This window comes from Rhinolophus sinicus, linkage group LG16 (assembly GCF_036562045.2).
Source record: "Rhinolophus sinicus isolate RSC01 linkage group LG16, ASM3656204v1, whole genome shotgun sequence".
In the NCBI taxonomy this organism is placed as follows: Eukaryota; Metazoa; Chordata; class Mammalia; order Chiroptera; family Rhinolophidae; genus Rhinolophus; species Rhinolophus sinicus.
In genome coordinates, this window is record NC_133765.1 from 15,198,008 (window position 1) to 15,322,856 (window position 124,849).

At 55.2% G+C, this 124,849-nt stretch overlaps 5 protein-coding genes, 1 long non-coding RNA gene and 1 other non-coding gene across 16 annotated transcripts; 2 read left to right on the forward strand and 5 right to left on the reverse strand.

Moving 5' to 3' along the window:
* Window positions 1–43,213: 43,213 nt before the first annotated feature.
* LOC141569280 (uncharacterized) lies at window positions 43,214–48,508 on the reverse strand. The gene is made up of 4 exons (XR_012492783.1): window positions 48,380–48,508; window positions 45,131–45,457; window positions 43,901–43,972; window positions 43,214–43,401 (listed from the first exon to the last, which is right to left on the reverse strand). It is a non-coding gene; the product is annotated as an uncharacterized LOC141569280 (long non-coding RNA).
* A 687-nt stretch (window positions 48,509–49,195) lies between these two features.
* CCDC188 (coiled-coil domain containing 188) lies at window positions 49,196–53,683 on the forward strand. Its single transcript, XM_074321891.1, has 8 exons — window positions 49,196–51,408; window positions 51,562–51,666; window positions 51,772–51,828; window positions 51,918–51,977; window positions 52,108–52,172; window positions 52,362–52,419; window positions 52,657–52,706; window positions 52,796–53,683. The coding sequence occupies exons 1-8, from the start codon at window positions 50,560–50,562 to the stop codon at window positions 52,980–52,982; spliced, it is 1,431 nt and encodes a 476-aa protein (XP_074177992.1). The 5' UTR covers window positions 49,196–50,559; the 3' UTR covers window positions 52,983–53,683.
* On the reverse strand, window positions 53,678–69,214 carry ZDHHC8 (zDHHC palmitoyltransferase 8). Of its 3 annotated transcripts, none has more exons than XM_019755920.2 (11): window positions 68,970–69,212; window positions 61,953–62,074; window positions 61,617–61,774; window positions 61,350–61,522; window positions 61,053–61,155; window positions 60,585–60,676; window positions 60,274–60,415; window positions 59,943–60,063; window positions 59,762–59,871; window positions 57,492–58,492; window positions 53,678–54,628 (listed from the first exon to the last, which is right to left on the reverse strand). In XM_019755920.2, exons 1-11 carry the CDS (start codon window positions 69,071–69,073, stop codon window positions 54,403–54,405), a joined length of 2,352 nt encoding a protein of 783 aa, XP_019611479.2. In that variant the 5' UTR covers window positions 69,074–69,212; the 3' UTR covers window positions 53,678–54,402. The 3 variants fall into 3 exon arrangements, with proteins under 3 accessions (XP_019611479.2, XP_074177983.1, XP_019611480.2); XM_019755921.2 differs by lacking the exon at window positions 53,678–54,628 and adding an exon at window positions 55,212–56,389 and having other exon boundaries at window positions 68,970–69,208; XM_074321882.1 differs by lacking the exon at window positions 61,053–61,155 and having other exon boundaries at window positions 61,277–61,522; window positions 68,970–69,214.
* A 3,412-nt stretch (window positions 69,215–72,626) lies between these two features.
* Window positions 72,627–80,125, reverse strand: RANBP1 (RAN binding protein 1). 2 transcript variants are annotated; one of them, XM_019755910.2, is made up of 6 exons: window positions 79,964–80,125; window positions 78,462–78,598; window positions 76,496–76,653; window positions 74,480–74,608; window positions 73,594–73,659; window positions 72,627–73,040 (listed from the first exon to the last, which is right to left on the reverse strand). In XM_019755910.2, exons 1-6 carry the CDS (start codon window positions 79,976–79,978, stop codon window positions 72,919–72,921), a joined length of 627 nt encoding a protein of 208 aa, XP_019611469.1. In that variant the 5' UTR covers window positions 79,979–80,125; the 3' UTR covers window positions 72,627–72,918. The 2 variants fall into 2 exon arrangements, with proteins under 2 accessions (XP_019611469.1, XP_019611468.1); XM_019755909.2 differs by having other exon boundaries at window positions 72,627–73,043; window positions 79,964–80,124.
* Window positions 73,434–73,560, reverse strand: LOC141569310 (small nucleolar RNA SNORA77). The gene has a single exon (XR_012492810.1). It is a non-coding gene; the product is annotated as a small nucleolar RNA SNORA77 (small nucleolar RNA).
* A 158-nt stretch (window positions 80,126–80,283) lies between the features above and the next one.
* On the forward strand, window positions 80,284–85,296 carry TRMT2A (tRNA methyltransferase 2 homolog A). 5 transcript variants are annotated; one of them, XM_019755904.2, is made up of 12 exons: window positions 80,284–80,795; window positions 80,956–81,512; window positions 81,772–81,880; window positions 82,151–82,332; window positions 82,509–82,623; window positions 82,721–82,836; window positions 82,915–83,026; window positions 83,604–83,726; window positions 83,952–84,027; window positions 84,312–84,428; window positions 84,591–84,687; window positions 84,796–85,296. In XM_019755904.2, exons 1-12 carry the CDS (start codon window positions 80,757–80,759, stop codon window positions 84,950–84,952), a joined length of 1,800 nt encoding a protein of 599 aa, XP_019611463.2. In that variant the 5' UTR covers window positions 80,284–80,756; the 3' UTR covers window positions 84,953–85,296. The 5 variants fall into 5 exon arrangements, with proteins under 5 accessions (XP_019611463.2, XP_019611466.2, XP_019611465.2 ...); XM_019755907.2 differs by having other exon boundaries at window positions 84,878–85,296; XM_019755906.2 differs by having other exon boundaries at window positions 80,284–80,715.
* Window positions 85,297–85,922: 626 nt separating this feature from the next.
* Window positions 85,923–120,929, reverse strand: DGCR8 (DGCR8 microprocessor complex subunit). 3 transcript variants are annotated; one of them, XM_074321886.1, is made up of 16 exons: window positions 120,598–120,770; window positions 116,305–116,516; window positions 115,672–115,900; window positions 114,902–115,575; window positions 114,277–114,436; window positions 111,882–112,024; window positions 111,435–111,717; window positions 109,301–109,498; window positions 108,939–109,040; window positions 108,077–108,175; window positions 106,280–106,362; window positions 92,061–92,161; window positions 91,624–91,730; window positions 90,324–90,451; window positions 88,864–88,977; window positions 85,923–87,839 (listed from the first exon to the last, which is right to left on the reverse strand). In XM_074321886.1, exons 4-16 carry the CDS (start codon window positions 115,562–115,564, stop codon window positions 87,756–87,758), a joined length of 2,265 nt encoding a protein of 754 aa, XP_074177987.1. In that variant the 5' UTR covers window positions 115,565–115,575; window positions 115,672–115,900; window positions 116,305–116,516; window positions 120,598–120,770; the 3' UTR covers window positions 85,923–87,755. The 3 variants fall into 3 exon arrangements, with proteins under 3 accessions (XP_074177987.1, XP_074177985.1, XP_074177986.1); XM_074321884.1 differs by having other exon boundaries at window positions 114,902–115,900; XM_074321885.1 differs by lacking the exon at window positions 116,305–116,516 and having other exon boundaries at window positions 114,902–115,900; window positions 120,598–120,929.
* Between the last annotated feature and the right edge of the window lie 3,920 nt (window positions 120,930–124,849).

The following is a 124,849-nucleotide window of genomic DNA, read 5'->3' on the forward strand; positions in this document are numbered from 1 at the left end:
AGTGACACAAGCCCTGGCACCAGTCATGGGTGATGCCTGTGCTTCTAGAAGGCAGATGCCCTCAGACGGGGGCAAAGCGATGTGATGTGGCCCGTGCAGCCTCAGGAAGCAGGGAAGGAGTTCCTCACAGCTGTGTTGGGAGGGAGGCAGGGAGGACGAGCTCCAGCTTACATCCCGAGTTGCCTCCCAGGCCTGGCTTGTGCTAGCTGCAGGACACAGCAGTGAATGGGCCAGATGGGGTGTTCTCAGGGGCAGACAGACAGGGAGCAAGAAGCAGAAAATGCTCCGTGTCAGGGAGGTCCCCTCCAGAAGGGAGGGCTTCGCTTTCTCGTACCCTGAAAATTTCTCCAAACAAAAATTGTAATGAAAAGCCACGAGAACCAGAAACCACGTGCAAACTGGCTAGCTGGCAGCCCAGAGGGACCAGGCCGGGGACGGGGGCGGCCTGTCCTTTGGGGGCTCTGCCCACTCCCACCCAAGCAGGTCACTGGACCTCAGGGCTTCTAGAAACAGGCCTGGATAGCTCAGTGGGGCGGGCAGTGAGGGTGAGCTCTGGGGTTCCCCCACCGACAGAGGAGAGTGTGTGTGTGGGGGGGGTGCTAGGCCTTCAGCACCTGCTAGGCACCCCCACCCCCCTGCCCTGAGCTTTCCCAGCAGGAGCTGTGTTGTCCATGCCTTTCATTCTCTGTATTCTGCTGCTTTGATGTCTTGGGTCCTTGCTGACCATGGAGAGACTGCCCTAGAGGAGAGACTGTTCCTAGAGATAGCAAACAACTCACCCACTGAATGCACTTTTCAAAAACAAACCAGCCAATCCCAAGCCCACCCTAACCACCTCTTTTATGGGGCTCACACTTGGGGCCACTCTCTACCTGCCCTAATCACCCAGGGCCAGGTATCAGACAACCAGAGAAGCCCCTATACCCCAGCACCCTGACATTACTTAAACTAGCCAATCCTGAACCTGCTTCCCCCGCCTCTCCTGTTCCTTCCCTGGGAAACCACAATAAAGGCTCCTGCTCACAGTTCCCCCTCCCCTTTGGCCTCCTGACAAACCCAAGTGCTTCCCCATATGCCACCCACCCCTGGCATGTCCTGCCCCCTCCTCTTGGGAACTGTGAGTAACTAACTATCTTCTCAATGACAATTGTCTCCTGGTCTGTTGGCTTTGCCAGACCTAAATAATAATAAAACCTACATTGAAAACCAGCAGCCCAGGATAACTTCATGGGGCAGAGGAAGCGCGTTCCGAGACACCACCACCAGGCACAGGGGTAGGCAGGGGCACAGGGAACACATCCCTTTGGGTCAGCTCCTCCCTCACCCAGTGGGGGCCTGGGTACAGAGGTCAGAGGGCTGTGCTCCCCCTCGGGCTGCCGGGACCTCCCAGAATGGCACAGATACCAGTGGTCTGGGGGTGCTGGGAGGGTGCCCAGAGCTCTGCTGTGTGGAGTGTGTCTGTGCAAGAGGGTGGGAGGCCATGGTAGGACCCTGGCTGTGATTATAGCCTCACCCTGGGCAGGATGGCTGACCACACTGGGAGGACCCAGCAGCCCCACTGGGTTCGGTCCTTCCTCTCAGTGCCCTGGCACGTCTGTATGACATGGATGGTGTCTCTGAGGCCAAGGACATGGAGGGCTGAGAAGAGTGATTACTAACAAAAATACACAGGCTGGATTTCCCTGGGGGCCTTTCCATCCTGGGCTCGACAGGAGGGAGACTCTGTTTCAGTGACGGTGACAGGCAGGATGGAGCAGCCACGGCACAGCGCACAGATATTACTAGAAAGTCATGTCACCAGGGAAATTGAGGGGCCAACTAGAGGTGCAGGGATGTACAGCCCGGGGGGTGCTCTGGGAGTGCCAGGAGGCGCTGAGGGCGGGGGTATGGGATGGGTGTAGAGCAGTGTGGGGCAGGGCCAGGGGTGGTGGTGAAGGTCGCATGTGTCTTCATGCGGGGGGCAGGAGCAGATATGGATGTCTGTCCCCCACCCCATCCCCATTCCAGGCTGGTGAGTGGGAGCTTGTGTTTGACAGCAGGGGACCCTGCCCTCAGCTGAGGGTCCTAAAAGCCCAGTGGGCTATGACCAAGGACGTGAGGGGCCCTCAGAGCCCAGGGTCAGGGACAGGGTGGGTGGAGGCCAGGGCTGGGACGGCCAGGCGAGCCAGTGTGAGCCACAGGTTTGGGGTGTGAGTGGACAGGCCAGACCAGGGGATAACCAAGTTAGGATGCTGCTTCCTGTGGATGACACCCCATCTGCTCCCTGGGAACTTCTCAGGGCCATGGTCTCGGTGGTCAGTCTCCATGTGGGGTCTCAGGGACAGTGGAAGGGGCTCCTGCACCACAGCCAGCACAGTGCAGGGAGGCTGGACAGGAGTGGGGGGCCTGGGCTCCTCAGATTGTTGGTAGCCTTCCAGGGTCTAAAGCGTGTCCATGGGCCCGGTGGGCACAGGCGAGACCCCATTGACTGGGTGGCTGGGTGGACAACAGAGGTGGCCTGGAGTCATGGAGCAGGGCCTGAGGGGCTGCCCTTTAGTCTGCAACCCAGGGCTCACTATGCTCAGCAGCACTTAGGGGCCGCAACCCTTGGCACTACTGGGCACTGACTCACTCCAGAAAAGCTACAAACACTGGCCCTCATCCACATACTTGATCCTTGGCCAGCACGTGCCCATGGTGCAAGGGGATAGTCCATAGCACGGGACATGACACCACACAGGCCTCCTCTGCACGTCCTACACTCTGAGTTGTGGGCACCCAGCTGTGCCCGGTGGAAGGACTTGTCTAACATCCCCAGGGCCTGAGATTAGATTGGAATCCCTGGCTCAGATCCCAAATCCTGGCCGCATGGGCTCACTGTTTCTGCAGAGCCCCCCTGTGGTTCAGGGAAAGCCCAAGCCCCAGCCCACCACCAGGCCTGACTTCCCCAGGTGCCAGCTGGCCAATGTTTCCCCTCTGGCCTTCCTGCCACCAACCTAGCTCTGGGCTCGGGTGTGTGTGTGTGTGTGCGTGCGCATACATGTGTGTGCTTGTGAGCATTTGCGTGTATGTGTATATACATGTGTGTGCATGTATATGAGCACGTGTGTATACATGTCTGAACCATGGTGGCTGCCCCGAGAGACAGCCCCTAGGGCTGTGTCCTCATGTCATTGTCATATGTTTGTATCATCATGGGAACAGATTCCTAAATGGGCAGAAGCCAAGGCACATGTGCCCAGCGGGGCTATAAGGGCATGGAGGCCAGGCAGAACCCTCCTCATTCAGTACCCTCAGGTCCAATCTCGGGATGTCAGGAATAAACAGAGGTGGCTGGGCTTTGGGAAGCAGTTGTGTTATGGATTCTGTCTTGGGGAAGGACAGACACTTCCTGAGTCTGAGGAAGGGCACTCCCGGGATAGGGCCGCCACCTGGAAAGAGTAGTGCCCACCAGTGAAAGAGGTCTCGGACCCCCAGATTAGCCGCTAGCCTGCCAGGGACAGCAACACAAGGATAGGCAGATGCTAGAAGCCTAGAAAGGGTAGAGGGACGCAGTCTCCTCCCCCACATGGAGTTTATGCCCAGTTTAATGAGGGGAAAATGAGACTCTGGAGTTGGAGGCCTTGATCAAGAAGCCAGGAGTTATTGTGGGACCTTAGTGGGGACCAGAGCTCTAACAGCCCCCAATGAAAGCCAGAAACCCTAGTGAGGTTCATGACCCACGGCAGGCTCCCTTCCCCATGAGGACGAGGGTGGCTGTAGGTGGGTTTAATGACAGAAAATCCAGAAATTGCACACATATGACCCCAGTGGGGTACCAGAGCTGGGCTCAGGAAGAGCCAACACCAGGAGGAAACTGAGGCTGGGAGGGCAACGTGGCCGCAGGTAGCAAGGCTACTCAGTAAATGAGAAAAGATTTGTACCTACCTACTACCCCAGACTCAGTCCCGCAGCCTTCATAGACTCTTAGGGACCCAGGGCCAGCACTGTCCTCTCAGGCCCCAGTCCCATGTACATGGACACCTCTGCACCTGCCTCACCGTGTGTGAGAGCTCCCAGGTGCTACACAGGTAATTGTGGTTCTGGCTGACTGATTACCTCTTGACAGGAGGACCCTTGGGGCCAAACAAAACCAAGCAGTCCTGAGTTCCCATCATGCCCTGCAGAGAGACAGGAGCCTCAGGGCCAGTCTGGCCACTCCTCGTCATGACCTACAGCCTGTGCTAACCCCAGGCCCTCCATGCCTCAGTTTACCCTCTCTTCTTTGGCGCCTGCGGATGAATTCTGGTGGTCAGCCATGAGGCAGGGTGGAGGCACAGCCCAGCATCCTGTCCTGCCTCCTGGGGGCCAGGATCCACTGCAGGCCTTGCCGTTGGCTCCCATCCTATTCCGTACAGGACTGCAGAGACAGCCATGCCCCCCAGGGCTGCAGGGTCAACAGTGCCCCCAACCATCAATGTGATGAGCCAAATAGCATCCTCTTCTTTCTAGGTGCACAACTTGGATGATGGTAAAGCTGAATCCTCCTCCTGTTTCCTAAGAATTCTCATCATCATTTTGTTTTTAAATTGCCAAGCATGCTGTTGCCCCCTTTCTGCCCTTTTTCTTTCTAAGCCTCAGAAGCAGAGTGGAGTTCACAATGGCTTGTGAGACCTCTGGACAGTAAGCTCATGGAGTTGTTATGCCCTAGGCAGCAAATATTTCTTTCTGAGAAAATCTTCCTAACGATCCTTGCAGGGCTCCGAGGGGTAGTGCATCCTGGGAGACCAATCCCAAGCCAGATTGGGAATGACGGAGGACATGGTGTTTGTCCCATCCCTAAAAACGAAGACAGAGTCTGCATGTGACATTTGGCAATGGTATAGAGTCAGGTAATGGCGATAGCAGCAGAGCTGCCACGAGTTGCCTTGGTCACTGGGACAGGCTGCTAGAGTAGGGATCCGACCCAGGGCCACATGACTGACAGGAGCAATGCCAGGACCCCAACCCACCTGGGCTAATGCCCACTTGGCCTGGAGCTGTCAGACCCCTCACCTGATGAAAGTGCTACAGGCAAAGCCCCGGCCCCAGGACCTCCACTGGGTCTGGGCGTGGTGCTGCCAGCAGATGTGGACACCAGGCAAGTCCCAGGGGCCGTGCCTTCCCCAGACACCCTTCCTGTGGCTCCAGCCCACCAGTGCCATTCCCATCTCTCTGTGCCACCCCAGGCTAGAGCTGACTCCCTGAGTGACAGCAATTAGGGCCGTGGCTGGCAGAGCAGCCGCTCCCCACAAAGCACCTGACGTGGCAGCAGCTCCCCGGGGGCTGCCGCACTCTGGCTGTGGCTGAGGCGTTTGGAATCTGCTGCTTTCTGCAGTAAAAATGGAAACATCCCCTACGTGAGACACAAGCTGGCAAGGAGAACGCCACTGTGAAATCTCTCACCCTGAGGCAGGCGGGCAGCAGCCGGGGGCCACCAGGAAAGAAGAGCTGCGCGAGGGAGGGGGGGAAGCTAAGAACGTGGGGGTGCAGGAGCGAGGTGCACATACCCCCAGCCAGACAACCCTGCTGGGAACACAGGCCAGGCCCTCCCCGCCTCAAGTGGCTGTTTTTCAAAAATGCCAACTGAGCCAGTGCATCCGGCTGTCAGCACCCGCGGGGGCCTCTAGGATAGCGGTGAGGGAGGTGGGTATAGTGCAGGGGGGACGTTCAAATCAGAGAGAGGGGCTTCCTGGGCTCCAGAGGCACGGGGCCGGCCAGGTATCTATAGTTCTGCTGCCAGGTGGAGTGTGGAGTCAGTGATGGTGTATCTGTGTGGCATGGAGGGTCCCCTAGAGGCACCAGGCAGTCTTGTCAGCGTCTTCAGAACCAAACATGCAAGCCAAGCACGCAGGACCTTGGTCTGTGTACCCCAGACACTGTCAGGCTGGCGCAGGGCCCTAGGATGTTCCTACTTTGCAGCACAGCCCCTAAGGTCTAAGCAACTCACTTTTCTTGGGCAGGACACTGCTTCCCAGCCCCACCATTCCCCCAGCACTGCTCAGCCACAGGCTCAGCACCTCAGTCTCAAATCTTCTTCGTGCTAACTAAAGCAGCGCCTGCAAACACCCACCACCACCAGGAGCCCATGTTGTGTGTGTGAAACGCCCTCGCCCAGCTGGTGTTCTCACTCCCAGATTCACAGAGAACATGGTGTGGTGCCCATTTGCTCTGCTGACGGTGGACATTGGCCAGCGAAGGCCAGGATCCACAGAGGCAGGCCCTGGGCTGTGTCCCCCTGGTGGTCTGGTATGGAGCGGAGCCTCTGTTTGCCTGCTGGGAGCAGGGGAATATGGCAGCCACCTCTTTGGAGTGTGGTCTGAGTGCCCCATGGCAAGCCCACTCAGTTGACAATTTTCCTGCAAGTTGCTGGTTATCATGAGGCCAAGAAGAGGTTCAGGGCCCATTCCCGGCTCCCAGGATTGCCTGCCATGGTTCAGACACCCAGAGTTCAGAAGCCAGAGCCACTGAGGAAGCACACCTTGGGTGTGAACATGTGGCTGGCCTGGTGGGGTCTTAGCTCACATCTGGCTGGTGTGATGTGCCCATAGTCTCCTGCCTGTCCTGGGTCCTGGCCCTAGTGGGCAGTGGGCTGCTTGGCCCTACTGCCCGACCCTCTCAGCTCCTGGAGACCAACCTGATAGCCCGGCCTTCAGCGTGCCCTTTGTTCTTCCAACTCAGTGCTTTTACTGCTGCTCCATGGGGCCACTAGAAGCCACAGTCCGATCGGGTCACCCCTGCTGACAGCTGGGAGGGGCTGCTAGAGACCACCAGGTAACTAGTACACCGGAGCCCTTTCTCACCCTGGGCTAAGGTCTGCAGCCTGGTTGTTTAATCAGGGGGGGCGGGAAGGATTTTGCTGTTTCTCTGCACCCCTATGCCAACCATGCTGGGCAGGTTGCCAAATGCAGGGGGAAACTGAGGCTCAGGCACACACCAGATAAACACCAGCATCCTTGGCAGGACCCTCAGAGAGGCGGGCAACACAGAACTTCCTGGAGAGGATGGGTCTGGGCCCAGAAATCCTAACCATTGCCCTGGCTGGCTTTGTCACTGCCACTAGGGTTTTATTTGTGCCCTTTTTTGGAAGGAGGGGTGGTATGTGTTGGGGATGTCCAGTGATAAATTTAACCCCAGAGTCCCCAAGGCTTAGTGTGCTGACACTGCTCAGCATCCCCTAAACCGAGGAACACTGGAGTGCTTCTCTCCCAGGCCCTAAGAGAGGTAGCCCCACCCAGGCCCCCAGGGACTCATCTGGGCCTCCTTGGTCCCTCATAGCCTCCCAGGGTCAGGCTGGCCTGGGCCTGTAGCACCAAGACCAGGCCCAGCACTGGGTCACCTGCCCTTCCTCAGCCAGTGCCTGCCAACACCACCTGTCCTTGCTGCCAGGACCACAGCAGACAGCACATTCTGGCCACTCACGGTCCCAGCCCGGGGAATCATGTGGCCCAAAGCCACCTGCAGTGCCCACAGGGTCCCCAGCCTCACTCCCAGGCTCCAACAGCTGGAACAAAGGGGTGTCCATTTGTCTAATTCAATCCACACCTGGCCCCACAGCAGGAGAGGGGTGGGTAGGGCAAGGCGGAAGTGCAGGGCAGAGGCCGCAGGAGAACTGCAGCAAGCAGACGTGGGCGTGTTGGGGTCCCACGCACATCCAATCTGCACTATCACAGATGCTGCCATGAGTCTCGCGGCGACTCATCCCCATCCGTTTGGCACACGGCTTGTCTAATGTATGAATGAATGAGTGAATGAGAGATAAGTCATGGCTCATTAATGCCACTGAGACCCTTGGGGCAGGACTAGCCTGGTGTCACACAACCAGTGGGGGAGAGTGTCAGTCAACCCTTGGTCCTCAAGGGCTGGAAGAGAAGAGACTCCATACAAGGTTCCTCCCAGAGGCTGGGCTGGAGATTGATCTCGCCTCAGTCCCCAGGGCCACTCCTGCCTGGGAGTTTATCACCTGATTGAGAGCAGCATTTAAGTGCCCAGGGAGAAAAATCAATTCTGCTGGTTTCACTTTAATCTATCAGTTCCATTTCTTCTGATAAATGTCCTAGTGCCCAGGGTCACCATGGCAGAGATTAGCTGCCAGGCCAGGACGGCTGAGGTGCTGGGGGCTGTCCTAGGTCTTCAGCCCCTCCCACACATGTATGGTCCAAGCTTGCAGCAAGACCACCCTAAAGCCCAGGCCCTGCCTGTCGGGGTTCGCTTGCTCTCTCGAAGGTGTGAGTGACTATCTTCGGCCTCAGCTGAGAAGGAAGGAGGTATCACACAGGTGGGCCTGGAGAATAAGAGCCTGAGAAAGGAGTGAAGGCACCTTGCTCTGCTCTGGGTGTTTCAGGGGCACCACTCAGGGAGGCTTCCAGAGTGCGGGCCAGGGTACTGAGGTGGGACATGGCCGTCTGTCCTGAATCTGACCAGGAACAGGGTTCCAGGGCTCCTGTGTACCCAATTTGGCCTGCACCCTGGCCTGGGGGTGCCCTGAACCCCAACAGGTGTGAGGGGCTTACACACGACCCAGCAGAGACACTGTGCTCCCATCCCCCCTTGACCCCCTCCGTTCCACCTTTGGCCTTGAAGCCACAAAGAGGGTCCAAGGGTCTCAGATAAAGCCTCTGAGGGGCAGAGTAGAGGGGCTGGATACAGGAGAGGGAAGTCCCAGAGAAGAGAGGAGCTGCACCAGGAAGGGGCAGGAGGAGCTTGGATCAGATGCTGAGCCCCTGCTGTGTGCCTTGAGCATCCGGGCCAGTCCTGCTGCAGGGGAAGGGACTCTCATAAGGAGTGGCTTTGTCCCAGCCCCCATCCAGCCACCAGGCCCTGCAGAAGTGCCCCACCCAGGACTGGACTCTGGGTACACTGGGCTCACCCAATTCCCTCCAGGGTCCAGGTGGAGCCCCTGGCACCTCCTCAGCATGGCCCACCAGGTATGGTAGGGCCTCAGCTGGCCTAAGCCCACACCCTGTCCCCCCATGCACACCCTCCATGGCTGTCAGTGGTCCATCTGGGTGCAGAGGTCAGACCCCAGCTCTGGCCCCACCTGCTGGGAGCCCTGCTGATCCCCAGCTCCCTCACCATGACCCGGTGACATTGTAGGGCCGGATTAAGCGGGTTGTAGCTGCTGAGCATGTCAGAGGAATGAACAGCGCCGGAGGGCGAGTGGATTAGATGGTGGTCAATATTTGTGAAATTGAATTGAATCCGTCAACTGGGAGTTGCGCGTGTTCTGGTTAGTTTTGCAGTTTCTGCTTCAAGCAGGCAAATCCCAGCATGAGGGCCCCTGGAAGACCCCAGTTGTACCTGATTTAGGGGTGCCCCATGTCCTCCAGGCTCAGCAGGCTGGGCTGAGTGGGCAGGGGGCTGAGGCCAGGGCTGCTAGGGACAAGAAGATCCCAGGAGTGCTGGCATGGGGTGTGTGTGTGCGGGGCTGGGTCTCAGGCTGAGAGGTGTGTGCCCTGGCCCCCGGTGATGCTGAGGTCTTGCATGCAGGCCCTACCCACACTCCTGGGTCCCTGCTGTTTCCTCAGGATATGGGGTGTGTTGGACTCATCTCCCAGTGGTCAGGCTGCAGGGCCACATGGTGCACCCTGCCAGCTATTGTCCAGGACAATATCGTGGGGACGAGGGGGCAGTGGCACAGGGTATGGCTGGGCTCTGGTCAGGGTAGGCCCCAGCCGGGCTGAGGCCTGCTGTGCCTCTATGAGACCCTCATAGCTGCTCTACTCCATGGCCAGACCAGGCTTACAGTGCCATGGAGAGGGGACTTGTGATGACCCTGGCCCAGGGCTCGCCCTTGCTGCCCCAGTCCTGGATCCTCTGAGGGTCGTCCTCTGGCTGATGCCCACCCCCAATCCCCAAAACCCAAATTGGATTAGCTGTGTTTAGTAAGCGACAAAGCTGCTTATATTTGAGCAAGGGCTCACCAAAAATTATTCTGGGCTGAGAGGGTGCCTGGCTGCGTGAAGGGAGATTTGATGGAGAAAAAAACTGCACTAAACAAGTGTTAATTGAAAACAAACTCAAGGGGATGATCCACCTCAGCTCAGCCTTCCACGCTCAAGGTTGTGCTCGAGGACCATGGGGTGCAGACATACGTCAGCCAATTAAGTTCACGAACTCATCCTAGAAAAAGTGCTCCATACCTCATTGCTGAATATCACTACGGTGACCTGTGAAGTGCTCCCTGTGGGAAGCTATGCACTGACGCCAGCGCCTAGTCCACCCTTCAAAGCAATTTTGGAACTATTTCTGGAATGTTTCTGGAATGTGGAACTGTTTCTGGAATGGCCATCAGAACTGTCGTCATATTACCCTTGATGTCCTGAATGTCATCAAAATGTCTTCCTTTTAATATTTCCTTTGTCTTCGGATAAAGAAAGAAGTCACTGGGGGCCAGATCAGGTGAGTAGGGAGGGTGTTCCAATGCAGTTATTTGTTTGCTGGCTAAAAACTCCCCCACAGACAGTGTCGTGTGAGCTGGTGCATTGTCGTGATGCAAGAGCCATGAATTGTTGGCAAAAAGTTCAGGTCGCCTAACTTTCATGCAGCCTTTTCAGCACTTCCAAATAGTCAACTTGGTTAACTGTTTGTCCAGTTGGTACAAATTCATAATGAATAATCCCTCTGATAGCAAAAAAAGTTAGCAACATCGTTGGAACAAGTTCGCAAACTTAGTTGTCAGTCTCGTACTGGTAGTCAAGTGCCTGGGACTGCCCACAGGAGAAGAGTGTGGTGGCCAACATGTGGCAGCTCAGGTCACTTCATGTGCCTCCCTTGATTCCGTTACTTGCCTGTGACCCTCTCAGAGGACTCAGGACTCTGTGAGCAGAAGGCATGATAATGTAAGTATTTTATTCCCACGTCCAATCCAGCAACAGGGAAAGCTTCAGAGAAGCCGAGGTCCCAGGACCCTGAATATAGGCCTGGGCCTGGAGGGTGGGTCATGGAGCCACATGGTTATTCCGGTAACAGTTCCCTGGGGAGGCCTCTTTACCCACCCTCCGTGGCCCCCTGCCCTGGGTGTGTACCACAGGAAATAATCCACCTGTGTGACTCTCTCAATTCCTGCTGGCCAGGAGGAAGGATGGCAAACTTTTATTCAATAAAATGCAAATAAAATCACTCCATTGTAATGAGTCTAGCCAGTTTTGGGAGAACAGAGTGAGCAAAAACAAGAGGATGGCAGGTTTGTGAGTACCTCTCTTCCTGGAGGGAGGCCACCTCAAGCGTGTTGTCACTGCCAGCCCCTTTCACCAATAAAGAAACTGACGCAGGGAGGAAGCACACCGGGCCTCACAGGGGTCTGGGCTCCCATCCCACGGCCTTTGGCCTTGTTGGGTGTCTCTCCTGCCCCAGGTGCTGGCAGCCAAGCTCAGCCTCTTGGTCCCCCCAGGTTGGCTCCTCGGAGATGGTCCACGCTGTCCCTGGCCTGCCTGTGCTCTTGGGCAGGGGAGGGGCCCTCGGGCTGTTTGGAGAGGGTTGGGGCAGGAAGAGACAGAGGAGAGTAGAAGAGGGGAGGACAGATGTGTCCAGCAGGACTGGGGGCTGCTCTTCAGAGAGAGGCCAAAGCAGCAGGAAAGGGGGTGCTGAGGGGTGCACTGCCCACCCTCATATCCTTCTGCCCTCCACTCATCTCCCACGGCTCCCATGGCTGACAGCAGAGCCCAGAGACCTGACAAGGACCACATCAAGCCACGGGAGTGGAGGGTGGTGGTGGACAGAGCACCAGTGGGGAGTGGGGATGGGCCAGCCCTAGGATCTTCTGCGCTCTGCTCTGGGGACACACAGGTGTCTGTGACCCCTGGGACCCCGAGTTAGGGTCTTCTTGTCCTCCAGCTGGTTTCCCAGCTCTCTACGGTCATTACGGCCCCAGCCCCGGCTGCTTCAGCTGATCCCCGAGCAAGCGAGCAAGCAAGGACCATTAATTATTTAGCTTCTGCTCTCAGCCTTCTCTCTGTTAGTACCTCGTAAAGTCAGGCGGATAAATCTCTCAGCTTGCTTCTGCCGACTGACAGGTAGCAGGCGGGTGCCGGGCAATGGCAGCCCCAGCCCCGGCCCCGCAGCCCTGAGCCAGCATGGAGTACCCCAGGCAGTCTGCTCAGTTCCTCTGCTATTAAAGCCATAATTCAGTGGAGACAAAGCCGGCTCTATGCATCTTGGTTCCATGAGGAGAGGTCTGCCGGTTCTAACTGCGCGGTTGCAGCGAGGGTGACATTCCAGGCCGCGTACAAGCCAACTTCCTCAGAGGATCGTCAGGTTTCAGGAGCTGTATTTAAAGCTGTGCACAGTGGAAAGTTCCTGGGAATCTCCCTGGATCAGAGCTGGACAGCGGAGGAGCATGGGCACAGGACCTGCAGAAGTAAGTGAGGGGTGGGGACGCCTGGGCACACAGAAGCCCTCTGCACGGCCTCGGCCACACCCATGTGACCATGGAGGTGACTCTTATAACCTCTGGTGGAAGTGGCATCAGCCTTGCCTTTCAAGAGCGGAGCTGTCTGCCACTCCACTGAGGTGAGCTCCGGAGCCTGGGAGCAACCTGGAGAGGACCTGCCCCTGCCCAGGACGCCGTGGGGCACCTCCAGCAAGGCCCTTCTCCCAATAAAGAAAAGGACGGACAATGATGTCATGGAGGGTCCAGGTCAGCCCCCCGCACCCCCACTGCATAGCCTCGAAAGAGATTGTTGACCAAGTGAGTGACGCTACAATCCCCCACCTCCGCAGGCTTTGAGGTGGCCCCTGCAGGAAGAGGAGTGTGGGCAGAGGGGAGCAGTCACAAGGCAGCAAGACAAGGTGGGCAGGGGAAGGGCAGCGTGGGGGTGAGAGGAAGACCCACTCTCAGAGCCCTGCCCTTGACAAAACCATGCCAACTCTACAGACCTTTTGTCCAGGGGTCCACTCTTAAACTCCCTGAGCACATGGCAAAACAAGGGCTCTGAGAATCCTGGGGCTTCCCGGCCAGTGGACCAAAATGCATGCGGAGCAGAAACGCCTGGCCTGGCCCAGCAGTGGGGACTTGGGCAGCTGGATGGAAGCCCTGCAAGGAGGTGCTGCCTGATGCCAGCTCCAGCCCCCATCTACATTCCCCTACCCACTCCCCACTTCCACCAGCTTCCACAGGACAGAAGCAGAGATCCAGATGACAGAGGTCGGAGGGGCCTCAGTTCCTGCAATTAGCAGTAATGAGTTGACAGGCTGCCCAGTGCAGGCCACAGGTCAAGTGCTAATCCAGGCTGATAAGGAACTTGACAAGGCACAGCCCCTCCTCTCTGACCATTAATCCTCCGGATGTGGCACACGCCCCTCCCAGAAGCTGATGGAGCCAAATTTCAGCAATAACAGACGAAGCTGCTGCATGGGGAGAGGCTGGGCCAGCAAGGGACATACAGAGCCAGAGTGGGGCTTCAGGGACCCCCACGGCACCCAGCCCCAGGTGGCTGCCCTGCACTGCTCACTAACTCGTTCTCAGGGCACTGTTCCGGACTTGGCCGTCTTGCACCCCTGTGGGTTGGGTTCACAGACAGGCTATTCCAGTCCTGGTCACAGTCAATCAGACTCTACCCACTACCTTGAGCCTCCACCTCCCAACGCTGTCTCCTGGACTTGGGCCATCCACAGTTGCAACCCTCTTCCTTCACCCACCTGTGTCCCAGGCAGCCTCTGGGCCCATGTCCAGTTTTGGGTAACGACCACCTGGAACCTGTTTCTACCATAGCTTCAGTAGTCCTCCCCCCCCACCACCAGTAGTCCTGTCCCCTCTCTCCCTCTGGGCCTCGACCTCTGTTCACGTAGCCAGCACTGGCATTCGAGCCAGTGTCCAACCACATCCAGGACGCCTGGGGCTTTACAGGCTGATTCTGAGTCTCTTTTTACTCTGTGACCAGCTGAGCTTGCCTCTCACCTCACACGAAATCATCAGGTTTTGTGGCCAAGAGCAGGGTTAGACCATCACGGTTAGGCACCATCTTGTCCGAGCCATACGCAGGGGCTCAGGCCTAGTCCCCACCTGTGCCCCTTGTGCCATGCCCGGTGCGGAGTCCTCAGGAAGACTCCCTTGTGGGTCCCAGGATGGGAGCTAACTCAGGGGGCCTTTCCCCCACTCTGTTCTCTCTGGGCATTGCTTTCTCTTGTGTTATCGCCTTCAGAGGGGGCATAGCAGGCCACGCTCATCAGCTGAGCACGCTGGTTCCAGCTAGTCTCGCAGGCTCCCCCACCCCTGGACACCCCCGTGGGCCTCTCTCATCGGCCAGGGACAGGAACACGGCCTCCCTCCTTCCGTGCCTCCACACACCCCCACTTCCACCCCCCTAAACCCTCATGGCTCAACAAGGTCGGCCGCGACAGGAAACGCAGACACTGGATGCTGAGCTGCCTCGAGAGGAGGTACATGTGGGAGGAGGACTCTGGTGCTGATAAGGTCCTACAGTTCTGCTGCTCGAAGGGGACGATGAGCTGATGACAGGCTCATTTCAGGAGAGCGTCCTGGGCCCTGGAGGAGAGAGCGCCTGCCTGGCTTCTCAGAGCACAAACACGTGTTCTGTTCACTTAATTATATTGACCCCCTCACTGACTCAATTGTCCTCTGAGGGTGAGGCATCGAGCCTCAGTGCACATGGAGGCCTAAAGCCGAGAAACCCACACGGACACTTTGAGGTGATGCTTCTAGGTGAAACCTTAGGACACAGACCTGCCCGCCGGGATCCCACCTTGCCCACCCCAGCACTACCCCAAGGGAGCCCGGCCAGCCCATGGGGTCCAGAGGGGCTGCAGCACATGGGTCAGAGGCCAGGGATTCAGAGCGTAGGACAAAGAGGCCCCAAGAAGTCCTTGGTGGGAGGAAATATTTCTGGAACATTCCAGGGTGCCTCCTTCCTATGCATCAGGCTCTGCACTGGGCAGGTCACACGTGTTACCCCAATGACTGATCATCTCATTTTACAGGAGCAGTAATGAAGACTTGGTCGGCATCTCACATGAGCGGCAGAGTCGGGGTTCTAACCCGGATACTCAGAGCTGGAGCCCACCCAGTCGTGTCTCCAGTGGGTGCAGCCAAAGGTGGGGCCTTGTCCTGAGAAGCCCTGGGGTCTTCATGAAAGCGGGCAGAGGTGAGTGTGATGCCAGCATCCCAGTGTCCCCCCCTCCTTCTTCTGCCTCCCCTGCTCCAGTGTTCTGAACGCCTGACACAGGGACAAAATGGGCCTCTACAGAACACCGTCCAACCCCCGCAATCTGGATGAGTCCTACCCATCCCATGTCGGCCATCCCTCCAAGAGTTTTCTGGCATCTCTACCTCACTCTGCCACCCTCTCCTGCAGCCCCATCTCCAACTTCTCCGCGATCCGCCCTGACTCCACACCTGCTTTCTGTGCTTTGCACATCTGTGCTGTCAGGTCTGTCTCCTCAGTAGCTACAACCTGAAGGCTATTGAGAAAAGTTCATGTGGGAAGGGAGGAAGCGAGGGAGGGAGGGATCCCACGGGATACTCTTGATCAGAGCATGGGGCCCACAAATGTGGGCTGGAAGATAAGGTGGTGCTGACAGGAAAGAACTGAAGCCACTGAAAAGAACTAGACATAAACAGAGGCAAATATTGACCAAATTCCCCATGGGAAAGGACTTTCTAAGAACAAAGGCAAAGATGAGTACAGTTTGATTGTGTGAAAGCTCAACTCTCAGGTGGCTCAGAAGAAACCATACAGTGAAAAGGCAAGAAATGAGTCGGGTGGATTTTTGACACTAACATGACAAAAAATTAATCCCATGAACATAGCACGAGCCTATCCAAAGCCAAAACACCAAGGACGTGAATTAACTGCTGACAAGGCAACACCATGATGTGATGAGAAATGAAAATTGGGGCATCTGCTTTCCCCAGACATGAGCCCCATTGAATGCCTCAGCCCTCTAGCCAGATATCAAGGAAGTCTCTTGTCCACTGAGGGTGGGGTCAGTGGGCCTCATTTTCAGAGTCCTGAGTCATGAGATGCTGAGCCTTTCCTGTGATCTGTGCTGTTGGCATCTGATTCAGGCAGGCAGACCCAGCTATGTGGGCTCAGGTGTGGCCACAGCATTACTTTTGGCTGCAGAAAAGGTGGAAACAGCTACAATATCCAACCATTCAAAGTGAAAATGCAGAACAGCCAAGTCACATATGAACTTGGAAGACTATGTGCACAGAGCAAGAATGGAGAGAAATAAACCATTGTTAGTCATGGAACTCTCCGTTATTTAGAATAGATATATAATATATACAGATATAAGGAAGGGATTCCTAGAGAATAAAGTCTAGGGCCAAAGGACCTGGGTGCCCTGGGAAGGCCAAAGTAACAATGTCAGCATCTTCTGTGTGGTGATGTAGTCATTGAGGCCTTCTCAGGCTCAGGTCATCTCTGAGGAGAGGAAGGACAGCCCTGTCCCTGAATGAGGGGGAGCTCTGGGGGGAAGGATGAATGGACAGGTAGGCAGGTGGATGGAGAGTAAATGAATGGGTAAAGAGACAGACAAGTAGATGGTCCAATAGGTGGGTAGATGAGTGGCTGGATGGACAGATGGGTAAATGAATGGAGAGATGAATGAATAAGTGGATGGACAGGTGTGTGGATGGATAAGTGGATGGGTGGATGACAGATGGATGAGTGGATGGGTAGATGAACAGATGGGTGTGTGGAGAGTTGGCTGAGTGGGTGAATCAGTGGGTGGATGAATGAAAGGAAGGAAGGAAGGATAGATGGCTGGATGGATGGCTGCATGGATGGATGGATGGATGGATGGATGGATGGATGGATGGATGGATGGATAAACAGGAGTGTGGAGGGTTGAGTGGGTGGATGAATAGGTGGGTAGACAGGTGAACAAATGGAGGGATGTGGGGATGGATGGATGGGTGGATAGATGGATGGATGGATGGATAGATGGATGAATGGATGGATGGATGGATGGATAGATAGGCTGGTAAATGATTAGGTGAATAGATGGATGGATGGAGGGTTAGGTGCATGTTTCTGGTACGTAAGCTGCAGCCACTGACCTCTCCCTTAGTCTGTCCCTTTGCCCCTCCCTGCCAGGAGCTCTGCTGGGCCCACCTTCCCAGAAAGCACATGCTCCCTTTGCTGCAGCTTCTGCCTCAGCACCCCCAGACCAGCCCCTTGCCCTGGAGCTGTGAGCCAACCCTCTGCCAAGAGCCCTAGGTCCCAGGTGACTGCCCCTCCTCTCTGCTCACCCTCTGGGCTGTTCAATATGCAGAAGGACAGGCCCGGCATGGCCACCATAAATCTTGCCCCTGTCCTGCAGCCAATCAATCACCAATCAGCCCCAAAGCCCCTGAATGTCTCAGTGGCTCAGCTTGCGCGGCCACCCAGCTCAACCATGGGAGCCACAGCCACAGCTGGCTCTGGATGCCATTGGCTACATATATTGAACTTAAAGCATCGGATTACATGTTTGTTCAATAGCAATAAACTTCCAAAGTTTTATGGGGTCATAAAACCGCTGCCTCTGCTCCCACTTAGGCTGTGCATAATGTACACAGGCCGGTTTGCCCGCTAATGGGGCTGCACGAGTAATTTGGAGCTATTAGCTAGAAACGTCACATCTGCATTTCCCAAATTCTCATAAATAAGCAGCCCCGCTGGAACACACCAGACCTATCCTTGAAGTTCGAGGAGAAGGAAGAGAAACAGAAGGGGCTGGAGACAGGAGAAATGGTTGAAGATGGGAGAGACCAACAGGGATAGGTTGGGTGGAAGGAGGGAAGGAATGTCCAAGAGATAGACAGGGAAGGGCAGGCACCCACCACCCAGATGTGCATCCCTGGAGCACATCCTGCCCAGCCTCCCCAACGAGACTCAGAGGACATCCTCTAAGAGTCCCCAGTCCCAGCCTTGGCCTCTAAGGAGGACAGTTCCAGTAGGTGGGAGCTCACGGGAAGGACTGGGAAAGGGGGTGTTATATGGGTGGACAGAGAAGGGAGGATGAGAGCTCCAGGCAGAGAGAGCAGCATCTGCAAATGTGCCGAGGGACAGTGGAGTCCAGGAGGACCCCATGGAAAAGTCAGGGATTCAGATTCGATTCTGGGAGAAAGTGATCAGGGAGATGGAGGAGACAGAGCAGGTGGCAGTGACCGAGCTGGGCGAAAACAGCCAGAGTGACCTTGAGCAGGCAGAGACTGCCTCCTGGAATGTTCATTTTGGAAAGGTACCACCTCTGTGTCCCGGGAGCCAGGGTGAGGAGCTGCTGGGGGCAGAAATGGGAGAGACAGCTTAGGAGGTGGTGAGCGTCCTATCTCGGGGCCATGCCACCAGGGGAAGGAGAACAGGGGCTACAGGGAGGGCCCCAAGGGAAGCGTTTTGTCAGAGTCCTTTGCTCTGACCTGGACCCATAGCCACCAGGCACAGACCTGCTCAGGTACTCACGAGACATCCACACGGGAATGAGGTAGGGTAGGTAGCATCATTTGAGCTGGGAGATTGGCGCTCAGCAGGCCCAGGCAGGCATGGGGAGGGAGAGCTGGATGCTACCTGTCAATACCCCTCAGCTGTGGCCAGGTGAGGACAAGTGGCTAGTGTCTGCTTGACCCTCAGGTTGACCCAGCCGTTGGTGCTGTCCCCCAGCTATGTGGCCAGTACTTTTTCAGCCAGGATTTTAGCAATGCTGGAGTTGACACGTGGATGACTTTGCCCTGGTCCTTGTAACTGCTATCGACCCAGGTCCTCGGAAACACATCGATTTACCCGAATCAATATTTATTGCAGCTTCAAAGGATGGGGTTGGGGAACTGCAGGTTGATGAATGGAGGAAAAGCAACCTGAGAGTGAAGCCCTGCCCCACCTCAGGTCTCACCGACCTCAGTGAATGCCCTGCCCCCACCCAGGGACAACCTGTCTTCGGTGCAGACACAGGATCTGGTGGTGACTCTGACGTCCCACATCCCAACTATCTTGTTCCCTGGGGGCTGTTGGCTTGTTTTGGTGAGCTTCCCAGGAACCAGGCAATCCACGGTTAATTTTCCCCAGTGGAAGCCCCTCACTCCCAGAATTCACTTTCTGTGAAAGCCCTAGTGGGGTTGGGAGGCAGTGTGAGCAGGGTAGGCAGGCTTTCTGCAGCATCCCCAGATGCCAGCACAGCGGGCACCTTCCCATCCACACAGGGTACCTGCGCAGGCACTTATCTCGGCTATGGGCCAGCAGTTGTCACACTGGGCAAGTAAATAAAGCATCCACTCTGCAGAGTTCCCCATACCGCAGCAGAGGGCTGCGCTTGACCCGTGAGGCTCCTTCATGGGTTACCCTGGTCCCTGGAGAGCTCTGAGCCTGGCCAGTGTGGAGGGAAGCTTCCCTAGGCCATGAGGAGCTGGTGCCTGTTTCACAACCGGCTGGGGACAAGCCAAGGGGCTCTGATTTGGAGCATTTGCCAATTTCCAGGGTGTAAACGGTCCCCTCACTGATCTTGGAATTGGGGAGAGACTTCCAACTCACCACTGCTGCGAGGGAAACTATTCTAACGCTGCTGCCGCCTCTGGGAATGCCCCAACCCAAGGCTCAGCAAAAGGACAGAAGGAGACCCCACAATGGCCCAGAGAGACAGGACAGGTAGCTCTGGGCCATCAAGGTGATGGAAGGGCAGGCAGCGTCTGGTCCTAACAGTAAGAGAAAGAAATTTGTTTCAGGAGATTCCAGGTCCTGCCCCATAGACGGAATCAAACAAGTGCTAGTTAAGAAGTGCAGGAGGGCTGGTCACAAAACACTTGCTCTCAGAGAAGAACCCTTTAGGCCTAGAATCAGTGGTCAGTCACAAGGAGAGAGGTCCTGAGTGGGGAGAGGGGCAGCTGGAGGAGGCAGCAAGTGCGCAGAGCATAAGTGGTGGGCACTCCCAGCCCAAGAAGACCTTCACCCAGGCCCTGCCCGGGAGGCTGCTGCGCACCATAGCCGAGGCATGGGACAGATAGATCTCTTCCCAGCAAAGGTGACACCAGGCTTCTCAGCAGCAGCACTGGCCACAGGCCACCCCACGCAAGCCCTCCCCTGGGGAGGGTCTGCATTCACGCCCACCACGCCCCATCGCCTCCTGCTCTTTATCCCAGGGTCAAGGAGGGCCCAGGCACATGCCCCACATTTCACCATTTGGAGGAGCTGCCCCTGGCAAAGCCAGCTTCCCGGGACATGCCTGCCAGTGCAAACCCGAAGGTGGCCCTAGAGGTTGCGTGGCCTGTGCAGGTGCCGTTGCCTCACAGCCTCCGTTTCCTCTTCTGCAAAATGCTCAGAGAGGGTCAGGGTGGGAGGGGGTGCACACCTGCAAGGCAGTCACAGGGTGAGGGGGCAGAGGAGCCCGAGCAGGCTGGGGCAAGGACATAAAGGACAGCCTGGCCACAGAGGAATGGTCCTGGTACAAACACAAACCCATTCAAGGCCAGACATGGGCTCGGAGGGCTATCTGACTGGCGCAGTCTCCAGGGCAAACGAGGGGCAGAGCAGCATGGAGGCCTGTGTCTGGAACCATCTCTGGGAGGCCTCCTGGAGGAGGAGGAGCAGCCTCTGAGAACTGCTAATACTTCTCCATAGGTGTGGCCACTCCCTGCATTTCCCTGATCCCAGATCGATCTTTAACGTAGAATGAAAGTCAGGGAAGAGGCCAGAGCCTGGTAGACCAACTGCTCTGTAGCTGGGTTCAATCTCAACCAAGGCACGAGGCCGTGCCCTTCACATGCCACCTCCTTCCATGTCAGTGCCAAACCCCTCCTCCTGTGCTGTCCTTGGGGACAGATCTCTTGCTCCACTGCCTGCAGGCCCACCATCACTCACACACTATTGCTAGTGCCCCAAACATTTCAGCTTTCCAGATTAATACAACTGCGTTTAGGGAATTCTTCCCAAAAGCCACGAATCCTGACACCACGTTGGCAGGGGCTGGGGGCACAGCCGGGATGGCCTGAGAGGTGGGACCCCACTCCAGAGCACACTGGGAGGCCCCGGGAGCCAAGGGTCCACCATGGGCAGAGGACAGGTAGAAGATGGTTCTCTCTGGAAGTGGGAGGGAGGTACACCAAGGGATTGCAGGACCTGAGCAATCCCTTCTGTGTGAGAGTCTGTACCCCCCTTCTCTCTGCCTACTTGGGGTGTCCAGCCCCTTGAGAGTGTCCATGCTGGATCCTGCCCATGGGGGTTCACCAGGCAGAGAACGTGACCTCCAGCCACAGACAGTCTGCATGGTGGGGCCCCAGCCAGTCCTCCCACTTCGCTCACCGAGTCTCCCGCTTTACTCCATGCATCAGGAAAGGTGTCAGAAGAATAGGGCAACAGCCACAAAGTCCCAACACAGAAGGCTGAGGGAGGTACCCAGGCCCCTGGGATGTCAGCAGTCAGACATCCACACACCTTCTCTGGGCACAGCTGCGTCAGCCCTTGTTAAGGGACAAAGAGGTCAGGGCCTATTCTTCACCCAGCCATGCAGCTCTGGGAAAGGGGTGACACTCTGGGCCTCACTTTACCCTCTGTGAAGAGGGTGTGTGGGGGAGGCAGCCCAAGACCACTGCCCCTTGTCATCACCTGTGTGCTATTGTGTGGAAGAGCCCGGCTGAGGTGGGTTCCAGGAGCAGCCCCCCCTGCTGGCTCTCCCCGAGACCCTCCATTCCCTGCTACCTTTCTGATGAATAAAGCTTAACAGGCAAATAAAAAGCACAGCTGGACACAGGTGCAAGGGCATAAGTGGACATGAGACCAGGGGACCCTCGGAGCCCAAGGCTGGACAAGCATGGCTGTGGCCACCTCTGCATTCTAGCAGCCAACAGCAACCTCGGCCTTAGGACAGCAGCCAAGGGGGTACAGCTGGTCTGGGCAACAACAGGGGGGATCCCCTTTCCCTACTCCTCTTCCCTCCCACATCCCCTCCCGCCTGGCCCCCAGCCCCCACACCTGCCTCACTGAGGCCCAAACTCGGCTCCATCCTGCATCTGCCCACCTGTTCAACTATTGTTTACTAGAGGGTTTTCTGCAAATGGATTGTTTTTTTTACTTAAGTGATTATATTTTGAAAGGAAATTTTATAGCACACTGGAAATGGAAAACAAGCATTGAAGACGGCAAATAGAAGGTATCCGCACAAACAAGGAAAACAAAACATGTTATGAAATCCCACGAGGCCCATGACCTGCAGAAGCTGGAGCCCTTCCCCGGCAGCTCCAGCTCCCTGCAGAGCTGAGAGGGGCACTCGTCCCGGTCACGCCTCGATTATGATCCCGGTCACATCTCAGAGGATGTGGCTCTCTCGCCTACAGGGAAAGCGCCTCCACCCAAGAGTCAGGAAGCTCTTCCTTTATTCAATGCAACATTAATGGGGCATCTCCTGTGAGTGCTGTCTAGTGGGGACACGAAAGGACAGAATCTCCGCCCCAGTTCAGAGGCGACATCTGGGGACAGAGACTCCCACTTCTTAGTGTTTGCCCCAGGCCCTCGGTTCCTGGGCAGCCCCAGCCTCACGCTAATCCCCTGCACAAGGCCCTGGGTAGAGCAGGAAGACATCCCCATGTAGGCTCCCTGCCTGTCTGTTAGCCTGCCCTACAACTGAGATGCTCAAGGCACTGAGAAGTCCTGCAGGGTTTTCCCGGGGACACTTCCTCCCCTGGCTCCGCCCTGGATCTGGAGGAGTCTTTGGGGAGGACAGGCAGATGGGCCTCCCTCCCCAACAAATCACACTAGTCCTTGTGGATGAGTACACTAACAAATCCAGCTTCACTCCAATGGTAAAATGATTCCCACCCTGGTGATATCTTCTGTTCTTTCTGTTGTATCCAGTAAAGCCACAGGACATACAGGGCTGCCCATGGCTCCACTGACACAGGCCAGGAGCTACAGCATCACTCAGCTTAGCTACCCAGGGCCTGAAAGAGAGAGGTAGTCCCACCCCGGGTCAGCCCTCAGCTGCGTGCTCCCTGCAGGCCGTAGCGTCACCTTGGCTGACCCTCTATCTGGACATCTGGTGTTGAGCCATAAAGGGAAATAGAGAAAGTGTTTAGAGAAGGCTTCTTAGACAAAACACAGACTCTGGTTCCCTCCTTGCTGGGCCCTGCAATCTCCTGGGCCTGGCAGGGGTTGCTGAGGGAAGCAAACCTCCCCCAGGGACTCATGGCTGTCCTGAGCCATGGAGGGCGTGTTGAAAGGTTTCTAAGAAGCTGTTGCCTCCCAGTTCTGGGGCCCAACCTGCCCAGCAGGGTCATAGGATAAAGCTGCCTGTGTGGTGAGGCCTGATCCATGCCTCAGAGGCTGTAGAGCCCACATCCATCTCCTTCTGGAAGGAAAGGTATTTGCAATGGGGCTTTCAGGACAGGGGAGCTGACAGCAGGCAGAGGTGTGGGGGAAGGAAACCCTGCGTAGAGGGAAGGGTGGAAGCAGACATGGTGACTAAAGCATAAGCAGTATTGGAAACTGAGGCAATCCAGTGGCCAGAGGGCAATCTGGGGGATGTCGGGAGCTGGGGGAAAGCTGGGAGTGGCCCTGGAACCTGCCAGGCTGAAGAGACAGTCAGAGTCACCTAGGGTAAGGGAGAGTTGGCCACTCTGACCACCACGGCCAGGGTACCCCCAGTACACCTCTGTCCCCAGCCCTGTCCTGTGAGGCAGCTTCCATCCCTGTGTAACAGGGAGGAAGCCGGCCCAGAGGGGGCTGCTCCTCGAGAACCCCTACTCAGAGATGGCTGGGTGGAAGTCCTATGAAGCTGCGAGGAGTCGCTTCCTAGGTGGCCGGTTCCATCCTTGGGAGGGTTCGATCTGAGGCGACAGCCAAGCTGAGACTGTGGAAAGTACCCTGCCTAGGAGGCCAGGAAGGTAGGGCAGTCCCTGTGCCTAAGGTCCAGGACTCAGGGGTAAATCCTAGGGTCGCGGGGAGCCTCCAGGGGCATCAAGGCCAACCCTCCCCACTCCAGCCCTGAGCACATGGGAGCCTGAGAATATTGGCTAATTGGCCGTTGCCACTGCGTGCTGCTCAAACACGTCAACGTGGCGACACAACCGGCAACCTGTCAGCATGCCTTACGTGGTTTCTGAGGTGCTCCTGAGACTTGGACCTAGAATGCAATGGAGTTGCCAGTCTGTGAGCCACCTGAGCCTCTGGGGTGTCCCCAAGCACTCCATAGGGACTCCTACCCCCTCAGGGTCAGCCCCAGGCCTCAGGGTTCCCTGAAGGGCCTTTCAGCTTGTTAGACCCCTGGGACTGCCACCCACCCAGCCTTGGGACATCAGGGGACATGAAACCAGACACAGCTGTGAGTCCCAAGGGCCACGCTAGGGAGTCCCCACAGCTGAGGGAGGATGCCAGGCTCACTGCCAGCACCTCCTCCCTGAGCCCTCACCCACCCCAAAAGCCTCCTGCCACCATGATGCCAGTTCCATCCCATAATGCCAGCGCTGGACAGAAGGCTGCATCCATGTACGGGGTGGGTGTGGTGGCCATGGGGGCTTGTGGGGACCTGTCACAGGGAGGAGGACAAGCCCCAGTCCTGTGGGGCTTAGTCGCTGGCTCTGACATTTGCAGCTGTAATCTCCCCTAACAGCCCCCCGGTGGTGAGGGGTCAGGACGAGGACATGAGTGTTTCAGCAGGCAGTTTACTAACCCCTCAAACTAGACTAAACGAGCTCCGTGACAAGAGCTTATGGACAGGCATCGGAGACAACCTGGCTGGTGACTAAAACAGGAGGGCCAATCTCAGCCTCATCAGCCCTAAAACGCCCCTCCTGCCAACCCAGGGTGGCCAGATGGTCTTGCTGGGCATGGCATGGCAGAGGGCCCTTCTTCACCACCCTAGAAGGCCTCTTGTTACCCCAGGGACCCCATACATGCCAGGGACTCCAAGCCCCCTTTCCCTGGCCACACTCACAGGCTGGGCCCTAGGGACTGTTCTCACGTGCTCGCTCAGGGAAAGCTCATAGGCCCTTGCCAGCATGGCACTGCCAGCCCCCAACAGACAAGGACATGAAGCCCAGAAAGTGGAAGAGCCAGAATTTGAACCCAGGACACAACCCCGACACACCTCAGGCCTGTGAAGGTATCTGCCACAGGGTGTCTGCCTGGTCGGATGCTCGGATGAAAGCCTGGAAGGCTCCAGCGGTGCTGGGTCTGTGGTGGGCCTGGCATGGTGGGAAGGAAAGCAGCAAATCTTTTGCTTCCCAGTGGCGTTATGGGCAATGCTGTGGGGTGGCCAGGTCCAGTATAGCCCTGGGGTCCTCTGCTGGGAGCTGACCCTAAGGAGAAAACAGAAATGCAGACATGTCACGATGCTTCCTCTGCAGGCTCATTTATGGCACGAAGTTGTAGACAACCCAAATATACGACCAGAGAAAGACAGCTCCACGAATGATGGAACACAGGCAGCCACTAATCCGGTTTCTGGAGAATCTCTGAAGGTGGCTGCGTGAGGTCTTGTTCACAGAAAAGCAGGACCCAAACTCGAGTGCAGCTGGGGCACGAGGGGTTTGTGGGGCTGGCCCCGTAGAGGTGGAAGAGCAGTCCTCGCCAGGAGGGCCAGGTAGTAGGATGAACGTCCTAGTTTCTGTACAATTTTCAGAATTATTATGTTCTGATTTCCGTGGAAGTGTGCTTCCTTTTGTAATAACGAAAAGTTGAGGCCGTACAGGTCAGGGCTCAACCCCACTGTGGCCCCAACTGTAGAGCCCAAGCATCCCCAGGCCTCCGGCCACCACCAGACCCGGCCCCTCTGTGTTTGCCGGAAGCCTTGCCCCATGCCAGCTTAGGGAAGCTGGTCCCGCAGGGTGGGGGCACATGTCCTGCCAAGAGCCATCTGTTCCCACTGTGCACCAGGCTCCCCAGGCAGGCTCCCCTGCCAGGGACTTCAAAACAGCCACCTGTCTCTGCCTCACCAACCCTGAGCCCTCTTGGGGCCAGGGGCTTCCCAGAGCCCTGCACAGAGCGGTCCAGCCCCAACTGTGGACCCTGGACCATACTCAGTGCAGCTCTGAACCAGTTACTGCCCTGGGGAGCCCTCGAGGCTGACTTGGGCAATGCCTGGACCAGCCTGGTAGGTGGGTGATATGGGTAGACATTGCCCAAGTCCTGTACTCATCCTATGCAAACTCAAGGATGTAGAAACAGCACAGTGAGCTACCTGCCAGGAGGTGTGCGTGACCCCTTAGTGGACCAGGCTCAGGGGCATGTGCCCAGGGTTGTATGGGGGTAGAGCTGAGCTCATTTCGTAGTGGCCAGACCTGAGGGAGTGGAAAGTGCAAGGCTGTCAGACATCGCTGGGCCAGCCTGACCACCACACACAAAATAGACATACTCAGCCTGTGGAGCAGGTGGGTAGACTGAGGTGCAGATGGGGCGAGCGTGCACAGGAAGGCTGCTGAGATGGTCCTGGGCCCAGGTCAGCATGGGCACCATGTCCATATGTGTGGACAATCCCACATGGCCCGAAGGCCGAGAAGAAGCAACTCTAGCTCTAGGGTGGACGTGAGTCCAGGGAAGAGGGGCGTTGTCACCTGGGCTAGCGACAACACAAAGCGGTACCCAGAGAAATGAGAGATGGGGACACAGAACAGAGAGAAAGAGACAGAGATAGGGAGAGGTGTGGCGCCAGGGAGGCCCAAAGGAGATCAGCTGACAGGACCTGGGGAGGGAGCTGCACCCAGGGCCACACAGCCCCATTACACAGAGGAGGAGCCTGAGGTCTCAGGCCGGGGCCTGGCCTCTCCTGGCCCCTCCCACCCCTGGCCCCTCCCACCCCTGGCCCCTCCCACCCCTCTGCATGGCAGCCCGCAATCGAGCACACACCTCTTCAGGGAGCACAGACAGTATGAGAACAGTTGGATTAGGTCCTGCTCCTCGTCCTTAGACTGTGGGGACAAAATGAAACCTATTTCAGAGCTACCACCAAAGGAAGGGCCTCTCCTCAATAAGGGCCAAGGTCTGGGGGCAGGCAGCTGGTGCCCTCACTGGCTTCAGGACCAGGGACGCTGCCAGGAAGGACTCTGATGGGGGTGGCCAGGGCACAGGGAGGTCATGGCCACGGAAGAGACCACGGAGGCCAGCAGTGTGAGCAGGAGGGGACAGCCAGGCTGGGCTGCAAAGGATGGAGAGAATGGGCCAAGTCCCAAGCCACAGGTCTCTCCTGGTGCCCCAAACCCATGTCCCTGTCTGTCCCGCCTGGCTCTCTCCTCCTGGGTCCCTCAGTTGTCCTGTCACTGTCACCCGGCACCCTCCATCCCATAGCCCCCCACCCTGGGAGTTTGTCTCCCCTCCCTCTGGCCCCGTCTCCCAACACAGACTCTTCCACCAGCCTCCTGACCCCTACCCCACTCATGACTCCCAGGTGCCCACAACTGCCTTGTCACAGCCCATTGTGTGCCCATCATGGGGTTTGGTCCAATCCCATCTAGCCAATAACTGAAGTGCCTTCATCGGGCCGCCAGGCCTTCCACCACCCTTCCAGCCTGACATAATTCACTCTTGGGGAGCATAGTGGCTGCTGTCAGCTAAGGCCCCAGGGAAATCAACCGATGCCAATAAACCTCCCTCAGACACCCCACAGTCCCAAGTGCACCATCACTCTCCCTCTTTGACCAGTCCACCAGGGCTGCAAAGCCAGCCTGGACAGGTGCTCGTCAATGAGCATCCCCACGGGGGGCTGGTCTCCTCTGCCTCTCCCCAAGGGGAGCAGGACTCCCAAGGAGCCCTTCCCTGCTTGGCAGTGTTGGCCTGGTTCCATCGCTGGGGCCAAAGCCTGTTTCCAGCCCCATGCAGTGGTGGGGGTGTGGCGGAGTGAGGGCAGTGCCTGTGCCCCACCAGCCTGACATTTCCAAACAGGCTGGATGCATTTCCTCAGCCAGCAGAGCAAGAGCTGTCAGAGGCTCCCCAGGCTCCGAATGCCAGTGTGGTTGCCCAAGCGTGGCAGGGAGAGACCAAGCAGCCCCACTGGGCATGGGCATCAGGCAGGCTAAGTCAGGCATGGTCAGCAGGGGGTGTTGTGGGGGCCCTGGGGCTGACCTCCCCAGCACCACCCACCCTGGGGAGGGTAAGCTCCCATCCATGTGACGGGGCCAGCTGGCCTCCTGGCTGAGAGCTAGAGGGCGCCACCTTGCTGGGGGCAGGGGAGGGGGCCATAAACCTTCCTGGTCCTGGCCCTCCCCACCCCTGTACATGAAACCCAGAGCAGCCCACGTGGCTCGAGAATCAAAGCCACAACCACCAAAGGAGACTTCAGCAGCTGGTTTGGGAGAGGTTTTCCCAATGCCAATGCCAAGCCCCAGCCTATAAAGTCAGCCAGCGGGTCACCCTGCTGGCCCCTCACCCTCAGTTTGGAAGGAGCCATGAGGGAGGGTCTGTACCCCTTATCCCTGAGGTTAACACACCCAGAAGGTCTGGGCCACCAGCGCAGGCATCCAGCATAGAAAACCAAATTAACACCCTGGCACTGCCCAGGAGGTGCAATGGATGTGAGATGACACTGGGCCTCTGATTCTGCCTTGTTGCTCTCAGAGCCAGTGAAGGCTGCCATGGGGTCACCTGGGCCAGTGGCACAACTCATTAGAACATAAGACAGTACTCAACTGTGATAACAGGGCTGAGGAAAAAAATGGGCCTTTTTCTTTCCGGAATGAAGGATTTCAATACAAAATGTTGGAGATTCTGTTGCTAAACCGAATCTGCCAGTGACGACACTGAAGCTTGCTCCAGGTCCCCAGGAGAACCAGACCCCCAGACCCCTGGGAGGACCTGACCCTGTGACCCCTGGAAGGGTCCAACTCCAGGAGGTCACCCAGTGACACCGGGCCAAGTGACTTCCAGGCTATGTGACTGAACCCCCACACACCCACCCCTATCAGTCACCCTTTGCAGTCCAGGAAGACAAAAGCCCAAATCAACAGGTTCTCTCGAGTGACCCAATGCAGACATGTTGCCAGTTCTGGTGTGTCCTAGACCCAGGAGGAAATCCAGAGCAATGGGTCACCAGGCTGCAGTGGCTGCTGAGGGTGAGCCCAGGGCACTGCCAAGGAGACTGGGCCAGGTGGGCAGGTCAAGGGTCTCTCCGCAGTGGAGTCCCAAAGCCCTGACAAAACTGAGAGCCTGGGGATGGCACTTGGTCCATGAGGGAGGCACAGGCCCTGGTGGACCCCAGCAGGAGGCCAGGGCAAGGGGGCTAGGGAGCCCGCTACCGCCTCAGGGCCCCGAAGGCAGGGCACTGCACACTGACTGCACAGTAGCTGGGTCAGGGGAAAAGGCTCATACGGGCCAAGTTCAGGCCCACAGAGTGGGTATCGGCAGGGGCAGCCTCCAGTTTTTCTGCTTCGTGATGGATGGTTCAAGGGATGTGGGCTCCTTGCAGGTGCAGGAAGAGAACGTCAGGATGCAGAGGAGCCAGGTGGGTCTTGCATATGAAGAGGGGGTGTCTGCACTGACAGGTGGCAGGCCTGAGTGTGAGATGCTCCTGTCAAGGGATATAGCCAGGTCTCAGGGACCACTGGGGCAGCCAGCAGCAGTGCTGGGCTCATGGGGGAGAGCCCACCACAGCTTGCTGTGGACAGCTCTTGACCAGGTGGCAAATGGCCCAGGATGGACATTGGGAGGGGCGGGGATGGCTCCACAAGGAAGCTGAAGGGAAAACTGCTGTGGCAAGGGGCCAGCCACTCACCGGAAGAGAAGGTGGTTCCTTCGGGTCAGTTGTCCCACCCTCCCCCATGACCCCTGAGGGAATGGAGCAGAGGGGGCTCTCCTGGGGGAAGGGCTAAGGGGCCTTGACCTCCCACATTAGACTCCAAATCACACCAGTGACCAGTGTCATAATGGGACAGGGTTTGCTCTGCAGGCCGAGGTTCCCCAGACCTTCAGGCCCTCCCAAGCTATCCCACCATCCTGCTCATGCCACCTCACCCCCACCTCACCTCCCCCCACCTTACCCCACCCCTCTCACTCCCCACCTCTCCCCCTACGTATCACCCTCCCATTTCGCCTACACCTCACATGCCCCCCACACTTCCAAACTCCTAGGACACTGCCCACCTTACCTCCCCAAGAAGAGCCCTTCAGGGCCTGGCCAGTGGCATCTATGCAGGCCACCCTTCACAGGGGCACTTCAGTCTTCCTTCTCTACACTCCAGAGCCAATGCTCAGACGTCACAGGAGGGAAACTGAGGCACAGAATATCTGCCCAAAGCCATTGCTGATCAGTAGAGGAGGTCACGGCTCACCATCCCAGCTCGGATCAGGGTGGACTGTCCCCTCAGGCTGGAGCCCCAGACCAAGGGATGGTGCCTGGCCAGGCCCTGCACAGGATATGGGGCCTGCACTCTCGCTGAGTCTGCAGCACCCTTACGGACCAGCACCTAGCCTACCCAGGGTCACACCCTCCAGAGTCACAGCGTACGTCTGGGAGGCCTAGACCCCAAGCCAGTGCAGTCCAGGTGCAGACCTTGGGCTCCTCCCCCGCGGGAGGCCACCTCCCCAAGAAGCTGAGGCATGACACAGGCACGGGGATGACTGAAGTGGGACTGCTGCTCTGCCTGCCCTTGCCCTGGAGGGCGGCCCTGCCCCACGAGGGGTCCTGCTGAGACCATGGCCAACCATACCCGCTAATGGGTCTGCCAGCCCGGAGCGTGAGCCGGTTGGTGGCTGATTGATGGGTAATTGTTTTACCTCTGAACAGCCTGAGTCCCATAATTTGGAGGCATAAATCCCAGCCTGTCGGGCTTGGCTGACATGGAATGACACCCAGAATTAAATGGAAGCATAACAATTAACAGCCCATAAAAACGTTCTGAGCAGAGCCCCTCCAACAGGGGAAGCATGTCTCCATTTCCTCCGGGCCAGGTCCCGCGGGCTAGCTGGGCCTCCCTGGGAGGCAGCCGGATCCTAGTTCCTTGGGCCCCATGAGGTGGGTTAGGCTCCCCTCCTGGAAGGCCCAAACCTCCTCTCTTTTCACGGCTGGGCACCCCCAAGCAGGTTCGAGAATCTGCCTGCTCCCTCTCCATTACTGAGTGTGGCAGGTACTACCAGAGCTCCCGTAACCCCACATCTCCCCAGAAAGTGGTACTCCACTGGGCCCCATCTGACCGAGCCCCAGCAGCTCACAGCACCCCACCCCCTGGCATACCTGGGTCATATCCTGCACCCCCCACCCCTGCTCATGGCTTCCCAAACAAGCTCCCACCCCCAGCTTCAGGTCAGGGTTCCTTTTGGGGGACCCACATTAAGATGGCAGCACACTCTCCACGTGTCTGAGGGCTCACTTGTCCCCATGTAGCCCCTGTGCTAACACTTCCTCAGGTCTCCTTGGGCCCATCCCTCGGCCTGAAGGATCTGGGGCTCACCAGGAGGGGGCCTGGCCTCCCCTGTCTTCCGCTTCCTCTGTTGGGACTAAAGGGCACCACCTCAGTCAGGGCACCCTCAGCCCTGGACAAATGGGGATGGAGTGCAAAGCCCTCCCCATAGCTCTCCATGGCGTGTCCAGTGTCGGTGCAGGTGGAAGACGAGGCCCCTGAGGTTAGGGAGGATGCCTCCAACAACCCCTGGGCCTGGAGGCCCAACAGCTATGTCTGTCTTTGGACTCAGCATTCCGCACGCCCTGTGCCTGAGACTGGGGCTGTGGTCTTGATGGAGGACCTTCTTCCAGCATGGCCTGGGGGAGAGAGTGCCCATGTGCCAGCCGGAGCTGGAGACTGTCAGGAGACAAGCTGGGACCCTGCCCCACCCCAGTGTCTGAGGATGAAGCCGGAAGGAATCAGACAGGGCCAGCTCAGCCAGTTCCAATGTGCATGATGGCAGCTTCCAGGAGCCGTGCTGACCTGTGGCCCCACCAGGCCCACCTGATAGATGCCTCCTGCAATCGAGCAGGATCCTACCTGCCACAGGGAGCTGAATGGGGACCCCAACACCTAACCATAAGTTAACATAAAAAACTCAGTTTACTGATTTGATATAGAGCCCACTTTAAGAATCAACTTTATAAAAAAACTGCTTGCCTGGCATTGGGAACAAATGGCTGCTGTAACTTAATTGTCTCTGAGCTGTTTTGTAACTTGATAATTGTGATTCTGTTTTCTTATTAATGTCATTGTTTTAAACCTCCTCCACGTTGTCTGCTGGGCCTCCGGGTGCAGCAGAGGTGGAGCTCCCAAAGGCTTCCTCCAAGAGTCTGGTGGGTAGTTCTGCAGAGACTGGCTTCCCTAAAAGTGCCACCCCAGTGGGGTGCTCACTGAAGGGGACATGGGAGCGGGGTCTCAGGGACAGAAGAAGCTCACCAGGTGCACGAGGGCTGAAGGTGCTCCAGACAAGGGGAACGGCCTGGGCAAATTCACGGAGGCATGAGGGTGGGTGCTGAGGGAGGCTTGGTGAAGGTTGGACGCTGGGGAAGGGGGGGTGCTGCAGGATTAGTGCTGCCAGTTGGCTAGGGCAGCATGAACTTGACCTTGGGTGTGTTACGGCTGAGAGGGCATCCAGCGGCCCTGATGGGGCCCTGCAGCCAGACGGTGCTGAGGGGCATCCTGGAGATAGCCAAACACACCTATTCTGCCAGAACCAGGATCGGGGAAGCCATATGCAATCCTGGGCTCTGGGCCCTGCAGACACCCCAGCCCTTTCCCCTGGCCGTTGGGCAGGGGCCAAACCACATTGGGAATTCAGGGCAGGTCAGCCTGCATGCTGTGTCAGAGAAATGCAACACAATTAATTAGTCCCTAAAAAAAGTATTTGAAGTGTTTATTGCAGGACGGAGCTCCTGGTTTTATAAGCAGATGGGGAAATAAAGTGGTGGGGATGACAAGCCGGGAACAGCTGCACAGGGACCCAGAACCTAATTCATAATTCAGCAGACTAATCAGAGAACATCTTCTGCAGTCACCATAATGAAAGGACGTGAGGCTGCAACTGATGAGCCTGCTCCCCGCTGTGCTTGGCTCCCATGCGCAGCCAGACAGACCCTGGGCAGCCCCTGCCCCCAGCCCTGGGTAACGGAGGCCAAATGCCAACCTCTTGATAGGTATTTTCTCAGCTGCAATGTTAGTCATAAGTCCATTTTTCAGGAGAGGAAACAGGCTCAGGACGACAGGCTCTGTCAGGGGCACGGTCCCCCAGGAGCCCTGGAGCCCCGGTCCTCCAGCCCTGGTGGCACAGGTCCCTCCAGCTTTGGTGGGAAGCCTCACACAACAAGCTGTCACCCACGTGGGAGCCTCTGGCAAGGGTTCAGGTGGACTAAGGAGCCCTTACCTCCCTCACAGGTAGGAAAGGGAGTGGGGGAAGACAAGACAGGGTAGAGCGTTTAGAGTCTGGCCGGAGCCAGCTGTTCCCCAGGGTAAAGCAGGTGAGGGTGTGGAGTGGTGCCTCGGAAAGCAGGAGGGGCCAGGCTTCTCCCCTGAGCATGAGCAGGAGTGGAGCTGAGACAGGCCAGGGTCCTGGAGGGTAGCTATCTGGGATAATGGAACATAAAAATTCACATGCATTTTATGAGTCTTCCAGCTCCAAGAGGAGTCCGGTGTTCACAGCAGTCATGGACGGTAAAATGCACCAGCCATAAAGTCCTTGTTTTTCTCCTTGGCTGCTGTTGGAACAACAAGAGGTGGGTGTCAGCCCTCCCTTACCCCCACTGGCCCCTGCCTCTCCCGGTGAGTTTGCTGCACCCCCGGCCCTCCCCCGGGACCTTCTCCCAAAGGCTCTGCCTTCTTGTCTGAGTGCCAATGTATGCCTGGCAAAATATGGGATCTAGAGAAGAACCCAGCTCACCCTGCTCTGAGCAACTCATGGCCTCCCCAGGCGGACAGATGGGGTCAACTAAAGTTTGCACAGCCTTTTTCTTAAGCACACAAAACCACACACAGCCTCAAAGCGGTTGGTGCTATAGAAGAGGAAGGCACGGGTGTCGTGGTATCCCAATGGGGGGTAGCTGGGATTTGTGGAGCTGGGCTGCGAGGCACAGGTGGGGTTTGCCAGTGTGAGAACAGTCACTGTTCTCTATGCCACCAGGGCTGAATGGGATCGAGATTCGAGTTAGAAAGGGACCCCTGAGTCAGACCCTGACCCCAACCCTATCAGATCTCCGCAGGCCAGCCAGGCAGGGGTCTTTTTCAGGGACCCAGGCCTCTGGACACAAGCTTCCAACCCTTGGACAAGAGTCACCTCCAAACAGGATGTTAGAGGAAGGCAGAGGAATGGGAGAACTAGGGCCTAGTTTCCTACTGGCTGAAGGTAACAAACTGGCCCAGTGGCTCTTGTGTGCTGAGTCAGTGGGTCTGGAGTTGGCCAGGGCTGGGCGGGTGAGGTTCTATGCCATGTGGTGTCCTCAGGGGTCCTGCAGGGGCACACAGTGCATGCCTGACTTTGGTGAGCTGGCTGGCAGGGGACTCAGCAGGAGGCCACTTCCCAAGGCAGTCAGACTCTGCATGTGGCAGCTCAGGGCCAAGCAGGAGATGGAAGCATTAGGCTCGAAAGGCCTGGACTCAGCACAGCACCATGTCCACCCAACGTTAATGGTCAAAGGTGTCCCAGGCCTGCCTGGGTCCAGAGAAGGACAAAGACCAGTGTCATAGAGGGTCAAGGACCGTGTGGCCACCTTCAATGGCCTTGTGAGCCCCTGCAGGCTGGGCTCAGTACAGTGTGCTGGGGGCAGCAAAGACTCACCCAGACCCACCCCAGAACCCACAGGTGCCAACATGCCCCCTAGAAAATAGGACCAACTGAAGTATCCCAAAGCTCCAGGCAGCTCCCTGTATGGGCATCTTTTCCAGAAGAAAACAGTAGGAAGTGACCCCAAGATTGTAGGTAAGCTACCTCGTCTGAATAGTGATGGGATAAATCCCCCCTGGGTCCCCTCCCTTCCTGACTGGATAAGGGGTGCAGTAAACCTTATACTGACCATGTTCAGGAGGTAGAGAAAAGCGGGGACACTTGCCCAGGCAGAGTCTCAGTGCTCACGTGGGATTCAGGCTCTGCAGACAGGGGTGGCTGCCTTCAATGCCCCCTGAATGCCCCACCACCAATTGCCTCCCCCAACCTGTTTGCCCTTAGCTGTTTGCCCAGGATGCCCCAGGGCCCAGCCCATGTGTAGCCAACACATTGCTCAACATCTGTGTGGGAAAGATCCCTCCTTGTACCCTGCCCACTGGTTCAGAGACAGAAACCCACCTGCCCGAGGTTCCCCAGCTTATAAATGGCAGAGCAAGGACATAAAACCCGGTGTCCCTGGTTCCAGGGTCATGTTTTTGTCAGAGGCTGGCCCCACCTCTCTCCCAGTCAGGTCCCCAGAGTGTCTACATCTGCTGTCCACACTTGCCACCTCCCACTCTTCCCATGCCTCTGATCTGGGTCTCCCTCCCCCAGGGAAGGGGACTGCTCCTCCTGACCTTGGGTACAGGGTGGGCCCTCCACGCACGGCTCTCAAAGCCCAGGAGTTGGCCAAAGGGCCACTGTGTAAGGATCTGATTTGTGCGAGTCCAGTGCACCAGTATGGGTGGCTCCCTCATGACCGTGCCATCTAGTTTCTGGATGGCTGCAGTGTCCTCACTTTCAGAGTAGCCGCAGTGGACAGAGCCACTCCCTGGGCTATGCTCAGTATGCGCACACTTCCCTGCCATTCCTGGTCTGTCCTGTGGGGCAGCTCTGGCAGAGGCCATCTCACTAAACAAATGCGCCCTGGATTTGGTCTGTGCAAACAGCAACAACTGTCACCCCAGACATGAGGAACTCAGAGAATAACCGAATGCACAGTGGGGTGCGGGGGGCCATGTCCTTCCAGGAAGGAACATGGAAGGTGGCCCTTCATTCCCCAAAGATGCCAAGCTATGGGGCATCCCTGGGAGGAAGCATGGGATGCAGTGCTATCTCCTAACACATAGACTTACACAGCCCCTCAGGGCACTGAGCTGGACACTGGGGGAGGGAAGGGGGAAGACGGATGCAGCCCCGGCCTCACGGTGGCTCCAGACAGCATACAAGCTGTGGAGGAAGTGCCAGGCATAGCGCCAGCACCAACCTGAGATCTGCCCTGGCCTCCACACCTGAGCCCACCCCACCACCAGCACGGCCAGCCCCACTCTGAGCTCCAGTCTCAGGCTAGGGCCACTCCCACCTCAGGGGTCCCCCAGGCCCCATGTTGGAGCCCAGCACAGAGGGAAATCAGTACCCACATGGTGACTTCCACAGAGTTCCCCTGAGTGGCCTTCCCTCCTGTCCCCTCCACCCACTCCTCACTCGCTCAATTACTCCAGGAACAGAACCAAGACTCAAGGTGGATGGTCCAACCAGGCATGACCCCTTGGCCACTGGCAGCCCTCCCTAGGGGCTGCCCTGGACAGTGGGGCCATCAGAGTAAGAGCCAACCCTGTCCAGCCCCCCCAACCCGGTGCCCTGAGGCTCCTCCTGGAACTGCCAGCCCTGAAGAATAAGGGACTCCTCACTATTGGCCTCAGTGCCCACTGCTTGCCCAAGGGACCCCTGCCCTTGCCTCACCACAAGCCTCCTCCAGCCCTTGGCAGAGTCCAAGGTAGGCCCACAGGAAAATAACACAGGGAAAGGGACACTCATTTCTGGGGTGACAGGGAAAAATTCTTTTCTCTAATTTTTCTGCATATTCCAATTTTTTTTACACTGGCATGACTTTCTCATATAATCAGAACAGAGAGTATCAGCAGGGAAAAAGCAGGGTCCTCTCCCGTGTGCAGGGAACTGGAGGCCCTGGGCTTATAGGAGAGTCAAGCTCCCTCTGGGCTGAGTCCCCAAGTGCGTGGCCCAGTGAAGGCCTCCCCTCCACGCAGGCAGGGGGTACAGGCTGGGTGCCTTCCTTGGGTGTGGCCGGCTTTCCCCAGAGCTGTACCAGTCTCATTTTACTGCCACTTGGACCATTATATTAACTTGTATCTAATGGGACACTCAGCCATGCGACATGGAGAAATTCCAGTTTAATTATTCATCAGAAAGCTGGGCATTAATTAAAGTAACAAAAGACTCAGCACAAGGCAGGCCGGACTTGGCAGGAAAGGTTCGGTTCAGGTGCACAGGGGTGGCCAACAGTATTACAATGAGGGCAGGCCTGTTAGCCCGAGTGTCCTCAAATCCTCTGTCACCACCCACCCCGCAGACCCGCTCACTAAAGGCCGCTTGGGGTCCTGCTCCCTGACCTCCTGGCCAAGCACAGCCCAGGGCTGGGCCTCTCTGGGCTTCATGTGTTGACTCCCCCAAGGAGAGGGGGCAGGGGACACCTTGGAATTCAGATGGATCCCCCACCAATGCTCATCAGGCCCCAGCAGCCCTGGAGACCCATCACAGCCCATGCCTGGCTCTGGCCAAAGCCCCATTACTCCACCGTGTGGCCCAACCCTGGAGAAGTCTGACCCCTACTGTGGGCACAGAGCTTCAGCACACCTTCCTCCCACCTCTGGACAGGCACAAGGGCTCAGGCCCAGAGGCATCTGAGGACAGCAGCCAAGGGCAGAAGACACAGGAAACAGGACCCAGACCCTGCAGCCAGCACGTGTGACTTACAACAACCTTCCTCCCTTTCCCTCCCCCTGAGCCTCCCTCATCTCCCTCTCCGCTCACCCCCGCGGGGGCGCACCACCCTCTCCACAGCCATGATGGAGAATCACACAAGGGTTTAGAATTTGCTGCGTTTATGGGAGGCGTTTTATTCGACTTTAAGGATAGGAGATTTGAGGATTTTATACAGTGATACTTCGGTTTTCGAACGTAATCCATTCCGGAAGACCGTTCAAGTTCTGAAACGTTCGAAAACAGCCGACAGCTGGGCCTCAGGATCTTGCACTCAGCGGAAGCCGAGTGACAGGTTCGACTTCCGAGGAGTGTTCGAAAACCAAAGCATTTACTTGCGGGTTTACGGCAATCGTAAACTGAAATGTTCGTCAACAGAGACATTTGAAAACCGAGGTACTACCGTATTTGTTTCTCTAAGGAAAAACAGAAAACTAGATTAGGTGACTTAGAACATGGCCCCAGTTACTCCTCCCCTACCTTAACTATCTCCCAAGGTTTCCCTCTGCCCTGGGCCTGCCCTTGGTCCCTCACAGGTGTGGCTGCCCCTCGGCCCCAGGACAGGCTCAAGACTCAGAGGCCAGACCAGGACCCAAGGTTCTCTGGTCTAAGCCGCTTCTCCCAGCCCACACACAGTGTCACCTCCTTCCTCCCAGATGTTCTACCTCTGTTAATGTGCCCTGCTTTCCATCCTTGCTCAATTACTCCAAGAGGCTGAACTAGAGGTCTGAACCAAAGAGCACAGAGGTCCAGGTGTCTGATGCTTCTCACCAAACACCTGTGGCCCAACAGGCCCCTGGGCTGAGTCGAGGCCTTGAAACACCACATGAGTGAGAGGGGTTTATGTAAAGGCCATGAGGCCCATCCCTCCTGCACTTTATCACCCAAGGGCTGATTGGGCAAGAGCCAAGGACCCCAGTGAGAATCAGCCAAGGGTGCCCACTACAACAGCGAGAGGACCCAGTCACACAACAATATCAGGCCATCTCCACGGCATCTGCTTAGGCCACCCGAGATACATACTTTTCGGAAACGCTTGATCCTCCCAAGAGCCCTTGTTTCTGAGAGCTCCTGGGGCTCAGCCAGGAGGTAACAATTCAGGGATGCTCAGCAGAGAGTGGCAGAGCTGTCCTTCCTGGAAGGGTCTGGAAGTGGCTTCTGCACGTGGGCTGCTCTGTGCAGAGACAAACGCGTAACACCGTAATATTGACGTTTCCCATAATGGTGATCATATTTTCTCCATTGGTCGAGACGTGAATCAATGGCATTTGAGTAACTGAGACTGATTTTAATTAAGTCTGAGAAGTTTTGTGACCGTGCCTGACGGAGGGCTCCCCTTTGCCGACTGCAGAGGGGATGGTGGGAATTGGACTCTTGTCTGCCTGACTTGAGGTGAAGAGGGGTCATGCTCTTTGCCACCTCTGTGCGCCTCCCGCAGTGGGCCCCCCCCCAGGGTTGACTATGTCCTCTGCCCCCACTGGGTCTGACTCTCAGCCCATGAGGCAGGATTGGCTGGGGTGGGAGCTGGATACAGCTGGGAGGGAGGGATTCTGGAGAAAGACCCAGGTGGGTGGGGACAGACCCCTCTCCCAGTACCCACTTCTTCATCTGGATTTTGAATGGTGATACGTCCCTCCCTTCCCTAATCCCAGTTTCCTCATCTGTAAAACGGGGTAATAATGCCCCCCAGTGGCCCAGGCCCCACCCCATAGGAAGTACTGTCACATTGTTGCTCCTCTGTCACCTCATGGGGTTGCCTCGAATATGCCGTCCAAGCATCCTTCCCCTCAAACCTTGTCCTCTAGCATTTCTACCATCCCCAGGCCTCCGCCGCCAGGGCTTGGGCTACCCCAGCACTGCCCTGACCATGCCCACTAACCACAGAATTCATAGGGCTTATGCGGGCTCCCTGCCTGGTCCCCACCCAGCTGTCTCCTGGGCCAGGCCACCACCCCTGCCCACTACCCAGAGCTTCTCATGGCAATGCTAGGAGCCGGGGACCAGGCACATGGCTCCCCTCACACCTTAGGACCCCAGACCTTACTAGTTGCCCCAGCTCCCTCCCACCACACAGCAAGCAGCTTGCTGACAGATTTAATGCCACAAAGGAAAGAAGGTCATTAACAGGAATGTATTATTAATGAAGAGGCCTAATTAGGCAAACCAATATATTACCTGATCTCACCCTGAATCTCTGAGGACTAATGGGGGAATAGTGCAGCCCTCCGGAGGGTCTACTAGGCTACAGGTGAGTGGGTCCCTGGGTGCCGAGGACCCCAGTGGTGTCCAGGTCCTGGGCAGGGGCAAGGATGACCATTGCCATGGCCCAGGGCCCCCTGCTCTGCCCCCGCTGAGCCTGAGTGTCCCCGAGAGCCCACATGCCCCACCTTCTGAGGGCAGTCATGGACAGGACCCTCCCTGGCCTCTGGACCCACCTCGGAAGAGTAGAGTAGGTGTCTATTGGACAGTCACTGACCACAGCAAGTATGTCCAAATAAGGACAGCTCATGGCCTTGGCCTTCTACCCTCAGCAGCCTGCCCTGTCTCCCACTATCCATGCTGTGCTCCTTCCAGGAAGGGAGAGGCAGCCCCTGGGGCAAGGCCAGCTCAGCACACAGCACCTCCCAGCTTCTCTGCTCTGACCCTGGGCCCCATGATGGGACTTGGTATCCTCACAATGAGATGGAAGCAGAGGCCAGGGAACCCAGCCAGCACTGTCACCTCAGGGGCCACATGGAGGCTACACTCAGAACTGGCTTGGGCCCCAAGAACCCCTGATAACAGGAACCTCAGCACCTGATGACAGTGCCCAAACCCACTTTACAGATGAGAAAACTGAGGCCTGGGGGATGGGCAGCCCCAATTACAGAGCAGAGATTGGGACCAGGCTTCTCCTGGCTGCCCAAGAAGCCTGTTTCTGTAACTTCCTGGTTCCAGTGGTTGGGGTGCATCCTGGGAATCCCCCCCCGTCCCCCACCCACTGAGATCACCAGTCCCTCCCGGCCAACGTAAAGAGGAAGTTTGGGGAGGGGTATGACAGGAGGAGGCAGGGAGGGCAGGCAGTCATTAGAGCCGCTCATCCTGCTGTGTGGCCCACAGGGTCAGGGCCAAGGCCGATGGGAGCTTACATGGGTAGATAGTCAATTCTGATGCCAGAAAGGACATTTGCCAGGCATGAGAGGAGGGTGGGAGGGTGGGCAGGCCTTGAGGAGGAGCCTTAATGAGCAATCAGGCTCAGAGGAGCCGCAATCCCACTAATGGCCTCAGAGCCTCTGACCTCAGAACCGAGAGCAAGAACGGGGACAGGCTAATGAGGGAGTGCTGACCAAGGGATATTCCCAGAGCAGGGACCCCAGACCAGAAGTTGAGAGGGTCTGGACCTGAGGGCCTTGGCTGGGGGCAGGGCCTGAGCGTTCAGAGGCCAACTGCCTACCTTTGGGACCTTGGCAGCACCAACCCTCTCAGAGCCTCATGGGTGATAAAGGAGGTGGGTCTCTCCAAAGTGGGAGGTGGGGAAACTGACACAGGGACCCCACCGCCCTTGCCCATCGCCTGTGGCAACCATGTGCTCTGAACGATGCAGTTCTCCTGGTCGGCCTCCCCATGGGACTGTCACCTTTGTCACCCCTTTGTTGCTCTAGCTGCCACCTTTTCTTAATTTTGTGCTTTGGACAACTTTAAACTCTCTAAAAAGCTGGAAGAGCAGTTGAAGTGGCCATCTGCCTGCCCCGGCCCACCATCAGGTAGCAGGCACCACTCTGTACCATCATTGCCTTGTGGCAGTCTGTGCAGAAACAGCACTGGCCTCGGGTGGCTACGAGGGCTCTGGAAACTGTGAGACTCAGGGGAAGGGCATAAATAAGATGGTTCTGCTCAGAGACCAAGGTGAGGTGTCAGCTGAGAGTCTGGCCAGGTGGGACTGGGAACGAGGATAAGAACAAGTGACTCATGTGAAAAGCAGCAGGCCCCCAAATCCTGCCCCTCCCAGGGCTCCCAGCATCCTCTGAGCCACTGTCCAGGGCTGGCCAAGTCCATAGACTCAGGGTAGCTGTGCCCGGCCTCTTTTGCCTGGACTTGCCCTCCTCCTCTCCCTGCAGGTGAAGACGTCACTGCTAAACCCAGGAGACAGCAGGTCTAGAGGATCAGGGCAGCATGGAGCCACCAGTCACACTTCAGTGAGAGTCGCTGGATACAGCACCCTGGGCCAGACTTCAGGGGCCGTACAGGGTTAGTTTGATGGTGAATGGGCACTCTTAGGGCCCAGAGGGGCTGTACGCGGTAGGAGGACCAGGCACTGGCCCACAGAGGCAGAGCATGTCCCTGCCTACAAGCCCGAAGACCCAGGACAGTGGCAGACATGGGGCAGAGATTCCTGGGCCCACTGAGCCAATTCTGTGGCCACTGCACAGACCCCCCCAGGGAGGAAGACAGGTTCTGTCTAGCTGGCCTAGCGATTGAGCAAGACCTTCAACTGTCTGCAGATAGATATGGGCTCCTCACCCTCTGTGTGTGCAGGTCCTAGAAATTGGCAGACCCAGAGGTCCAGCTGTCATCCCCTAAGATGGCCGTCCCCAGCACCAAAGTGCCCACACTGTGCAAGGCAGCCGCAATTTTGATGGGTTTTCATTTAATTTTCTCTTTATCACAATTACTTTGAAAACTATTAAGTGTAGTTATTAATCATTAAGTAATTATTATCTGCTCTTGTGTTAATTGTCTGGCCATTGGAAGTGTCACCAAGATTTAAGGTTTTTAATTGTTACTAATATTTCCTAAACAAGAGGGAGGTTTAGTGCACCTCCATATACTTTCTCCTGCCTGGGGTGAGGCAGGGAGGGTCCCCTAGGGCCTCAGAAAGGGCCCCACTGTGGCAACCCTAGAGGCTTGGGATCAGGGCCAGGTGCTCAGCAGAAGCAGCCAGGTGAGCTCCAACCATGCAAAGCCACTGGGCCAGATGACAAGAAACTGGCTGTGCCAATCTCCTGCCTCTGAGCCTCAGTTTGCTTCTCTGTGAGATGGGGATGACACATGTCTCCTGCATCGCAGGCCACAAGGGCCGAGTGGTATGATTCTCAAGAAGGACTATGGAGTGCTGCCAGGTAACAAGGGACCAGGGGCCGGGGTCAACGGGGTGACCTTACTGTGTCAACTCACTGAAAATAGCAACAAGTGTTCAGGGATCTTACATCCACTGTGGTGCTAGGTACGGGTGTCATATGATGTTAGCCCACAGTGCCAGCTGTGTCCCCCACCCAGGGACTCCCCAGCCCCAGTCAGCCAGCAGCACAGCTGTCTTGTTCTCATACCAGCCCATGACCAAGAGGGTGGCTCCTGGTGGCTCCTCCTGTGTCTGGTGCTCACGGAGTCCAGTGTTTCTGGGGACACTGGAGACTGCAGTGGGGCTGAGTAGTCAGTGAGGCCTGTGGGGTCACATGGGCCTAGAGCAGGCAGTTGGGGGTTTACCTAGGGACAGCAGGGCCATCGGTGGGCACCAGCCACATGGTAGGCACCTTGCAGTCTAGTCTCCCCAGTGCAATCTTCCCAGCAGGCCCCCATGCTCAGAGAGGCCAGCAGGTAGAAAGCTGGGTGTGGACCCGGGGTGTGGGCCATGCTCCTATTCTGGTGCTTTGAGGTCATATGGGAAGCTGGGGAGAAAGTTGAGTCATGCCCAGGCCCCAGGATGCACTCATGGGGAAGCAGCCCTGCTAGGCAGTGCCAGAGAAGTGATCGCCGTGACAGTGGTGGTGAAGGTGGAGGCGATGGTGGCAGCGATGATGGAAGTGATGGTAACGACGGTCAAGTTCACGGTGACAGCAGTGATAATGAAAACTGATCCTTCAGGACCCAGAATTTCCCAGGCAAGTGACGTTTTTACAGCCCTTTCCCTGCCTGGTGGGCTGTCCTCGGGAGTCAAGAAGAGAGAGAGCCTTAACCAGACCTGTCAGGACAATGTTATATCTTGAACTCACAGAAAACATTTAATTTTAGTTAAAAATAAATAAGTCCAATTATTGGAAAGGGAAAAAACAGCCTAGTATTTACTGCAAGTGAATTGAAGGTAATTACTTGGAAAAGTCCCCTTTAAGGATTCTGGGCACTGTCACCCTCCTGTCAGGTCATGACTGGCAGGTGGGGCCACTTTGGGCCTGGTAGGACAATAGGAAGGGGTCACCCTACGTCCCCTGGAGGTGGGCCCCCTATATGTCCCCCAGGACAGTGGCTGCAAGGCTGGCAATGCCCCCTCTTCCCTGGCCCAGCCCCCAACTGTCAGCCAGGTCCTGGCCCATTGCCCCTGGTGCCTGGACGCAGTCACAATCCAGCCCCTGGCAGGAGAGGGTGGCTCTGGATATTTCCAGGCCCGTGACTTGCCTGCTTTATTGCTTACCTGCTATGTGACCCCAGACAAGCCCTTCACCTCTGTGGACCTGTGTCCTCACCTGAAAAGTGGGTAATGAGGCAACTGCTCTCTCCAAGGAGGGAAGAGGGGTCCATGTTGACGGTCAGGGTCCCTGTGGTGGGAGACAGGGAGCTGTTGGCCTGTGACAACAACCTGTCTGTGTATGGAGGGTGACCTTGCCGTCCCTCTGCAGACCCCAACCGTGCCCAAGGGGTCCACCGTAAGCACCTCCTCCAAGGTCCCCCCGTCCCCATTTTAAGACAGAATCCTGAACCTCGAAGCCCCTGGTGCAGGGTGGCACCACACTGGACAGTTGGAGGCAGGTGCTGCTCCTGGCCAGTCTGGCCAGGCACTGGGCAGCTGGGAGTCAGGTAGAAAATGGTTTTGAAGGGTGGCAGACCCAGGCCCAAGGCCAACTACATACCCAGCTCAGCCCAGGACCCCAGCCCCTGCCACAGGACAAAACAGGCCTCACCCCTGAGTCTGCTGCTTGGGGGCCTGCGGGTGTGGGTGCCAGGAAGACCTCCCACCTCCAGCCTAAGGGCCTCCTTCCAAGCCCCTCCCTGGTATGACCCAGCTAAGCCAGCCCCTCCTTCCCTCAGGGCTTCTCTCCCTCCCTGGCCTCTGGTTGGGTGGGGTCACCTACCCCCAGAACCAGTGCCAGATTAGAGGGCCTGGCGGTGACCCCAGCCCTGATCTCCTGTCCCTGCGGGTGAAGAATACCCCAACACATGCATGGCTGTGGGTGATGAGCTACAAGGAGCTGCAGCTGTAATTAGCATGAAACGTGCCCCTTTGCAGTGAAGGAAAATCCCATCTAGGAAATCCACATCCAGACGCCAGTTCAATTTTACCCTCGGGCCATAAAACCCTTTTCCTATCACCTGGTGCTGTTAGCTGCCAACACCGTTAATCCTGGGGACGTTACTTAGAGCTCAGGGAAAAATTAGGTCCGAACCCCACAAGTAGCCCCACTCTGTTGCCTGCAGAGGCCTCAGGAGACAGACTATGCCCAGCCCTGGGCGCTGGGTGGAAAAGTGGGCGTCTCTAGCAGCCTCAGTCACTTCGTCTCCCTCCCCTGCAGGCCTGCAGGGCCCCAGATGGGCCCATCTTCGGTGGGAAGACTGAGGCCAGGCAGCTTGGGCCCCCAGTAGACACACCCCTGATCCTCCCCCTGGTTTGTATCGTCCCACAGCCTTTCTCTAAAAATCGTTTCCTTGATTACCGAGGATAACAATGAAAACACGTAATTGAATTTCTAAGAAATTACCATTTTTATAACTTGTGCCCAGTTCCTGAGATAAATTAACCGTCTCCCTCATATGGCAGGCACTCAGCACGCATCAGCGAGAGATGACATTGCCCTTGATCAACTTCTCAGGGCCTTATTAAGAAGAATGGCTCACTGCCTTTCAGGAGGTGCCTGGCGGGTCCACCGCAGCTCCGAGTGGGCAGCTTTGGCTTGAGAGGTGCTCAGTCAGCCACACTCGGGTGGTGGGTGGGCAGCAGGCTCCTTTGCTGGATAGCTGGCTGATGGTGTGGGTGGTAGGTTGGGAACCAGCTGGCATCGTAGCCCAGGCTCCCCAGAAAGCCAGACCTGAGGCCAGAGGGAGGGAGAAGGTAAGGGAGAAGCAGCAGAGAGCAGGAGTTACCCACCGGCAACCCCTCCTGTTGAGCCAAGCTGACACCAGGGGGCCAACCGGCCAGCAGGCTGGGCTGGGCACCCAGGGGTCCCATGGCATCTCAAGGTCAGGCACTAACACGCTCTGGGGGAGCAGCTGCTAGGCCAGCAGGGAGGGGGGATAGGTGGCCAGTTGTTTGAATGGTCAGTAAGTTTGTAAGCTAGTTGGTGGCGGGTATGATGGTCACAGTTAGCTAGCGGGTGAGTTAACATGCCTGGGGCTGAGTAGGGGGCAGGGGAGCGTGGGGGCCTTTGGGTAGGGGAGAAGCTGACCCAAACTGTGGACTGAGTTTGCTGCAAGTGTTGGCAGGCTATGCTCTGCTGACCCACCTTCAAATAAAGAACCCAATTGTGAAACCCCCTCACACCAGCTACCCACTGACAAACGGGGCAACATGGGGCCAGCCCAGACCTGCCTGCAGGGTTTCACACTGGGGAAGGCACCTAGAGGGGAGCTCCAGCCCCTTGGGAGAGAGCAGGCAAGGGGCCCCTGAAGGGGGTGCTCGGGGTAAGTGCAGGGTAATTTTTTCAGTGTGAACCAGGAGTTGACCCTGACAAGGCACTTTCTGATCCCCGCAGCCAGCCAGCCGCTGCCTTAGGCCCCCACGGAACCACAGATACAACTGGGGCGGGACCTTCTCCCTCACCCCCAGCACTACTCCCACCTTGCTGGGAGCTTCAGCCTGGGTGGACCCACCCCTGCCTGGCTCCTAAACCCAGGGGCTTGGGGTCCTTTGAAGCCTGCAGCCAGTTTGCAGGGTTGTGGCACCATCTGGTGGTAGATCCTGGAACCCACTCCTCGCTGGCCAGGAGAGGGCACCCAGTCCTTCAGAGGGAGGGAGCACTCAGGCACTGAGGGAGACTCGGACACTAGCCAGGCCTGTGGCCCTTTGAGGTCTCCAGCCTCCATCCAACCCCTAGTCTCCCATTCAACTCCTTTGGGCCCATTGCCTAGGTACAGGGATGAACCCCGGTTCTCACAGTCTGGCACTGCCCACTCCCAGCAAAAGCCGTAGGGGCAGAGGGAAGAGAGCAAGGAGGGCAGGTGTCCTGGATTCTTGACCCCGTCAAGACCTGGGGAGGTGACCCTTAACCTTGGCCATTAGGCACTCTGGCCATGTTAGCACCCCAGGCACTACTATGGCTACCAGGTGGCCATGGGGGTACTGAGAAGAGGTGAGCCTAGCTGGGTGAGATTCTTGGGGGGTTCCTCTGGGCCCATGCAAGTGTAGGCACATTTAATTCACCCACCCTGGGGCACAGGAGTCCCAGCATGGTCACCTTCCCTACCTGGAGTCCCCAACATACCAACTGGTGGTAATTTATTGGGGCTGTGTGTCCCTGAGAGGATTTTCCTGACATTCTTATTATCTCTCTGATTCTTAAATAAAAAGTGTGAGTAGCAGGTGTCCAGAGTCACCAAGGAAGGGGAGACAAGTGGTCTGCCATGGCCTAGGCCCTGGGCAGTGCTCGGCCATGCTGGGGACAGGGCAATCATGGGAGCATGCCCCCCTCATCTGAGCCTCAGCCTCTGAAATGAGACCATCCAGGAGGACCTCACAGCCCAGCCCCTTCAGCACCCTCCTCTGACCTTCACCTGCATCCCATTCTCAGGACCCACTTCCAGCCAGTTCTGCTGGGTCACTCACAGACTGGGGAGGGAAGGGGAGCTGCCCAGCACCCAGCACATGTGCCCACCTTCCAGGAGCATGCCCGCCCTCTGGCCCTGGGGTGGGCCGATCACTCCCCAGGCCACCCCACCCCTCATATGGCCACACCCAGTGGATCCATCCATCCTCCGGGCTATGAGTCTAGGGGCACCTGGGAGGGGAAAGACTACCCTTCGGGCCCATGGACCCCAGCCACGGTTCAGTCTCTGTTGCACACTCGGAGCAAAGGACAACTCACCTCTCAGGCCCTGACAAGGAGGTGAGGGGCCAAGAGTGACCTGATGGCCCAGGTAAGGGGGGAGAGCCCAGCTCGAGTTGCTCCAGAAAGTCTGCTGGGCCTGAAGGACATGCAACGCGGCTCTGAGGACTAGAGGGGGAGGGTCTGGGCCAGGAGTCCAGGTTTGGGGGCACAGAGATGGGACCCTTCCTGAGAGGCAGCGGCCGACCCAGGGACCCATCGAGTTCCATCTGCTTTGGGCCTATTTTCCAGTTACTGAAGTGAGTGTGGGCATCGAATGTTGAGGCCACAGTGAGTCGAAGCAGGTGTGCTTGGCTCAGGGCAGGAAGGGCATGGGCTTCCTATCCTTCCCCAGCCCAGTCCCTGCTCAAGGGTTCCAGGCTCCCTGAGGCCAATGGGTGTCATGGCAACTTGGACAGGAAACATGGCAAGTGGGTCCATGCCTGGCGTCCCCCACCCGATGCTAGAGCCATGCCTTCCATCCTTGACCAGGAATTCCGGCCTGCACAGGCCCCTGTCCTGGAGCTCAGATAGACGCAGATCCCCTACTCCAATGAAGGACACTGATTGGCAGAGTGCTTCACAAACATTAGCATATCCGTCCCATTCGTGGAAATGCCACCATGACTGTGGATCCCCAGGACCTTCTTTCCCTCTTGGAGCCCCTCCACACACACACACTTTGGGGTGTTCTTGAGCTCAGGGACACAGGGATGGGGTGAGGAAGGAAGGTTTCAGAGAAGTGGGGTCTTCAGGGCTGGGTTTGAGCCTCCAGCACACAGGAACACAGCCTGGGTAAAGGAGTGGGTGCATCAGGGAACCCCAGATTCGCAGGCTGGGAAGGGAGGCCTCCCAGAGTCATAGGCAGCAGAAGGATGCAATGGGTGGAGCCCAGGATCCCCCTCGAACCCACTCTGGGATTATCGTTACCTTTGGGCTTCTCAGCTTGGCCTGTGTGCCCCTGGTGAGACATGAGCCTTAGCTTGGGGTGACGATCCAACACTTGTGAGGGACTGCAGGTGACACAAGGACTACTCCAGCAAACTCCGCAGCAATCCCTCCCTCACTCCAGCCAGATCAACGAAACGCAGAGTAGACGTTTGCTCAGCGTCGGCAGGCCTTCCTTCCAGGGGCCTGACGTGAGGACCCTCGAGGTCCTAACAGGGACAGAAACGCGCAGTCCGCTCCTTCCCGCCTGCCTTATACACAGCAGTAGAACAACCAGACATTCGTGGACAATGTCTAATAGGAAGTCCTAAGAGCAAACAGAAAAAAAGGAACCACAAAGAGAATAGAAAAAATGCAGGAAAAAAACGGTTCCCCCGCCCCCTAAACCCACTTATCTCTAAAACAGAACAGGATGCTCTGCAAAAAGGAATAGGGGTATCTCAAAGAACAGTAACTATGTCTTGGAAATTTAAAACATGATTGCTGAAATTCAAAAGAGCAGCAGTCGTGCCTGGCCTGGAGGACCATAGGGAGCCCTTCGAATTCCCGGGGGAAAACCCCCTCTGAGCTGGTTCTCTTGCTAGCCTGACGTCCAACGAGCCTGAGGTCAGAGCAAGAATCTCTCAGACCTGTGAGGGGTCTCACTATCTATTCCCACATGCAAACCACTCCAAAACGTCATGGCTAAAACAGTTTAACCCAGGTCGTGGCAACTTGGCCACCCTGTGAGGCCATTCTCCGAGGATCTCGCTGGGCTTCTGGGTGGGATAACAGAAGCCTCTCTCCCCGTGACCTCACTTACTATATACAGCAAGGCCTCCCCCACAGCAGAGGGTCCTCAGAGCAGCAAGAGAGGGCAAGGCCCAACACACAAGCATTCAAGCCTCGATGGCCAACATGTTATTAAAAATCCATTGGCTCAAGTAATGCCCCAGGCTAGCCCAGAGTCCAGGGTGTAGAGAGGGACTCCATCTGTTCATCCGTTGATGTGAAGTGGGCAGAGTCACGTTGCAGAGGGGCAATAACACACAGAGGAGGGATTTGTGGCCATTTCTGCTGCTCACAGATGCAAGTTTCCTCTGATCCACATCACTGAGGTCCTTACCTGAAGACACATTTCCATCGAACAAGGGAGGGAACAAAGAAAGAGGTCATGGAAACAGACTCCACGAGCAGTGGCCGGGGTGGGGGAATGAGGTGTGGAATGAGGGGGGGTACACAGTCAGCATGATGGAATCTTGGAAAGAAGGGTGGAGAAACAAACCAGGGACCTGACTCTGGTACGCAAACCAGTACGCACTCCTGGACGCATACTCTGCAGTCATTAAAAAGGCCTCTGAAGCAGTGAAGGACGAGCTGGAATCCAAGGCCATCACTTAACAACAGTGTGGCCTTGGGCAAGTGACTGTCTTCATGCCTCAGTTTCCCCACCTATAAGGAGAGGATAACGATTGTCCTTACAGGACCATTAATGTTCAGTAAATTATTTTTAAATAAATACATAAATAGTAAATAAAACAAACAAACCCTGGAGATGTGTTAGGTAAAAAAAGCCAGGCTGGGGGATGATGTCTTCTGTGTGGAGAAGGGAGTGAAGTCAGATGCTCAGCTGAGCAGAATGGGGAGGGAGGATCACACTGAACACTTTGTTTGTTGTTTGAGTTTGTTGTAACCATTTGTCTGAACTATGTGTCTTACATTTTAAGAAAATAACTGGGGCAGCAGGTTAGCTCAGTTGGTTAGAGCGCAGCGGTGCTCTTCACAACAAGGTTGCCGGTTCGATCCCCGCATGGGCCACTGGGAGCTGCACCCTCCACAACTAGGTTGAAACAACTACTTGACTTGGGTCTTGGAAAAACACACTTAAAATACATAAAAGTTTAAAAGAAAAGAAAAGAAAATAGTTAAGGCAGGTGCAATGCGGAAGACGCAGAGGGGGTGACCAGATGAGGGTACTTCAGGAAAAGAGACATGTGGGGAGGGGCCCCACAAGCCACCGCCCCTGCCCATTGTGACCTCCCTGGTTGTGCCCAGGCCTTTGTGACAGGCACCCCTGAATTGGACTTGTGAGCCATGACACCTGGAGTTCCTTCAGTAAGAGGGTGGCAGGTTGGGCCAGGCCAGAGCCTAGACCTGGGGTCAGGAAGGGGTCACAGGGAACTATGGAGGGACCAAAAACCCTGGGACCCTGTGGCCACTCCCACCCCCAGTGCCCCCAACCCTCAACTTCGAGTGGCCGTGGAGGATGCCTAGACCCACCCTGCCAAGGATTTGTAAGGTGGCCCTGCCTGGTACCTCTCAACTCCACTCACTCAATGGAGTCAGCCAGGGCTTTCCCAGCCCCGGGAACAGGAGGCAGGGGGCCCAGGGTAGGCAGTGAGGTACGTGAGAGCTTTATGACAAGTGAAGAGAGAGAGATGCTGCGACAGAGACCGAGAGATCCAGCAGGGGTGAGACAAATACAGATGGAGGCAGGGCTGGCGTGGGGCTGGCCCCTGCACTCAGGAAGAGAGCAGGGGCCAGCCAGGCAGGGGGGAGCCTCCAGCTCAGGGCCCAGACCCTGCCCATGCCCGTCCCTGCCACCGGTGACAGGGAGCCCGGCCTCGCCCAGGGCAGCCCCCTCCCAGCTCCAGAGTGCTCCCTTGGGGCCTGAAGAACAGTCCTTCCTCCAGCTGGAACAGGAGAACCAGAATCTGGTGAGTGAGGCACCCACCACCAAGGCTGCAGGGCTGGCCGCAGGCTCTGTGCCCGTCTGTGCAATGGGCTTGCAGCTGTTCCTGGACCTCCCAAACACCCTGCCTTTCTCCTCTAACCTGAAGCCCCTGCCCCAGCCCTGGCTGCCTGTTTCCTGCCCAAGAAGCAGCTGTGACAGGCAGTCCCTTCTCTCTGTCACCCACCCCCAGAAAAGGCAGAACCAGGACCTGCGGGAGCAGCTGGGTGCCCTTCTGGGGCCAGGGCAGCAGTTCCTGCCTCTGTGCCCAGAGCACTCAAGCTGCACAGCCCTGGCCTGGGTAAGTGCAGGGCAGCAGCAGGACCTTGCTTGGGTGGCTGTCAGGAGTGACCCTGTGACTACATGCACCACAACCCCCACTCCTGCTCCCAAGAAGTCCATGACCACAGATGGTGTCCATGACCTTGAGGCTGACCCAGGGGCTTTTCTGCAGCCCCCTGAGCAGGCTGGTACCCAGCCCCTGGAGGACAGGGCATCTTTGCAGCTGCTGCGACGGGAGCTGTGCCGGGGGGAGGAGTCCTTTGTGCAGCAGTCCCAGGTGGGCACCCAGAGCTGGGCTGGTGCAGCTGTCCCAGGTAGGTGGAGAGGAAGGAGCTGACCACCCGCTGGCTCTACCCATGCCCACACTCTGCCCCTCCCCCAGAACGAGCTGCAGCGGATCCGATTATCTTTTGAGAGGAAGAAGATGGCCATTACTGAGGTGCCCACCTGGCTAGGGTGGGAGGGGCTCTGGGGGACCCACGTGGTGGGGTACATCCTCCGGGCATGACCCAGCCTCTCCCTCGCCAGGTGTGGGATGGCGTGGCCGAGGTACACATGGCCCTAAACAACCAGGCTTCCGGGCTCCGGGTAGGTCCCCAAAAGGTGATACCCAGAGGATGAAGGAGGCAGGAACTGGGTGGGGTTAGGGAGGTGAGTGGCAGGGGAGTGTGGCAGGGCAGTCAGAGGTAGAGGACCCTTTACTGTCTCTGCCCCTCAGAACCTCAAGAAGGACATCCGGGGCGTGTTGGACCAGATGGAGGACATTCAGCTGGAAATTCTGGGGTGATGTGGGGGAGCGGGGATGGGGAGGGGCCTGGCTGAGCTGGGATGGGGCAGGTGTCCTGGTCAGGATGGGGTGGATAAATCCTTAATTCCTCCCCGTTCGACAGCACCCGGCCAGGGATCCTGCCGGGCTGGGGCAGGGAGCACACATGGCCCTGACTCTGTAACCACCCCCCCACGCCCCCCCAGGGATCGTGCCCACTGCCGCACCCAGACCAGGAAGGAGCAGCAGACAGCATGCACAGCAGTAAGCCCCCCACCCCTCTCCCAGTCTCCCACCCTGGAGGCCCTACTCAGGGAGGGGAGAGGTGGGCTTCAGGAAGGAGGCCCCAGGGTGGGAGCCCCACCAAGAGCCAGGTGACCAGAGTCATCCAGGAGACAAGATTGCAGGTGCCTGTCCTGGGCAGGGGAAGCAGGAATGTGCAATGCAGGGACCCCTGCCCTGGGGCAGGTGCTGACCCAACCACCCCCCTTCCCCTCACAGAAGGCGAAGCCCCAGCTGGAATGTTCCGAAGGCCTCAAAGGCCAGCTCTGGTAGGTGGCTGTGTGAGCTTGTGGGCAGAGCTCAGTCCCCTGGGACCATCCCGAGGGCACCCCTGCCCCCTGACCGCCACCGCCCGCAGGCTGCTGGCCCTGAGGCTGCTGCTGGGTGCTGTGCTGGCCTGCACTGCCGCCTACGTGTACGTGGTGGACCCTGCGCCCTTCGAGGGGCTGGTGCCGCCCCTGCTGAGCCGTGCTGCCGTCTGGAAGCTCCGGGCCCTGCTGGGCCCATTCCTGCGCCTCGAGGTGGACGACTTCCTGCCCTTCTAGGCGGGAGGCCCAGCGGCCCCAGCGAGGAGGAAGCCAGGCGGCCAGCGCGGCCCCAGGTGCCCAGCGGCCGTGCCGGCCCTTATCCACAGCACTGCCGAGCACCTTTTCTGCCAGGAGCCACGGAGAAGGGTGGAGGCGGGGTCTGTCCTGAGGGCTGGGCCTGCAGCTGGACATATAGTGGTGACACACACTGCATGTGAGCTTGTTTCCATGGAAATGGGGGCAGGAGGCTCTGCTGCATCCTGAGGCTGACTTCTCAGTGGGGGTCCCTCAGGGTGGCACCCCTACCTCGGCCCTCATGCCCCATCTGCCAGCTGGACGGCAGCCCCTCCACAGGAAGCTCCCAACCTGCCCTGGCCACCAGGAGGGCTCTGAGCAGAGGATGTCGGAGGAGAGTCTCCACTGATAGTGAGGAATGGGGATTCTCATGCCTCTTCCCTCATCAGGGGTCAGCTTCTCAGACTGAATCTGCTGACCCTCTGACCTCATACCCCTCACATAACCCTCCATCCCTGTCTGGAAGACTACAACTGCTCCCCACGCCCACCTGGCCACCACCCACCCGGTCCTCCCCCCAGCCCACAACCCACTCCTCTCCTCTCTCCAACCCTGGGTCTCTGTCCAGTCCAGTCTCCTGGCACTGCCCTAAGGCTCAGAGGACAGGGGGCCCACGTTGGTGGACAGAGCCGCGGAGGTAAACACCAAAAATTTTATTTAGGGCATTAAATTGGGGCAAGGAAAACCTTTTAGAACATAGAGAGTAGCTTTGTGGCTTGTTCATCCCCAAGTGGGAGAACTAGAGCTAGCTGCTGCTCAGGCAGGAAAGGGCTGGCCTGGGCCCTGCCCTGCCCCGGGGGTGGCCAGGCCCCACTGGCTGGGGACTGCAGGGCTGTGGGCAGCAGGGCCGGAGCTCCCCAAGCAGACATCTCAGTGTGAAGGAGTGAAGACTGCCCAGGCAGGGCCTAGGCAGAGCCGGCTAGCTGCGCTAGGCGGCCAGGTCTCTTTCCACCCTGGCAGGACTTGAAGGGCTCAGCAGGCTGGCAACTCCAGGAGGTTAAGGCATCTGTTCATATGCTGGGTTCAGGGAGGGGGGAGTGCAGTGACCAGCAGAGGCAACCTGAGACCCCCACCCCAGCCCAACCACAGAGGCCTGGACTCCCTGGGGCAGAAGTGGCATCTAAAGTGCTTGGTCAGGCAGGGAGGTCAGGGTGATGATGGGACTCCTGGGGTGTTGAGCTCCCTGCAGCAGGTGGGGACTTCCTGAGGTGGGTAGGCACAGGGTCACAGGCCCCAGTGGGCTGGGAGTCAGTCCTGGTGTGGCTGGTAGAGAGGGGACCTCCAGCCCATACCCTAGGGGTCATAGCAGCCTGGCCTCCTGGACTGTCTTCCTGGGCAGGGTTGTCCCAGGACCCACAGATGCCTACTTGGTGTCCCGCTCGGGCCCCGAGAATCTAGGGAAAAGGCTGGAGGCGGCCAAGTGCAGGCGGCACACAGCACCTCGGGGGGACACCCCAGCAGCGGGGCTCCAGGGAACCCGCAATGGTGGGCGGTCCTCAGGAAGGCCAAGGTGGCACAGGTGCAGGCCGGGGGGCACCCTGGGCGGGCCACGCCGCCCCCATCCTCGGCTGCAAGTGCCGATCCGCCCCCTGTGGGCCGCAGCGTCGCATGAGAGAGAAGCAGAAAGGTGGAAGTCAGCATAGGGCATAGCTGCCCACTGCAGGCTCCAAGGCCCAGGGGCCAGCCCCCCAATCTCTGCCTAGCTGTCACAGCCCCGAAAAGCTGTGTATTCCCGATGCCTCCAACCCCACATTTAATAGGTGGTAGGGGGTGGTCCAGTAAATGCAGTTGCAGGCATGGCAACGGCCCCCACAGGGTCCCCAGCCAGCAGGTGGCCCTGTATGCACCCCCTACTCCATCTCCCCTAAGTTCCTGGATTCCCGGGGGTGCCCCTGGGGAAGCCGCAACCCCAGCCTTTCTCTAAATGCCCTGTTACTGCCAGGGATGACGCAGACCCAGGGGAGCCGCACATTTGTCAGCCAAAGACCCATGGGCCAGCCCCTGCCTCCCTGGCCTCCAACTCGGCTTAAGTCAGCAGAAATGCCCACAAGGAACGTCTGACCCCATGCTGCCAGCCACCACCTCTCCCAGAGCCTGACCAGCTCTGCCCCCCACCCTGGAGCCCCTGAGTTGCAGCAACAGCCCTGGCCTTGCTCAAGGAATGGATAGAAATGACTCTTTTTCTTTTTTTAATAAAATTATAGATATATAGATGTAGATATAAAAACATAAAACATACAACGCAAGCGGACGCTGCTGTGTGCTTACTCTCAGGTCCCTGGTGCCAGGCAGAACTCGGACCCCCTCCCCATGTGCTTCCCACGCAGGCGCCAAGGCTATGGCGGCCCCAGCTCTGATGCCTTGGGGTGGGGACTCTTATTTGGCAGGAAGGGACTCCTGGTCTAGAGCCCCTGTGGCAGCATCCAGCCTGTGCCTGCTCCCACCTGCCCCCATCACCTCCCACAAGAGCATAAAGCAGAGGTTAAGGCTTCAATGACAGCGAGTTTCCCGGCAGTGGGGCAGCGGGAGCCCGAGCTTTAACACATGGGACGTGGCATGGCAGCTCAGCGCAGACATGGGGACACTCCCACCAGCTAGGTGAGACGGGACACATGGAGCCAGGACCCCACCCACAGCTGGTGGTCTGTTCGTCTGTCTGTCCACCTGTCCGTCAGAACCCAGAGCAGTCCTGGAGCTGGGTGCCTGTGGGCCAGGGCGGGGTTCCCTGCAGAAGAATCGGCCTCGCCAAGCTACAAACTTCTAGCCGGTCCCTGAAAGGCAGCGGGTTAGGAGCAGCCGGGTAGGCCCTTGGTCCGAAGACAGCCAGGGGCCTAGGCCTCTCTGTCCATCTCTGGGCCACAGTGACCTGTCTGTAAGGGGCGTGGGTGGAGGCTAGCCTGGTGACAACCTCAAGTGCCACCTCAAGGCCCCAACTTATGGAAGCAGGGCCACCGAGACATCCTGTAGCCCGTGGCCCTTGGCCCGGCCATGCCCTGGTGAGCAAAGTGGATGGACAGGCGGAGGACAAGGGACAGACTTATGGAGGCTTGGTTCTCTTTCCTGCTGATGTATCCGTACCAGGCCTGGGCCTCCTCCCCAGCAGAGAAGTCAGAAGGGGGGCAGCTGCTGGGGGGTCCTGGTCCCCGAAGTGCCACAGTGGATGGGTGGCAGTCAGTCCTCACACCGAGATCTCGTACGTGGTCCCACCCACGCCGGACACCTTCTTAACGAGTGTGTGACGGGCAGGGCTGGTGGAGGGCCCCGGGGGGCCAGTGGCAGGCCCTAGGCGGGCCAGGCCCGGGGACTGTCCATTAAGCTTACTTGGGGGGGTCTTCAGCTGAGGGTGGTCCCTGCATCAAAACAAGCACATACATGCACACACACAGTGAACACGGGACCATGGCAGGACAGAGGCCAGCGGAGGCAACAGGACAAACGATACAGACGGAGCCCTGGGTAGCCCCTGCCTCTGAGCTCAAAAAGTCCCACTCAGAAAATGGTGCAGAACCTGCAGGGGGAGGGCTGTGCTGTCACAGGACAGAAAGACAGATGTCAGAATGGCTGTCATACACGCCCTCTCCCCCAGGTCCCTAGGTCCCAACCATTGGAATAGACCACAAGCACAGGGAGGCCAGGTGGATACCAACCAGCCAAGCCCCTGGTCCTGCCCCACCTTGGTGCCCTAAGCTGGGGAGCCCAGTGGAAATGTGTGGCCCCTCCCCTGCTCTGTTAGAAAAAAGAGGGGTCACCTTCCTGCCCCACAGACTGCCCAGCAATGACCTCACTGCCCAAACAGTCATGAAGGCAAGAGCCTCTCCCTCCTTCAGCTGCCTCCCTGCCTCTCTGTGCAGCTGCCACCCTGACCAAGCCTTCACTCAATGCGGCTGGAGTGAAGCCCTGATGATGCTACTGCATCTAGCATGGGATCCACACACAGGTGCTTGGTTCTTGTACTTGGACCTGACCTGCCAGGTAAGTTAGCCTGGCATCCTCAGTTACCCACCTACTAGGGGGACCTGGGACCAGCCTGCCCCTCCAGTCCCAGTTTCCCCATCTCTAAGCAGGGAAGCCTCTGCTTCCAGGAGCTGTGTGTCCCACCCAGGGCAACACACTGTGCTCTGGGGTAATGTCCCCCAGACTCAGCCTCCTGGACAGGGACCATCTCCTGAGGAAAAAGCCCTGGGGTCCCCCACTCATGGGTCTGCGCTGGCCAGGGGAGAATGTGGGGCATTGGGCTCAAGATGCAAATCCTCCCGCACTCTGGGACGTGCCAGGGCATCCTGGGAGCTGGGCAACCCTCCAAGTGCCAGAAGCCTCCAAGGCAGGGGAGGCCCATCCCACAGGTGGCCACCGGCCTCCTGGACAACCCACATGTGCTCAGCCAAGAGGCCCCCCACAGGAGGCTGGACACCTGCCCCATGTGGGGAAGCCTGCAGCATCCCCAGCACCCACCTCTGCACGGCCAGTGAGGGCGGTGGTTCCGGGAGGTCCGTGTGGATGAAGGCGACGGCTTTGGGGCCCATGAAGGTGGGTGAGCGGGGAGTGCTGGGGGGCGAGGGTGGGCCCTGGCGCAGGGGAGACCTCTGCGAGCCACTGCCTGGCCGGGGCCCTGGGGCATTGTTGTTGGCCAGGTCGGCCTGCAGGGAGGAGGAGGAGGTCCGAGGCGCCCGACTAATAGCGCTAGACAGCGAAGACAGCGATGTCTGCAGTGCAGGGTTGCGGGCGCCTCTGAAGCTGGGGCCAGCCACCAGGTCGTCTCTGGAGCCATAGTGCAGCGCAGGGCCGCGGGGAGCCTCGGACAGCACGCTGGCCTGCTGCAGGCTGTAGGAGCTGGGTGCGTCGTAGACGCCTGAGTCGCCAAAGAGCGAATCGGCCTGAGAGCGCAGCAGCCGCTCACGTTCCTCCCTATCCTTGCGTTCCTGGATGGAGGCCATGATGGTCCTGGACAGGTTGTCATAGCGCACGGGAGAGGGCTCCCTCGGCCGGGGGCCCAGCACGGGGCTGAAGCTCCGGGGTGGGGGCCGTGGGGGGTCGCCCACAGCCCCAGGGTGCAGGTAGGGCGAGCGATAGCTGGCCATGCCAGCCGAGGGATGGGCTGGGCACGCGTGGCCACTGGGCGAGCCGGGGTTAAGTAGGCTATCATAAGACAAGCTGCCATTGCGGTTGGGCAGCGCATGAGGGGCAAAGATGCTGTGATGGGGCGTTGGGGGCCCACCCTCAGAGCGCAGGGACTGCAGGGCTATATGGTCCCCGCCCCGCCGGCTTGCAGCCTTGAGGCTCAGGGAGCGCAAGGCCCCCGAGAAGGTGTCGGAGGCGCTGAGGGGTGGGGACGGCGGGTAGGCTGTGTGCAGGCCACCAGGTGTGTAGTCAGGAAGGTCCAGGTTGGGCTCAGACGTGAAGTCGAGGCTGTGGATGCTGTCCTCCCCCAGCGCCAGGGAGTCAGGTCCTGGAACCTACGGGGAGAGAGGGTACACATCTACCACTGCCCACCCACCACGCCCTGCCCAGCCACCAGGTATTGTGCACACATGGAGGCTACTATCCTGGTGACATCAAGGTAGTGACAGATGCAAGTGACAAGCTGTCCCCAGAAGTTCTCTGTCCCCTGACCACACCACCCGGTCCTCGCCCACCACAGCAGGAAGTGGGGGCAGAGTGGAGCAGGGCAATGGCCCCAGGCGGTGTCTCCCTAGGGGACGGTGTGCGTTCCTGGAGGGTTGGGGACATGGGGGCAGCCTCAGGAGCGGACCTTGAGGAGATGTAATCACCACACAGTGACCAGGGCCCTCTCCCAGGCTCCCCACCTCTGAGGGTCAGGGTGCTGTGAGGCCACAGCTGGCTGCTGTAGACCCCTAGGGCAGTGTCCTTGGAGCCCACCCAGCCTAGGAAGCAGCCACAGTGACATGGAGGAGGGGTCTCTTTGATTTTCTGTGATTTGAGGCATATAGGCTTGGGCTTGGGAAAAGAGCCTGGGGAACCTCAAAACCCAGAGGGGGTGTGGGTTGGGACAAATGTGGCCTCAGGGCACTTGGCCAACACCAGACCATTCGTGGGATCCAGGACAATCCCAGGAAGGTGACCCAGCCCAGGGCACCTAAAGCCCCACCCCCACACCCCCACCCCGAGGAAGGGCCACTGCACACTGGCCAGGGAGGCCCAGACTCACTGCCCAGATCAGTGGGCCTCGAAAGGCAGGGCGAGGCAGGACATTGGTTCTGTGGGGTGGGATAGGGGCTGGTTTTGGTGTGTTGGTCCAGCCACAGGCGGGCCTCTCAGGTGGCTGTGAAGGAGGGCAGGCAGCCCGGGCATGCTCGGGGAATTCCGGGGAATTCCTCAGGCTGTCCAGGGCTGCCGACTGCTCCACAGTGAGCATGGAGTGCTATACAACTCGGGGAAATAAATGTGCTTTCTAAAACAATCTCAGATTCTTTTGAAGCCTTCCCGTGGGCCTTACAGAGTGACTAATGGTGGAATTCCAGGCATCCTGGCACATACTGCTCCTGGGGGTAGCCGCCTACTGGGCCAGCAGGCAGGCCAGCCAAGGCACGGGGTGCCAGAACTGCCTGTGCCAGGCCCTCCCTGGACACCCTGCCCTGCTCCCCTCCACCGCTCCCAGCTGGGATCCCTGTACATTGGGGTCCCAGGAAGGGCCTCCTGGGGGGTGAGGCCTCTGGGGTAGGGTCTCCAGGGCAGGGACCCCGGGCAGGGCCAGGCTTCCTCACCTGCTCGCCTGGCCCGCAGAAGGGTGCCTTGGGACCCATGGGAAAGGTGGGCCGGAACTTATACATGGCGGGTGTCGGGGGGCTGGTCCTCTGTGCCGACAGGGTGCTCTCTGGGGGAGATTGACCATGGTCAGGATGGGGTCAGTCCGTGCCCCTCCCCATTTGGCCAGCCCCACCTCACCAGCACTGCCTGGGCGTGGGGTCTGCCGGTCACCGCTGAATGTGACAGCCTCGGCCTTGGGGGGCAGTGGTGGCCCCAGGTCCAGTGGCTTCTCATCAAGCCGGTCCAGGCTGCCCTTGGACTGGGAGGGGGCATGGTCAGTGGTGGGTAGGGTGTAGGTTGGGGGGGGCTTAACTGGAGACTCTTTCCCAGGACCCTGGGAACTGAACCCTTCCCCAGAATCCACCCAATTCCTCCCCCTCCCCTTCTTCTAGGCCCCTCTAACCTAGCTATTTCCCGGCCCCAAGGGTCTGACCCCCACCCCATTCCCTACCCACCCTAGGGTCCCCACCTTGCTGTGGCCCAGGCTGGCCTTCAGCCCGTTGTCACTAAGCTTGACCTTGAGTGGTGCAGCTCGCTCCAGGAGCTCAGGCCGAAAAAAGGGAGGCTTCAGACGAGCAGCAAGTGGCAGCCTGGGTGGTTCTACCACATACCTGTGCCGGGGTAAGAGGGGTCAGTGGCCAGGGCAACCCAGCCTAAACACACACCAAGGGCAGGACCGGCCCCACCTGCCAAGGACAGAGTGGACCAGGCTTAGGGTCAGCAGCTGCCCACCCCAAACCCAGCAGAGGCCCCGTGACACCACCACCCCCCGGGCCTCACCGGGGAGCCAGGGGGCTGCACAGCACATGTTCCACGTTCCCATAGCAGCCTCGGGTGAAGGGGTTCACACCCCCGCGGAACTTCCCTGTCACCTGTGGACACGGGACCCCTGAGCCAGCCTGGCTACCCAGGGTCCAGGCCAAGGTGGGTAGAGGGACAGGTGGGGACAGCTGGGGTTCCTCATGGGTTGGGCAGAGTGAGCAGGTGAGCAGAGAGGTGCCCCCCACCCAGGTCACCCCCGGGCCCTGCAGGAAGCTGTGGAATTTCTGGGCCCTCACTGGTGGCCGCAGTGGCATGGCCCCACACCCCAAGCCCCACTGGGGTATCCAGGGCCAGAGCCTCCCCCACCACAGCTGCGTAGGCCACCTGCAGCCTTGTTCCAACACCCACCCACCCTGTGCAGCCCTGGCCCTCTCAGCATCGGGGAACCCCCATCCTCATCAGTGTGGCCCTACCCAGGGTCTGCACCTGCTCATTGGTAGTGCGCCCCCGAGTGACCAGTACCACGTGGAAGCCGGTGAGGCCGATGACAGGGATGAAGAAGAGGCCAGCCACACACATGACAGCCATGCTGGCCCGTTAAGGCCAACGGCCGTGGGCGAAGACACGGAGCAGGTGCCTGCGGACAAACTACCCCCCCCCACCCAGGGAGGGCCACCCACCCTGTGGGGATTCGCAGGCAGCTGACCCACCCCTCTGAGCCTTGGTTTCCCCTGTGAATTGTGCCCCCGGCCCACACTGCCTTTGTGGTCGGGCCAAGGATACGTGATGGTGGTGTGGGCAGCTCCCAGCCCTTCTGCGTGGTTCAGCACGTAGACCAGGCCGAAGGCGACGACGCCCACCATGTGCGCACTGAGCGACAGCAGGAACAGGAAGAAGTAGCGGTAGTTGCGGCGCCCGATGCAGTTGTTGACCCAGGGGCAGTGGTGGTCGAAGTCCTGGGCAGGAGCAACGTGTCAGGATGTATGGCGGGCAGGGTGGAGGGAGCACACAAGGGGGAGGGGGCGGACGGAGTGGGGGCGGGGTGGTCACCTCTACACAGTTGTCACAGACGCTGCAGTGGGAGCAGCGCGGCGGGCGGTAGAAGTGGCAGGTGGCACACCACTTCATACGGACCTGGATGCCCCGTACATCCACATTCTTGTACAGCGGGGCCCGGAAGTCGTCTTCCTTATCCTCGTCCTCATCCGCTGTGGGCCAGGACCAAGGGGGAGGGGGCAGCAGGAGAGTGACTTCCTTGGCAGGACAGCCCCTCCCCGATCTCTGCCAGCCCACCCTCCAGGATCCCCGCCCCCAGGACTCTCCCGGGTCAGCCACTCACACTCTAGCAAATGTGAGCAGATGACCTGCCCCCGCATAGGGCCCTACCTCGGGGGAAGATGCCGGGGTCCATGAAGGTGGCCATGCTGAAGTTGGCCAGGACAAAGAGGAAGATGATGCCATTGTAGACGGGAACGGCTGGGGACACAGCTCGTGTCAACCACGGGCACCTGTGTTGTACAGCAGGGCAGAGCTGGGTCTGGGGGTACAGCGGGTGGGGAAGGGGGACTCGGGGGCAGAGGAATTAGTCATGTCCATGCGTGTGCAGGGCTTCAAGGCCATGGAGCAGCGCTCAGCATGGCAGTCAGCAAAGCCACTCCTGCCTTGGGCCTTCTGGGAGACCCCCCATCCATTAGCCCACTGCTCCTTTGCTCAACCAACCATCAGGGGCTGTGCGTGTTGTCCATAGTGAGCGGACTCCATGTGCCAACTCTGACCCTTGCAGGCCCCCAGGTGGCTGTTAGGAATTCAACTCACAGTTGAGGAAACTGAGGCTCAGAGAGGCCCATAGGCCTGGGGTGGCACCATTTCGGAGGGGTGGCCTGAGCCCACCCACGTCCTCCCATCCTACCTGGCATCTTTCCTGGGCTCCCCTGCTTTAGGGGGGCAGACTGTAGGCAGGAGCCCGGGAGGGAAATGAGCCGTTCTGCCCATGTGCCATGACGGACAGAGGCCAGTAACCTGCCAGGCAGCTCAGGCCACCTCCAGTCCTCACCCAGACCTGTCCCCAGCCCAGTGGGTCCCCCTCAGCAGGGAGATTCTGGGGCATGAGGAGCCCTAGTTCCCAGTTAGTAAATGCAGAGCAGGAGTCACCCCTGCTCTTCCCTGAAGGGCACGGTCTCAAGGCACACCCCCACCTAGGTAGCCCCTTATTTTCAGTTGGTCACCTTACTCTCCACATGACAGTGCAGAGCATTTGGAGACTCTAAAAAAGTATGGCGCCCTCACCCCTTCACCATTTCTCACTACCCCTCAGCATTTGGTTCCAAAGCTGCCCGCTCTTCCAGGAAGCCTTCCCAGACTCCTGGTACCCTGCAAGGGTCAGACACACCTCCCTGATGGGTGCTCTGCTATACAGAATGTCTTCCTCAGCCTTCTTGGGACCTGACCAGAGCCCCCTCTGTGGAGATCCACCAGTCCCTGGACACGTGGTCTGTGGCCCCCTGCCCCGACCCTGAGTCCATCCACTTGGCTCCCACAAAGCCCCTCTGGCCTCAGGCTCCCCATCTCCTCTATGGCTCCTGGCTATCATGACAAGCAGGGACATTCAGGGGGTTTGCTCCCCTCCCAGTACCAAGGCCCACAGTACTTGGAGTTCGGGGGGCGGTGGGGACCCCCCACAGTAGCCCTGACCATGAGGACAGGGTGTTGTGGTTGCCAGCAGGGTGAGCAGTGCCCACAGCCCTGCCCGCCACCCAGTACAGGCTGGCCACACTGGCGCACCCACGCCTGTCTTGGCCAGGAGCCAGCCCCACCACCCCAGCAACCACCTCCATGGCAGCAGAACTTCGCTATTTTTAGTGGAAGGCAAGAGGCTATTTAAAGATTCCCTTCCCACGGCAGCACACTTGGCACACGGAGCCCGAGTTACCCCTTCCTCTTCTCCAGGACCGCTATGGAGGTGGATGCACGGCCTAAGGACAGAGTTCCCTCTGCTGGGAGGGCCTTCCTCCACCACCCCTTTCCCAGGCAGCCTGGAATGCCCACCAGCAGATGCCTTCTACAGTCCGCATCCCTGGGGGCTGAAGCCTGGCATACAGACGGCACTCAATGAGTGTCTGTGGCCTCTGATCCAATCCCATTCAGCAAGGTGACAGTGGGCATGGTCTGTCCAGCGAGGCGGGGAGGGGGCACAGGTCCCAGGCATGCCCGGGACCCAGGCAGAGGTGGGACACCTCAGACCCCTGTCAGGTAGTGTGAGCCCCCTCCTCATGGCACCTTATGGGAAGGGGTGACCACATCATTTGTACAAAATAAAAATACAGGCTGCTTGTTTAAATAATACCAAGAATTTCAAGACAGTGACAGGAGAGCATTAAAGCAAATGCAGGCCCTCACACACCTGCACAGCTCGAGGGCCAGGGGAAAGTAAGAGGCCAAGGAGACCCGGGGTCCACTGCGGCCGGCTGAGGACAGGAGGGTGTGCAGACATGAGGCACAGCAAGCAGGTGGGCACTGAAGGCAGGAGGACACACGGGGGAGGCCGGAGTGTGGGCACTGCCCACCATTCTGTTCAGGTTTTGCTGGTGAATACACAGGGCCCGCTGCCCACCTGCCCTGCACAGTGGACCATACATTTCACCCTCCCAGCTGTGTAGGAGGGCACTTCTCTTCTGTCCTTCCCATTTCACAGACCAAGAGCAGATATCTGAGGGCTTGACACACACCCAAGGCCTTGGGGCGAGTCTGCGTCTGAGCTGGGGTTTGAACCATTACCCAGGCTAGCAGAGACTGAACCTCAAGGACAGCCCCCCATGCTGACCAGAGCTCCTGTTGGCCCGGGTGGCCTGTACTGCTTTGTTCTCCCTGAGCTTTGATGAACCCTCAGGGCACATGGGCTAGACATGGGTGAGATGCCTGAGTCTGGAGAGGTGGCAGCTGTGCGGCACTGGGGCCACGTAGGAAATCTGCACTCTGACAGATTTGCATTGACAACGCTTGCATTGAGGCGCTGGACTATACATACCTGGGCAGGGCAGGGCAGGGCCTTAGCTGATGTTGGCAGGCTCAGGAAGGGTGCAGGTCCTCCAATTGGGACCTGAGCCACTGCCCCCTCTGCCCACCATCTCCGATGCCCCAGGCTTGACTCAGACCCAGGATCAGATACTCTCACATATTCCTGTCCCCACATCGTCCCCCAGGTGGCCTTCACTACCAGGCCATGCCATAAGGGGGACTCAGGCCTGGGTCACGCCTAAGGAGGATGGCTCATCAGCCAATGCTGCCGAGGCCTGGAACTCAGCCACCTCGGGAAATGTGTGAGCTAAGGCGGGAAAGATGAAAGAGCCCATGCAGGCATGTGCACAGACACACACGTGTACCCACTTGCACATGCAGGGTCACATGCATGCACATGTGTGCACTGCACACACACAAACATGCTCCGAGACATACATGTGGATACATGTGTGCATGGTGCACAAGCATGTAGACACATGTGCATACATAATCACACACAAAAGGCACATGTGCACGGACACATGCAAACCTGTGCTGACATGTAAGACACACACATCTACAAACATTTGTGTGTGCTGATATGTACACTTTGGCACATGTGCATGAACATATATACACATGACTGTAAAGGTACACCTGCACAAACAGACGTATGGACATGTAAACACACACCAATGTGCAGACACGCCCCTCCCACTGACCCTAGCTCCATCCAACCTGGGCTCAGCTGCCTCGCACTGCCCTTCCTCTCCTCTGAGCGTCCCTCTGCTCCCTGCAGACTGGGCAAGCGTGAGGACATGTGAGGACATGCAAGCTCTGGGCAGGGCCTGGCAGGCAGCACTGCTCAGTCCACCTTGAGTCCATTCTAGACTCCAGGAGGGCCCCTCAGCCCACAGGAATGATACCCCACTTCCACCCAGGGAACGGTTCACTACAGGCTCAGCCCAGTGGGCAGAGATCGGCCACTCCCTGCTGGTTACAGCCACACTTCAGGTCAGGGCAGGCCTGGGGCAATGGCTTCACTGAGGCTCCTAGCCCTCCTCCCTGACCAGCCCGTCTCCTGAGTGTCAGGGACACATGCCAGTGCCATGGGTCTCACCCCTGTCAAGGCCCCGAGTCCCTCCTGGGAAGGCAGGGAGACACCTTCCCAAGAGGGACTCGGGGCCTTGGAGAGGTAGGGGGTTCTGCAGGGGCAGCATGTGCGCCACAGCCAAATATACAATGGAAAATTTTAACTCAGACGTTCTCATTTAAATCACGTTCTTCATTAACATTGTTTGTGTTCACGCACAGGGGCACATGGGACCGAGGGTCTGCGGCCACTCTGCTCTGATTAGGCCAGGCAGAGCCTCTGGCCACGTGCACCTACCCATCCAATCCCTATAGACATCTCAGCAGATGGAGAAACTGAGACTCAGGGAGCCAGGGTTACCCAGGCCACATGCAACAAGTCCTGGCAGGAGGCTCACACCACCGCCCGGTGTGGCCCCTGCCACAGTCTCCGTCTACCTAGGCCTGCCACGGGCTAGCCTGGTCCTGGGCCGGATCTCCCACTGTCCCAGGCTGGGCCTTGCTCCCTGACTGGGCCTCCAAGCATGGGAAGGGCTCAGGCCCATCCTAAAACCCAGCCCCAATATCCCAGAAATCAGTCCGCTGGACCCAGACAGAGACAAGGCAGCCGACCCAGCCCAGCCCCAGATGTTGGTATTCTGCCAAAAAGCCCAACACTCTGATGTTCACAGTCCCCATCCTTCTGCAAAGTGGCCCTGGGAGAGTAAGGGGCAGGGGACTCTTGGCTACTCCTCTCAGCACCTGACCCAGCTGGCACTGAGCCAGTGTGAAGGGCTTCTGGGACCCGGGGAGACACAGCACCAGGGACCCAGGAAGGCTAGAAGAGGAAGGCCACTGGGAATCTGCCCTGAGGTAAGCTCCCCATCCTCAGAGGGGGGATGCCCCCACCTCCCGGCATCTTTCCCACGTCCCAGATTCTCCTGGCAACATGTCTGAATGACCTGCTGGTCCCAGCCCCCTCGATGAGCTGGCCCAAGGAGGGGTCCTTGGTCCTCCAGGACCCCAGTTCCCTATCCTACATGACACGAGAAGCTACTGCCTGTGTGGACCTGCCCCAAAGGAGGCAACTCATGCTTATTAAGTGCAGAGAGGAGGCCTGGGGCCCCTCAGCATCCAGTGAAGTCCAAGAGCAAAGGGAGAGAAGACAGAATCCTATGGGCCCGAGGGTGGGGGGGAGGGCACAGGAGCAGCTGCTCCCTCCCAGCACACGTCTGAGTCTGCAGCAGGCTTGGGCCCAGAAACAGGGCAGAAGCGTGGGTACTGGGATGACGAGAAGCCAGTCCCAAGAAGGGGGCCGCCTGGACCCTTCCTTGCCCAGAATTGACACATTGTGCTGGTGTCGGTGGGCCTGGTCCGCCCAACAGAGACCCTTCTCAGGAACCCAGCTGCCAGGGCAGACGCAGACCAGGGTCTATTCGGCCCAGGGATTGTGGCCTCAGGGTTGGGCTGTAGAAGAACCCTGTCCTGGAGAATGAGCAAGACTCCCTCGACTAGATGGTCACTTCACCTGAACCCCAGCTAGTGACCCTAGGTCCCCATCCTGCCATACACAGGTGCGGTGTCCCAAGGAAACCCTGCACCTCCCAGCATTGATGTCCCTGAACCCAGACCCCCAGCTGTGATGACACAGGAAGGAAGAAGCCCTGACACTCAGCAGAGTGCAGTAGCCTGAGAGCCCACCACTTGGGGACAAGTCAAGTTCACAGGAGAGCAGAGTAAAGGCCCACTGAAATCACGGGAAGGGCTCACCTCACAACAAGCACGCAAGCAGGAGACAGGGGGGCCAGGTGAGCCTAGGAGGACAGGAGATGGGCAGGCTCTCTGAGGTGAGGTCGATTTCAATTTCTTTTTACGTTTTTCTTTCTGCATTTCACAAGTTCTCAACAGAGAACCTTTATCACTTTCAAAGTCAAGAGGAAAAATGTTGAATTGCACTTAGGGAGTGAGAAACTGAGACAGGCATGTGAAGGCCAAAACTCCCTCAAAACCCCCACACTGGCCCCAGAGCCAGGACTGGACTGGGCCTCACCTCTCCAGAAGACCCAGCAGGACATGTCCTCCCTCTTTCTGCACCTGCTGCCTGCCTGCCCCTCTCCTTTCTGCCCACAGCCAGCAGCATCTGAGTGACAAGAACACGCCTGCCCACCAAAGCCAGAAATAAGCCCATCCACACAGGCCTTTTTAAACACATTCTTGGCAGCCTGTGGCACCCACCCAGCCCTGGAGTCCAGGTAGGGGGCTCTGCTGCCTCCACAGACATCCAATGCAGACTCAGCATTCACAGGGCAGCCAACCTTGCTCTTGCTAATGTGAGAGGGTGTCAGGCTGGCCCCTGCCCACTCTGCTCCAGGCTCACTCACACTCAGGGGCTAACCCACCTCTGAACAGCCGTCCGTGAGGCCTCAGGTCCCCAGGAAGGTTTGACTGGTCATTGCTCTAGTAACCAGGGCTGTGTCAGCCTGAGTCTTGTGGAAAGGGGGTGGACACAGACCCACGAGGCTGAAGTCTGGAGCTTCCAATCCCTCCTGGTGCCAGAAGGAACCTTCGGGGGCCCCCATGACCATGGAGAGGGAGCTGTGTCACCAGCCTGCCACTCTGGTCTGTGAGCCAGCTTGTGTTTCAGGTGAGGAAGCTAAGGCTGCAAGAGCAGAGCCCTGCCTCCTTCCTGCCTCCAGGGTCCCAACACTGGCCATGGTCTGTGTCCCTGGGTGTGGCCTGGCCTGGGCCCTCCAGCTATGATCACTGGGTCTTCCTGAGGTCAAGGAAGGGTGGAGGGTAACTGCCAGGCCAGTGTCTCCCAGGGCTGTGGAGCAGGCACGTGGTAGACTGGCCAGGCCACACCTACGCAGAAACAACTTGGCTCTGACCTGGTCAGACAGCCGGGAGGGGACCCAAGAGCCGCCCTTGGCTCCTTGCGGGAGGGCTGGTGGCTCTGGACAGCCCACGTCCCCTCCTGCAGCCTGTGGGGAGGGGAGGGCTGCAGCCACACCCTGGGCAGCCACTGCACACACTCTCCTGTCCAGGCCCAGTGCCTCACACCCAGGGCCTGTCTGGCACACTCATTAGGTGTCTGCCAGGCACTAGTGTCCCAACACACAGGACTCATCACTCCCTGGTGCCCCAGGAAAAGCACACTCACAGCCTCAGCCCAAGGTGGGGGCTCACGTTGCCCACAGCCCTGGTGCCAGCCCTGCCCTGGCCAGCACTCTGGCCCTTGACCCCAATCCCGTCGGGCTGTACACTGTTCCTATACCTGGTCCCTGCCCCTTCTGGCCCGAATGTGGCCCTTGCGCCCCGGCGACGCGGTGGACTTACGTGAACACGAAGAACAGGGTGCTGGAGCCGACCAACAGCGCGGCGGCCGTGGCCACCGGGATGTACTTGGCGGGTTTGAGGCGCGTCCCGGGGCTGCGGGGCATCCTGGGTGCCGCGCCGCCGCATCCCTCCCCGGGGCCGGGCGGGCGGGGCCGACGGGGTCGGACCGGGGTCGGGCGGGGCGGGCTGGACGCGGCGCAGGACCGGCGGCGGCGGCGGCGGCGGCGGCGGCGGCGGCGGAGGAAATCCCACCCCACGGGCGGCGCGGCGGCGGCGGCGGTGGCGGCGGGCGCGCTGATGTCAGCGCGCCCCTTAAGGTAGACTAGGCGACGAGGGGGCGGGACAGGGGCGGGGCGGAGAGGGGGCGGGGCCAGGGATCCTCGATGACGCGCACGCCCCTCTCCTAGCGCTGAGTGCAGGAGCCTGCAGCCCCAAGACCCCAGACCCCGGCGCGCGACAGAGCAGGGCCGGCCTCCTGCGCAGCGCTCAGGACTCTCGGACGGCGGGCCTCTCCTCGCCTTGGTGCCCCAGCCCGGCGAGTGCCCGCGGCTCTCTGAAGCCACTCGGCCGTTGCACAACTGCAGGCCATGCCTCCCGGTGGACACAATAGAGGACCCCAGGCACCCTGTTCCCAGCCCGTAGGCCCTGATGCTAGGGCATGTCGGTCCCTTCCTGGGCCTGCTTGCACAGACCTTTCTCTAAACACCTCGGAACGTTTCCCTGGGGGCAGGCTAGTATTCCCTGTTCCATGCTATTCGGGATAGGGCCAGACCCCTCTCATCTGGAGTCTGCCACCCCCCACCCAGGCATTCAGGAGGGGGTGGAGCTTGTGACACTGCAGGGGCACCTTGGTTGTTTATCCCCTGTCCACCTAACGGCCCTCGGGGTGTTAGGTGGACTGAGCCCAGCTGGACTGAACCCAGGGTAAGGAGGGCAGGGAACGCGGATCCCTCCGCGTCCTGGCCCAAGCTGCAGGCTTGGGAGTGTGGGTGAGTAGGAGGCCCCGGGCCAGGCGAACCCCAGGGCCAGGCGAACCCCTCAGCCTATCGGGGGCAGGGTGGAACGAAGCGCAGGACACACTGCCCCTGCCTGGGATAGGCCTGTGGTGAGGCCCACCTCCGGCAGGAAATCTCCCCCGCGCGCGCCACCGCTTAAGGTGGACCAGCGGCCTAGTAGTGCTCTCGCTGGGTAGGCGGGACCAGCTGGACAGCTGGTGCAGAGTCTCTGGGAGATTGGGGCTTGGATCAGGCTCCGCAGCCTACCCAGTGAGGGCCAGCAAGTGGCTCGGTGCGGCCATGCGCGGTACAGCAGCCACCTCCTTTCGGTAAGGTTGTCACAGGCCCTGGGTCTCCTTGGTCTGGAAGCCCCTCCTTGCTCTTCTTAAAGCTCCAGAGGCTGCGGGTGAGCTATTTATTAAGGAATCTGTGATGGGGACCTGGCCACGGTGTTAATGCAGGTTGAGAGCAGATACGGTGATGGACTTTCTCCAACACTGTTGTAGCCTCTGGCCTGTGTGTGTGTGGGGGGTAGTCCCCCCTCCAGGAGGCTCAGCACGTGTGGGATGGGATAGCTCTGAAGTGGGGGGGTTCTGAGGCAGTGGAGAGACTTAGCATAAATGTGGGCAAAGAACAGATCCCACCTGGAGGAGAGCCCTCCTCCTGGCTGTGCAAGTTGCCATTGCCCTTGGGACAGGAGACCCTTCAGCCAAACTGGGCCCCACCAGCCCCTCACTCTTGCTCCTGCCCTTCTGCAGTCCCTTACTCGGAGACAACCCTGCCCCGTTCCGGTCACACAGCTTGAATGCAGGCCCACCCGTCAGGAGAGACTCCCCCACTGCACCCAGCCCCAGGGCCGTATTGTGTAGAGGTGCCAGGACGGCTGAGCTGTGGAGTGCCAAATGCTGGGCATGTCTCCTTGGTGAAGTCCCTGCAGAACGCCTGGACAGAGGGGAATCCCAGGTGGAATACACCCAGTGAGACCACAGCCCAGGCGTCTTCTCCCAAGGAGTTAAGATCCCAGGGAAAGGAAAGGAAAGCAGTTTCCCCAACCTGCAGGAATGGGAAGGTTGTATGTTATCATTTCTCTCCATCCCCAACACCTTCAGCTCCTCAATTCTGGCTTACCATCATTGCCTGTGCCACAGGGCGCTCACCGGAAAATAGACTGGCTGAGGGGATCAAAGGAATCCCCACTGGGTCCTTCCTTGTCCCAGTGGGGCCAACTATGGCACCTGCACGTATTCCTTTGCAGCATGTTCTGCAGTGTGAAGTCATTTGTAAATGCACCCAGACCAAGGACCACTCTGACCCCCGCCATACTGAGGGGCCTCCGCACTTGGAGACACATCTCCTTGCCTGAGAGGAAGTCAGCTTGGGGTTTTACATCAAATGGAAAGTTATCTTTTATTGGAGCCCAAAGCAAAGACAATGTGTGAAACATCCATTCTGTGCTCATACGAGTGTCTGACCACCCTTCCCTCAAGAATCAAGCCCCTGGGACCAGTCAGCCTCATGCATCCAACAGAGGCCCCACAGGGGAGCAATATCTGCCCTTTAAAGTGTCACAATTCCAATTCATCAAGACAGGCGAGGTGCACAAGTTTCAATGTCCCTCCTTGGGCGGGAAAGACCACTGTGCCAGAGCCAACTTCAAGAGCACCGCAAGAGACCTGTGCCCCAGGGCCTACAGCTGCCAGGACATAACAAAGCTGGCCAGTGAAGTCTTCAGTTTTAAGAGTGGCTTCCGTTAGAGGTGCATCCCTCAGAGGGAACAAGGACACAAGGTTTAAACTGGACAAAGATCACAAGACACCCAAGACCCACTTAGTAGACTTGGCCACACTGTAAAGCACCTCTGGTTAAGGTGTTAGTGGCAAACAGCCACAGGAGGCACATGTGTCCACTGCAGGTCAGCCTGAACTTGGTCCTCCCCTGCTAGAGGGTGGGGAGGCCACAGCTCCTCAGAGCCCTGGTGGACTCTCCGGGACACACGCCGTCACAGGTGGGACCATGTTTTCAAAAGCCTGCCTGCACACTTTTGAAAACCCTTCTCTCTTATTAGGATGAAGTCTACAGAGCATCCCATCTACAAGACAAAACCCCAAATGGCACTAACCCATTTGTACTCATCCTTTTATTTGAAGCTATTGCTCATGTCCACAATTTCACCCAGATGGAGACACCGGGAGTGAGTGGACAACGGGTTGGTTTTCTCCAGTGATGGCGGTGGGGCCAAGTTCTGCCTGAGCACTGCACCAGACTGAACATGGCGTGCTATAGGACTGACCTTTCCCAGACCCACCAAAGACAGCCTCGGCCAAAGCCTAGAGACCTGCTTGGCCTCCTTGAGCCAGAGCCAAGGAATCTGATGGTCTTCCTTGCTTTCTGCAAAACAAACAAAAAAATCCTACCTACCCCTGACCACAGGGCAAAAACACACAGGGTCTTTAGGAGGCAGAGCACATAGCACTGGCCTGCCCCACTAGCACCAGCTCAGACACACCATGGCCCCAGTGGCCAACAGCGGCCCAAAGCTCATGACAGAGTGAGTATGACAAGGGGGGTTGGAGCCAGAGTGCCACACCAACACACTGGGGCCAGCAGGAACCCCCACTGCTCCCAGGACAGGGCCGGCGCATACATGGTCCTGCCTTCCGTGCAGGTTTCAAATGTGTTGTTTATTCACTATTTTTGATGACTATAAATAAGTGTTTCCACTATGGAAAAGAAAGTTAGCACAGTACATTTTCATGACTGGGGAATGGATTCTCTGAAGTCATCTTCAATAGGGCAAAAACTTAGAAAAAAACACCTGACTGTTGGAATTCAGTTCTTTATATAAAGTCCCTTGTAAAAACAAAACAGAATAAAAACAAATCAAAAAGAAGGGGCAGGGCAAAATTTTAAAAAAAGGAAAAGAAAGGAAGGAAAAGAAAACAAGGGCAGAGGACTTATTGCTTCTCCTCAGCTTTCTCCTTGGTCTCATCTTCAGACTCCTTGCTCTCCTCCTTCACCGAAAGAGCTTCTAGCTTTTCAGCCACTTTCTCAGCCACTTTCTCACTTTTGCCCGATCCTGCTAGAACACAGGGGAACACGGTAAGGAAACAGAGAAGCAACACTCTCCCCAGCCCATGCTGTAAACAGATGCACCTGCCTCATGTGAGCCTGGGACACACTCCCCACAGGACAGGCCGCTGTTCTCCCACATGCCTCCAGACTCACCCAAATAAATACGCACTCACGCCTGGGACCTCGGTTAGTCTGCTCAGTTACATCTGGTCACTTAACATGGAAGCCATCATTAGGCCCCAAGTAGGAAGGTGACCATGAGGACCTTTCGAAGCCCATTCAGCCTCTGTAGGGCTCTAGTCAGACAATGTGACTTGACCATTTGCCCAAGTGCTGAAAGGTCAGGCAGTGAGCACAGACTCGGGGCCTGGATGGCCACCTTACTCCCCAGACAGCTCTGTGTGTCTCCAGAGAGCTGTTATCACCCTTGACAGGTCAAGGGAGTCACAGCACCCAGGAATGTTTCTGTGGCAGACGGAAAAAGCACCCGCCTGGGACGGCAGCCGGGTACAGAGTGAGTCTGCAAGGAGGACGCCCACCCACGAGCACCACATTACCTTTCTTTTCTCTCTCTTCAATCTCTTTCCTGCATTCTTCAAACTTTGTTTTGAATTTCTGTGCATCTGCAAAAAGATGAGACTTCCTCAGAGCCCTGAGCAGTGAAGGGTACACGCCCCCCTGGGTCTGAAGAGCCAGGATTCACAAAGGTCCTGTACCATAACTATTTCTGATGTAAGGAAGAGCTGGGCTGTCTAAGATGGCCCTGGGCCCACTTTTGCCCAGACCCTGGGTCCTTCCTGAGGCTGGTGGCTATGCTGGACATCTCCTTCCATCTGACTCTGTAACAATCTGGGCACAGCAGCACAATGTGGTGGCCGGAGGCAACCAAGAGCCGGGGCCTCCTCGCCAGACACTCTGCTCTCCACTCATGCTGGAGTAGCTTCTGACAGGCACCATTCCCAGGGCAGAGAGGTCCACTCAGTGCTGGATGGTGAACTCCGCTGGGCTCCAGCACCCACCCAGCTCCTCCAGGGCCCACTAGACAGCTTTTGACAATCTAGGCTGGAAAGACACCCAAACAGGGGAGATGCCAGCCTCGGCCTGTGGATATCAGCACAGCCCCTGCTGGCACCCAGATATGGTACGGTGACATGCTTGCCCTGGGCAAACCAGCTGGCACAGCCTCCTTTGAGGTTAAGAGGAAAGTGCACTGCTCATGGACTGAGTCTGGGAGCAGCCTCGAGGGCACGTGGCTTGAATACACTTGAATCCCTTCCTTGAAGGGCCACCAAACAGCAGGGCAGAAACAGTCCCCACCAGTTTCCAATTACTGTCAATTCTCCCTGAAAAGCAACAGCGTTTCTGTTGGCAATTAAACTACAATGCTGTAAAGCAGGAAGCCTCAGTCAGGCAGGTCCAGAGGCCTGCCAGCTCTTCTCTTACTTTCAGCATTAAGGAAGCGGATGGCCAGCAGCTCCGGTTTGGGACGCTCATCGGCAAAATCGGCGTGGGTGTTCCAGACCCAGGCGCGGTCACTGCCCGCGTTTGGCTTCAGCTCCATCATCGGCGTGACTGGGAGAGAAGCACCATGAGGACAATGCCCACACATCCTGGCCCCTAGCTCACCAGCCCTGGCCACCCCACCACAGAAAGTCCCGGTAACCAACCCACAGTCTCACTTTGTGCAAAAAAGGGACAATATGAGGTCCGCCAAAGTCTTGTGAGATCTGAATTTTACCCAAACCTCTTTGAAAATGCTCCATGTTCACTTAAAACCAGGACCATCCTAATTTTGGGGAAGGGTGGCCTGCTCCCTGACCACGACACCTTGGTGGAGGTCTCCAATCCCAATGCAGACAAGGGCTCCAAAGCCAATGTGGCCACTCACGCACGCCCCACTCCTTGGTACAACCCCCAGACCAGGGACAGACGTGGACACAACGCCAAGCCAGCCCAGCCCTTCCTGTAAAGGGCATCCATCACATGGCCGTGGCCACATTCGACCACACCATCAAGGATCTGGCCCACTGGAGGCAGGGGTGAGCAGAGGGCTAGAAGCTAGGAAGTGGGGTGAGCACCCAGAAAGGCACATGGTTAGACACCACAGAAAGTACAGCCATGGCCTGGACACCTGCCCCATCTCTGCAGGCTCCACATAGACCCATGGAGACAAGGGAAACTGGCTCTCCAAACAGAAGCACCTCCAGTGCCCTGCCAAGCAGCAGGCCCCTTGCAAAGGTCTCTGGGGATGCGGGACGATCCATGTCCAGCCCCAGACACGTAGCACTGTCTGAATTAAGAGCAATTACCCAGCTCCTACTCAGATGCCCAACAAACCCACCACTGTACAGTGCACATACAGGTGACACAGATTCCTCCCACCATTAAACACCTGGTTTATCAAGGGCCTGTGGTTTGAACCAGGCCGAGGACCCACTTACAATCCACACATAAGTGACCCAGCGACCTGTTAAGGCTCTAAGAGAAGCATGGATGTCAGGAAGACCCCCGAGAAAGGGATTCGAATTGGACTGGAGGACAAGGACCAGGCCAGAGCAGACAGGCTGGGATGTGGAGACTGGCCCAGAGGCCAAGTGGGCAGAGGCGACTGTGGTACAGAGAGGTCCCTCCCGCCCTCAGGGCCTTTGTAATCCTTCCACATTACCCTGAAGAGCAGTTCCACTCTGGTTCCTGCCCGTGGTCACCCCACGTGCCCAGACAAGAAGCCTTGCCCTGTGGGACACACATTATACCCAGAAATGCAGACATGGCCCTGGACCAGGAACCATAGCCCAGGCTTCGGAAATGCTGGCTTCCGAAGACACTCAGAGCACGCAGAACAGCCCAGCAGTCAAGAGACTGACACAGCTCGGAACTTACTGTTGCCCCTTCACAGGCCAGGCCTCATGTGGCTTTTCCCGGACCTATCCCTTCACATATGGCGCCAGGGCTGATGCAGCACACCTGCCCAAAAGCACCCATCCCACTCCCCGGTGCAGCTTCACAGGCCCCGAAGGATGAGGCAGCCACCTTCTCCCTGCCCCACTGCCCTCCTGGATCCTCTCCAGGGGACACCCTGAGGGAACAGAACACACTAAAGAAAGGGAAGTCTGCCGCCCAGGCACCTCACAGACAAATGTGAGCAGTCACACAAACGCACTCACAGACCCTCAGGCTGTGAGGTGCCTGGACACTCGGGTACCAAGCCCACACTGGGACTCTACGTCCATCCTGCCTGCTCAGAATCCACACTCTCGTGGACTCTCTATAGGTCTGCTCTGAGCTCAGGGGTACGTTGGGAAAATTCATTTCCTATTTTAAATTCAAAAAGCACATCGTGAACCTGCACTCTATGTAACAGTGCCCTCGCAGGTGCCCAGCACAGCCCTGAAAGCGGCTGCCGGAAGACCCAAAGCTGTCCTCGTGTAGAACAGAACACACACCCGACGGGCCACCTACTATAATGATTGGCGCATATCTTCAGGGTCTTATCCCTCCTCATGAGGAGGCGGATGGTCCCTTTCTCCTTATGCTTCAGGAGCTTGACGTCGCCAGTGCCTCGTTCCTTCCATTCTGGGAGATCGTTCTCTGAAGCAAACCGGAATAGCTTTGCCCGCCTTCAAATAAAGCCATTAAGCGAGAGCTTAGACGTACAAAGAGGAACAGATATATGAAACTTTTGCTTGGAAAGAACACACATTTTCTGGGCAATAAACAAATGGCTGTACCTGATGTCTCGACAAACATTCTTTTCTTTTCTTTGTATTCTAAGAACTATAAACCAAAACATCAGCAGAACAAAACAGCCCAACAAATTCTAAGCGATGATAAAAAAAAATTTTTCAGTCACGTTTTCTAACAGATCCGACCCCTTGGCAAAGTAGCCCACGGGAGTCTGTTGGGCATGTCTGCCATTAGGGTGGAGGGGCTTCCCGGGACCGATAGGGCCACAGGGGCAGCATGGAAGCAAGTAGAAGCAAAGGACCCCTGCCCTCCTCAGGGCTACCCTTCCTTCAGCTGTGAGATACCTCCTGTGTCTCCTTGGCCCCCAGCCCAGAGGGAGCTACAGGCCTCAGCTCAGGCCACCAGGCTCTGGCCCAATACCTCACCTCCCTGCCCAGAACAGCACCTCACACCGGGCCCATGCAAGGCCCTCATCCCAGCAGTCCTGCCCTAGGGCTCAGGCTAATGCTTCCCTCCCCCACTGACCATCCTGCCCTTTTGCTCCCCATCACAGGACCCCAGCTCTGCTGGTACCTTTACTGAACAACATTCTGCTCTCCCAAACTCAATTCCATTAAGGGAGACGATGTTCTCACAAGGACACCTCCAGAGCTTTGGCCTAGAGCCCCAAGGGCCCAGACATAAAGGCCCTACTTGCTGGCTTCACTTCCCTCAGGAAGGACTGGTGTCTAGGGCACCAGGAGCACTTCCCACGTCCTGTGCAGGCAAGGAGGTGACAGCAATAGCTCCACCAGCAGTCCTCACTCTTGGGAGGAGCCAGCCCCTCGCTGCAGCATCATTTCTGGACTGAGCAGAGACCTGGAGAACCAGTGTTTTCAGGGCAATTCCACCACCCTGAGACCAAAGAGGGGTTTGCCACCTTTCCTTTCCCAGGCCTTTGGGAGTGGTGGGGAGGGGCTGGTCTCCCCAGTCTTAACCTGGTATCTTGGATAGATCTGAAGAGGGGCAGGCGAGTCCCACAAGCTTGGACAGGGGAAACACTACCACCTGTTACCATTAACTTGTAACCAAACCTAGCATTTCTTGCAATCCTGAGCATAGGCAACAGGCCACAGGCTGGGCAGGGCTGTGACTTTGTTGCAGATATCTCAACAACATGTTGCTAGGGCAGGCACTGCTTCAAAATAACACCTGCACTGGAGCTTCTCACTGAAGGCACCAAGAAGCACACTTAGAGTAATTTTTAAAAGTAATCTTGATAATTGTAATGCCACACACTTTTGTTCATAATTCCAGGCACTGATTTTGTGCATTAAAAACATAAATCAGGGATTCACAAGCTACAAACTGCCAAAATCCATGGCAAAAATATTAATAATAATGGTAGTAAAGATAGAGACTCCCTGTTCAACCAGGGGAAAGGGGCTGTGGGAGTCAGCCGAGACACGCAGGAAAATACACCCCTGTGAACACAGCAGAAGTGACAGGGCTCTAGGGAGTGTCTGTGCCCTCCACTGCACTGGCCATGGGGCAGCAGTGGCACCCACTAGTAAGTTACCTAATAAGTGGATTCTAACAGTAGCCTTGATTTCCACGTAGGATTAACCATCACACAAGTCTAGGCCCTTTCTTCAGCCTCACTCCAATTAAAGGTCAGGCCAAGAACTTGACACCCATGAAAACCTTAAATTGCACCTTCAACTAACAATATTTATTTCTGAAGTAACATCAGGTTACTTACATTTTGAAAAGCTCCTCCTCATCTTCTTCCAGCGTTTTAATTTCTTGCTCGGGAAGAGAAACTATAGGCTCAAACTGGGGGTCGTGGTTGGACTCATCTGCATTCTCGGTGGAGGTATCATGGTCCTCATGGGTGTCCTGTGGAGGGAGGTGTGGAGAGGTGACTGCTGGTAGTGAGCATGGCCCGCAAGCCAGAGTTCACCAGTGCTGGAAGTAGCCATTCGTACTGGTGAATGGCCTCACCCCAAAGCAAGAGATTAAGCCCACAGCCTTTCACACTAGGAAAGGTTTGCATGTACGGCCACGTCCAGCACACAGTGAGACGCTGGACTTCAGCACCGTCCCCCCAGATGCATCAATCATATTTGACTGGGGTGCCTAAAACTCAGCCACCTATTGGTGGAATGGCCTGAGAGAAACTGCCCCATCTCTTTGAGCCCCCGTTTTCTCATCTATAAAATGTGGATAGTGATACTGCCAGCTGAAGATCAAAGGACACAATGAAGGAAGAATTGAAGAGGGCCTCAAAGACAATTTCACCCTTAAAGCAAAAAACAACCCTAAGAGTTTTTACTGGCTCAGAAAAATCTGTGCTCTTGCTTACTAGAAGAAAAAGTTGGGACTGCTAGTTTTACACAAAATTCACAGTTCTGTCAGCACCTTTATGTTGCTTCAGAAGCCAAGTTGGTAAGTCAAAAGAAATCATACAAATAAAAGCCATAAAATGCTAGTCCAGTTTAGAGAACTAGAGAGCACAAAGGATCTTATGTTAGAGCCAAGTATTACAGGACGCGTGGCTTGGTGAGCTATAAAGCCAAAAGAAACCAGGGCAGTTCACTACCAGACGTAAGCCGAAAAAGAAAAGATAAGCCTTCGCTGCTTTCCTTGGTTGGACAGCACTGCGGCTCAGCCGCAGCCAGCTCACCCAAGCAGCCACCACGCAGCCAACAAAGCCGTCCCCTCCCTGGGTCGGCGCGTCCAGTACCCGTCCACCCCGCTGGAACGCGAGAGGTCCTGCCGCAGAGGCCTGGGGCGGATCGAGACTAGGACAGAATGAATGAAGTGCTGCGCAGATGATGGGAAGGAGGGATGCATGGTCTTGGTAAGAAGCCCGCAAGTGGGCCGAGCAGAGGAAACCCGCCACCCGCCCTGCGTCCCTGGCAAGCGGTGAAAGGAACGCGAGACCAAGAAGTTGGGGCGGCGGGGCCGCCCCACGTCCTGATGGAGCTCGGCCGACCACCCGGGGCCGCCCCAAGGTCACGCGGGCACCCCGCAGCCCCCGGACACGAGCCCGCGCCCCCAGGCCCCAAGCGTCCCAGTCTCGAAGGCCTCGAACCCCCAGGCCGCGCTTCCCACAGCCCTACCCCGCGCCACCGAGACCCCAAACGCCGAGACCGCAGGCCAGCGGAGGTTGGCGGCGGCGGCGCGGGTCGCCCACGTGGCCGCCAATAGCGGCCTCGGCCCCCCGGCCCCCGCCCAGTTCCTGCCCGGGCCCAGCCGCACCTTGGCGGCCGCCATGGAGGCGCGGCGGCGGCGGCGGCGGCGGCTCGGCTGGCTTGGTCGTCGCTGGCTCCGCGGCCTCTCTGCGGCTAGTCGTAGTTCCTTCCCTCCGCGTCTGGCGCCGGCGCCTCCCGCCCGCCCGCAGTTCCCTCCGCCCCGCGACCCGAACCCTGACCCCTGACCCCAGCGGCGGGAAACGCGCCGTGATTCAAAACCAGTGCAGCTTTATTGGCTCAGGCGACGGACAATCTCATTGTCCGGCCCGCCCCGCGCTTCCCGCCAAAACGTCCGCGGCGCATGCCTGGCCCGCCCGGCAGCTAGGGGAGCGTGAACTCCCGGCGGCCTTCGCGCGCACTTCCGCCCCACGGCTGCGCGCACCCCTCGAGCTTTCGGAAGCAGGCGCCAGACACCGGGGTCGGTGCCGGCGCACAGCGATGACGTTGACGGAAGCTAGGATAATAGACACGCGCCACCTAGTCTGCACGAACTGGCCGACGGGATCGCTGCCGGCGGGGAGAGCGGCGTGCGCGGGGCCTCTGGCGGGCGGGAGGCGTACCCCATACCCGAGACCGTGGACCTGAGCACCTAGGGTTCGAGTCCCACCCACTCCCTCACGGGGCGGGACCGGGGGCGGTCTCTCGGCGCCGCTCCCATGCTCTGAGCGCCTTCTGTGCGCCAGGCCCAGGCGGCACTTGTGAGGCTTCCAGTCCAGGCCTTGGACGAACTGGACGATGAATGATAAACTCGACAACGAAGTGAAGTGAAGGGAGATCCTAGCAAGAGACGCGGGGCCGAGATGGCGGACTGCGTGGGAGGGGATGGAGGTGGGGGAGAGGTAGGAAACCCGTGGGCATGGGGAGTTGAGCTGGGAGAGGAAGGGAGTGGGGGTAAAAAGGGGTAAGGCTGGGTGTTGGATGCAGTAATGGAGGTTTGGGTGTGGGGCCGGGGAGCCTGGACGGTCAGCCCTCATCCTAGCCCTTCCTGTGTCCACACAGGGCCCGGGGCCAATGGAGGGCTGCGACCAGGACAGCAGCAGTGCTCTGGGCAGCCCTGCAGCCCCCGCCCCTCAGAAGGAGAAGGAGGAAGAGGGGGCTGAGGCGGCTGCAGAGTCAGGGCCTCAGCCTGGGCTTTACAGCTACATCAGGGACGACCTATTCACTTCGGAGATCTTCAAGTTGGAGCTGCGGAACGTGCCACGCCACACCAGCTTCAGCGATGTGCGGCACTTTCTGGGCCGCTTTGGTCTGCAGCCCCATAAGACCAAACTCTTTGGGCAACGTCCCTGTGCCTTTGTGACATTCCGCAGTGCCGCCGAGCGGGACAAGGCCTTGCGTGTGCTGCACGGTGCTCTCTGGAAGGGCCACCGTCTCAGCGTGCGTCTGGCCAGGCCCAAAGCTGATCCCATGGCCAGGAAGAGGCAGCGTGAGGATGAGGGTGAGCCACCAGCCACATGTGTGGCCGATGTGGTGACTCCTCTTTGGACCGTGCCCTACACAGAGCAGCTTGAGCGGAAGCGGCTGGAGTGCGAGCAGGTGCTGCAGAAGCTCGCCAAGTGAGTATGGGCACGGTCACTTCTTTGGCACTGGAGCTCTGCTCAGCTCCATGTTCACTCAAGCCCATCCTGTGCACTGTACAGACACTATCAGGGTCTGCACATTGTCTTGGTGAGCTAACCAGTAAGACCCCCGAGTTACCAGTGGGGATAATGAGGTCCCAAGGGAGGTTCTGGGTGCCTGCGTATTTGGAGAGTGATTGGAGATGGGTTGGGAGCAGCAGGCTGAGTCTAACCCCGGCCCCACCTCACCCTGCAGGGAAATTGGGAGCACCAACCGTGCCCTGGTGCCCTGGCTGCTCTCACAGAAGCACAAGCACAACAAGGCCTGCTGCCCGCTGGAGGGAGTCAAGCCGTCACCCCAGCAGGTCAGGCCCACAAACCTTCACCCCATGCTCTTGAAGAAGCTATCTTAGCTCATCTCTCCCATTCCTCCTGCTTTCCACTTATTCCTCATACTTGTCACATGACTGCTGGTTGTTGTCAGCCTTGTCCCCTGGACTGCCCGGCCCTGTGGGGAGCTGGGACCTCTCACTCGTTGCCATCTCTCACTTCCTGCCATTTTCCCTCCATGTACAAGTGGGAATGCCAGGGTAAGGTCAGGAATGTCTCTGTGCTTCCCTCCACCTGTCCTGCAGACCGAGTATCGTAACAAGTGTGAGTTTCTCGTTGGCGTCGGGGTGGATGGGGAGGACAACACGGTCGGCTGCCGGCTAGGCAAGTACAAGGGCGGGACTTGTGCTGTGGCGGCCCCCTTTGACACCGTGCACATCCCCAAGGCCACCAAGCAGGTGGTGAAGGCCTTCCAGGATTTCATCCGGTGAGGACTTGTGGCTGGGCTGGGGGCTCCGGGATGTCTGCCGGCGGTCTGGGAGCAGAGGGCCGGGTCCTGCCTGGTGGGTGTGGCCGGAGGAGAGAAAGGTAGACTGTTCTCCCAATTCTGGTCAGCATGGGCGGCAGATCTCATGGACTCATGGCCGCTCATGGCTCCCACAGGTCCACTCCATACTCGGCGTACAACCCAGAGACATACTCAGGCCATTGGAAGCAGCTGACCGTGCGCACCAGCCGCCGAGGCCAAGCCATGGCCATCGCCTACTTCCACCCTCAGGTCTCAGGCAGGGTAGCCCTGCTGCGGGAGGGTGTCCCGGCTTGAGTGGGCTGCATGCGACACAGTCTCACAGGACCTTCTCTACTTTCTACTCCAGAAACTGAGCCCTGAGGAGCTGGCAGGACTGAAGGCCTCCCTGGCACAGCACTTCACAGCAGGGCCGGGCAAGGCCAGCGGGGTGACCTGCCTGTACTTTGTGGAGGAGGGACAGCGGTGAGGAGCCTGGGTAGGTGGTGGGCTGGTTTCCTGCCAGAGCTGGTGACACTGACCAACTGGCCCTACCACCCATAGGAAGACTCCCAGCCAAGAGGGCCTGCCCCTGGAGCACGTGGCTGGGGACCGGTGCATCCATGAGGACTTGCTGGGCTTGACCTTCCAGATCTCTCCTCACGCCTTCTTTCAGGTAGTCCAGAGTCCCTGTATCTTCATAATGAAGACACAAAAGGACTCTTGATGTGACGTCAAGATGTAATAAAGGCAGTGGGCTAGGGTGGTGACAAGTTGTTCACCTGCAGAGGTCTAGGGGAGAGCATCAAGGGCTGTGAGGCAGGAATGAAGTCTTTTGTACTAACTAGGCCCTCGTGACGAGCGTGCTAGAGGGCCCTATATGGGGTGTAGGAGTTGGCGATGCCAGGGCTCTCTTGTGAACTGATGGCGTCATCCATGCCTGATGCTGCTATGGGTGGCCCCACACATCTGGCACTCAGAGTTCATAAGTTGGGGGGAAAAGGGGTCAGCATCAAGTTGCTTTTTAAAGGCAGGGCCCTGGGTGAGGTTATCCAGCATCTCGTGTATGGAGGGGCAGTTGGAGGATTAGCCCCGAGGCACTTAGGCAGTTAGAGGTGGGGAAGGGGTGGGAGCAGGAGACCTAGAAAAGGGGGAGTAAACCAGGGACTGGGCCACAGGTCTCCTAGCAGGGGCGGCTGACCTGGGAAGCAGGACTGCTCTGACATTCTGAGTGGTACTGGCCCACCCTCCAGGTAAACAGCCCGGCCGCGGAGGTGCTCTACACAGTTATCCAGGACTGGGCCCAGCTGGACTCTGGGAGCACGGTGCTGGATGTGTGCTGTGGCACTGGCACCATTGGCCTGGCCCTAGCCCGGGTAAGCCCTCCTGCCCCAAGCTGAGGACACCCTCTGCCTACCCCACCCACGTGCTATCACCACTTCGTGACCCCCACTGACCCCCATCTGAAAGACTGAGAGGTTAACCCCCAGCCTGTCCCAGAGCCTCTTCTCCGCCCCATAGTGCCTCCTGCTACTCCCCTCCCCAAGAAGCCCCCAGGGTGGGGCAGGGCACCATCAGTCTGTGCCCTTTCCTCACTTCAGAAAGTGAAAAAAGTCATCGGGATTGAGCTGTGCCAGGAGGCTGTGGAGGATGCCCATGTGAATGCCCGCAACAATGGTGAGAGCCAGTGCACCACAGTGGGCAGTCACCTCAGCACAGCACCTAAATCTTACTTCATGGCTTCTAGGGTCGGGGTGAGGGGAGGGCAGTGTGCAGAGCACAGCAGGGTTCCTACTGTGTCCATGTGTGCCCGTGTGACGCCTGGGCTGCCTGACAGAAGCACAAACAGGCTCCTTGGCTAGAGGTTTTCTTAAGGTACCTCAAGTCAGGGGTTTCAGGACCGAGGGTGGGTGCGCGGGGTGGTGTCCTGGGTCCCAGCAGGGCTGCTGTGCTGTCCACAGAGTTGAGCAACGTTGAGTTCCACTGCGGGAGGGCCGAAGACCTGGTGCCCACCGTGGTGAGCAGACTGGCTTCTCAGCAGCTCGTTGCTATCCTGGACCCGCCTCGTGCTGGCCTGCGTGAGTGGCATCCATTTGGGGATGACAGGGAAGAGGGTAGTGACACTGGCTGGCACACCAGGCTGTACAGCCTCAGGCCTGATGCCCATGCTCACTAGCCACCCCCCCCCCCATTCCTCCTTGAGGTGGGGACGTTTCCCTGAGGGAGTCTTATCTCCTCAGATTCCAAAGTGATCCTGGCCATCCGCAGAGCTGAGAACCTCAAGCGGCTCTTGTATGTCTCCTGCAACCCCCGGGCAGCCATGGGCAACTTTGTGGAGTGAGTGTGAGGTGGGGGCCCGGGGTGGTTGGGGCCAGCACCCAATGCCCTTCCCCCCACAGGAGCCCCAGCCACTGGCTGACCTTGACTGCTCCCTTCCCACCACAGCCTCTGCCGGGGCCCGTCTAACCGGGTGAAGGGCACCCCCTTCCGGCCAATCAAGGCTGTAGCCGTGGACCTGTTCCCGCAGACCCCCCACTGTGAGATGCTCATCTTGTTCGAGAGGGTAGAGCACCCCAATGGCACAGGGACCCTGGAGCCATAGGACCCTCCAGCCCAGCCCTCACCAAGGCCCTCAGATGACAACCAGCAGGAAACGGGGACTCCCCCTCTTCTTAGGTCCCTGGAACAATAGAAACCAGCCCTCCCAGAACAGGGCAGAGTGCATCACGATCAGAAACTAAGGAGCTCCTCAAGTCCTTGCCTCACTGCAAGTGCTGAGAGGCAGGAACCAGCAGGACACGAGACCCAACTATCCCACCCAGGGCCAGCTGGTCCCTGTGGGCCATGGGCTCCAGCAACCTCTCCCTCACACCCCCCCCCCATTCTTTTTGTAAGAGCTGGGCCTGGGGGGGGGGGCGGGGGACAGAATAAACAACTGCTAAACTACCAATGTTTCTGTGATGAGAACCCAGAGCTTTGGCACACAGGGGCTACTCTGCCTGCCACTACAGGTGCAAATGGACAGAGCTAAGAGGGGACCCTGGACAGCCCACGGGGGTTAGTCTGAGCCTCAGCCTTGGTTCCTGCTAGCACCCTGCCAGCCCTGGAGACAGTCAAGAATCAACTCAGCTAGGCCTGGGTGTTGGGCACTTCTTCCAGCATCTGTGTGGCAGAAGTCACAGCAGAGCTTGCTGTTTGATGACAAGTCTGGTTTTATGCTTAAACCCGGGGAAAAAGATTCAGTTCTCATGGCCAAGGGCCAAGTGTAAATGTGTAGTAGAGAGTACAGGGCAAGGGGCTGGCCCTGCCTACCTAGTCCCCAATTTTCCTGCACCAACTGAAGGGAGGACCCGCAACGTCATTGCATCCCTAACTGGCCAAGCCCTGAAGGGAGGCCACTTCCACAGTGACCAAAGAAGGGGCCAGATTGGGATGCTGCTCAGCTGCTTTAAGAGCAGCTGTGTCCAGGCAAATGCCCAGCCCATCGGGGACTGCTCCAGAAGTTGTGGCCAGTTGAGGGTTTCCAAGGGCTTCAGCCTCCCATGGTTTAAAGAAAGAAACATCAGTCAGAATCTTTTGGACAGTTTTGCTTTATGCGTCCAGACAATCAAGGCTCACTGTTACAGCCATGGCCCAGCTGTCACCTGGGAGGTACATGATGCACAGAGGTGGCATCAGCACAGGCTCTCCCTGCCCTCCACCCCCGCAGCACAGCTATGTGCACACAACACTCACACCCATACACAGGACAGAGGAAGGACATGGGGAGGCTGCAGCGTCTCACCCACTTCTACTAGTACGTGTGCACAAAGCTTTGGTTCACAATGGCGCATCTGGCTGTTCTAAGGGCAAACAGTCACGGTCAAATGATTATTCACAGCTGCAGAGGAGGCAAGACAGAAGCAAGTGTCTAATTACAGCAACTTGATTTGAGAATTTTGTTATAAAGGTCAACACAGAAGCCAACCTTGGTCACATATGTGGTGAGGGAGGGATACACTGTAGGTGGCCTACAAGGCTGACACTCTTCCTGGAAACGCCATCAATACCATCCACAGGGGGTATGGTGGAAGATGGGCACACCCGAAGAAGAATGTGACTACAACCCAACACTGGGCTCTTGCATCTGGCAGTGTGCCAAGAACATGATACTCTGAACAGGAGCTGGGAAAGGAGCCAATGGCTGACCACCACTACCCTGCATGTGAGGATAACCCAGGACCCCAAGCATACCCACATTCCATGGGACTCAGGGCAGGGTCACATCTATCCCTGCACCTGTCCACAGGGGCCACCTGGAAAACAAGCTACTGGTCAGAGAAGCAAACTGGTCACCAGGCCCAGCTGGCTACACAGAGCAGTTGCCTTTGAAACCCAGTGAAGCCTCAGTCATGGGAGCCGGACAGCCACACTCTCCATTCGCCTGCGCCAGCCTGGAGAGGTGCCAGTTTGTGATTAAGAACGGGCAATTGCACTGAAGGTTCTTGTTTTCTCTTAAATAAATCCACGTGCTAAAATGCATTGTTTATATCTGCTACATGATTCCAAATCTATCTTCTACTCACTGTAAAAGTTTCTTTCCAAATGCTAAAATATCATAAAAGCTTTAAAAATTGAAGGGTGGACAGGTGGGGCTTGACTGTGCAAAAAGCTTTAGTAAAAAGTTGCCAGAAACCAGTGAAGGTGAGGGGCCTTGGTGTCTAAGAAGGCGAGTTTTTAGGGCATTAAGACTTACTCAGAAAAATGGACCTCACCCCAGCCCAGGGTCAAAGCAATAAGCCAGGCGGAGACTCGCACTGGCTGAAGAAGAATCACCTTGACAGTTTGCCTGCAATCTCTGAAAATAGTTCTGATGCTAAAATTGTGTTTAAACCAAAAAGGTTTGAAGTATTCCTTCCTGTTATAACATTTTCAGAGAAAAGGGGAAAACACAGGAGGCAGGAAAGGGCATGGGGTGCCAGGTGCGCCTTCTGACCAGGTCCCTACAGTGGCCCAAAGGAGCCCTGGTTACAGGACGCCATAAGACTTGACTACCACTTTCCAATTTCATCTGTCATCCAACTATCATTTCTTGTCAGTGCATGTTATATACTAAAATTCATGAAAACCTTCATAAAACCAGTCTGCAGCAAGCAGAAGTCCACAGCTATCTCCAAGCTTGGCTTCCACATGTACAGGCAGGCTGAGTTGACGCTTGAACACGTCCACTCAGACCTGCGGGCAGCCCCAAGGAAACAGTATATGGCCCTGGCTGTCCGGATGTACCAGAGCCCCACCCCTCTGGCCCCGACCCTCAGACATGGGGCCTCGGGAAGAATTTAGATTGAAGGCGCAAGGCTGCAGAGCAGTGTGTGGTCTCCCTGGCAGCGGAGCTGGCAGCCCCCACACTCGGCCTGCCACCTGCCTCACACGTCCACAGTGCACAGGGGCTCGCCACCAGGTTGGGCAGACGCCACAATAGACATCTTGGGTTTCTTCCGTGTCTCCTCCTAGAAGAATAATGAAAGTCAGGGATGCTGGCGAGGTGGGAACATGCAGCTCAATCTCAGGCAAGAGGCTCTGGAGAGGGACGGGTGTGTGTGTGTGGGGGGGTAAGTCTAGCAGACTGGAACCAGACAGCATCTGGAGTAGGAGGGCACCCCTGCTCTGTGCTGCCAGGCTGGAAGGAAGCAGGAAGGCCTGAGAAGTGGGCTGGGCAGGGGGCTTGGTGGAAGCGTCTCCCTCGATGCCACCACAAAGCACTGCATGCTGGCACTTTCCTGGGAATCAGGACGTACACCCAAAAGAAGGGCCAAGGAGATCACAGCCACCAGGAACAGGCCACCTGGGTGGGTCCTTCTCCCCACCCCCACCTGATGGCAGGAACGAGGCATCTCCTGGACCCAAAAGGTCTCAGAAACAACAACAGATACCTCCTTCAGGGTTTACACAGACCCGGGCTGATAACACAGCTGAAAAGTCCCAACCCAGAGGCCTCTCACGTGGGCGGCTTTAGGAAACTGCACGGGGGCCCAGCCCCACCCAGGTTCAATTGTTCTGTGAACCACACTTCCCCCTCCCCCACTCACAGAACTGCCTAGGACTCCGGGAGGAAGAAGTCCAGGATGGCAGTCTGTCACCCACAAGGACCCTGAGTCAGTGCACTGAGACAGTGGCCTGGCCAGTGCACTGTCCTTGCCCTCAAATAGTCAACACCGAGTGGGGACCCAGAGTCAACACACAAGAGGCCAAGCCCTTCATAATCATAGGCCAAGGCTGCCAGATCTCACTGACTAAAAATACAGTGATTTGGTACAAGTATCATGAATGCTGACGCTCAAGGAAAAGCAAATCTCATCTGGAAGGATTAGGGCTTTCTGCGTGCTCAGGCACTGCCCCGGCATCAGAAGCCAGGGCTGGGTTCCTAGGCCACAGCTTTCCCCCCACAGCTGCCAGTGTGACACAGCTCGGTGCCCCTCCCCTGCCCTGAAGGTGAGGGGATGGAGGGCACGGAGGAGCCACGCGCACGCTCACCCTCTCCTCAGCCAGCCTCTTCATCTCCTCCTGCAGCTTGCTCAGGATGTGGAGGTTCGGCTTGTTCTTCTTGGCGAACTGCTGCAACTCAATCACACTCTTGTCCGAGGTCTCCTGGGGAGCACAACGCCGCACTCTCAGAACTGCCCCGGGGACCAGGAGCTAGAGCTTAATGACCCCACACTGGTTGCCCCACTCTCAACCTGCACCTGGTGGGCTGATGCAGAAGCAGAGAACGTGGCGTAGTCCACGCTGCCCCCACTGCCCCATCCTCAACAGGCAAAGCCACGACTTCCTCCCCTCACGGGGCAAAAGCACCCTGGAACCCAGCTGTCTCCGCTCCTGCCCAGGCACAACAGGGAAGCTGGACATGGCCTCAGACACAGCCATCGACCAGGCACTCACTGTGCTCAGAGCCCTAAGAGTGTAGTGCCAGGCCCTGGCTGGGAGGCCATCAGCCCCAGTAGCTGAGCTCTCTGCATGCCCTAGACTTTCAGAGCAGGATCAAACTGTCCTGACAACCCCCATCTCTTAGGACGGCTGCCCTGCCTGGGGTGCCAGACCCCACTTGCATTCCAAAAGCTGCATGCTGGGCTGTGCCTGCGCTGGACCCCTCGCCCTCCAGCTTGGGGACAATTCCCACCACAGGCCAGAGTGGGCTTTCTCTCCCTCAATCTTAGCCCGAGAGGAGGCACGGAAGGAGGGCATGTACCAAAGGCAGAGCAAGCTTCCTCTGCATTGCACCTGAGTTTTCTCAACAACACACACCCTAAAGTTCCTCTGAGCACCTTAGGGGCCCGTCACCTCCCGTACCCTGCCTTGTCAGGCCCAGATGGAGGACCTCTTCAGGCATGGCCCGAAGATCTCCAGCACGGTCCTCGGAGTCACCACCTGCAGTCCCCACCCTCTACACCAACCACCCTTCTACTTACTGGGGTGTCGATAACCCAGACCGTTTCTGTAAACATCAGGAAAAATCAAAAATGTAAACTCACCTCCCAGTACTTCCCTCCACCCCACAAAGCACACAAAACCTAAGGGTATTGGTTTAAATCTTGAGATCTTGGTAAAGCAGCAGAAACAAAACAGATGGCACACACAGGCTGTTGAGTTAAAAGCTGACTGATACTCGTGGCCGGCAGAGCTGCCCTTGCATGCTCACTCTCCAATGGCCACTACGCGGCCTCAAATTAGCACAAGAGTTCCTGCCACTGCACTAAGGGCTCCGGGCGGGCAGCATTCACCACCTGCATCTCCTGCCTCTCCAGCCCCCTCGCCACAGTGCCAGAGACAGGCCCAGGCCCCTTGGCCATGGATTACCCCCACCCCACAGTCACAGGATGGCCCAGCAGAGAGCCCAAGAGAGGCAGCCATGAACAAGAGCAGAGATGCCCGACCCTGTCCCCATGACAGCAGGACCCCAGACATGTACTCCAGGATTGGGAGAGGGGTCCCATTACCTGTTTGACCATCTTGCTGCTTTCACGGCCATACATGCGCAGTAAAGACCCCCAGTTCTTGACATGTGGGTGCAGCAACTGAAGGATTTTCTGAGAGGCCAATTGTTTCCCAACTCTCTTATTCTTACCTGTGAAGAGGGAGAGGATAGGCAGAGGCAGTCACAAACATCCTGCTGTCCACATGGCCACCTGGCCTAGACAGGAGCTCACCTGCCTTCCCCCCACTGAGCTGAAGGCACATTCTACAGGAAGGGGGTGAAGTGCTCCAACATAGCACTGGGCACCGGCATCTCACCACCTCAGTCCAGAACTCACCTCTACCCCACTTCACAGAACAGCCCACCAGAGGCTCCAGGAGGTCAGGACGTGACCAAGGTAGATCACACAGCTTAAGAGGCCTCCCTCCAGCCACAAACCCGTTATTTCCAGACACACAGACAAGCAGCAACAAAGCGTCATGAAGCATGCAGCCTGAGGCTCCTTAGAGGCAAGCAAAGGAGGAGGGCTCTACTGGAAAGCCCACAGGAGTTTCCAGAGGGTGTGTGTGCTTTGGAGGTTTCTAGAGGGGAAAGGCAGGACTGGGGGCAGAATAGATCTGGAAAACATCAAGTGCCAGCTGGGCACTCTGGTTGGATGGACTGAGGCTGGCGATGCTCCCATACTGAGCCTCCTGGCTCCGAAGAGGGAGTCCTAGTGCCAGGATCCCTCGTCTGTCCCATGCCCTGCCCACCTGCTCAGGAGTGCGTCTCAGCGGGACTGGTGTCTGCTGGAGCGCAGGGCACACCGGGTCTGACTGTGCTTCTGCAATTTCCCTTCCAATTTACACAGCACTGGTTTTGTGTTTGTAGAGCTACAATAAGTTTTCTTTTAAAATAAAGTTGTATTTTAAAAGTGGTTACTTCAAAACCCAAATTAGGTAAAGAGCACAGGTAATACACATGGACCAGAAGGCAGAGGGTGGCACATGCCCAGCACAGGGAAGCAGAGCATGGCGGACGCTCTGCTGCCGCTTGAGTAGGACGCCCCGCTCCTGCCACAGGGTCCAAGGGCTGGACAGGGGCAGAGGTGGCAGGCCTAGACAGAATGACCAGTCCGAGCCTGCAGGAGGACAGAGGCGGTGCAGACAGAGCTATCACAGTTGCACCTCAGGCTGACTGCTTCACACATCAATGTGAGATGCTGGTGGCCACAACACAGGCGGTCAGTTTACACGGCTGGAGCTCGGGAGCAACAGTAGGACAACACCCTCGTGGTCATCTGACAGCATGGTGAGTGGCAGGGAGGAGGGGCAGGTCCTTACACCAGCCGCGCACTGTGTGCTTGCCGCACGCCATGACATATTCACTCTTCTGGTTTTTACCAGGAACCACTTCAAACTTGATGGATGTGTCACCCATTCCATGGTTTCTTTAAGAGAAAACAAAGACAGTGGGTGACGTTAGCTGAGGAGGAAATGGCTGCTTCCAGAAAGTTCTTTAAGGGCTCTCTGAAGACAATGCCAACCCTTTCCCCAAAATTCCCTCACAGTTGAAGAGGAGGTTACCCAAGTACACCCATCCGATCCCACGGGGCTCTGAGGGGCTGCCTGGCAGAGGGGCTTCCGTGCACACAGAGAACACTTGCAATGGCTCGGTCTTTAGCATCAACTCTCGAGCCAGGATAAATAGCCAGTAAGGATGTTGGGCACCCAGGGCAAAGCCCCCCCAAACTGACTTAGGAGGAGAAGCACCACCCTACCTTTTAAGGCACTCGTGGAGGATCTGATAGGGAGACAACAGTCCGGCCTTGCTGGTCAGCTCGTAGACCCTTGAGTCCTCGATACTGATGTGGTTAAAATACTACAAAACAAAGCAGCCACTTCTAAGTGCTGGACTCGCCCAGCAGCTTCACAGAGCTGCTCTCCGTGCTGTCTGCTTCTCTCAGGGGCTTCCTGTCCTCATTACCTTACAGAGCATGTCACAAACCCCATCTCACTGTCCAGCCGGCCCACTGAGACACGAACGAGGAGCTGCCCTGCAGGTGACTGGCGAGAGTGCCCCGGTTGGGGTGGGAGACCCTGGTGCAGCGAGGCCCTGGGCTGCACAGCTAGCCAGCCTGGAGAGCCTTTTCTGAATCTGAGTCTGATCATACAATTAGTCAGAAACCTAAAGGTGAAAAACTTGAAGATCCTCTAAGTGAGATTACAGAAAAGAGAAGTGAAGCCAGACACAAAAGCTGCTCTCTAATAGGCCAACCTCTCTGAAGGTTGCAAAGGGCCTTGCGTGGCTCTAGTCTCAAACACAAAGTGCTCTTGGCTCTAAGACCAATCACTGTAACCAAAGAACAGAAAGGTTAAGAAGGGTTAACAGGAGATCACTTAACCAGTTAAGGGAAAAAAGGGAAGCTCTGCACAACAGAGATAGATGGCAGCCAGGAGGTGGCTTTGACCCCAACCGCCCGCTGGTGAATGGAGGATTTCATCTAGTCCACTCAGGAGCATGGCCCACCTCCCCAGGGGGGGCTGTGTTAGTCTCCTGGGGCTGCCATAACAAAGTACCACAAACTGGGTGACTTAAAACAACAGAAATTTATTTTCTCACAATTCTGGAGGCCAGAAGTCCCAAATCAAGGTGTCAGTCAGGCCCTGTTCCCTCTGAAGCCTCTCAGGGAGGAGCCTTCCTTCAACTGTCCATCTTCGGGCAGCCCCACGTGGCTTGTGGCGGCATCGCTCAGTTCCACACGGTGCTCTCTCCTTCTCCCTTTCCCTCTTCTTATAAGAACACTTACAACACAGCTGCTCTGAGCAGGGCGGGGCAGGGGTTCCTCTACCTCCACCTGCTTCAGTGAAGAGGCAGGCTCACTGTGACCGAGGTGAGGAAAGAAAGGCACTGTTTCTCAAGAGGATTGCTGATTCTGACAAACAGGAAATCCTCTTGCTATCATTTGGCTATTTGTCTTCCAACAGGTCCCCACAAGACGCCTCCACTCTCAAGTGCCCACTTCAGTGTGGGTCAGTTTCCGGAGAAAGTTACTCACCAAGACATCAGGCCTTGGACCCGTCCTCAACGGCTGGCCAGGAAGCCAACCCATCAGCAGTGTCTGGTTTCTCATTCAGCCTGTAAAGACCCACTTCTAACCGGCAGCCAGCACCTGGGCTATGGGCCCACCTGGAGAACCACCTGCATAGTCTGTAGCTCCAGGTTCTTCCCTGACAGAGCTGAGGTCAAAACACACACACATATTCTCTCTCTCAGAAGCCCCCAAACACCCAGTAGCCTCTGGCAAAGGCCCACGCCACAATTTCCTGCACCAAGTGGCTGCATGTTGTTGATGGTTAACCTGCCAGGGAAGTGTGGGACCTCCAGCTCAAGAGAGCACAGGCAAAGGGCAGAAGTGACCCACTGAGAACAGCACAGGACAGCCCAGGTGATCAGTACTGGACAGACAGTGAAGGACCATGAGGGAGCACCACAGACAGCCCAACACCCGTAAATTCAAAAATTCAGGTAAAACAGACCAATTCCTAAAAAACCGCAAACTACCTGAATTGCCCTATTTTATTCAATAAATTGAATTTGTAGTCAAAAACTTTTCTACCAAGAAAATTCCAGGTGCAGATGGCTTCACTAATGACCACTACCAAACATTTAAGGAAGCAATGACACTGATTCTACAGACTCTTAAAAAATATATATATATCTCAAGAGGAGGGACAACTGACAACTCTGACACTGGCAGTACCCAGACCAAGAAAGTACAAGAAAACTACAAACTAAAATCCCTCACAAACCAGGTGTAAAAATCCTAAACAGTACTAGTAAATTGAAACCATTCACACATAAAAAGGAATATATGTCATGCCCAAGTAGAATTTATCCCAGGAATGCATTTAAAAAAAAAAATCAGCAAGCCCACAAAATGGAGCTGGCTGGAGCCAGCCACCTGAGGCTGGGTCGTCAGCTCAGTTGCTCCGGAGCCCAGCCTTCCAGCCCAGGAGCTGTCAGCTCAGGCCCAGCTCTATCACAAAGTTGTTGATCATTATGAAAATCCTAGAAACATGGGGGTCTCTTAACAAGACATCTAAAAATATTAGAACTGGATTAGTGGGGGCTCCAGCATGTCGTGATGTACTGAAATTACAGATTCCAGTTGATGAAAAGGGGAAGATTCTGGATGCCAGTTTTAAAATGTTTGACTGGTTCTGCAATTGCCTCCAGCTCGCCAGCCACTGAACGGGTGTAAGTGAAGACAGTGGAGGAAGCCTTGATCATCAAAAACACAGATATCACCAAGGAACTCTGCCTTTGCCCTGTGAAACTGCACTGCTCCATGCTGGCTGCCCTGTCTGATTACAAACTGAGACAAGAACCCAAGAAAGGAGAGGCAGAGAAGTAAGCGCTTGGCGAAGCTTCCAGCTAGACACATCGGCTGCTTGCCCACCCTCTGTGCAGTCACCGTAGATTTCAGAAGCCCTTCACACTACAATGAAAGAGCTTTGTTGATATGCACAACACTTGCTGTTCACGTTGTGGCTCTAATGCAAGCAAAATGCACAGTGCAATTGTTCTGAATCCTGTGGTTTTTTCCAGCCCACTTTTATCGCCTTAACCCAGTTTATGTATATTTTGAATCGTGTGTATGGCCTCAAACAGAAATCAGTAATGAAGTCTCAAATTTTGACAATCCATGAAGTGCACAAAGATCTATTTTATCTGAGTCTACTTTGGGGAAGATTACCAATACAATGTCTTCGTGTGATTCTTTGATGGAACCAAGTATTGTACATAAAATACATCTGCAAGTATACAATAAATAAAAGAATGCAAGACAAAAAGTAATAATCATACATAAACCAACATAATTCACTATTTAACAAAGAAGAAAAATCTTATGATAATGTTAATAAATACACAAAGGGCATTTGACAAACTCCAACACCCTTTCATGATAAAAAACACTCAATAAAGAAGGAATAAAAAAGACGTTTCTCAGCCTGATAAAATGACCTAATAGCTAACAACATACTCAAGGGCAAGAGACTGGATGCTTCCCCCGAAGATCAGGAACAAGGCAAGGACGTCCACACTCCCTACTGCTACTCAGCATTGTACCAGGGGTTCTAGCCAGAGCAGTAAAGCAAGAGAAAGAAATGAAAGGTATCTGGATTAGAAAGGAAAAAGTCCAACCATCTTTAATCACAGCCAACCTAATCCGGTACATAGAAATGCCAAAGAAATCTATAGAAACACTACTAGAATAAATGAGTTTCACAGAGGGTCAATATACAAACAAATTGTATCTCTGTATAGTCATGTCAGAATTGAAGCTAAAGTACTATGCACAACAGCACAAAAACACACGAAATACGTTAAGTCTAAATCTAGTAAAATACGCGCAGGATCTGAGTGCTGAAAATGACCAAATACCAGCGAAGGACATCAAAAACCCCAACAAATGGAGAGACACTCAGTTTACGAATTAGAAGACTGAATATTGTTAGAATATCAATTCTCCCCAAATTTATCTACAGATTTAACACAATTTCAATCAAAATCCCAGTAGAATTTTTTGTAGATATTGACACAATGTTTCTAAATTCTATATGGAAAGGTAAAGGAACTAGAATAACCAAAGTGTTTTTGAAAAAGAAAAAAAAAGTTGTAAAATTCACAGTGATTTCAGGACTTCAAGTTATCAAGACGGTGTTGATTAGTGCAAGGACACACAGACCAGTGGACAGCACCGAGTCCAGAGGCAGGCCCACACACGATCACCTGGCTCCTGATAAAGGTGCGAGGGCAATTCCAGTGAAACATGCACCTAGCGTTAGGGCCGAGCACGCCCATCCCAGGTGCTCGGAAATGTGGACAGCCTACTGCTGATCATCCCCCACTGGGAAGGTCCCCACACCCCTCAAGTGAGGAGAGCACACCCACGTGGCCCTGTGGGGAGCACTACTCAGCCACCAGCACAGATGACCCCACAGGCATCAGGGGCAGCTGGACCTGCTTCAAAGGTTGCCTACCCGTGGCTTCACTGGTAGGACACCTGGAATTGGCTAATCTATAGGGACAGTTCAGTGTCTACAAGGGGATACAAGTGGGGGCAGTTTTGACTATAGAGAGATAGTTCGAGAGAATTGGGAGTGGACCATTTGAAAATGGTTCGTGGGGCCGGCCCGGTGGCTCAGGCGGTTAGAGCTCCGTGCTCCTAACTCCGAAGGCTGCCGGTTCGATTCCCACATGGGCCAGTGGTCTCTCAACCACAAGGTTGCCAGTTCAACTCCTCGAGTCCCGCAAGGGATGGTGGGCTCTGCCCCCTGCAACTAAGGTTGAATATGGCACCTTGAGCTGAGCTGCCTCCCGGATGGCTCAGTTGGTTGGAGCGCGGGCTCTCAACCACAAGGTTGCCAGTTCAGTTCCTCGACTCCCGCAAGGGATGGTGGGCAGCGCCCCCTGCAACTAAAATTGAACACGGCACCTTGAGCTGAGCTGCCGCTGAGCTCCCCGGATGGCTCAGTTGGTTGGAGCGCATCCTCGCAACCACAAGGTTGCCGGTTCAATTCCTCGAGTCCCGCAAGGGATGGTGGGCTGTGCCCCCTGCAACTAGCAACGGCAACTGGACCTGGAGCTGAGCTGTGCCCTCCACAACTAAGATTGAAAGAACAACAACTTGAAGCTGAACAGCACCCTCCACTACTGAGATTGAAAGAACAACTTGACTTGGAAAAAAAAAAAAAAGCCTGGAAGTACCCAGTGTTCCCCAATAAAGTCCTGTTCCCCTTCCCCAATAAAATCTTTAAAAAAAAAAGAAAATGGTTTGTCTTCCTTGCGCTATTGGTTACATAGCAAAACTATGCATTTGTCAAAACTCACAGAACTGTACAAACAGCGAATTTAACTATGTAAATTAAAAAATAAATAAATAAATAAATAAACCAACTTGTCACTAACGCCTCAATCCTAGTATATCTGTGCACCAACCAACCCACAGCTACCCAAAAAAGCAATAAAATACCAAGAAATCTTTCCAGGCCTTTAAAAGGGAACAGTGACTGTTCTGGTCATGTTCTCCCTTTTTAATCAATACCAAAGGTGCTTCATCCGGAGCCTCCGCTTCCTTCCCGAGGCAGCTCTCATATTCTGTACCTGTGCCACCTCACACGTGGACCTTGTGCCACCGCAGCTTCCCGACAGCAGCCTACAGCAAGAGCTCCCAAAGCACCAGGGCCCTCACAGCTGGAGTCCAAACAGAGCAGACAGTGCCCCCACAGCACCCAAGCTAAGAAACTGCACCCTGTACAGCACGTGGTGGCTCTGGTGCCACATCTCCAGGGACACCACAGGGAAGAGGGGCCCTCCATCACTGAGCCACTCACGAGAACGAGACAGACAGAAACAGCCAGGTTCAGGCCAACACATGTGCTACTCCAACCCCCAACCTGACTGGAAAGTTGCTTTATCCTCTGATAAATTTCAAAACGAGGAAATAAACACCAAATGTGGGTGGAGGTGTGCACACATACAATTAAATTAGAAGCGTGAAAAAATACCTCTCAAGAGCACCGGTGCACGTATCTGGCCACTGTGTCCCGTTCCAGGCACAGAGTTCCTAAATCCCATAGAATTTCCAGATGACAGGAGTTACCTTTTGTTATTAATGATGAGCCCCTTTGGACACACCTGCGTTTATGCTAATGAGGTGGCTCAGAGTGAGCTTCCTGGTGACCAGGAAGACCAAACTTCCAGCCCCACCTCCTGCGAGAGGGTACTGGACATTGGGTTATACAATTCTTGAACAGGATTTAGGGAGCTTCCGATGGTGAACACATCCATGTGCCAGGAAGGCAGCGCATCCAAACTATACAGGGACAGAGACTCCTGTGCTCAGGACACTTCTGGACCTCAACCTAAGTACCTCCTCTGGCCGTACTTTTTATCCTTTATAATAAACTAGTAATCGTAAGGTAAGTGTTTTCCAGAGTTCTGGGAGTCATTCCAGCAAATTATGGAATCTGAGGGGAGGTCACGGGAACCTCTGAATTTGGAGTTGAGCAGGCAGAGCGTGGGTAGCATGGCCATGCCATTTGTGGCTGGCTTCTGAAGGGGGGGCAATCTTATGGGACTGAGCCCTTTCACCTGTGGGATTTCATCCAAATCCATGTAGCTCTTGCTACAGGAGTTGTCAGAATTGAGCTGAGTTGTAGAAACCCAGATAGTGTCAGAACTGGAGAACTGACATGGAAAGCCCCTCATATGTACAAGGGAAACTTTCACCTGGGATTTCCAAGTCTAGTTGATGCTATCCACATGGCAATCCTCCCATGTGCCCTTCTCCACCTGGGGAAACCTCCTCTTTTTCAGGCTAGTTTCTGATATGATTCTAGAAAGATCCCTCACTTTCCAGAAGAGCCCGAGTACGTGGTGAGAACCTAAATCCTGCTACTGTGTGGTGTATGACCGACCACTTATGTCACCTTGCTGTCTGTGGAAGAAAGGGAACACCAAGGGTACATATCAGCCCGGGTCTGCCCAAGCACAACTTCCAGAAACCTGCAGTCGCTTTCACGCAGACACCTCAGCAGAGGCCCTGAAGTGAAAGGCTCTAGGAATAATGCTAAGGCCATAACAATCCTGTAAGTTAAAGAATGAAGGACAGGAGGAAAGGTGGATGATGACAGAACAACTGAACACAAAGACTGCCAGCTGGACGTCATCAAAACCATGTGCCTGCAACAGACAAGAGGTTCTGTTCAGCTAACTGCCAGCCTCCCAACACCAAGCATGAAGCAGTGACAGGTTTGACGGTGCAGGCTGGGGCAAGCTGCTGCCCTCCAGGTGTGTATCCCCTGGCACTGCCACACATGAGGAGGCCACATGCAGGCAGTGGGGCTGCAAAGGGCAGCGGAGGCAGAGCAGGGAACCAGGGCTACAGGGAGCACCTGGTATACAGAGTGGGGATTGTCAGTCTCGCAGGAACACAAATTATCCCGCCGAAGCTAGAGGACATGGACACTCCGGGGCCCTGGGTCCCCGTGCTGGTCAGAGTGACAACTGGGCAGTTCCTGCTGAGGAACCAGAGGATGCCAAACACAAAAGTAAACAAAAGCAAGAGTAGGCACAGGGACCATTAGAATGATTAAAAAATGGACTGAACTGTTTATTCATTCAGCAACCAACCGAGTAAGATGCTGGTGTCACTGAGGCTACATACTATGTAGAGCCTCTCTTAGATGCTACCTTGAAACAAGGCGTTCCCAACCCTCACTCTACCCACCCTGGAGAAATTTCAATTATCTCAACATGTCAAAAATTTCTCAACTCAATCTTAATCTACTTGAATTACTGTAAACTTGACCACAATATTAATCACGGCAAGCAGGCTATGGGTCCTACAAGCTCAAACAGATGAGACCTCTCCTAGGGGTCAACAGCAGAACCTGCTTGGATCAACCGCGGCATCAAAGCAAAGTCCCATCTTCCAGAAAGGCTGCCGGAGCCACGCATCCCTGCCTGCCTGGGTCCAGGCCATTTCCCAGCACCAGAAGCACAGTCACTGCTTCGTATTTCTGCTACTCCATATCAAAGGATGGGGAGGGCTGCCTCTTAGAAAGAATGGTGGGGTGAATCTTATATAGCCCAGGCACCATCGACTGCAACAATCATCCTGAGTCTGGCTGGGATGCACGTAGGGGTCTGGGCAAGGGGTTCTCCAACGTGCTTTGGAAGCCTCCCTGAGTGCGATCTCTCCACAGCTGGGTCATTCAGAAATAAAGTTGAAGTCCTTTTGAAACTCTCTCCTGGGAGTGGGGTCTATGATCTATCTGTGGCCTATCCATGACAATAACCATAGAAACATTAGAACCTTGAGTGCAACTTAACACCGCCACGGGCATTTTACCATATTTTGTAACAGTATCAGTCCAAAAATATTGGAGCAGTCACTACAAACAATCCCTGAGGAAGATGGACTTACTAGACAAAGACTTTAAAGATTTAAAAATATATCCTGAAGCACTTCTGGAGTAGAATAAGGACCTCCAAAATTTATTCCTCTATAATAAAGTATCAAGAGCACTGTCAAAAATTGTCAACTGAACTTTTTCAGAATTCTGGAAATTAATGAAAACAATCTAAGGAGTATTTACTCAAGAAAAATAACTGAATCTTTTTAAGAACAATGAGACTTTGTAGAGTTTTAACTTAACTCATTCCTGTCTCCCCTTCCCAACTCCATGGTAGCCTTGGGAAGCAGCAGCTTTCTAGCCAGAGGGCAGAACAGGACCCCAACACCCCAACCAGAGATCTTTACTTGACCCAATTCATAGTTCACTAAGTGAAAACAATCCATTCCCCAGGATTTGCCAAAAATAATCAGTGGCAACTGTTTCATACTGCAGTTGCCTGAAGCTAGGATACCAGGTTACAAGCAAGAGGCAGCTCAAAAACTATAAAAGGAAAAGCTGGAAAATGAGATGACCATAGAGGGCTTTGAAAATCTCCAATGTGTCTAGGGATCCAGACAGCCATGTGGATGCCCAGGAAAGAACTGAGAAGGCCTTAATCTCTTACCCCTAGTTGACTCAGAAACTTTATATACAAGTGGGAAGCAAAGACTAAAGCAGAGTTTTCAATTACTGGAGCACTGGACGTGAACCCACACATGGTGGCAAAGATTAGAAGACTTACTGGTTCAGATCAGGATATCTATTACCTGAACTTCAGAATTAGTCTCAGAAAGTCACTGTTATGGGTTGAATTGTATCCCTGCCGACAAATTTACATGTTGAAGTCCTAACTCCCAGTACCTCAGAATGTGACCTTATTAGAAGATAGGATCTTTATGGAGGTAATCAAGTTAAAATGGGGTCATTCGGGTGGGCTCTAATCCAATATGACTAGTATCCTTATAAAGAGGAAATCTGGAGACAAACATATATACAGAAAGAAAGCCATGTGAATAATAAAGATAGTCATCTCCAAATCAAGGAGAAAGGCCTGGAAAAATTCCTTCCTTCACATCCCCCAAAAGGAACCAACGTTACTGACATCCTGATTTTAGATGTCTAGCCTCACAGAACTGTGAGGCATAAATATCTGTAGTTTACGCCACCCAGGTTGTGATACTTTATTACGCCAGTCCTAACAAACTAACAGTCACTAAACAGACAGCAAAAACAACAAATCTTGGCAAGGGGAGGGAATCTGATATCCACAGTTCCCACATCGTATTATTTAAAATGTCTAGGTTTCAACAAGAACAAAAAATTACAAGATGTGAAAAGAAACAAATGTATAGATCATACATGGGGTGGGGGAGCAGTCACTACAAACCATGAGGAAGATGTACTTACTAGACAAAGACTAAATCAGCTATAATAAATAAGCTCAAAGAACTAAAAAAAAAAAAAAAAAAAAACTAAAAGAAAAGTCTAAAGAATTAAAGGGAAGTACAAGAACAATATTTCACCAAATCGAGACTATCAAGACAGAAATTATGAAAATTTCACTAGAGGGGTTCAACAGCAGATTAGATCAGTCAGAAGATCAGCAAACTTGAAAATAGACCAACTAAAAATATCCAGTCTGAAGAACATTAAAAAATAATAAAATAACAGAGCCTCATAAACATTTAGATGCCATCAAGTGTACCAATTTACACATAATAGGAGTCCCAGAAAGAGAAGAGAGGAAAAAAAGGGCAAACAGAATATGTGAGGAAATAATGGCTGAAACTTCCCAAAGATAAAAAACAATCTATATATCAAAGAAGCTCAATAAACACCAAACAGAATAAACTCAAAAAAATCCAAATCCAGACATCTCCAAGGCCAAAAGCAAAGAGAATCTCAAAAGCAGTAAGACAAGCAACTCATCTATAAAATGATCCTTATTAGCAAGATTAACAGCTGAATTCTCATTTCTTATAGAGGCCAGAAGGCAGTAGAATCACACATTCCCATTATGAAGGAAAACAATGTCAACCAAAAATTCTACATCCAACAAAACTGTGCTTCAAAATGAAGGAGAAATGAAGACATTCTCAAATTAAAAAAACCCGAAAATCCATTGCTAGTAGACCTGCCCTCCAAGAAACACTAAGGAGCCTTCAGGCTGAAATAAAAGGACACTACAGACCATAACTTGAATCCATACAATAAATTAAGAGCACTACAAAAAGTAAAGGTAACTACATCAGTAAATAAAAGACAATATAAATGTATTTTGTTTTGTAACTTCACTTTCTTCCTAAGTTAAAAGACAACTACACAGAGCAATAATTATAAATCTAGTTGATGGACAGAGAACATATAAAGATGTAATTTGTGACAATAACAGCATAAAGCTGGGGGTAAACCGAACTACATAGGGGCAACGTTATGTATACAACTAAAATTAGTTGGTATTAATACAAACGAGACTGTTTTCAGTTTAGGTGTTACTGGTACTCCCTAGGACAACCACTGAGAAAATTAAAAAAAAAAAAATGTTAAAGAAACACATGAATAAAATGGTACATTAGAAAGTATCTATTTAACACAAAGGCAGTAAAGGAGGAGTTGAAGAACAAAAAAGACACAAACCAGAAGACAATAGCATAATGGCATACAGAAACTCTACCTTTTCAGTATGTACATTAAATTTAAATTGACTAAGCCCTCTGATCAAAAGGCAGAGATTGACAGTATAAAAACAAAATCCAACTTATGCTACATATAAGAGACATAGTTTAGATTCAGACACAAATAGGTTAAAATTAAAAGGATAAAAAGATACACCATGCAAACAAAAATTGACAGAGCAAGAGTGGCTACTATATCAGACAAAACTGACTCTAAGACAAAAACTGTTCTAGTAATAAAGAAGGATACTTTATATAATAATCACAAAAGGGTCCATCCATCAAGATGATATAACTATTACAAGCGTTAAATAAAAATTACTTCTACCCTCAACATTTCTGAAACCAAATGTGTGGGTTTTCCCCACCAAGCAATTCTGACACTGCCATGAGTTACAGCAGACCCCACAGAGTAGGGTTCAGTCCCACAAGACAGCTACCAGAACTTCAGATGCTAATCACAAATCCAGGTTGTTATCTGTGCTTCTGATCAAGAAGCTATGTACTGGAGCTTCCCACAAACCCCTCCTCAGGTTGAATAACTTGCTACAACAGCTAACAGAACACAATAAACAGTTTACTTACTAGATCATTGGTTTATTATAAAAGGATGTAACTCAGGAACAACCAGATGGCAGAAATGCATAAGACAAAGTACAAGGGGAGGGGCACGGAGCTTCCACACCCTCTTCAAGCGAACCACTCAACGCCAATCTCCACATGTTCACCAACCCAGAAGCTCCTGAACACCTCTGGTTTGGGTTTTTTATGGAGGATTCACTACATAGGCACAACTGATTACAGCATTGGCCATCAGTGATTAACCTCCAGTCCCTCTCCCCATCCTTGGACATTGAGGGTGAAATGAAGGGTGGGGTTGCAAGTTCCAACCCTCTAATTAGAGGGCAGGTTCCCCTAACAACTAGCCCTCACATCCTTAGGAGCTTTCCAAAAGTCATTTCATTAACATAAACTCCAGGAGGTTGAAAGGGGAGTGTTAGTAACAAAAGACATTCGATTCACCTTTGTCAACCTGGAGCTATTTCAAGAACTGGGGACAAAAACCAAATAATAACTTATTGTATTACATTAGAAGCTCTGCCCAGGAACCCAGGACAAGGACCAAACACATTTTTTATTATATCAAATATCACAAACATATATGTACCTAACAATAGTGCCAAAATACATGAAGCAAAAACTGACAGAATTGAAGGGAGAAATAAACAATTCAACAATAAGAGTTGGAGACTTCAATACCTCACTTTCCATAATGCCTAGAAGAACGAGGGAGAAGACCAACAAGGAAAGAGAACAATAAACACCACACAACCAACTAGATCTAAAAGACATCTGTTTCACTCCACCCAGTAACAGTACAATATACATTCTTCTTAAGTGCACATGGAACATTCTCCAGGACAGACCATATGTCAGGTCATAAAATAAGCTTCAATAAGTTTAAAAGAGAATTGACTGAAATCATACAAACTATGTTTTTGAACCACAACAGAGTTACGTTAAAAATCAACAACTAGGGGCCGGACCAGTGGCTCAGGCGGTTGGAGATCCGTGTTCCTAATGCCAAAGGCTGCCGGTTCGATTCCCACATGGGCCAGTGGGCTCTCAACCACAAGGTTGCCAGTTCGACTCCTCGACTCCCGCAAGGGATAGTGGGCTGTGCCCCCTGCAACTAACAACGGCAACTGGACCTGGAGCTGAACTGCGCCCTCCCCAACTACGATTGACAGGACAACAACTTGACTTGGAAAAATAATAATAATAATAAAAATAATAATAATACAAAAAATAGTCCTGTTCCCTTTCTCCAATAAAATCTTTCAAAAAAAAAAATCAATAACTAAAGGAAATTTGGAAAATTCACAAATATATGAAAAGCAAACTCTCCTAAAACAACCAATGGTTCAAAGAAGAAATCAGAAGGGAAATTAGAAAAATACTTTGAGATGAATGGAAACAGAAACAACATGCAGTTAAAGCAGTACATAGAAGAAAAATTATAGCTGTAAACTCTATGTCTAAAAAGAAAAACTCAAATCAATACCCTAATCTTAAAATGTTATAAAAGAACAAATTAACCCAACCTGGCAGAAGAAAGGAAATAAGAAATGCTAGAGCAAAAATAAACAAAATAGAGAATAAAAAACCAATAGGAAAAGTCAACAAAACCAACCAGAAGTTGGATCTTTGTAAAGATTGACAACACCGACAAATCTTTAGACTGACAAAGAGGAAAAAAAGAGACTCAAACTGTTAACATCAGGCATTAAAGCAGGGACATCACAACCTTATCAAAATAAAAAGGATCATAAGGGAATACTATGATAATCAAGATCAAATGGGAAAATTCCTAGAAAGACACAAGTCCCAAAACTGGCTCAAGAAAAAACAGAAAATCTGAATAGATGTATAACAAGTAAAAAGATGAATTAGTAATTAAATAACTTCAAAGAAAAGTCCAGGCCCAGATGGTTTCACTGATGAATTCTATCAAAGGTTTAAAAAATTCATACCAACCCTTTGCAAACTATCCCACACAATGGGAGAGGAATGAACACTTTCCAACTAATTCTTTGAGGCCAGTATTATCTTGAAACCAACAAAAACAAGAAAACTACAGATCAGTATCCCTTATAAATAAATATAGCTATAAAAGTCCTTAACAAAATACTAGCAACCCAAATCCAGCAACACATAAAATGATTATGCACGACCAAGTGGGATTTATCCCAGGAATGCAAGGTTGGTTTAATGTTCAACACTCAATGTAATATACCATCATGTTAGTAACGTAAAAGACAAAAACCACATGATCATCGCAATAGAAGCAGAAAAACCATTTGAGAAAACCCAACATCCATTCCTGGCAAAAACTCTCAGCAAACCAGGAGTAGAAGGAAACATCCTCAATCTGTAAGACCCACAGCTAACACAGCATGCTAAGTGAAAGACACTAGTAACAAGGATCACGTCATGTGATTCCATTGCTATGGAATGTCCAACATTGGCAAATCCACAGAAACAGCAGCAATTAGTGGCTGCCAGATGTTGAGGGGCTAGGAAATGGGGAGATTTAGGAGTGATTGCTAATGGGTATGGGGTGTTCTTTTTGGAGTATTAACAATATTCTTAGGTTGCTGTGATGGTTGTAGAACTCTGAATATACAAAAACCCACTGAACTGCATAGTTTAGAAGGATAAAATTTATGGCATATAAATTATATATCAATAAAGCTATTATAAAAAATGCATTCTTCAGATTTGAGAAGCCCTTGCTACAAATAACCATAGAATCAGATCAGCAGCTCAAAATAGGGCAGAATCATGACACTCACCTCGAGCTCTTCACTGTCTTTGGGTTTTTCCTCAGAGGTCTGTTTAACAAAGTCAGGGATGAGGATTTCCAGCGTAGCTCGGGCTAGGAAAAGAAAAACTCTGAGGATGAGGGCTTGGGTCCAGCCGGCTTCCCAACTCCAGAGCAAGCTGCACACTGGCTCCTATGCAGGGAAGGCCAAGGTCTCCACAGCTCAGAGGGGAGCAAGGACCCCAGGGAGCAGCAGCACTTTAGAGGCAGTGACAGCAGATGGAAAAAAGTACATCCTGAGGAATGGAGGCAGTGCTAGGGGTGCTTTTGCCCTGAGACACTTGTAGCAGGTGAGGGAGAGATCTGTGTGTCAGAGGAATCATGTTGGTGACATGGGGGCAAATGACTCAGCAGAACCTGGACCAAGTAGGAAGGACTCCAGGCTGAGCAGGCTACTGGCGTGCGGCAGGAATAGGCAGCCACACAGGATGATCCTCTGGAGAAAGCATCTGCAGCTCAGAGCACAGGGATGGCTGCATGGTGAGCACAGGCGCCTGAGTGAGCAGGGCTGCCACTTGCCACTGGGTTGAGGAAGTGGGGCACTGGTGGAGGGGGGCGGGATGTGAGCAACAGTCTGACCCTGTAGAGTTGTAGTGCTAGCAAGACATCTGAGTGCAGATGTCTAGAGAGCAGCTAGGACCTGGGCGGAAGAAGTGGATCCCTGCACACGGAGAGGAGTACAGCAGGGCCTGCCAGGAGAATGTCTCAACCCCATGCTGGGCCCCGCTCTGAGGGTTGAGCTTAAAAAGTCTTTTGGCAGAATTTCTCAAAATTGGACAGCAGGCATTCCTGGAAAATGTGGCGGAGTGTGTGAGTCCAGCACAGCCTCCCAGAGGAAGGACAGACAGTAATGTATTGTTCCAACTGTCCTCAGCATACACCATCAAAAGAAAGCATCACCAAGGGAAACTGAGTCTCACAAGCAAAAATACTTTCACTGACCCGAGACCTTGTGAGACTGATAAAATTGACATACTTCACACTCTGTGAAGGGCAGAGACCTCAATAATTGACTGGAAGACAATTAATAATGCTCTGGAAGACAACAGGGGAATGACAGAAACCTCAATAATTGACTTATGGGTGCCAGGGCCTGGGGTGTACCCAACAGCCACCCTACAATGTGGTCCACTCCAAGAAGAAGCCAAATAGTCCTGAGGCTGAGGCAAATGGCTTCTAGAAAAGAATGCCAATGACTACTAATCCTGGGCACAAAAGCAAACAGTACATACATGGTCAAAAAGAGCAATGGATTTTAACCAGAAAACATAAGCTTTCCCACAATCTGCTGCCATGCTGTGTTCAATGAGTGGCAGTCCCAAATTTGGAGTTTGAAGGACTTAGGAAATCATCCTTGCGAACGTCAAAACCACTGAAAGAGGATGCCAACAGCATGCTGACCCACCTGTTTGTCATCTCCTAGCAGGCCCACATTTTGCTCAGTTTAAATACAAACCCACTCTAAAACAAGTGCCCAGCTGCCCAGTCAGCTCTGTGAGCAGTGGGGACAAAGACGGGAGATTCCAGCTCAGCTGCCCCTGAGTAGACAAGGGACCTTCTATTTTTATTTCTCCGTTTTACTTTCTGTATTTAAATCTTTTCCAATGAACACACAATTTTATAAACCCAAACTAGATGACTACATAAATAAAATAGATTTGCCCCAGCCATTCCCCTCCCACTTGGGCTGCTGCTCAGCCCTCCCCAGCCAAGGGGAGGGGCAGACACAGCAGGCAGCGTGGGGCTGACACCCAAGCAGGCATATTACCAGCTTTATTCTTCGCAAGTTTTTTGCTGCTTGCAGTTCCAGATCCATAGGTCACACCATCAATGGTCACCGAGGCGCCAAAAGGCTCACTTGGGTTCTCTTAAAATTAAAATTATTATTTTAAAACACACTTGCCAAGACATTAAAAGCATGCACGCACATGCGCACACACACACACACACACACACAATCTGCTCACACCAAAATAAGGTGGTGTCAGGGCTGCTGCTGGAAGGCAGAGAGCTAGGGGCTCCCTGAGGCATTGAGATGGGGCTGAGGAATGGTCAGCAGGCAGAGAGCGCACCAGGAAAATTGCGGGAAACAGGACTGTGGGATAGTGAGCTGGAAGGGCAACAAGAGGACAGAGGCAGAGCCACCAGAACAGGGACCAAGCTCTGTAAACGATGGGCAGACGACGGAGGCGAGGGGAGGCCCAGATGCAGTTAAGCCAAAGAAACAACATGAAAAAAAGGAGTGACTCCTAGGTTTTGGCTTTCAAGGAGAAAACGAATTGGTTTTCACAAAGGTGTGATGAGGTCGGATGGATGAGACATAGCTGGTGGAAGTGCAGGCCTGAAGCCCCTTCATCCACCTGGGGGCGCCTGGAGACAGTGGGAGGCCTTCCTCAGGACAAGGGACAAAAGGAAGGTGGGGGAGGGGGAAGTATAGACAAAGGAAGAAGAGGAGGCACAGATCCTTAGACGGGACACAAATGAACGCTTCTCTGCTGCATGCCTCTCCTTGCCCTCCCCTTTCACTTCTATCCCAGCTACGTGGGGCTAATGGCCAGCGCCCGCCTCCCCAGCCATGACTAAAGTGAGGTGTGTGACTTCAGGACTGAGATGCAGAAGGTCAAACTTACCACATTCAAAGAAATTATAAACCGGGCGGACCTTGAGAACGCGCTGCATGTACTCGTGCAGGATGCAGACCTCAGATTTCCCATTGGGGTTAATGACAAACTCTGTGACAAGAAGGACCATCTCAGCAACAGGGTGAGCACCCACCACAAGCGAGCACTCGGTGTCTGGCACCATCCAAGCTACTGAGTCACTGAGTGGGAGGGGCTCACCACAGTGAATGTGGCGGACCCCTGCATTGGTGGAGTAAACACAAGCTCTGAAGTAAGTGCAACTCAAGCACAAAGTATACATTTTAAGCATCAAATAAAAAATAACAGTATAACCAGTCTGCCAATGTTACAATTTACAATCTCCAACTCACCTTTCTTTGTGGGTGCATCTTGCACGGATAGAGTGATGAGCTTCTGATTGGCTGGCAGAATGGGCCGCTCGGACTCAGCCTGTTTCCGTTTCATTTCTCGGTTGAACTGCCGCCGCTCAGCCCATGTCCTGAATTTCTTCACAGTAACTTGCTCAAAGTCGAAACGCTTCTCCAGGTAGTTCCGAAATTCCTCAAGATCTGTACAAGATTTACCAGAGAACCAGTAACTAATTTTCAATGCAAGAGTCATATTTCCTCTGCCCAGTGAGTTGGACAGCAGTGGGCTACCCATCACACAGGTCCTGCCACGTGATACCCACTGCCCTTTCCTTGTTCCTTTTGAAGGGCAAGGAAAGTAAAGAATTAGGTCCCTTCACTTAGCCAACTCAAATTATTCTGCCAGGTCCCTCATGAACAAACTTCTGAGATGTCCTTTTAGTTTATTTGGAGCAAGAACTAGGATTTTTTTTTTAAAAAGGGAAGCTTAAAAACAGAAACAAAAAATCATATGGCCTTCAGGGCCTTTCCCCCTGTATCAAAACAGGGGCCTGCCTGCCAACAGCAGTCAGGGGGAGCCGTGTATCCACTGCCACCTCGCTCCCTCCCCTGCAGCCACCCTGGCCTCCTCTGCATCCAACAACACACCCAGGTAGCTCAGGCCTTGGCACTCATCACACCTACCCCCTCTCGGTCCCTGGCTGGGCCCCATGGCTCACCCAGGTGCCTTGCCTCCAAAGCACACCCCTCTGTCCACCATTCAGTGAGGTTCCCATTCAGTGAGGTCCCTGGGACCTCCCGCTTTTACTGTTGCACCCACTACCCCTCTCCCCCAGGACATGCTCGAGGTTCCCATGGCCTCACTGGTTTCCTTCCTGCCTGCCTCCTACCACTCAAGCATAAGCCCCAAGATGGGCACTGCCATGGCTCACACCCAGCCCTAAGAGCAGTACCCCAGAAGGTGGAGGGAGGAGTTCCATGTAGGAAGACTGATATGTATACAGTTAAAAAAGGCTACAAAACCATTTACTTGTACCTACTTAATTATAAACTGAAACTACGTATTTCTTTACGTATGAATGCAGAGAAGTGAGTCTGGAAATAAGTATCAATGGTCACCTCTTGCAAGAGAGGGAGGCAGGTGTTTTAGAACATCAGGAACACATTCAGGTGTTAGTGTGGATAACACATGGTATGAAGCAATAACCCACTACATTAAGTTAAAGCATTAAAGGGAGAGCTTCCTTCCAGCTAGGTCCCCGAGAAAAGCGCCAACACACTGACAGAGGAAGCCGACTTGGATGAGGGACGGAGACAATGCTAGGCAGACAGTTTAAGGGGAGACTGAGATCCATCCATCAGGGGAGCTGGGGGGCCAGTGAGACGCTTTGCCCGTTCCCCAGACGCACGTTGCTTCTCCCCCAGCCACCAGAAGCCAACCTCCCCTTCCTCGGCAACAGTGCCCCATCTCCTGAGTTCTTCTAGGGCTCCTCATATGCAAGATTTATGAGACAGGCAAGGCAGCAACACAGTCAGAAATCCTGAAAACACCAAGTCCTCTGAAAAAGGTTCAGCAGGTGGGCTAGAACAGCTCGCCATCACTGAAGAGACAACTAAGACTTGAATGGGTTCAACTAAACCAAAAGACACAGAAGAGACAGTGAGAAACACCAACACACATCCAAAAAGCAACTGCAGGATTTAAACAGGAAATGTCCACAGAAGAGTGGCAGAGTTGCCCACACTGAGTCTGTGGATTGAAGTAGCTCACTCTGAGCACATCAGGATAAATCAAAACACCAAACGCACATCCTACTGAAAAAGCAAGACTTCAGGAGTGAACATAAAAGTGACTAGAGAAGACCGGTCTACACTGACAGCATTGAACTTGAGGCCCTGCAGAGCCAAGGCACAGGGGTCTGGAGCTCAGTACCCGGATAGGTTCTCCTAAGAACAGGGAGATGAGGCTTTCCAGCCACCTGGGACTAGGACAGAGATCCCTAGCAATCGCTGCCTCACAGACACAGCTAGGAACAGATGGCATTCAGCAAAAGGAAGGGAAGGTGTGAAATGCAGGGGCATCCCTGCAGACAGCCCTGGCCAGCAAAGGGGAAAGAGAGTTCATCCGGAAACTTACCAACTGATTCGTCTTTGCACACCTCCACTTTGGCCTTCACCTGCCCCAGGGCCCCGGGGGCAGCCTCAGCCCCCAGTGGGTCCTTCTCATCTGGGGGCCCTGAGTCAGCCCCCATGGAGTCAGGCTCTTCCAGGGGAAACTCCAGCTCCGCAGATCGGCTGAGTGGCTTGCCAGGGGACACTTCCCCACTAGGGGCGAGCTCACTGCTTTGCTCCCTTTCCTCATTGTCCTTCATTTTCTTGTAATGCAGACAGGGGATGCTACTCAGAGGAGGGTCATGTTTCTGTGAATAGTGAAATTGCGACACAGATTACAAGGATGGCCCCAAAGGTCTGAACATCTGAAGCTTTTCCCCTGCCTTGACTTGGCTACAGTGCAATGTGCGCAGACGTGCATGTTTGGTCTGTGAACTTACAAGACTAAATTCATGACTGATGTGTCCCCTACCCGTATGCTTCCCGTTCCCAAGAAGTACGGCCTGGACCAAGTGACCACGCGAGACTCTCTGTGTAGGTACACGGGGACTCCGGAGTTATGGAATGTCATGATCCACCCATCAGGCAATGGTTCCGTAGGTGGGCGGCCACGACCTGCACAGAAGACAAGAACATCCTACAATCACTTCAGAAACACAGAACCATTGGGATGTTTCTAAAATGGACACGTGGTAGATAAAAACAGTAAAATGGACCAAATATTGAAAAGAACCTCTCAGGACCAGAAGAGTAGGGGAGTAGGGAAGTGTCCGCCTTCCACCAGACAGAGCCTACCCCAGTCCTGCCTGCCACCCAGTACCTCCCATGCACGACACTGTGCTCTCTTGTGCTTGTTTATCCCGGGTATAATGTGAAGGAAACTTGGCTGCTGCCTCCACAGCTGGTGAGCACCATGGGTACTCGACTGCTCACGCGCCTGCCTTGGCTGTGGCCAGAGGCACCCCAGGGGCTGGGTAAGCTTTGCTCATAAACTGCATGTTTATTGAACACTATTCTCTGTAACCAGGTGACAAGTCCTCACTGTAATGAAGCATATAAAATGTTACTTCAAATTAATAAATGTATAAATCAATTTTAAAACACTACTCCCAACCTCTTCCTTGTTTTACAGGCAGTCCTTAAAAAAATAGCTCAAGACCTGTTATCCATTTGACACCTGCCACTGACAGGCCTAGTGGCTGGGAAAAACACAAGACAAAGATTTAACCAAAACTTAATTTTCTTACAGGTACTGGGATCAAGTTAAAAATTTTAGAAACAAAAGGAAAAAAAGCAAGTGAAATCTATAAAAATATATACATGATAAAGATAGTGCCAAGTGGCTCCCATGGCAAAGGGGTGGCACCCTAGTACCACATCCCTGCCCAGCACTGAGGGCCCCAGGCCTGATACCCACAAGTGGCCGATACTGGACAGCTGGTGTCAGGACGGCCCCTGGGAGGGAGTGTCCGTGCACTGTCACACACTCTCCCCAGTGAGCAAGGGCCAAGAAGCCGGCTTACACCAGCTTTGGGCTAAGTCAGGAGGGGGAAAAGCAAATGAAATCCAAGCCAAGCACAACACAGGACACAGGTGCATCCGGGCCACTCATTCACTTGTGACGATGAGCAGTCACAAAGTTGGCCTGGCTGTTTGAAGAGCTCACATGCCACTCGTACACAGTCTGTGAGCATGAGGGCCAGCCTGCAACTGCTGGGAGGGAGGCAGCAGTGCGAGGCAGGCTGCCAGGTGGAGAAGGCTGCAGGGGGAGGCAGCGCCCTTGCAGGCAGGCCAAGTGGCCAGGTGTCCTCCAAACCTGTGTCCTGCTCAGAATGGACAGGGCTTTACCTGCTCAGAGTGAGACTGCTGAAACCACAGAAAAGGCACAAAGCAACCCTGCTGGAGGCACCAAGGTGAAGCCTGCCCCCTCTACCCCTTCTCAGAAGCTGAGGCCCCAGGTTCATCTCCATCTGCAACCAATGAACCCCACACTAGCCAACATGGGCAGATACATGTGGTACCCAGCAGTGCTGACATGTCCACTCCACAGCCACAGACTGCACACCACCTGCCCCTCAATTTCCTCCCATCACATCTCGCCAACTTCTGCATCCTGGGTCTCATCCTAAGGTGTCACCTATGTGCCAGTCTCCATGCATCTCTTCAGCCTCTCTCCGCTGCCCAAGTGCCCAGCCCAACATCTCCATCTAAACACTCACAGGCGCCTCCAGACCAGGCCAGACAGGAGCTGACACCAATTCCTCTCAGACAGGCTTGACAAAGGAGCTGCAGGGGCGCAACTCTGGGCACCTCCTCACTGCTCTCCACATTGTCCCCAAATCCTGCACCTTCAGAACACCTCCACTTGTATTGTACTCGAGTTCCCATCCTGCCCACCTGAAGTGCATGGGCCATGTTACAGCCAGAGCTGTGCTTTTAGACAAAAATTGTGTAACAACACCTGTCTGCTTCTAGTGGCTTCTCCCAACAACACAGAACCCAGAACGCAGACCTTGACCATGACCTGCCACCACGCTGAGCACCCACTACTGGCCTCTGTCAGCACATACGCTGGCTGCCGGTCCTGTCATCTCCTAGCACACACCAATGCCCCCTCCTAAGGGGTCCCCTCCCAGTTCCTCTGCAAGACTCGTCTCTCTGTGCTTTCTACAGCACACACCACGATCTGCACCTGGAGGGTCGTGATTCTGGATGCAACCTTGAGTCTTGTCTGTTTCCTCCTCATCAGACATGACTATCCTGCACTCCAAAGCATGCCCAGACTACTGTCTGGCAACCCGAGTGCTCTCAAACTTGCCCTCCTGCCTGCTTGTGAAAACTCAGTCCTGTCTGACCCGCTGACTTACTTTTGAGCACGGTTTTAATCTTGGTCATCATGGGCTGCACGCTTGTCTCTGCATCGGACGGATGGTCGCTGTCCCCCCCGTATTTCTCCTCCACTCTCCTCTTTTTGGGAGCACAGAGGCCCTCTTCCAGCAGCGCATCGACATCATTGTCAAAGTCGTCCTGCAAAACACGCTGTTCAGACACCAGGGCCCCAGCACCTGCATTCCTGCACAACGGGCAACCTTAATGGCACTAGTGAGAACGGACACAGAAATGAGGCGCTCGAGGGGGCCTAGGTGTGTCTTTATGGTGCATGATCATCTGAAAAGCAAATGGGATGACACCGACAACTGAAGCCAACAGGCTTGGTCCAGACGCACACACCATCAGGGAGCGCTTCTCAGCAGCACCTTCCAACTCAGGTTGGGGAAAAGGTACAAGGCCAACCTGTCAGCCAAACTTTTCATTAAGAAGTTTAAAAATCTGGACTCTTTATTGCTGTCTTTTTTCCACATTAACATTATTCCACCTCATACGGTTTCTTGTTTTTCTCTGCAACATCACCTTTCAAAAGATGCTGCAGTTCCCAAACACCTCTCTTTGGGTTTTGCTAAGAGCACTCCAAAGGAGGGGCCACCGACATACCTCGTAGGAGAAAGTCAAGGCCTCTTCGTCCACTCTGTCTCTCTGCACGATTGCTTTAGCCGTGAACCCGCCTGCTCCTTCTTCATCTAGCTCCAAATTGTCAGTAAAATCTTCTAACTCATCGAGCACTGCGTACTCCACTCTCTTTTCCTGATCCAGCTCATGCTCCTCATCCTTCTTATCAGCACTCTCCCCGCCCACACCCACCCCGTTACCCACACTCCCGCCAAAGGGACAAGCATGCACGTCCCCACCGACAGGGCTAAGGGCCACGCCGCACTCTGCACGAGCGGCGCGCTCCACTCCCGTGTACAGCACTCTCCTGTCCTTACTCCTGCAGCTCTCGGTAAAGCTCACGCTAATCTTTACATCCTTAAGCAACTTAAGGTCAGGGGAGAACTTCCGGACCGCAGGTGCGTGCCGGGCGGTGCGCGGGCTGTGGCCACTACAGTTCGGGTCTATGAGGAGGCGGGCCTTAGAGAAGGATCCTTTGGAGAGAAGAGAAGCTCCGTAGAAGTTGAGTGGGTCCTCAGCAGGGGGTTCGGCCTGTCCATCACCACCAGAGCCAACGTCCATTACCTCTGCATCACTGGACGTTTGCAGGGGAGGTGGTGGAGACTGTTCACAGGGCAGCACTTGGAGGGGACAAGCACGGTTCTCCATCACCGCTTCTCCTGCGGGCTCACGCGGGAGAGGAGAGGGACTCTCATACGTCTCCATAGTAAAAGTGGTTAAGACTATTTTAAAAGACCAGTTTTAAAAAACCTTACATAAATCTATACAGCTAACATGCACAAGTCCGTCGAGACCCGGGTGCCGTCCTGCCCGCGCTGCAAACGCTGGCGGCTTAGTCAAGCTGGCCACATTGCTCTTTTCATTAATGTAGACAGCTTTTAGAACCACTGCCTCAATTATTGGAAATCACAATGCACTCAGCTTAAATGACTGACGACTAAGCGAGTCTGTCTTCATGCCAAAGTGGCACCTTTCTTCTTCCACCTGCAAAGAGATTTAAAAACATCATCACAAAATGACAGAAACCTTCCGCTTCCCTGGTACCAAGAGTCGAGTGCTATTAACAGTGTGGTAAAGAAAGTAATACTGCCTAAGAAAATCTTTTAGTCTTTAAAACTAACTTTACTTTTTTTCTTCAGAACCTAAATTATCATTTAAGTCCAAAGTTAAATATTTTATTAAATGTCCACTGTAGTTCCTACTTCAGAAGCATAAAAACAGTATTATCTTAAGGTTCAGAAGGATTAAAACTACACTAAACTTCACCGCAGCATTCCCCTAACTCAGTTTATTGGTAAGCAAGCACGCGGTGCAAGGCTGCCCTTTCCAGAAAACACATAAAGTGTGCGGCCTCCCTCCGGCCATCAGAGTGACATCAATCCACTCACCTGCTAGGGCTGGGTCAGTCAGAGGGTGAATGCGAGACCCTCAGCTCAACTCTGCAGCGCTAGGGCCTCAGAGGTGCAGCCAGGCGCTCTGCTACCCTGGAACCCCAGGGCTCTCCTGGGCCCACAAGCTGGCACGTGGACCAGGACAGTGATGCAGCGTGCTGAGGTCGCCAGAGGTGGCATGGTTCTGTTCCCAGCAGAGGGGGTGGTGTCTGTGGGGAAGGGAGCCAGGCTGGGGTTGGTAGGGGAGCTGCAGGAGACAACTGGTGCCAAGGCACAGGGAGTCCTGGGTGCCATCTGGAGCCTGGCTCCATCCTGGGGGCAACGAGGAGCCACCATGGGTGAGGTGACTCTCATGCCACATTTCAGTCCCTATTTGAGAAAGGAGACTGACCCCTGTGCCAGGCATAGTTCCTGTGCCCAAAGTGTAGGAAGAGTCCTCTAGGCCAGAGAGCCAAGGGGTTCAAAGAGGCTCTGATGACTGGGTAGCAGCCCTCAAGTACAGTGAAGATTGGAACTGACTGCTCTGCTAACCAGGGAGGGGGGAGCACAGACAAGAAAACCGAAGACGAGTGAAGCTTCCCCCTGGAGGGGCACACGTGTTCCAGCACTGAGGCAGGAGCCCGTAGAGGAGACGATGGAGCCTCCAGGCAGACCTGTCCAACAGGTGTTGAGGCCACAGCTCTGGAGCTGTGACTGGCCCTGAGACACAGGGCCAGAACCCATTAGCAAGGTGGTAGTCCCAAAACCACAGAACAGAGGCTGCACAGAGAGGGAACACAGAAAAAGAGTTGAGGACGCAACTTTGAGAAGCTTTACTCCAGAGGAAGCATAACAAAACTAGCTGTGAAGGCAGCTCAGAAGGACAATCTGAAAACCCAGACGTCTGCAGGAGGGCTGAGCACCAGAGCAGGAGAATCAGGTGCAGGCACACACACATGAATATGCCATGTACATGGGTGCACATACACATACACACATGCCCATATATGCGTACGGGGCAACTTGACTAGTTGTATGGTCTGGAGCCAGCAGACATCACTCATTTAAGAAGTTTACAGTGAAGAGACAGAGCATGGTGGTTGTATTTTGAAGGTGACACAATATAAAAATCAAACACTTGTTTAGATTTAATCATTTCATTCAACAAATACTGACTGTCTACTCCGAGGGAAACACTACCATAAACAAGAGACAAGGTCCCCACCACCTGGACACAGTTGGAAGGGCAATGACCACTGAACTGTCACTCTATTCCTGGATTCTAAGATATCCTTATGTTCTGATTTCAATGGGAACTTAACACGATACTTCCCCCAGAGATGTGTCTGTGAAAGGTGCTAAGGATGAAGGAAATGCAGGACATAATAATGACAGACTCTGAACTGCAAGTAAATGCTGAGGAGGCTGCAGCCAGACAGGCACCTGGAACACTGAGTGGAGTAAGGCCAGTCTCCTGGCAACCAAGAAAGATCATTTAAGAGAAGGACAGGCAGGTCAGTTTGCCCAGCGCTACAGAACACAGATCAGACCTGGATCAAACCCTCAGCACCTGGCAGGTCTGCACACACCCCAAGACCCAATCTGTGATTCTAGGGGGCTAAAAACAGCTAAAATGAAGACATGAGGAGATGGAGGCATTGAAGACAAATGGCAGTACAGGACGGGGAACATCAGCTACCATGTTAAAAGGCCAAGGAGCAGCCACGTAGAAGCACAAAGCAAAATGACAGTGATAATAACTGATGAAAGGAGGCCTTTAAGAGGTGCACAGGGTGGGGTCAGAGAGCTGTGGAGAGAGCGTGTGCGCTCCTTGGGAGACCAGGAAAATCTGCCCAGCCCCAGGGGGCAGTAGCTCAAAGCGCAGAGCCCCACGGTGGGGCAGCCCTGGGTAAGTTCCTTGCTTTCCCTCTGCAAGCTTTCTCTAACTCATTCAACAAGTGTCTGCTGAGCACCTTCCACGTGGTGCACACATACCATCCTAGATGCTAAGGACGCAAGACAGACAAAATCTCTGACCCACAGAGCTTACATTTTAGCAGGAGAGATGGTCAAGTAACAACTAAGAAAAACTGAGACGTGCTCAAGAAAAAACAAAGCAAGGGGTTAGGGAAGGGGAGGCATCTTCAGGAAGGGTGAATAGCGAAAGCCTCACAGCCAGCATCCATTTGAAGGCAAGGAGAGCCAGGTGGGTAGTGCGGGGTGTGAGGAGGGGACAGTCCAGGCAACACAGAGAACAGCAAAGGCCCTGGGATAGGAGTATGGCAGGTGACAGCAACGTGCTGAGGCGGCATGACAGGCGGCCATGCCAGTGAGGGCGAGCAAGACTAGGAGTCTGGCTCTTCTCTTGAGAGAGATGGACCACTGGACAGGGGGGTCAAAGCAGTGAGGTCGCATGAACCAAGGGCAGCAGTGACAGCCAATCCTCAGCCAGACCCCGTCCTAAGCGCTTTATACACTTCCACTCAACAGTTCTCACAGCATTGTGAGAGAACGGGTAAGCAACTTGCTCAAGGTCACACAGTTAGAAAGTGGTGCAGCTGCTTTACCACCCAGGCAAGCTGGTTCCTGTCTGTACTGCCTCAGTTTTACACTATCTTGCAGTTTAAAAGAACCACTCTGTATTCAGAAAAACTATAGCTGGAGGATGGAGAGAGGAGCAAGACTGTGAGCAAAGAAGAATTAAGAGGCTCAGGTGGCTGGGACCAGCATGTTAAGATGGTGAAAAATGGTCCTGAGGGTTGCATGGAGGCCTAAGAGAGGAATCCAAGTGGCTCCAAACCAAGGACAGAGCTGGCATGCGCTGAGGTGGTGAAGGCACCATGAGGAGAGTTTTGGGGAGAGTCAAGATTGGGATTTAGGTTTGGTCATGGCTACTTGGCTTCAAAGTAACACATGGAGATGTGGAAGAGGCAGCTAGAAAGGTGAGGCTGCATCTCAGATGGGAAGCTGGGGCTGGAGATGGAGATGTCAAGGAGACAGCATTAAAACCAGGAGGCTGGATGAGATCGCCAAGGAGGGGAGGGCAGCTACAAGAGGCCTTGACCAAGCAAACCAGTCAGATATTTCCTACCTCCAAGGTCACCATCAGACTATAAAACAACCCTTGGGAACTGCCCCACACAGTGCCTAGCCACATTAAGGGCTCAAAAGATGGTTCTCCCGCCATTGGCTTCATTACTGCTTCAGCTGATTGAACACACGGATGTAAACCTTTCTTGCCAAGTGATGGTAAGCCAGCAGCAGACTCACAGCAGGCTCCCCTGGATCTCTGACACTGGGGTAAAACCAATACGCTTGGACAGTGCCCTTGGCTGGAGTCCACTTGCTGGGCTGGCATGGAGGTACTGGCTGTGATAGTCCAGTGATGTGGCTACTGCCTTTAGGTCAGGCCTCTCCTGCTGCAGCTTCCCGCCCAACCCAGCGGCAGTATGACCTCATCCATTCCTTTTGTCATCCTCCAACAGGCCTCACATCCCCGTACTCACAGGCAGCACCAATTATTGGCTATTCACTCCGTTTGGTGAGTGAAGGCCTGCGACAGGGTTGCCTGTGGCCCTGTGACTGAGAGTCCATCCTGCTACCAGGAAACAAGAGGGTCCCGGCCTAGTGGTGGGCCTTGCAGTCACCAGCGCTAGGCTGGACCGCCGTGCACGGGGTAACAAAGTACATGCAAGCATGCAAAACCACAAATCAAACTTCTACCATGAGCAACCCAAGTCCATCGGATGATACTTGACAGGTATCACTGTCAACAGGTTGCCACCTTCCATTTATTTCTATCACGATCATTGTTACAACAAAACAACATTCCGATTATCTACGTGATACTCAATCCATGAGCATGTGGTGAAGAAAAAGACTTGGGCGACTTCTCCGATTTCCCAAACTGTGTTACACCCGGCAGGGTCCTAAGCGAGCAATACCCTGTTCATACCTTTCCCGCCTGAAAGCGACGCTACGGCTTCGGGCCCACAGGGCGAGGGGCTTCTTTACACTGAGGCCGTTTACCCAGGCAGAAGGCTACCGGCGTCGGTGCCACCTGAGCCCGGGGCCCGCCCCCCAGCCGCACCCCCCCGGGCGGGACCTCCGCCCCGCGCTCTTCGAGGCCCGCGGCCATGATGCTTCACAAAGGCCGGGACTCCGCGTGGCCAGGCCCACCCCGCGCCCTCCCACCCTCCCTCCCTCCTCGCCGCCCGCGGCCCCCGGCCCGAGAGTGGAAGGGCGCGCCCTCACGCAGGCCGCAGCGCCCGCCCGCCGGCCCGCGGGGCGCCCCTCGCGCCCCGCACCTACCTCCGGCACCCGTGGCCTGCCCGAGCTGCCCGCAGCCCGACCACAATAGGGAGACCCTCACGGCCCAGCCGCCGCCGCCATCCAGAAAGGCCACCCAGGCTCTCCCCGGTCGGCGGGACCCGCCTGCCGCGCGGGCGAGCGGAGGGCGGACCTTGGCGGCGCGCGGCCAATCCCTGCGCGCGGCCGCCCCGTATTGGGGGTGACGCCAAGAGGGCTGCGGAGGCCACCAATCGGCCGCGCGGGGCGCTCGCGGCCTCGGCGCGCGGCCCAATAGCGCGGCCGCGCGGGCGGGACCAGGCGCTGAGGCCACGGCCGCGGTAACGGTCGCCGCCCGGGCGGGGCTCGCCTCGCGGAGGGCGATGGCCGCGATGAGCGCCGGGAACGGGGAACGCGGGGAATGCCGGGAACAGATGAACGCGGGATGCGCGGGGGACGCCGGGAACGGGGCAGCGCGGGGGCTGCCGGGAGCAGAGGGCGCTCGCGGCCGTCCCGGTCTAGGCAGTACGGAGGAGGCCGTTGACACAGGCATTTTCCAATTAAAAGCATTGAATGTAATCAGGAAAAAAGGAGAAGTATGTTCAATTGTCTGGCACTTTTTCATTTGCTAATACTGTATCAGGAGCCTCAGCAATGGGAGGGTGTCAGTAAATGGAGAAGGGACCACTCTTCCTTAATTAGGCCAGAATTCCAGTAAATAAATGTAGAAGGAATGATGAAAGAACATGTACCATTTGGCAGCCAGCACATTAACTGCTGCAGACAAAAACTATGGATGTTAAAGATACTGGGCTAAAGTATGAGGGAGCGGGTTGTTTTACAAAGTTGCAAAGTTTCTCCCCCAAGATACTTAGTAACTGCAAAGGGAAAATGGTGGAAAAACCTGAGACACCACCACCTCACTCAAGTGAGAGTAAATGTCTACACACATCCAAACTTATCAAGTTATACTCTTGAAGGATGTGTGTTGCATTGTATATTATCTCAATAAAAATGAAAAAACAGCACCAGGAAAGGGATACTGTGGGCCTCCTGAGGACATAGGAGGTAGGACAATTAAGTTCACGAATTCATCCTAGAAAAAGTGCTCCATACCTCATTGCTGAATATCACTACGGTCACCTTTGAAGTTCTCCCCTTGGGAAGCTATGCACCGATGCCAGTGCCTAGTCCACCCTTCAAAGCAATTGTGGAACTCTTCTTCTGGAATGGCCATCAGAGCTGATGTCGTATTACCCTTGATGTCCTGAATGTTATCAAAATGTTTCCCTTTCAATATTTCCTTTATCTTTGAGTAAAGAAAGAAGTCACTGGGGAACAGACCAGGTGAATAGGGAGGGTGTTCCAATAGTTATTTGTTGACTGGCTAAAAACTCCCTCACAGACAGTGCCGTGTGAGCTAGTGCATTGTCGTGATGCAAGAGCCATGAATTGTTGGCCAAAAATTCAGGTCATCTAACTTTTTCACGCAGCCTTTTCAGTACTTCCAAATAGTAAACTTGGTTAACCGTTTGTCCAGTTGGTACACATGCATAATGAATAATCCCTCTGATATCAAAAAAGTTTAGCAATATCGTTTTAACAAGTTCATGAACTTAAGTGTCAGATCTCGTATATCACTGGTATTAATGCGCAAAGGCAAAACCTGAATGTAATCCTGAAGAAAGATCAGACAAACCCAAGTGAGGAACATTCAACCAAAAAACTGGCTGGTACTTTTCAAGTATCAAGATCATGCAAGTCAAAGACTTGAGGAGCTGTCTTCGATTAAAGGAGACACAAGTAATTACGACGTGGGATCTGAATCTTAGATTGGAATCTAGTTTAGGAATGGGATATTAGACAGTTGGTAAAATTCAAATAAGGTCTGTAGATCGTTTAATATTGTATCAATGCTAATTTCCTGGTTGGAATCATTTTACTGTGGTTAGGTAAAGTTAACATTTGGGGGAACTGGATGAAGGATATTGGAATTCTTTGTTCAATTTTTTCAAGTTTGTAGCAAGTTGAAATCATTTCAAAATGAAAAGGTTAAGAAAAGGCAGGGAAGAGGGAGTGTTGCAAGTGAGAAAGCTGCAGGACTACCTAGGCCGTTCCCTCCCTTCCTGCCCCCTCAGTGGAAAGCACCAGGCACCTCACAATGAGCATTGAGCCCTGTGAGGGTCTCGTTTCTGGGCTCAGCCTGCTGCTGGCCTTGGCCCAGTGCAGTCAGAGCCCGTGGGAACCCTCAGCACACCACCACCCAGCCATAACCACCTCTCCACACTTCCATACTTGCTGAGTTAGAGGCCCCACTTGCCCCAGTTAGACATGAGACCTCAGATCTGCACCCTACAGCCAGCTTCCCACATGGCCTGGAACCAACTGAGTGACAAAGACCCTCACCACAGGACACCCTGCAAAGTCCCCACCTATATCCAGCCTCAGAGTCACAAGATGGATGGCTGGAAGCTGGAACTCCAGCCCAAACTGGGGAAGGAAACTTTTCCCTCTGGGCTCCTGTGTTTTCACCTCAATCCAGCTGCCCCAGGAGCCAAATCGCTGATGAAGGGCCCGGATGATTCCTTGCCGAGTGATCAAGGTCACCAACAAATGCATAGACATGCAAATTTATCAAAAGATGCGATCTGGGGGTGTCTCTGAGGCCAGGCCAGGAGCCCAGGTCTGCCAGCACGAGACCTGCGGTCAGGCTGCATTCCGGGGATGGTCATGCTTGCCTCGGCATCAGTCAGCCCCACACCTCCAGCCTGCATGCTTGCACACCTCAACTCGGCCATTTTGGAGCCAGAGAGCAGGAGAAGCTCATCTGGGAAGGGGCATCTGAGAAGGGGGTAATTCCCCATCCACCTGGAAGAAGAGGACCCATGTTGGGAACTCAGGGATAAGATGCATCTGGTGACAAGCACAGAGAATTGGCTAAGCCATGCCAACGTCAGGCCCAGGCCTTCCTGGATGGCATGTCAAAAGCACTTCTAGAAGGTGTCAGCTTCCTAGGGTCCTTATACCCTTCTAATAGCACAGGGGCCTCACTTCAAGGGACTCACCTAAATAAATGAAGCCTTGGGAAGCACCAGCACTACCATCCTTTGTTCAAATGTCTACCTGGCCTAGGCATTAGGATTCAGCAGTGGGCAAGAGAGGAAAAGGCCTAACTTCCTAGAGCTCTCCTTCCGACAGGGAGACACACAAGGAACAATGAAAATACATATGAGTAGTGCGTCAGCTAGTGCTGCTATAGAGAAAGAGCAGGGGACAAGGCAGGGAAAATTACAACTTCAGATGGGATGCACCCCCCCCCCAAGACTTTAGCAAAGGCCTATGGGATGTGAAGGAGAGTGTGGTTAGGAGGAGTTATACAGGCAGACGGTATAGCAAGTGCAAAGGCCCTGGGGCAGGAGCTGTGCAGAAAGCATGACCATGACCGGGGCAGGGGCTGGAGCAAGGGACGTGAAGGTAGGAGAGGTGCGAGGCAACAGGGTGAGACCAGTATGGGACGGCTGTGGGCCCACAGGGGCAGGCACGCCAAGGTCCACCGTGTCCTCCTGCTTCTTCCTGGCTTCATGGCTCTGTCTCCCCACCTGCCTGGGAACTGAGAGACTGTTATAGTGTCTCCCCAAGCCTCAGTTTCCTCATCTGTAACGTGAAGGTCACAACTGTATTATTTTGCTAGGATTGCGATAACAAAATATCACAAATGAGTGGCTTAAACAACAGAAATTTATGCTTCCAGTTCTGAAGGCCAGAATCCTGAGATCGAGGGGCCATCCTCCCTCTGAAGGCACCAGGGAAGGATCTATTCCAGGCCTCTCTCTCAGCTTTTGGTAGTTTCTTGGCATGTGGCAGCATAGCTCCTGTCTTCATAGGACGTTCTCCCTGCATGCGTGTCTGTCCCTGTGTGCAAATTTTCCATTTTTTATAAGGACACCAGTCATATTGGATTAGGGCCCACCTTTATGACCTTATTTTATTTTGATTATCTCTGTAAAAACCCTAATAAGGTCCCATTCTGAGGTCCTAGAGTTAGGACTACAACACATCTTTTTGGGGCACAAAACTCAACCCATTACAATCACAGAACTACACCCTGAGGTGTTCCTTCCTGGGGCGGGGGGTGAGCAGACTGTTGGGGAACCCTGGGCAGGCTGGGTGCAGAGGGGTCCATGACAAGGGTGGAGAAGCTTTCCCTGGATGCCCCACCCCTGGGGCAGAGGTGAACATCTGCAGGGGCTCTTCAGTGGCTCTACGCCCAGCCCAG

Coding starts and splice junctions, on each gene's coding strand:
- CCDC188 (XM_074321891.1), top strand. CDS start 50,560: ATGGAGGGACCAAAAACCCTGGGACCCTGTGGCCACTCCCACCCCCAG. Junction 51,829..51,917: donor AGAAGATGGCCATTACTGAG/GTGCCCACCTGG, acceptor CTCCCTCGCCAG/GTGTGGGATGGCGTGGCCGA. Junction 51,978..52,107: donor ACCAGGCTTCCGGGCTCCGG/GTAGGTCCCCAA, acceptor TCTGCCCCTCAG/AACCTCAAGAAGGACATCCG.
- ZDHHC8 (XM_019755920.2), bottom strand. CDS start 69,073: ATGCCCCGCAGCCCCGGGACGCGCCTCAAACCCGCCAAGTACATCCCG. Junction 60,677..61,052: donor GGCGCACTACCAATGAGCAG/GTGCAGACCCTG, acceptor CCGTGTCCACAG/GTGACAGGGAAGTTCCGCGG. Junction 58,493..59,761: donor TCTGCGGGCCAGGCGAGCAG/GTGAGGAAGCCT, acceptor CTCTCCCCGTAG/GTTCCAGGACCTGACTCCCT.
- RANBP1 (XM_019755909.2), bottom strand. Junction 73,660..74,479: donor CCGCTTCCTTAATGCTGAAA/GTAAGAGAAGAG, acceptor ATCTTTTTGCAG/ATGCACAGAAATTCAAAACA. Junction 73,044..73,593: donor TGAAGAGAGAGAAAAGAAAG/GTAATGTGGTGC, acceptor CCTGTGTTCTAG/CAGGATCGGGCAAAAGTGAG.
- TRMT2A (XM_019755904.2), top strand. CDS start 80,757: ATGGCGGACTGCGTGGGAGGGGATGGAGGTGGGGGAGAG. Junction 83,727..83,951: donor TTGGCCTGGCCCTAGCCCGG/GTAAGCCCTCCT, acceptor TCCTCACTTCAG/AAAGTGAAAAAAGTCATCGG. Junction 84,688..84,795: donor GCCATGGGCAACTTTGTGGA/GTGAGTGTGAGG, acceptor TTCCCACCACAG/CCTCTGCCGGGGCCCGTCTA.
- DGCR8 (XM_074321885.1), bottom strand. CDS start 115,621: ATGGAGACGTATGAGAGTCCCTCTCCTCTCCCGCGTGAGCCCGCAGGA. Junction 111,718..111,881: donor TGGGAACGGGAAGCATACGG/GTAGGGGACACA, acceptor CACTATTCACAG/AAACATGACCCTCCTCTGAG. Junction 106,363..108,076: donor ACTTGCGAAGAATAAAGCTG/GTAATATGCCTG, acceptor TTCTTTTCCTAG/CCCGAGCTACGCTGGAAATC.